A 134194-nucleotide genomic window follows, 5' to 3' on the forward strand; every position below is an offset into this window, starting at 1 on the left:
CTAGAGGTATGCCGTAGGTATGTCCCCCACCGAGATTATAAGGAGCTCCCTCTCCTCGGCTTCTAGGAGCGGGCCGCGGGGGCTCCCTATAACGAGAGACCTTCAAACGTCCTAAAGAGTGTCAGAGAATACTACGTTATCTCGATTTACTGTATCTGTCTCTATCACAAATAGCCGGCGCGGGGTGAAGCGTGATGGCAGTTATAGTTTCTTCGTTTAAATTCTGCTGCACCCGCGTTCCCTCTTAATTAGCTCGCGGTCAATTAAATCGGGACGCGCATGCTAATTCATTGGCGACATCGGTCGGTGCTGGGGACGAACGTGGAGGCGGCGCCCCGTGCGCTACAGTAGTGACTAGTGAGTTATAGCGGGCGGCCGCACTGCCGCAGACGCCGCAGTACAGCAGCAAGCGTGCCCGCGCGCACACGCCCCGCGCCCGCAGCCGCAGCACGCACTCCGCGCTGCATTTTCGCGGAAAAACAATCTCGGCTCGTCCGCGGCCGCGCTCAGTATTTGTGCCGCGCGAGCACACTCGCGGAAGTGGGGACGGAGCAGTTCCCGCTCTGGACGATCGTGACCGCAGCCGCGGCCGGTGGACCTCCCCCGAACGGAGGTGATGCTCTCGAAAATATTGGTTCTGGACGACCCGTCGTGAGCGCGGGTTTTTGCGGCGACATGCGACCGGCGGCGGGCGGGATTCCTGCGGCGGTGTCGCGCGGCCCCCGCGGCCGTCGCCCGCATTAATATTTATAACGCGGTGAGTCCAGCTCTTTTTGGCTGTCATTTTTTGCGACCACAGCCGGCCCTCGATCGCCGGCGACGGAGGGCGTCGGGTCTGCGCTGCAATGTTTACCACCGAATCCGGTCTCCGTCCGCAGCTCTTAGATTTTGGTGCTTTCGAAAGCATTTCCACAATTTAGTACTGCGATTAGTACCTAGTTTAAGTTGTTAATTGACTATAAATAATTGTCCTTGGAAAATCACGTTAGTATCCGTAAAAATATAGTTCTGGGTTATTAACGAAAATTCGCTCAACTGCAACAGCTGTTAGTTCATCTTGTGTCGAAATAAACAAGAGTAGAAAAGGGGTTAAACACCAAGTGCTCTTATGTGCCCTGAAACTGCTTAAAAGTTTGAGAATTGATGAGAGTGGTTTTGATATAAGTAAATATTAGTTTTATTCAGGACATAGGAGTAGTTAGCTAACACAACATTATGTTACGATACTTCAAAAGTTTTTATTATGTGGATATATATATATATATATATATATATATATATATATATATATATATATATATATATATATATATATATATATATAATTATGTACTTTTATTCTTCATGGTGGAGTCCATAGTATAAGTCTCAACCTAGTTTGGGGATACTTTTATGTCGATAAAGAAATGAAGGAAGAATCATTATTATAAGTAGACCTTACACCTACATGTGGTGGAGATCCCGCGAGAGAGCCCGTGACACGTGACACTTCACACGAGCTGGAGCTGGAGCTGCTCGGAGTTACGCGACTCCGATCAAAACAACTTTCTACTTGTTAAACTTCAAAACGTGCATAATTAATTAGCTATCGCGAGTTCATAATTAATAACATATAATCCGCGGGAGGCGGACAGCCCCCCCCCTCTCTCTCTCTCAATTTTTTTTAATAGTGAACGACGTCATTTCGTTCGAATTTCACCTCAATTAAAGTCGGTATAGTGCTTGTTATCGCACACTCGAGCTGCGGAGGTTAAGTGCCAATTACGCCGACGCCTGTTAAAGTTAATCGTTGATTAAATATAAAATTATTTATCTTCATCGTTACTCGTAAAAATGAAAGAGAAGGCACGACATTCAGACGAGCCATTAACGCTAACGGGACAGGAGTCGATCGATTAGTTTTAAAACTTCTTTATACTTTTTGTTAAAATGATTTTTCTCTATTTATCGTTGACGACAACAACATAATGAGTAGCAACCAACGAAAAACCCGGTGAGCGACGTGTAAATTATATTGAACTTTGGTGATCTCGATCTTTGGGATATAATATTCTCAAATGTAACTTTTAAATACACGCCCAGAGTCCAGTCACTATACAGTAAACATTAACATCATCAGGAGCAGGATATTTCGTAGCCTCCGAATTTAAAATCTGTTGCTCGTAGTCGTCGACAGGTCGTAAGGACCCGTCCCGCGTCATGTCCCAAACGGACGAACGTGTCCCGTGCTCGCTGAATAAGGGCATGCGGCGCGCGTTCCCCGAAACCGCGCCGACCGCCGCCGCCGAGGGGGGGGGGGGGGGGGTACAGCAAAAACACCACCAGGCATTCCTCCACGACGCGCCGCGCTCCGGACAAACGTTTATATAATACTACTAACTAGGTGTTGACGCATCGAATGCATCCTGAAATGAGCTGAATGTCTCCTATAGGCTATAGTGAGTACAGTCAGATGTGCTTGCCCTCGGCGTATGTTCTGTGGTCGTACCGACCGTCCGTCACAAGTTCGGGTGAGCGCCGCTCATTACCGGCGATGAGCGCGCACAATCCGCCGCTAACGACCGCTTTCATCAATATTTGGACGGCCATTGTAGCGGCCGCGCGTCACGTGTTTATTGTACCGCCGGTGGGTGCCTGCTTTCATAATTAGTTTGTTTCGAGTGTACCGGCCCTTTCCAGCGATTGTTGCTGCAACAACTCTCGCTAGAGTACCTAGGCAACTGGCAACTAGTAGCTTAGTAGCCAATATTCTCTCTCATATCGTGACATCTGGCTAGCTCTACATAATTGTCGGGCGCCACCAACATCAAACTGTCAAAACGCCTATAGCTCGCGGACGTCGGTCACATGAGTGGCGGTGTGTTGCAGGTGCGAGCATGTGAGTTGTGGTGGCGGGCGGGGCGGGGGCGGCGGGCGGGGGATGCTGCTGCCGGACCAGACGTACGAGGCCGCGCCGCCGCCGCGCCTGCCGCCCGACTTCTACTGCCGCCGCGCCCCGCCCCCCGCGCACCATCCTGCGCACCACCACGCGCAGCGCCGACGTCACAGGCACCAGCGACAACGACACCAAGGTACATGTACAAATTATATTATGTAACTATGAATAATGTAATGTAACATATTATTGACAATTGACATACTCTTTTAGAGGGCCTAATCTATCTTTAATATTTGACCGACTAAAAGGCCGACGAGAAGAGTAAACAAATATGGAAATTTTCTAGTGTCCGACCGAAGCTTCAGCTTCGGCTTCGGCATCAGCCACCTTCGGCCAAAAAACATCTTCGGCGAAACCTTCGGCTTCGGCCCAAAACCCGGCCGAAGCCTAATTTTTCGCCGAAGGTCTGAGCAACCGTGGAGATTGAACGAACTGTTACGATAGACTGAGTGAGACGACGGACGGCGGCGTGATGCGCATCAGACAGGTTCGTACGTGTATAATATAAACTAGTGTTTTGTTTTGAATTTGTGTTTATCAATTAAATAGATACAGAGTAATGATTTACACGTGAACTAGTGAGAAGGACAATACTATCTATAGGTTTCATTAGTTATATTGTTATTGTAAGTAACAACTTGTTACATTTATTTTGAATTTTCTAATATTTTCTAAACTATGCATTTAATTGACCGATATTTAATTATTTATTAAGAAGTTAGTGTTTTTTTTTCATTTATAAGGCTAGTTTCGGTCTAGTCAAATATAACAAAGACTGATTGATTGGTCTAATTATAATTTGTGAATTAATAAAGAAATGATTATTTTTTACAAATAACTAATAACTAATAAGTCAATCACAAAATCCCAAACTTTTATTACCATCTCTAAATCAACTTCTATACAGTGTGTAACAAAAATAAGTGATAATACTTTAGGGTGTGTACATGTTCCTTGTAAAGAGTTCACTGTGAAAGTAGCAGCGCTGAAAAACGAAAAAAATTTTTCACTTTTGTATGGGCAACGGCCCGAGCGTCACAAGTTTCCCCATACAAAAGTGAAAAAAAAATTTGGTCTTTCAGCGCTGCTACTTTCACAGTGAACTCTCTACAAGGAACACGTACACACCCTAAAGTATTATCACTTATTTTTTTTACACCCTGTATAAGACAGTCAATACAAATCTTCAATATTGAAGTTTGAAATAATTTTAATATTAATTGTAGCTTGTAGACAATAAGTATGGTACAAAATTTATTACCCAGAGATTTTAATTTATAAGCCTCGCCGAAGGTTGTGGCGATTACCGATTTCGGCTTCGGCCAAAAATAGACCTTCGGTCAGACACTAGAATTTTCAGAAATAGGCTCCAGTAGTTTGAATTTTGAGATACGAACTGCGACTATACTAAATGACACTTATATTTTAACCTCGACCACGTCAAACAAGCGGTTTACACTCGGGGCTCGGTTTAAGTTTGGGCCAAGTCAGGGCTTCAATTCCCTCATTTGCATGTGAAATGTTAATTAGTCTGTAATCTGCGCTAAGCGACACGATATCACTATCAGCGGACAGGCGGAGGGCAAGGGCTGATCGCCGAAATGCGTCGTTATCGGGCAGAAACCCGGCGGCGGTTATCGTCCCCACTCCCCACACGACGGTCGAGCCGCGCGCACGTTTATGTCTTATTAATGAGATGATTGCATTATGCTATTGAGTATTTAAAAGGTAATACATATTATATTGAATGCGATTTAAAACACTTATATTATATATTATTATACCGACGATATATTCAACTTCATATTAACGAGCGACGAGCGTGTCGTGAGTTTAGAACCGTTGAGTTGGGACTTGTGATAGATATTATGAGCCTCACGGGCACTTTCGAGGCATGCGCCGCGCAGGCGCGGGCGGTCTGCCGTCTGCGGTTACTACGAGTCTACGAGCTGTAGACACGAGACACGTTATAATATATTAGTCGATCACGTTACACGTCATACGACGTTACAGTAGCCTAGTAGGCCTGCGTATTAGAGTTAAGGATCTCAGCATTAGCAGCGAAAGATGTATTGGAAGTCTGTTAGTGCCGGTGGCGGCGGCGGGAAGTCTCGGCTGCGGACTGTCGGCGGCTAACTTAGCTTCCGCAGATTTGTACTAGACACTAGTACGCCGCGCTAGCGAAAGCCTTATTTGTTACTGTCCTAACTCGCTGTACGATAGCCGTCATAATCGAGACTGTTCCTCACATTATTAAAGTTTCACATCACATCTATGATCTCCATACTTTTGAAGTTTGTGAATGTAATTAAATTAAACGGTATACCATTTCTCTATTTCTCGGTTAAAATTTCGTTAATTGGTAGACTGCAATTACGGTTTATTGCGGTATGGCGTGCGCGGGATGATCACGGTTATGTAGAGGGTCAGTACGGCGGGAGACCAGCTCGGTGACCGACCACCATGAGTGACACCACACGTGGGACCACGACCACCATCACTGCCGACGGTGAGAGGAAGCTATGATAATATATACAGATAATATAATATATAAAATTTGATAGAGGAAACAAGTGTGAAGTGAAGTGAAGCCGTGAAGAAAAATGTTACTTTTTCGCACATTTTCCTTGAACTTTTATTTAAAAATTGTATGCAGATGCAGATTTAATAATTTTGTTGAATCTGTTGTAATTTTTGCGACAGAAGCCAGATAAAAGCCTACGCGTGGACTCTGTTATTAATTTCAGGAGAATTAAAACATTCAAAGTAGCAAATCACATGTTTACTTTTAGATAAGTATTTATTATTTAACTAATGGACTCAGCTCTCACTTAGGTAAGCCTAGCCTGCCTGATCTGACAGCATTAACTAAACATCATAGAGCCATACATTTAATCGTTACTGCATGTCATGTCCGGGGCCGCGTCGCCGTGCACGGTGCAGCTGCCAGCTAGTAGCTACAACTCATGATTGGCAACTAGAATTGCAAACGTCGCTACGTCGCGTCGCGTGTTCATTCACGGCGACGACTCCGAGCCAATAAATAAATAAGCAGAAACGCGGGGCGGACGGAGACATCGCGCTAATATGTATTTTTATTATCTCCGATCGGTACGAGACAGCTTTCCTTGGCGACGTTGGAAACGAGAATTATGATTTTATACTTCACATTGCGTATTCAGTAGGTCCGGTCGTTACGAGGAGGTTCAAGAGCGATAAACTTTTTAGCGTATTCAATAATTACAGTAGCCTGCCTACAACTGTTGTCGATAACACGATGACGTAGCCCACACCAGTTAAAGAAGGTTGAAGGGGTCTGGAAGTACGTTGATTGTTGGTGTCGTGTCGCGGTATCATATACGAGTGTCGAGTATGTCGATGATCCCAGTTACATCGGTGGTGGAGATCTATCCATATGCAAGAACAACACACCGTTCACAGCTAATTTACCTCTGACGAAACCTTCGTACTGACGACATAAGCGTCACTTTATTCAATCTGCAATGAATTTTACCTTTAAAATATTATGTAGTGTAGACTGTAGTAAGTCCCGCGACAGATCTAATTGGAATATGTGTCTCATGAATAAGCAGCAGGCCCCCGGCCCCCGCTGGCAGGGGCACGGCCCCCGCTCGTCACATTTGTCAGCCGGCGTGTCGCACAGTTTTCCGTCTTCCATATAGAGGCGTGTAATGCGAGTAATACATAATGTAGTATCCTGTATCAGTCCGCCGCGCGTCGGTCTCAAAGTTTCTTAACAAGGAAAAGTAGTTTGAATTATTATGGATTTTATATTGCACAAATGGAGGTACTCGACGTTCCGTAAACGTACGTCTGATGTCTGAACTGTGTTCAGGATGTTCGACAGGTTTTTCGATTAATATTTTTATTCGTATAAGTACTTTCATGAAAACTTAAGGTTAGGTTGCACCAGAGGCGTGGTTAAAGTTAAATTTATGGTTATAGTTAAGGATAAATTTAACTTTAACTTTAACCTTAACTTTGACCGGAGAAATTGACAGATGACAGCTGGTCCAACAAGGTTATAAATGAACATGGGCGGGGGCGCTGCTGGTAAAGGAGAACTGTCAAAAATGGCGTTTTTGTATGATGACAGCGTTAGTTCCTTTTTTCGCCACGTGCATTTAAAACCTTGTCGAGCTCTATGGTTATGGTTAAATATGGCGTCTTGATGGCGTCCATTTTTAACTTTAACCAAAGATTTGACATTTTGCACTGTAGTTAAAGTTACAGTTATAAAATAAAATAAAATAAAAATAAAAATAGCCTTTATTTTCTACTACAATTTACAAGCATGATTAATTATTAACAATTATAAAGTATATTCATTTTAAGTAGTAGTCGCCTCTTCGGCGTAGGCCTCTCCTAAATCCTTCCAGCAGTTTCTATCCCGTGTCATTCTCATCCATAGGGGTCCGCATCTCTCTTTAAATATATCTCTCCATCTTTTATTTGGTCTTCCTTTTTTCCTTTTCCTGTCTCTCGGTACCCACTCAGTAAGACGTTTCGTCCATCTATTACCTGTGTGTCTGCATATGTGTCCTGCTCAGTGCCACTTAAGTAATCTTGTTCTTTTTCTCGCGTCTATTACCTTTGTTGTCTTCCTAATGTTTGTATTATTTACCTTGTCCGATAATTTGAGGCCGAGCATGCTTCTTTCCATTTTCCTCTGACAGATGGCTATGCTTTCCTCGTCTTCCTTTCTTAGGGACCACGTCTGACAACCATATGTAAGGCATGGCAGTATTGCGACTTCAAAAACTTTTTTCTTTATTGCTATACTAGATGTCCCGCGCGGCTTCGCCCGCGTAAATTAGGAATTTTACAGAAACCGTACATTTTCCCATAAAAAAATATTTTCCCCGTTTTTCCCGCATTTTCCTGAGTTTCTTCGGTCGTATTAGTCTTAGCGTGATAATATATTATATAATATAGCCTATAGTCTTACTCGATAAATGATCAATCTAACACTGAGATAAGTTTTTAAATCGGACCTGTAGTTCCTGAGATTGACGCGTTCAAGCAAACATACTCTTCAATGTTGTTATATTAGTAAGTACCTGATGGACTTGTGTTACAGGTACCAGACAACGGAAATATATTTAATACTTTTATACTATACATATATTTAAGATTTTTATTATATGATACACATATTTAATACACATCCATGACCCAGGAACTTTGAAAACTTTTTGTTCCGTCGGCGGGATTTGAACCCGCAACCTCCGGCTTGAGCTACCAACGCGCTCACCACTGAGCCACAGAGGTCGTCAAACTATTTTTAGACATAAAATAAAGATTTTTTTTAATTATCGCTTGACAAACTCGAGTCTCGATCTAAAAGACTATGAAATGGTATAATATGGTAGTGATGATGATGATGATGATGATGATGATGAATGTAATTTGCATAGTAGCATATGGTTCCTGTTCTTAAAACAACGCCGAAACTCCCAAACTTGTATCTATAAAGAATCAAGAGTTCTCTCAGCACCTTCCGAACCACGGTATACCAGGTATATCTCGGTGCAAAATCTTACTTGTTGGTAGCATATGCTTAGAATACTTCTCACGTAACCGAAGTCACCACACGTTTCCCTATAAGTTTTGAGGAGTTCCCTCGATTACTTATGGATCCTTCATCAGATCACCACTTTTGTGAATATAAAAATCGGGTAACATACGGCGGAGTAATCGTTGAATATAAGAAAACGAACATAACACCTCCCCCATTTTGAAAGTCGGTTAAAATTGTAGCCTATGTGTTATTCTGATGTATAAGCCATATTATTGTAAAGTTTCATTAAAATCCGTTCAATAGTTTTTGCGTGAAAGAGTAACAAACATCCATACATCCACACATCCATACATCCAAACAAACTTTCGCCTTTATAATATTAGTAGGATGTAGCCTATAATATATTATCACGCTAAGACCAATAGAAGCGGAGCACCAATGAAGAATGTTTCAAAATCGGGTGATTTTTCCTATTGTGCTGCGTAAACGATAAAAGTTTCGCAAAAATTGGCAGAATTTTCTTTATTTACCCATGAATTAGTTACTCTCTCGGGTCTGTGGCTGTTTGGTTGTTCGTTTTGTTCGGTGTTGCTATGTGTCTGTGCGGATGATTTTCTTGCTCTCTGTATTCGATGCCTATCCCTATTCTGGCTGAGGCGAGCCTCACGCTCTACAGATGATTCTCTTTCTCTCTGTATCCGAATTCTATCATTTTTCCGACTGAGGCGAGCCTCACGCTCTACAGACGATTCTCTTTCTCTCTGTATCCGAATTCTATCATTTTTCCGACTGAGGCGAGCCTCACGCTCTACAGACGATTCTCTTTCTCTCTGTATCCGATTTCTATCACTATTCTGGCTGAGGCGAGTCTCACGTTCCGTTGACGATTCTTCATCTCTTGCTGAACGTGCTCTTTTGGCATTCACTGTACTACGACCTAAGCAACAAATAACCCAATCGCAAAGCAAAAACAAAAGTCCGTTTTTCTAACGCAAGTCAAATATATTTTTATCGACAATTCAGAAACCAAAGAACCAGAAACAATGAATATCTGAAAGAAAGCGCTGTGGTTGCTCCTCTGCGTTACCGTCTGCACAACCACACAATGACGAAATACACTATCTACTACAATAACATAAGCCCGAAGCTTATGAGAGCCCCCGGCCGGTTCTGCCGTAACCGCTATGTCCCTCGGCCGCCGCCTCGCGACATATTTTTTGATTCCGCGTAAGTTTATACGTTTGAAAACTTCTAAAGTATTGATCGAAATTGTATAGTGTAAAAGACAATTATAATCTACATTTAATGTCTTAGCTTCCAAACATGTTTATTTGGATAAGGGTTAATGTTGTAAATTGTTAAAATCGCTTCGTAAATAAGCCATTATTTTTCGTAAAAAGTAAAGAACAAAAATGGCTATTGTGAGTTATCCCTAAGAAATAGACATATACCATCGCGGACTTTTTTGTTTACCTAATTAAGGTGTACAATACTGTAGTACATTATTTTGATCTATCTCGTAGGGTTTAGCCAGCGTTTGCAATATAAACGCAAAAAAATGAATTTATTTACGACATAACATTAGAAACCTCTAAAATTATCAGTGTTTCTCTACCATATTATGCATATGTTATACATATAAACCTTCCTCTTGAAACACTCAATCTATTAAAAAAAACCGCATCAAAATCCGTTGAGTAGTTTTAAAGATCTAAGCATACATACACACATACAGACAGCGGAAAGCGACTTTGTTTTATACTATTTAGAGATTCATATTTTTATTTTTCATGATTTCCTTTAGTGACCAGTATTTCTTCCAGCTTAAAGTAATTCTCCTTTTTATTTCCTTTTCCGTGTTGTTTTCAAAAGATACTAGCTGCCCTAAGTAAACATATTCTGATACATATTCTATTTTTTCATTATCTACTTTTATTTCAAATGGTTCCCCGTTGCTCAGAATTTTGGTTTTGGATTTATTCATTGATAATCCTTTCTTTTGACTTTCTGTTGCTAGTTCGGTTATCATACTTTCCAATTCTGTAGGGTTTTCTGCAAAAACTACAATATCATCTGCAAAGCGTAAGTGGCTTAGCAGTTCTCCGTCAATCCTTATTCCTTTCTTATCCCAATCTAGTTCTCTAAAGATGGATTCGAGGACAGCAGAGAAAATTTTTGGGGACAGGGGGTCCCCTTGTCTCACCCCCTTTTGAATTGGGAATTCTTCTCCTTCATGTTCAAGTCTTATCTTGGACTTACACTTTTTATAAATATTTTTAATAATGTTGACGTATTTTTCTTCGACTCCTTGCTGTATAAGTGTTGTCCATATAGCTTCGAAACATAGAGAATCAAAAGCTTTTGTAAAGTCTATAAAACACATGTATATAGTTTTCCTATATTCTTTTGATTTTTCAATTAGTTGTGTTACTACTTGTATGTGATCTATAGTCGAGTAGTTTTTTCGAAAGCCTGCTTGTTCTCGGGGTTGATTTTCCTCAAGTGTTTTCGTTAATCTTCCTAGCAAGATCTTAGCGAAGATTTTATATAGGTTTGTCATTAGACTTATCGGTCTATAATTACTGAGATCACTTCTATCTCCCTTTTTAAAGATTAATGTAAGTGTCGATTCCGACCATTGGTGGGGCGTTTCTTCAGTGATTAAGATGTGGTTAAAAAGCATTTGGAGGGGTCTTAATAGTGCTGGATATAAAGTTTTTAAAACTTCGTTTATAATATTGTCGTTTCCGGGTGCTTTGTCATTTTTCTGCGTTTTGATAGCGTTTTCGATTTCTGTCATAAGAATTTTCGGCACATCTATGTTTTTATCTGTAGCGTTTGCTGTTCTTAGTCCTTTGTTATTAGGTAAACAAGGGTTATTTGTGTCTGTGTAGAGTTTTTTGTAAAATATTGTCGCTTCTTTAATTATATCTGGGCGTCTTGTTTTCACAATACCTTTTTGGTCTTTTAATTTTCCTATCCATTCAGATTTATCGTTCAACTCTTTATAGGCTCTACGTACAGCGCCACCCTTATTTATAAATTTTTCAAAGGTGTTTTGCCTCATTTCTTTTTTATTTTGTTTTATATTCCTATTAATTAATTTGCTAATTCTTGTGATTTCTTGTTTTATTTGTTTCGTTTTATCCTTCGCATAGAGTTCTTTCCTTTGCTTTAATAGTTCTTTAGTTTCTTCGTTGATATATCTATTTAAACTCTTATTTTTCCTAGGTAACTGTTTCGAAAACTCTTTTATTTCTTGTTCTAGTTTGTCATACTGGTTTTGTACTTCTTTGTGTAAGCTTAAAGCATCCATAAATTTTTCTTCCCAGTGTGCATAGTCTTTTCCCGACATATTAGTATGTATGTTTCTCGAGTAGTTGAGGGGTTTTATAAACTTCCTACGAGGTTTTGTACTTAATATTATTTCGCATCTAATCATTCGATGATCAGTGTTGAAGTTCAGACTTTTTATTATGTCAAAACTTTTTATGCTTCGTGGTTGATTTGTAAGTATGTAGTCGATCTCGTTAAGGTGTAGGCCATTTGGGGAACGCCATGTCCATTTTTTGTGGGGTTTGCATGGGAATATGCTGTTGATGAAGGAAAAATTATTTTCTAAGGCGAACTCTACTAGTTTCTGGCCGTGTGGACTTCTTTTCCCGTGTGCGTGTGGTCCTACATTATTTTCCTCATTCTTTTGAGCTTTGCCTATTTTGGCGTTTAAATCTCCTAGTAAAATGATATTTTTAGTGTGGATGGAGTCAAGAGCAGCCTGTACTGTATTGTAAAATATTTCTATTTCCTCTTTAGTGCATATTTCTGTAGGGGCATATAATTGCACAAAGGACCATATAGAGTTGTCAGGGGCCTGCATTTCTAGTAGCGCTACACGGTCTGAAAAGCTTTTTGTAGTAATTATGTTATTCTTGAGATATTTCTTAATTAAAAATCCTACTCCGTTTTTTCCTTTTGTGCTGTATGTATGGAAAAAGATAAAGTCTGGGTATTCCTCTATCTTTTCTTCTCCTCTTCTAATTTCACACAATCCCATAATGTCCCATTTAATTTTCTTGATAGCGTATCTTAGTTCCTCAATTCTACAGTCGGAGAGTAATGTTCTTACATTAAGACTTGTCACATTGAGACTTGATTGTTGTTGTTTTTTGTCTAATTTCTTTTTATGATTGTGATTCAGGAGGCCGTGGTCTGACTCCTCCACGGTGACCAGCCGGCTTGGAGGACGACAATAATAATTGTTATTACTACTATTTATTTTAACATTAGCACTACTTCCGGTTGTCTTAGTGTTGATGAAATTGTGGGTCTCCATTTGATGAGCAAGGCTTAGGGGTATATGTGGGTCTAGGGCGAAATAAATCGGACCTTTTATTTATTTTGTTTGGTGTAGGTTTATTTCCTTTAACTCCTGTCGGGGGTGATTTAGAGGGTGAGCGCTTTCTTTTATGTTCAGTGTCTTTAGGTTCTATTACTATTAGCCGGTCGTATTTTATATATGCTGTGTTCCCTTTTTTCACCTCTATTTCCTTCTCAGTTACAGTTATAGTTAAAGTTAATTGCTGCAACCCAACCTAAGTGATTCAAAATATCATCTAACTAATCATGTTGTCGGTTAAAAAGTAAGATAGTTATTATTTTTTATTTAAAACATAATTTATTACAATTTATTTTATCTAGAGGCTTATTTTTTAAACTTAAACAGTTTAAATAATAGGCCTCTAAAAAACAGAGGATAAAAGAAAGCGCGCTCTAGTGGTTTTGTCACGTACCTCGGAGCGATGAACTTTCTCTAAGCTCGCTGCGCGCGCGCAACTCCTACCTAGACAAGGTCTGACGGGGCTGCGGGCCGCCGCTGACAGATGGCGCTGTCCCACAATAACAGTCACACGTGACATGTTCCGAGTGACTGAGACCGAGTTCCGGTAGAGTAGGTAGAGTTGAGGTCCCTGAGTCCTGACTCACTAGCACTCACTACTCACTGAACTAAACTGATTCTGACTGCACAGTCGAACTTTGATATCAGCGTCATTTCAGTCGCCAGTTCGGGTGTCAGGTGTGTGATATCCGACCTCGTCCCTCGACAGTACCTACATGCTGTCGACCTTGTCACCCGTGACTCAAGTCGAATAAAACTCATCTGCCGGAGTAAAGACAGAACGCGTAGTACGACGTGCTAGCACGCGTAGCGTGACCTCCACAGACAGGATTTCTTTTGATTGTCTATTTATGTGTTTCTAGATCTTCTGATTATATAAAAATCTTTATTTTACATAAAATACTGGTGCTGATTACTAAGTAGATACGAGACTACAATTCACAATTAAGATTGACTACAAACAGTTTGCATTCGAATGAAACGCTGGCAGTCGGGATGTAGCCGAGAGCTGCTAGGTGACGCAACCTGCGGTATACCTACATCGTCACAGTTGTACAATATACACCGTATACAGCTCGTTCACAGTCATATCACCTCTAAGAGGATCTTAATACCGATGCAATAACACTCATTCCAATAGCAACAGCGAGGTGGAGCGTTTCTGAACGGGCTATACCGGCTGCCGCTCCCGCCGAGAGGTCGAACGGTCACGTGAGACACCCAGCGACTACACCCGACTACCAACACGATACACAATATGTACATACATAGCATTAAGTCGATACAATACATTAATTATTATACTAATAAGCCAAACCCTATCCTTGAAGAAATTTGTGATCAGACATGGACCATGGTAGAGATACAAGCTCCCACGGCCCGGAGCTCGTAGCGATAGAACCGATTCTATCGTTTAATTTTCTGCCATCACTAGAATATTAGTAGCTCAAGAATGTCGGTTATTTTGATTGGTCGGCAAACGTAACGGTGATGTCGGCCCGATGTCGAGGACGGTCGCGACTCGCGAGGCGCAGGTAGGCCGTAGTGCGTCGGACATCACATTATATTATTCGAAACGTACTAAATTGGCCCACCGCAGATAAATGCCCAATCACTCCCCTCCCCCCCGCCGTCGGCCCGCGCCCCGCGCACCTCCGTCCGCCCCGCGCCGCGCCTCGGACGAAGCGTTGCTCCTATAACCTATTATGAAGAGCCCATATGACCCTAACTTGACTACATACATTAACCTAGATCTCAAAATCTGTAAGGTCTAGAAAACTGATTTTTTGACACAAGTAACTTTAGTTCATAAAGATTAAATGCTCAAGACGAAAACACGATTACTCAAGAAATGCTCGATAGTTTCTTTTTTTACAAAAAACCTTGTTTTAGGCACATTTTTCCTTGGATCTTCGAAGTTTGCTGTCTTTTCTTTAATATTTTTTGATATCTAAAAAGGTATTGATAAAACCTAAATTTGCTCAAAACACTTTTTTCATAATCATTATTGTTTGTCTTTTATTCAAGTAAAACTAACTCAGCTATGATTCCGCGCCGTCCTTTTTCACCTGGCATATGAAAGACGGGCGTGAGAGTGAAGAGAGAAGGACGACGTTTGATTTTTAGAGTCAGATGAGCTCTGAATTATCTTCGATCGCTGGGAGCCGACGAATGTTCGGCGGAAGGCGAGAACATTCCTCGCCAGATATTATGCGCATCGATCACTCCCTCGTACGGGACGATTTGTCTGCGTCACGCGAGCCGTCGCCAGAAAATTGGTGGAAAACGACTCCGACGATACCGTGATCGACGAGCTTTCGAAGCTTTTCGAAGTCATTTGGAGCTGGAGGCTGCGGCGGGCGCGGGGTGGGGGCGGGGGCGGGGCGCGCGCGGGGCGGGGCGGGGGCGGCGGCGGCAGTCCGCGCCGAAACCCGCGCGAGAGAGGTCGCCGCCGTCGGCACGTTGCGGCGCGGCCGCGGAGTGTGATGCGAGCGCGCCGCCCGCCATGGCCACGCTCGGCCTATCCAAGGTGTTCATACTGGACAAGTACTTCACTGAGCTGCAAAAGTTTTGGGAGACGGAGAAAAAGTTGCAAGGTGAGGAGCGCCGCGCCGGCCCGCTAGCGAATGAATCGAGCGACTTCCTAGAGCTGGCGAGCTTTCGGTTTCGTTGCTTATGAAATGAGTTAAAATTCGAAACAAAAATATTATGTTCGGGTTCGTTGAATGTAAACGTAGGCGCGAGTCGACACTCGCGCCGGCCGGGGGCCGGGGCTCTCGGGGGACAAAGGAGCAGAACACCTGTGAGTACTTTCCAAACCTGCATAGAAGGCTCCACGGCGGGCGACGGCGGGGCGCGGGCGGGGAGCGCGCGGGGGGCGGCGCGGGCGCAGGTACGGAGTTTGGGCGACTCACCGCGCCGGCGTTTGGAGATTGTCGCCGTTTTCCCGGAATCACATTCCGCCCCCCGCGCCGCCCCCCGCGCCGCTTCTGCTCCGCGGACACCCAAACACGGCACTCTCCTGTATAGGCATACTCGTAGCCCAAGGTATATTATACGAAGCTATTTAGCGAGCTTCAACGCAGGCGAACACGAAATATTACAATATGTTTTATCCCACTGTGACTTAGTGTTATGTTTTCCGGTGTACATATATCTATAGACAGCTCTTAAGCTTGTTGCAGTGCAGCTCGAGGGTATCATTAGCCTTAAGACAGTGACAACGGTCAATTAAATTACGTAAAATCAGTTAAGTTTTTTTACTTAATAAACGGTTATGTACAGATGTAGTCATGTCCCAGTAACAGATAGTTTTGCCGTACGTCCGGCGCGCGGCGTAGGTCACGCTGCACCAGCCACAGCCACCAGTGAACGTCGTCGTCGTGAACGTCCTCCTCCTCCGTTGCCCATGTTCAGACAGACATTATTCAACTTCTCGTATAAGCTCCAAAAGTGTGCCACAAATGCGTAATGCAATATCACTTATGCAATAGCCAATATGTAACAGGTTTTATTATAAATAGTGAGATTTTATATCAATAAAATAAATAAATTAAAAGTATAATATGTTTGTGCTTATGGACAAACATAAACTTTTAATTTATTTATTGATGGCCCTGCGTTTGACGTTACAGACTTACAGTACCGTTATGTGAAGGTCGCACCCTTGGAAGTTCTTTTACCGTTCTAAGCTTTAAGCTTGTTAACACCAACTTTTCCTACAAAACTACATAAAACATTTACAAAGAAACGAAACCGCTTCTATCTATCTAAGAAATCGCAAACTGATAATTACTGATAATAATGGATCATAGCATTCGTAGCCACACTTAGAAGTGTAATTCGCATCATATGTACATATGATGCGAATTACACAAGTAGAAGTGTAATTCGCATCATATGGGAGTGATGCGAATTAAAAAACCCTACTTTAAAAGGCTATGTTTATCAATAAACACTTAACGCGATACAGGCGCAGGTTTTTACCGGAGATATTTAAACGGCTATCACATTTTTATGGCGCACAATAAAACTGAAATAAAAATAGTGGTCCTTCGAGCCGGATGGGCAACGGGGCTCGACACTTATCTCCCGCATTCCACAAACGAGTTTATATTTTAATAGATTTTCCATATTGTGTTTGCTGTTTGTGCATCCTGAAATTTATAGCTCCTAAACTGACTCTCCAGGGCCTCTATCATGAGCTCTTAAATCCATTCACTTTACGTCCTTATACAGTCAGTATAAGGACGTAAAGAGAATGGATTTAAGAGCTCATGATAGAGGCCCAGAACAGCTTTAAGCATGACCTGGTTATGAGGCATTTAACAATGTGTAAAGATATTACGTGAATTATACAATACAAAATGAGATTCAATAGGTGGTGTCAAAGACGACAATTGACAGTAAACATTAGCGGTCAAGTCACGTCACAGTGTCACGTCACACGTTCCGGTGTCTCGCCACACGTGTGTCACATCCGCTCGGACACATAATATAGTGTACTCAATTCAGACTTACTCGACATAAAAAAACATTACGTTCATAGAAAATGAGCACAGTCTAGACTTTACGTTACGTTATACGTTTTAAAAAGCGGGGAACAGAATCCCGATTTGCCGCCCTCCAAGCAAAAATGTGCGTTTTCAATTGGTACTTAAAAAAATGCTATGATTGCCCCGCGACAAGGGGCGCCTCCGAGTCTTTTAAAAACAGATATAATTCTGCGAAACAACGTTGACGGGGTAGCGCAGTGAGCCACCGGTGGCGCACGCGGCGGTGAAAAAAGCAGCAAAAGTTTGGCAGGTGGCCTCCGGCAGCCCCCCAATCTTTGCCGCCCGGGGCAAGTGCACCCTCTCGCCCCGCCCTAGATCCGGGCCTGCATAATATTGTCTAATTTATTAACATTGCCATCAAATTACAACCTAATTATCTCAATGTCATGTCGATGGGCATCTGCAACACCACCAACAGGGTAGTCGCAAGCGCCTTCAAAATGATCTCTGGGGGTAGAGTTTGGAGCGCGGGCGGTACAGTACAGAGTTAGTACCTGACACCTGTGCGGGCGCGACCCGGGATGGAGAGGGATAGCACGAAGTATAGAACCTTATATATTTTATATACATATATGTACATATATTGAAAAACAAAATGATTGAAGTGATCAATTTTTAAGTAGAGACTTTAGTATTAGTCCCAATTATTAGTAAATATTATTAGGTGAATACAATTATTAACCTATATTATATTGTCTAAGTTATAAATACTCCAAAAAATAAATATTAATCACAATTAGTAATAATCATGCGTCGTTATTAAGTTTTATTAACTTTTCAACTGCGCTGTTACAAAAGACATCAACGTGCGCTAGGCAATCACCACATTGTACGTTAGCTAGTTGCAAAAATTTTGTTTCGACTGGTAAGTGGTAACTTACAAACGCAGAACTTATTTTGACGGAAACTGTACATTTTTCTGCGGTAAGAAATAGCCTACGAGCTGCTAGCCTTCGTCGTGATCTACTCAGTAGTCTGTATACCTACCGCTATACCTGTGCATAATATCAAAAAAATCAGTTCAGTAGTTACCAAGATTATATTATAATAATGCAAAAAAAACAAACCTTTAATTGTATTTTTTTTTTCAATTAGAAAATAATTCGTTAATACGAATTATTCGGTGTACAACCTTAGAAGCTGACTTGTGAATGTGTTTCGAAACTTTCGATGTACCTTATAGTTTGACGACAAACGGACAAACACCGCGACGACGAGAGAATTTTTCGGATTATAATATCCAAAATGACTATTTCATTAGCTTCGTTTACGCAATGTTCAGGGTTGAAAAGATGTGCTGTATTCGTGACTATCCTTTATTGACTAACTATATGAACTACTTAACCTAACTTTACACAGGAGGGAGGTGGGGCACACCCCCCACACCGTAGAGGTCAATGGGCACACCGCACACGCTACCACTGATAGGTTATCTAGATGTTCATTATATTCAATATTAATCAAGCCCCATAAGCTCACCGTTGAGTGAGACACAATAGATTTCGAAGAATCCACGATCGAAGGATTAAAATTAAACAATTCTAACGTGTTAATTGAGAGAAGGCCAAACTAAATAACAAATATGTTTCACTATAAATACTATGAATCTCCTAATATAAGTAGGCTGTAGGCACTGTGGCACTGCAGGTCTCAAAACAAAGTAGTGATAGTCCGGCCCCCCCCTCCCCCCTCCCCGCCGCCCTGTGCCGCGCCGGTGAGGTACACTGTATAAACCCGTCGCGCCGGTTTGCCCGGGATCAGCAGCTACACAATACTATGTTCCACTGTCCACACTCCGCACTCTGCACTCTACACTCTACACTCTACACTCTACACTCTACACTCTGCAGTATCTAAGCAGCTTTGGTGTTCAAGGCTCAAGCTAATGTTGTTGAATGCTACGTACAGATACTGCAGCTTCTTGCCCACATTTTATTGTAATTTTGTTAAGTTAGTCGAATTAGTCAGTACCGGTTTGTGAGAAATGAAAAGTTTTATCTATCTGAGTACATAATATCTATTTGTAAACTGTTGTTTGTATACTCATCTAACACACACGAGTAGCTAATGATAGTAGAATAAATATATCAACCTTGAGTAGGTACTAGGTCGTATCATTAAAGCCTGGTGTTTTTTTAAGAATTATTAGATTTTGTTAGCAGAACAAGTCCCTCCCCACCTCTACCTCCCCGCACGCCCCGCGGTCGCCTGCCGCGTGCCAGGTCGTTGACCCCTGATGGTCACGCGTTTGATAACAAACATCCAACTGCTATACCTACTTAAGTTGTAACTCGTCGCTCGTCGGCCGACCAGTCTCTCACGATATGATATATTATAATATTATGATGGAATGTGAGATTGACATCGCAGTTCTTAACAGCTTTTTAAATACAGTAAACTCAGAATGTGGCGGTTTGAATTGAACAATCGTTGAACCGCATAGCTGTTATTATACAGCATATTCGTTTCTATTAACATTATATTTAGTAATAGACTCTAGTTAAAGTATTATAATGTAAAATATATATTTAACACATTAAAAGTACTCGCAATATTTAATACCGCGCATCGTAATTTGCAATCTGCCACAAAAATAAAATGTTGTCGTCGTAGCTGCAGTAGACGTGCCAACTATGTACCTCCAATATACAGGCGCGGTCGCAGCCTGATATTTGGGGGGGGGGGGGGGGGGGGGTCATTCACTAGTCACTACACTACTATAATATTTTGCTTTTATCTGCGCCCTCGGACGGTTCTGGGTCGACATCAGTTCTGTCTAAGGTCGGGGCTCGGGCATGGTGGTAGTTAGGGGATAGATAGTTTCCTTTTGGCAAGATTTTGAGATTTTTCAATTGGACCTTAGATTTTGGGGGGAGGGTCATGTCCCCTGTGACCCTTTGGACCGCGCCTGAATATATACATATAGATACCTGATATTGTCAGCAAATGAGAGCGTCAGTCCGGAAAGGTACAGTTGTAATGTCTAATGCAGACTTCTTATGCGAGATAGAATTTTGGTTGTTAATGATATTTTTTTTATTCGTTTGACTGGACGGATGATAAGTGGACAGTCACAATTTCCGAGAGGTACTCAAACTGAGATCGACGTGAGAGATACCTGCCTTACCGGGAGGCGGGAACTGCGCGGCCCCACAAGTGAGCGAGTCACCGAACTTCATGCTTTATATTTAAGCACATTTGACAAAAAATATACAAAAAATGTACCATTTGAACTGATAGCCACGGATAAAATTTAATATTTGAATCCTGAAATAAGTTTTATACCACGGAGTTCGTAAATGACTGATGGATACTCTTTAAGTTAAGTTTGAGGTCAAATCTGAACGCTAGCAATTACAAAACAACTTCATAGTGGGGGGCAGGTTTAAAAATCGGCCAAGAGCGAGTCGGACTCCAGCACGAAGGGTTCCGTACCGATACAGACGAAAAATAGGTTAAAAATTGTGTTTTATGTACCCATTGTGTTTTATTTTATTTTAATTTTATTATTCAATAGTAATGTATAATAATACTCCCCACACCGGTTTCGGTGACGGTGGCCGGTTTCATTGAAACCAGACCAGGTACGCAGGAGTAATTTTATAGTGCCCAAGTGTGTGCGCAGTACACAAGAGCACTCTCTATTCCTTTACTCTCATAACCCAGTGGGACGGAAGACCGACACGACTGGCGAGAGATCAGGCGCAGGACCGACTTTTTACATGCCCATCCGACGCATGGATCATCTTACTTGTCAGACAATCAGGTGATCAGCCTGCATTGTCCTAACCAAACTTGGAAATAACATGTTTCCAACGCGGGATTCGAACCCACGACCTCCGGAGTCGAGAGCGACGCTCTAACCACTAGACCACGGAGGCGTTAGTAATGTACACATATAATAAAATAATGTATGAAAAATTCAGTACGTACCTATTGCCGTTATTGATATAGAGCGAAAAAGGCTGAAAAAATCACGATTGTTGTATGGGAGCCCCCCTTGAATATTAGTTTTATTTTGTTTTCAGTATTTGTTGCTATAGCGGCAACAGATATACACAATCTGCAAAAATTTCAGAAGTCTAGCTATAGTGGTTCTTGAGATACAGCCTGGAGACAGACAGACGGACAGACAGACAACGAAGTCTTAGTAATGGGTCCCGTTTTTACCCTTTGGGTACGGAACCCTAAAAATGAACTTAATCCTTTTATTTAGTCTCAATTGGAGTGTAGAAGATACTCGCCCGCTGGGCGTATTACAGTCAGTTCATCAATTTAATCTCGGAAGTCGAAGCGTCTTTGAAAGAGGCTCCTATGTTGTAGACACAGAGGTCACTCTGTAGTCTGTCAGAGGCAAAATTACTTTGAACTGACTGTAATTGCGTTCGCATTCTATATTTTGCGACGGCGGGCGGCGGGTGCGGGCGGCGAGCGCGGGCAGTGCGGGCGGCGGGCGCGGGCGGTGCGGGCGGCGGGCGCGGGCGGTGCGGGCGGCGGGCGCGGGCGGTGCGGGCGGCGAGCGCGGGCGCGTAATCTGTGCGGTGTAATTTAACGGCCGATTTAGAAGTCGATCGCCCCGAAGCACAGAATGTATATTAGTCCCGAAGTGGCTCGCGCTACATCGCCTATGACGCCTCTTACCTCAGTCCACTACCCATACACCGTATCCAATTTCTAAGCTTATTGTATTCAATATGAAATTGTCTCATAGTATCTGTTTAAGTGCGACAAGTGATGTTCAATTTGGAAACATTCTTTATTTGCTAGATATTAACGTTACATAAAATTGGATTAAAAAACAAATTATTATTTTTTAACAAAAAATTAAAACCGACTTCGAAGGTAAAAACAAAAGTAATATTCTTAAAAATAATCTAAAAAGAATCAAATAATTCTTATTCCTTATTATAGTGCCGTCTTCAGACTTCGCCTAAACCTCAACTATTTCTGTACTCAATCTTCGTACTTTTGAAGTCGCTACCAGCCCGGAAAAGTTCTGAGATCCTTGATATAACTTACGCTAAGGTAAGCTGGTACCGACTTCAAAAGCATGAAGATTGAGTACAGAAATAGTTGAGGTTTAGGCGAAGTCTGAAGACGGCACTATAATAGGGAATAAGAATTATTTGATTCTTTTTAAGAATATTACTTTTGTTTTTACCTTGGAGGCCGGTTTTAATTTTTTGTTAAAAAATTATAATTTTACCCTTTTTAGTTACCTATGAGACCACAAGGCTATATTACTTATAGCTTGTAGTCTTAGAGTTGTACATATTATTACTAGCGGTCGCCCGCGGCTCGGACCGTGGATGTCGGTTACGGCTGCAAAAAGCGTACCCAGGAAAGAGTTGGTCAGCAAACTGATTCTCAGGTCAATTCACAGACTGCAACACTGACATCGACGACGCGGACGCAGTCATTTAATCCGAAGGGATGCATATTGCATAGTGCACCGTGCACACTGCACAGATAGTCTTCCACCCGCACGCGCACCCCCGCTTGGTGACGCCCACTATCGTTATATTTTCATTTCGCCATAATTTCAAAACTAAACGTCCAATTTTAATCATTCAAAGACCAAATGTTATCTACATAAACCGTACTTAGTGATGAAATAATTTATTTTCATAAGGATTAATTGCATAAGTAAAATAAACGCGTTTAAATGTTGTCCAAAAAAAATTCAAGATTTTTAAATAACCTAATTGTTATTGTGCCTTACTCGACATAGATAAGTATAGTGAGTCGCGGACTTTTTTGTAGATATTTAAAAGATCTACAATTACTTAGAACATTTTATGGTTCTATCTTATATAGTTTCGGCAGCGTACGCAAAATAAGTAACTTTTCTAGTTGATTTTACACCTGGCGTCCGAAAAACAAAAATATCTTACGAAACGTAATTTTTCCCAAAATAAAATTTAGCCTATATTCAGCAGAAATAATGTAGAATTCATTGGCTTTTGCTTGGAGTAGTATAAATAAAGAAAAAATTCTCGAACTTGTATCTATAAGGATTCAAAAGTTCTGTTGGGTACCTTCGGAACCAGGATACATCCTGGTGCAAAATCTTACTTTTTGGTAGTATATGCCTGAAACACTTCAGAAAAAATTGAAATCACTATATGTTTCCATACCAATTTCAAGGAGTCCCCTCGATTCCTCGTGGATCTCATCATCAGATCACCATTTTTATGAACATGGTACCAACAATAAAATAATAATGAAGATCGGTCCACGAACGGCGAAGTTATGGTTGAACATACAAAAAAAATATATATATAAACAGACGAACGTATAACCTCCTCCTTTTTGGAAGTCGGTTAAAAAGAGTAGAGTATGTTAAGTATCTGCTGCACGAATTGTGCAAGGTTTCCTGACATGAAACAGCGCGGTACTACCACCCACTCTTGGATATACTTGCAAGTTGCATAGTGCATACCGATTTTTCCGTTGCGACTTGCGACTCGCAAGACGTTGTTCTTAGTGTGAGGACGTCCTTATAGCTAGTAAGACGCCGGCGCGCGCGGCCATGCCCAGTGCCCACAGACTCCACAGAGCCACATAGTGATAGTGCATACCGCGCGATGAGCCGCGCTGAAAAACCTCTCGCGGCGCGTGGCGGGTGGCCGGGGGGCGGCGGGCAGGGGGGGCGCGGAGGGGAGCTGGTCTTGGGCTCTAATACATCAGAGCTATCGGTTTTTGCCGCAATCTCCGCAGCTACGCGATGACACTTCATTGTGCCGTTTCTTGCCGCTGCCCGCTGCCCGCTGCGTCGGCGCCGTAACTCGTTGCCGGCGAACATAAATTGCGGCGAGCGGCGAGTGCGAGCTTGCACTCAGGAATTCCAATTGCGATTGAACGTAGATACGATGAATTGCTGCTTTCTTTAGCACATTATGAGCGGGACATTTTTCCAAGCGCGAATAGCTTTTTGACTATGATTGAGAGTTGGCCTTGGCTTCTACGCATAAAAGAAACTCTATTATTTACTCCTACCTGAGTCCCGGGACAGGACATAGGATAGTTATTATCCCTATAAAATGTACGGTTCCCGCGCGATACACGAATGTTGGCGCAACGGAGTTGCGGCCGTCCTCTACTAGTAGCTACTAAATATCTGTTAATTCCTCGTCAATTCAAACGAAAGGCTATTAGTATCCCCGCGGCCCGCGAGCGGTCGACGGTCGTTCCACTGTCTGTTGAAAGACAAGTTATCGTGGCCTATGTCCAAAACTAGCTGCTCACTGCTCACACGCACACAAATACGTCAAATAGTATTATTAATTACAACATAGGTACTTTGTATGTGTGCTATCAAACATTAATAAATAATAATTAGGTATTCTAAATTTAAAACTAAATTAAAAAAAAACTTATGCAATTTTGTAAATAACGTAACCAGAATCTGCAAGGAAAGTATGTTGATGTTGGTGGGTGGTCGGGGCCAAGTCGGGGCCGGGGGCAGGTTCCTCGCTAATTAGTGTCTATTAGTGAATGAGCTGCGGCGGGCCATACGGCCAATCGGGCGCCCGCCGCGACGCGCCGGTACGCTAATGTATGCCACTGAAAATGAAAACATCATCTTGGTTATGCAACCGGAATATTATAATACTAATTAGTAATTCAAATAATAAATAATTAGTAAATAAAATAATATGGTCGCTTGCGGCCGCCACTTAGAACATTTAACTTGACATTAATTTTATGAACATTTTGGTATAAACTATAAACATTTCCTGTCAAACTCTACAATTAATTGGAATTAAATAATAATGAAATGCATGTGCATATTTTGACCGTTACTCTTCTATTATTGCCCACTAATGGACAAATTAATCTTTTGGTTTGTCAATTTCTTTTCCCAAATCAGACGGGGAAGATAATATTCACTGTCATGAGTTAGCGTGATTTCAATTTTCAATAAAATTTCATATGACATCTAGACTAAAATCCAAGCAGCACCGTCCTTGTTTAAAAATAACCCGAACAGAAAAACTCTCAAACCTGTCCGGGCCTCTCTATCCGAAACTAAAACAAGTGATTCAGCAGTCGATCGTAAAAACAAGCGTGACGACTGACGGGTGACCAGTCGCCGAGGAAAGTAGAACGCGACCGCCGACCACGAGCGGCCACGAGCGGCCACGAGCGGCCACGACTCACGAACGACCACGGGTGACCATGAACCACCACAATTATATTTTTAGTTCGGGAAAGGACTCACCCGATGGTAGTTGTCACCACCCATAATATACTGGTAAGGTGGTAAGTGGTAACCGTTACCAGTATAAGGGTAACGTTTTTATTTCTCTCGAGTTGTAGCCCCGCGCTGGACCTACTTATAAGATCGCTCAGCGAAAGACGAGTCGTCACTCGTCATAGACCTGTCACACGTTCGACACCGACGACATTGTCAAAGCTCTCTACCGTGTGCTCACACGGACACGGTAGAGAGCTTTGACAAAGTGACGATCTTGACACTTAAAATATTTAGATGCGCGGGACGGGCCGATGTCCTTCATCGTCAATAAAAAGGTTTTTGACGCGGGCCGGGCGGGACCGGTCCTGCCTTGCGTTTCCCCCACACGGGGCGAGGGGCCCCCCGTGCACGCCACGTGTCCCCCCATCCCTCCCTCCCCCAGCAACGCACGCCGCATTTTTACGTTAATTACCGATAAATAGCGCAGAGGAAAGTAAAATTACGAGGACGACCGCCGCACACCGCGCGTCGGGCGAATCTACCGCTACCAGTTACCACAGAATATAATCAACAATATATATTATAAAACAAAGTCGCTTTTTTCCCCACATGTCCAATTGCTCCCTTTAATCTTTAAAACTACGCAACGGATTTTGATGCGGTTTTCTTTAAGGGAGATCGCAGACGACAGACTTTGTGCGATCGAGTCTGCGGCGCCTGTATGGAGATTTATCAACATATATACCAAGTATTGTACACATTGAAAAGGTCTACAGAAAACTCCGCGATGGTGTACGTATCTATATAATATCTCTTATGGATATCCCACAATAACATTTTTTTGGCATTTATTTTTTACGACAAATTATGGGTAAATTTCGAATCAATTTTAATAAATAAAGCATTAATCCTTGTCCAATTAAATAACTTTTAATACATTGTTGTTTTAATGTAGATCTATAAATGGTCATATGCTGTAAAGGGTCATAACCTTTATAGCATATGATTTAAATGAATATTTTCGAAGATATTACAGATTATAAAATTGCGGGAAGTAGCTTTTGCGGCGGTACCGACCAATGCGGGCCACGGGTAGCAATATAGTCCACCCAAAGAATAGTCAAAATGAAGGTGTAGAGTGCGTGAGCTGCAACCTAAGCAATTTCTTTAGAAATGTGTTCAGGATGGTCAGAAGGTAAACATACCCCTAGAGGTGGAGCCGGAGTGGGGGGAGGGTTTTGAGTTTCATGCTCATATTTTTAAAACGGTGCGTCGTAGACAAAAAGTGTGTTCTACATAATAAGAGCTGATAAAATTTCCTACATTTTTTGGCTGATACACTTTTTCGAATTCTTTACTATTTTTGAAGTACACGTTCTGAAAAAGTGAAGTTTTCGAAAAATACCGACTTGTCAAACATTGCCTATTGCCTTCTACATCAATCGTGTTATTTTGAAAAAATAAATAGCCTGCTTAGTTAATTCAGAATCTAATTTACCAAATACATCCATCCACCATTACCATAATGGATGGATGTATCATTAAATGAACATATTGTGTCGAACCGCGCTCTCGTATATATTCTGCCAATAGCGGCTGAACTTCAGGTATACTATTAACTCAAACAGGGGTTCCCAAACTTATTTTATCAACTGCCCACTTTTCGAACAGATTATTTTTAGCGCCCCCATTGTTTAAACTTCTTTCTAAATACATAAATACAAAATGCTAAATTGGTCGTTTTCAAACCATACCATTACCACCGACTTACATTTAAAACTTATTAATCGGGACTACGTGTAGTCAAAAATCTGTTCCATGGCTTCTGTGATATGGCTGTTTCTTATAGGGTTCTCAGCTTTTGATCATGGGAAATTGATAGGCCTTACAAAAGTATAGTACCTAGCAGCCTTTATGTTATAGTGCTCCTTCGGCCACAAGATCGTTATTCGAAGACAAGCGACAAATACATCGTCACCCCATGAATCCTTCCTCATAGAACACGCCACCCTGATACTATATTGAAAAGTAAGACTTCACAGTCTAGATTCTCCTTTTGCTGCAAGGTATTTTGGTTTCCTCTTGTATATAATACTAGCTGTTGCCCGCGACTTCGTCCGCGTGGACTTCAGTTTATAGCGCGCGGTGTCAACAAAATTGGTGTCAAAAGCTTTTCAAACCCTGGTACCCCTTAAATCAAAATACCCAAAACAGCCGTGTAGTGTGCACATAATATTAGTTTTTTTTTAATTAAACTATTTAATACCAAATTTTAAAGCTTATTTAGCTTTACACAACTTAGCTGCATTACACAGCTTTAACTTTACCTATAAACTATTTAGTATTTATTATTAGCCTACAACTCTACACTATACCACAGAATATATTATATTAGTTGTACCAAATTATACATAATAACAGAGCAATTGTAGCTCTGTCCACTTAGTATAATGTAGAGTATATACTTACATCAATCACGCACACAAGATATCGTGAAGGAGCGTAGTATTACAGATGTGTGCGTAGTTCGCTAGATTTCAGATTAACCACTCAAATAGGTACTCAAATACTTGAGGAAGTTACAATTAATATAACTTTCGTATGCGTTTAATCACTGCTTACCATACACGTATGCAACTACAACGATAACGTTAAGAGGATTCCACACCGCCATTTTTTCCATACAAACGTTGTCCCCTGTTTCCTCCCTGGATAATGCTAGTAGAGTTATAATTTTTTTCCTGAATATCTACGGCCACTAATACAATGTCCCTATGTTTTCTTTTTTTTCATAATTTAATTATTAAATAAGATATGAACGTTCAAAAACCCAAAAAAATGGCCAGATTTTCCACTGTGTTCAAACGTCCAGAAAACAGATTTGGATAGATTATACAAAAAAAGCAAAACATAGGAACACAGCTCAAGCCTTTTTTTAATCTTTAATGAAAAAAGTACTTAAATCGGTTAAGTTTTGGAGAAGGAATCAGGGGACATCGAATCGTTGATTTTCTGGATTTTCTGCAGTTGTCTCTATCGCGTTCTGCGGTATAGGCTTGAGGTAAGGGAGACAGTTATAGATATTACACGTACTTTTTTTTCATTTCTCTAGCCGCTGTGGTATCCTCTTAACTATAAGCGAGTATAATAATATTATGTCGGCTACTGGCTAGTATTATAGATGCGCGGTGCTTTGTCTCGCGGCTGTGTCGGGGCTCGGGCTATCAATATCAAATAAGGTCTCCGACCTCGTAGCACTATCATATCAGGTATTTTCGACGCCATCTACACTACTATTATAAAGAGGAAAGATTTGATTGTTTGTTTGTTTGTCTTGAATAGGCTACGAAACTACTGGACCGATTCGAAAGATTCTTTTACCATTGGAATCCTACATTAATTCTGCTGAACATAGGCTAAATTTTATTTTGGAAAAAAATAGGGTTCCGTAAGATATTTGGGATTTTCGGACGCAAGGTGTAAAAAAATCAACCAGAAATGTTACTTTTTTCGCGTACGCTGCCTAAACTATAAAAGATAGTACCATAAAATGTTCTAAGTAATTGTAGATCTTTTAAATATCTACAAAAAAGTCCGCGACACACTATACCTATCTATGTTGAGTGAGGTACAATAACCATTTTTTTATTAAAAAATCTTGAAATGTTTTTGAACTACATTTAAATGCCTTTATTTTACTCATGGCATTAATTCTTATCAAAATAAATTATTTCATTACTAAGTACAGTTAATGTAGATAATATTTGGTCTTTGAATGATTAAAATTGGACGTTTGGTTTTAATGTTATGGCGAAATTAAAATATTACGATTTCTGCTGCACGTTGCGAATTGGGCGTCGTCAAGGCGCGCCGCGCGGGTGTGTCCACGTAAATATTAATTATTATTACGTCGATCATGGGAATCGCAGACACAATAGATTTATAATATAATAGTTATGCGACAGCCGGGTGCCGCTTCATTGATGGGATAATATTATAGTGCTTCATTAATTCATTACGTTTTAAATGATTATTATTTTTGATTGCTATTATAATTAATTTCTATAACTATAAATCTCCAATAGCGGCAGCCGGCTGCCAGCATAACAATTATTGAAGATCTATTATGTCTGCGATACCCACGATGCCGATGGAAGTATAATTAATGCATATTTTTAAATCTAGGTACGCTTTTTCTGCTGAACATAGGCTAGCCTATAATTATTTAATGAGAGAAAAAAGGGAACCGTATTAACATTAATGTTAAGAGCTCACCCGACTCTAAAAATCAAACATCGTCCTTCTCTCTTCACACTCACGCCCGTCTTTCATATGCCAGGTGAAAAAGGACGGCGCGGAATCATCGCTGAGTTAGTTTTACTTGAATAAAAGACGAACTATAATGATTATGAAAAAAGTGTTTTGAGCAAATTTAGGTTTTATCAATACCTTTTTAGATATTAAAAAATATTAAAGAAAAGACAGCAAACTTCGATGATCCAAGCAAAAATGTTTCTAAAACAAGGTTTTTTGTAAAAAAGAAACTATCGAGCATTTTTTGAGTAATCGTGTTTTCGTCTTGAGCATTTAATCTTTATGATCTGAAGTTACTTGTGTCAAAAAATCAGTTTTCTAGACCTTACAGATTTTGAGATCTAGGTTAAAAGTATGTAGTCAAGTTAGGGTCATATGGGCTCCTAATTGTGTAAAAAAACTACCAAAATATTCCATATATGGAAGCTTTATAAATTATAGACTCAAAGTGATGTACTAGAGTCTTATAAGTTATAGAGGACATTAATATCAACGTAAGTCCGCGATATCGTATGTCTGACTATTACAATTATTATCCTACTTTTTAATCTAAAAAAAAATATTCACAGCCGAACATACTGCCTCCTCCTTTTTGGAAGTCGGTTAAAAATATGCAATAGTAATGTTGCGCCGGTACAAACCAGGCCAAATTACTTACCAGCTATAGCTTAGTTAGTATTTACCAGATTTAATAATAATAATTGAATTATATTTTAATCAATGTAACAATAATTATCAATGTCCACCCGTGCGAAGCCGGGGCGGGCCGCTAGTATTAGATATAGAGGTATAAATATCATAAAAATATTATAATGCCTACATCGCGGCCCTGCATACTAAAATTAATATATTTTCCAGTTAATGGAATCAGGCGTTACTTTGCGGAAATCCATAGCTTAAAATTATTTAGTTTGTTATTATTTTTAGCAATATTCCGCGAAATAATCTGTTATTTTTCTTTTCTTTTATGATCTCTAATTGTTCCAACACGCTCAGCCGAAAGCCTTTATCGCATTTATGTAAAACTTTATAGGAATGGCCATCGGGCACGGTATGATTAGGTACTATCTAAGATTTTTAGCAAAATGTGACTTATCAGGAATATCGCGGAATATTGCTAAAAATAATAACAAACTAAAGGTGAATGCCCAAAAATGTATGGACCAAAAACCCGTAATCGATTCAAACCATTTATATGGGGCATAGTAGACTACATCTACGGTATCCCAAATACAATGTCCTTTGGATTAAACAATCACCAAGTACTTTAAAAACGATCGTAACCAATTGTTTTTTCTTATAGGAATCTATGATATTTAGGACGACATGATGCTACAAACGATATTGTGACGATTAGTACGTAGTAAAAACTCATTTACATTTGTCTACTGATTCTTATATTAATGTATGTAATATGAAAATATTTATCACTTTTATATCTGCAAGTATAGAATGTCAGTTTGGTATAGAAATGGTATAATCTGTACAATGTATTTTTAACGATTATAACATGATATCAGTTAACTATCTTCGTCTTTTCGAAAATAAAAGGAAAAACGAGCAAACTGCTCACCTGATAGAAAGCAATTACCGTCACTCATGAACACTCGCAACATTAGTAGAGCTACAGGTGCGTTTAAGAGGGAATACGCTCTCTTCCGAAAAACGTACGGCGGAAGACTGGCTCATCAAAGTGATGACGATAGTATATTTTTTCGCGTGGAACGAGTGCGAAACGTTGCAGGAGGTATGATTCCGAACAATACCTCAGAGCACTCCCCGTGATACAATCGGTACAGAATACCTACAGTGAAAAGCCACGTGTGATTTAGTTTACTCATAAAATAAATATAAGACATCTCTTTTTAGGGTTCCGTAGTCAACAAGGAACTCTTATAGTTTCGGTCTGTCCGTCCGCCCGTCTGTCTGTCCGTCTGTCTGTCCGCGGTTTTGCTCAGAGACTATAGAACCTACAAAGCTGTAATTCGGCATGAATGCACATATTAATGATGCCGACAAAATGGTGTATAAGATCTTTAAAAAAATGTTTAAGGTAAGTACCTCCCCTACACATATTTTAGCGGGGATGAATTTTTTTTTCGCGTCCACCCCACCGTGTAAGGTGTCGTGCGATATGTTTTTTAAAAATGTTATATGTTGTATGTAAGTATAACATATTATCATTTTCCGATTTAGAGATGTGAAATATGAAGTTTTAAAGTGGAAAAAAAAGTCCTGCAGTGTCCCCCCTCCTACCAGCTAAACGGTTGCTTCTGGAAAAATATTCATGGGAGTAGGAAATATGCTCAATTTAAAAGAAAAACTACGTGATAGTTTTTCTTTTAAATTCAGCATATTAGCTAAGAAGACTTCATAAGTAATAGTCGAGTATACTCTATAGAGTAATAGTCGATTAACTAAAAAATGTAACTATTCGGAGAAGTATTAAAGGAACTTATAATTTAAATTCCTCATGTAATTCTCTTTTGTATTGTCTTAAATTTTTTGAAAAAATATCGACAGAATTCAGATCATTATTGTAGCAGGAACATGATCGCCTGAAGAAGGTATTTCTCGCGTAGTTTGTATGATAGGGCGGGACATAAGAGATTTGAGGAATTAATGGAACTATGCAGAATTTTGAAAAGAAACACACTATCTAGATATTTACGTCTTAAGTCTAATCGTTGAATATTATGTCTTGCTGCACTCTCAAGATGGTCAGTAGACCGTGAGCCAGACCGAAAATCTAGTGTTTTCAAAAATTTTAATAATTGGCCCCTTTCAATACGTTTGATGTTAAAAGCATAATCCGGATTCCAAACAACACTCGCGAACTCAAGAACACTTCGAACATAAGCATTATAAAGCAGCTTAAACGTTTCTACGCGTTTAAAAAGGTTGACCTATACGAATATCTCGTCACCGGGGATTTTAATATGAGCTCGATATCCTGGCCAGTCGACGTCGATGCTCCTATTACGACTGACTCGTTATCAAACGACGAAATTTCTTTTATTGATGAAATAAATGTACATTGTCTTAGGCAATCCAACTTAATTACGAGTAGTAATAGCTTCGGACGAATATTAGAATTAGTGTTGTGCAACGATAATGACGTCACCGTGTCGGAGTGTCACGATGCTCTCGTGCCGCTCGACGCTCACCACAACGCACTCTGGATTGAATTTTTCTAATAGCTACTCTTTAAAATCGTCTCAGTTTCAAAGGCGCATGTTTCATAATTGTAACTACGATGACGTCAATAATGATATTAATTCTATTCGTTGGGAAACTGGACTCGTGTGAGGATGCACTTGACTACTTTTATGCTTCAATTAATGCTATTATAAATGACCGAATACCTTTAAAAGTATCTCACAACAATACCTACGCTATCTGGTTTACATCGGCATTAATAAAGCTCCTTAAAGAAAAACACAAACATTTAAGAAGGTACAAAAAGTACCACAACTTATCAGATTTTCACACATTTAAACTATTGCGTGATCGCGCTAAACGTTTAGAAGCTACTTGTTATAAACAATATCTCGGTACCGTAGAAAACTCAATTGAGCGTAATCCCAAACAATTTTGGAGTTACATAAAAAGCAAGTCAAGTACGAGTTCACTACCTAATATAATTAAATACAATAATGTAAAGGCTACCTCATCCGTATCTATATGTGAGGTTTTTTCTGACTTTTTTCAATCTAATTTTCTGGCACCCGACGCATGTGCTATCCCTAACCCTGGCCATGTTTATGGCATGTCTGTAAGCGACATATCTACTATTACTATCGAATATGACTTAGTTGTTAAACTTTTAAAAGATCTCGATCCACATAAATCAGCAGGACCTGATGGTGTACCTGCTATATTTCTAAAATGTGCCAAATCCGTCGCAGTGCCACTTACACTTATTTATCAAAAATCATTAAGCGAATATATTGTACCGGAAATTTGGAAAAGAGCTTACATCACTCCGGTCCATAAAAAGGGGTCTAAAACTGACGCGTGTAATTACCGCCCGATATCTAAATTATGTATTGCTGCGAAGCTATTCGAGAAATTAATTTATAGTCAACTATTTTCAGCAGTTAAAAACTCACTTGGGAATTATCAACACGGATTTCTGCCTGGCAGATCCACGACATCTAAAATGGTCCAACTGAATGACTTTCTGACCGACGCTATGGACCAAGGGGCCCAGGTCGACGTTGTCTACACCGACTATAGTAAATGTTTTGACAGAATTGACCATAAAAACTCTTTAAAAAATTAGAGGAGATCGGTGTTCATGATGATTTACTCAAATGGTTTGTGTCATACATTACCAATCGCAGTCAAGCAGTAGCAATCAATAACTGTACCTCTAGGTGGCGTCGGATCCCGAGTGGTGTACCGCAGGGATCCCTGCTTGGGCCCCTCTTATTCGTCATATTTGTTAATGACATTGACCAATGTTTTAGCTCGTCCCAATTATTGTGCTTTGCCGACGATATGAAAATTTACAAGCGCATAACGAGTCTCAATGACGCTCATCGTCTTCAGGCAGATCTCCGTTCACTGGAAGTTTATTGTATCACAAACCGTTTAGACCTTAACCAAATGTCAAAATGTTCCGTTGTTACCTTTACGCGAAAGAAAAATAACATTACTTACGATTATCGTCTCAAAAATCATCCGTTGCCCAGAACTACCACCATAAGAGACCTTGGAGTTATCCATGACTCGAAACTATCATTTAACTCTCATATTGATCATGTCATATCAAAGACATCTAAAGCTCTTGGCTTCTTAAAGCGAAACTCGAAAGATCAAGGTTCTATATTGCTCTCTATTTAGAAGTCACCTTGAGTATGCCTCCCAAATTTGGAACCCTAGGTATAAAATTCACATTAATAGAATTGAGAACATCCAAAGAAAATTTATACGTTACCTGTGTTTTAAGACTAATCAACGGTTTAGTAGTTCCAATTATAAGTCTGTCTGTACTAAACACCACCTACTTACCCTAGAGGACCGTCGTGATATTGCTGATTTGTCTTTTCTTGTGAAAATCCCTTCGAATAATCTTGACTGCCCCAACCTATTATCTAAGTTGTCTTTTAAAATTCCTACTAAGACCTACCGTCGTCATGTCCCTATCTTCCTACCCACTAGTCACTACCCACACCTACTACAGACAGAACTCCTTCATGTATCGTGCAAACAAGCTACTAACTCGATTTGTTCCAATATGGATCTTGATATTTTCAATTGTAATGTTTCAGCTCTAAAAAGATCGTTATGCAAGCACTTTGTCGATCAAAAATAATTGATTGTTGATGTTTATCTCTTCTGTATTGTAATGTAAGAAATAAGATAACACTAAATAAATAACTGATATTCTTGTCTAAAGTGTAAATTGTGTTGCAGTAGTACTAGGTATTCATAAAATATTTAAGTCAATATACTGTAAACTATTACTATAGTGAAAACTTCTAATTGGCTCCTTATTATGTATTCCGTTTTTTTTTTAATTTCATTGTAACAATAGCTGTAAGTTTTCCATGTATCTTAAAATAAAATAAAATAAAATAATTGTTCCCAGTTGTTTGTAAGCTATATATGCACATTAAAATTCAGCTTTCATTCAGCAAAATTCAGCACCCGACCAAGGGCTCGACCACTAATCCTGTAGTTAAAATTATTGGATTTCTCTTCCACGTGAAAGTTATAACATGGCATTTGTCAGTATTTAAATATAATTGGTTAGCTTCATAATATTAGGTTAGACTATTCAGATCTTTTTGTAATTCAATACAGTCATTATTTGTCTTGATAATTTTATAGATTTTTGTGTCATCTGCGTAGAGTAGGTGATGAGAATTCCTGAAACATTTTAGAATATCATTTACGTACAGGATGAAAAGAAAAGGTCCCAGAATAGACCCATGTGGAATGCCCGACCTGTTCACTAGAAACGTAGATTGAAATCCCTTTAGCGCGACTGCCTGACTACGATTGGATACATAAGACTCCACCCATCTCAGTTAATTATCTAAAAAAGTTAATTATAATAGCTCCAAAAGTATTAAAAGTTAATTGTCAAAAATAATGTCGTGTTCACAGACGCGTCGTCGTCTAACGAAGCGGTGCACCTGCAGCGGCGGCTGCTGAGCCTCAGCTCGGAGCTGGTGACGCTGCGCAACCACCTGCACGTGGGCGCCCCCGCCGCCGCCCCGCAGCCCGCCGTGCCGCCGCGCGCGCCCCTCTCCCTGCCCCCGCCGCCCGCGCCCCCCGCGCCCGCCGCGCCCACCGCACAGCCCCCGCCCGCCGCGCCCGCGCCGGACGTCGACGACCTCATCCACCTGCGCGGCCCGCTCACTGAGGACGCCGTGGTGCGCGCGCTGCAGGCCCGCTTCTACCAGAACAAGTTCTACGTGAGTACCTATGCTGTGGCCCGTGGTGCGCTCGCTGCTCTTCGTTTTAAACAGAATTTGTTACTAGTATCGTAGTCTACGGTCCCCGACTTCACTGACGACGAGTAATTATATGTGTTGTGTTGTCGCAGACGTCGGTGGGCCCGATCGTGGTGGCGCTAAATGCGTACACGGACGTGGGCAACGCGCTGACGCCGGGCGCTGCCGGGGGGGCGGGCGCGGCGCGGGGCGGCGGGGAGCTGGCGCGGCTGGTGGCGGACGCGGTGCGGCACCAGGCGGACACGGGATGCCCGCAGGCGGTGGTGCTGTCGGGCGCGGCGGGCTCGGGCAAGACGCACGCCGCCATGGAGCTGCTGCGGCGGCTGTTCGACGTGGCGGGCGGCGGGCCGGAGACGGACGCCTTCAAGCACCTCGCGGCCGCGTTCACCGTGCTGCGCTCGCTCGGCACGGCCGCAACGCTCGCCAACTCGCACTCGAGCCGCATCGGCCACTTCATCGAGGTGCAGGTGACGGACGGCGCGCTCTACCGCACCAAGATCCACTGCTACTTCCTGGACCAGACGCGCGTGGTGCGGCCGCCGGCGCGTGAGCGCAACTACCACATCTTCTACCAGCTGCTGGCCGGCCTCGGCGCCGAGGAGCGCGCGCAGCTGCACCTGGACGGCCGCACGCCGCAGGACTTCAGGTGAGACCGACGACCGAGCTCCTCGTAAAACTAAAATGTGTGTTCTATGAACTGACCAGTCTACTGTGCAGGTACCTCGCGTGCGCGTCGGGGTGGCGCGCGGAGGCGGAGGAGGCGGCGCGGTTCGCGGCGTGGAAGGGCTGCCTGGGCGTGCTGGGCATCCCCTTCGCGGACGTACTGCGCGTGCTCGCCGCCGTACTGCTGCTCGGCAACGTCACCTTCGTCGACAACGCCGACGGCGCCGCCGAGCCCAACGGCGACGTGAGTGATCTATGCCCCGCCCATCAGATAACTAGTGTCATGCGTGTTGAAACGAGTTTCGTGAAAGTAGTTGAAAGTAGTAGAAATTTTTCAATTCAATCTTTTCAAATCAATTCAAAATGTATTCGTGTTTTATCGAATACCGAGCAAAGGTCGGTCAAACAGCTAGTATTGATAAAATTAATGTCAGAAAACTAATTTAGAGTCACTAGTTTGTAACTAAATTCGGCTTAACTTAGTCGTTGTCGTTCGCAGACGGAGCTGTCGCTGGCGGGGTCGTTGCTGGGTGTGGGCGTGGCTTCGCTGGCGCGGGGTCTGGGCGGGCGCGGGCGGCGGGGCGTGGGCGGCGCGGTGCGGGCGCCAGCAACGGCGGCGGCGGCGGCGGTGGCCCGGGACGCGCTCGCCAAGGCCCTGTACTGCCGCACCGTGGCCACCATCGTGCGCCGCGCCAACTCGCTCAAGCGCCTCGGCTCCACCCTCGGCACGCTGTCCTCCGACTCCAACGAATCGGTCGGTACCTCTGTTACATTTTTAGTTTATTGCATTACATCACATTAAAAGTTACTTTTTCATTTTATTTTATTTTGAGATATATATAGAAACTTAAAATTTTTAATATGCAATGGATTTTAAAACAGAATACATGAAGAGACAATAATTAAAAGCTGCCTTTAACATTTTGTCATAATTGTTATGGTAGGTGCACCACGACGCGGTGTCGCGGCGCACGTCGACGACGGCGAGCAGCGCGGGGGGCGCGGGCGGGGGGGCGCGCGGGCGCGGGGCGGCCGGCGCGCGCTCAATGGCCGCGCTCAACGACGCCGTGCGCCACGCCACCGACGGCTTCGTCGGCATTCTCGACATGTTCGGCTTCGAGGACGCCGCGCCCTCGCGCCTCGAGCACTTGTGCGCCAACCTGTGCGCCGAGACCATGCAGCACTTCTACAACACGCACGTGTTCAAGTCCTCGGCCGAGTCGTGCCGCGAGGAGGGCGTGACCGGCGCGCCCGAGGTGGAGTACGCGGACAACGTGCCGTGCATCGACCTCGTGTCGTCGCTGCGCAGCGGGCTGCTGGCGGCGCTGGACGCCGAGTGCGCCGCGCCCGCCGCCGCCGCCGCGCCCGATCAGTACGTGGCCCGCGTCCGCGCCGCGCACCGCGCGCACCCGCGCCTGGCGGAAGCGCGGCCGCCACACGCGCGCCGCTTCGTCGTGCGCCACTACGCCGGCGACGTCACGTACGACGCCGGCGACTTCCTGGAGGCCAACCGCGACGTCGTGCCCGACGACCTCGTCGCCGTCTTCGACACCCGGGCGTGCGATTTCGGCTTCGCGACGCACCTCTTCGGCACGGAGCTCAAGGTTGGGTGACTACCTAGTACCTACCCGTTCTCGCTGCTCGTCCTCCGTCGGCGGCGTCGTCTCACTGTTAATTCTGTGTGTAGATCCTGGCGGCGGGCGGCGGGCCGACGGGCGCGGCGTTCCGGGCGTCGCCGACGGCGGGCGCGGGCGCGGGTTCGACGCTGACGCAGGACTTCCACACGCGGCTGGACAACCTGCTGCGCACGCTGGTCCACGCGCGCCCGCACTTCGTGCGCTGCCTGCGCGCCAACGCCACCGAGACGCCGCTGCACTTCGACCGCGCCACCGTCGCCCGACAGGTGACTATTTTGTATTAGTATATATAGTACACAATAGATTCCAGACGGTAGTACTCAATGAATACTCATCCAGATGCTCTTATATTCCTTCGGGAATACCTCAAGGATCTCTCTTGGGACCCTTATTGTTTAACATTTTTATAAACGATGTGTCTTCCGCCTTCTCTTTCTGTACAGTGCTTCTATTCGCCGACGATATGAAGATACTATGTCTAGTGAGAACTGTAGATGATGGCGAAAAAAATTAAAAAAGACCTTGATAATTTTTACCACTATTATGTTATTAACAAATTAGATTTAAATGTGACAAAATGTTACGTATGTTCCTTCACCCGCAAATCTAATATTATAGATTATCCCTATAAACTACGAGATACTACCATAGCGAGAGTAAATACTGTCAGGGACCTAGGTGTCATCTTTGATTCCAAACTTCTATTCGACTCGCACATCGACCACATAATTAAAAAAGCTCGCAAAGCCTTAGGATTCATATTTAGACTCTCCTCTGATTTTACGCGCATTAAAACAATTAAAATACTTTATTGTGCTTTCGTTCGTAGTCATTTGTAATACTGCTCGCCCGTGTGGAACCCCAACTACGCTACCTATAATGATAGAATTGAGAATATTCAAAAAAAGTTTTTAAAATTCATACAGTTCAAGTCAAATACCCACCTACCTAACTATATCGAAAGATGCAAAAAAAAAAATCACATCTTGCCTCTCGCCGAACGAAGAATCATTGCCGACTTGTCGTTGCTCTTTAAAATATTCAGTGGTTCAATTGATTGCCCGGAACTAGTCAGTAAATTTGAGCTCAAAATACCCTCCGGCTCGCTCAGAAGACGTCAACTCCTACACGTTCCATATGCCCCTACCACCTACCGGCAAAATGCGTACATCGTGCGAGCTAGCAAAGCGGACAATACAGCGTCTCAAAGTACCGACGTAGATCTATTTAATACTAACATTAGAAGTCTCAAAAAAGTGTTAACAGACGATTTCTTTAATACTACTGGTACAAGCTAATTTAGTTTATGATAATAATTTGCACATTACTGATACTGCCGATCCAAGGATATGCTTTTTTTATATTTTATTCATCACAGTGCGTCAATTTGACGTCAACCAAATGTATATTGTACAATCTACACAAATACCTAGTCGCGAAAACTTTTAATTGGCATTTGTATTGTTACTTTTGAATCCTACCTTTGTACTAGCTGTAAGTTTTCTTTTAAAATAAAATAAAATAGTATAACTGCGTTTGGGAAAAGGCTGCGTAGAGATCTTTCTACGTAGACCAGCTATTCTGTCGTTACGCGTCGTGTACAGACCCGTACATAGGTCGCTGGTTCATATCCGGCTCGAAGGACCACAAAGATGTACGGGTCTGTACACCTTACACGCTGATAATGCTGATTGATTATAGAAACAGCCGTAAAATGATATCTGTTTATTGATACACTAACAGAGGTACAGTGATATAAGAAGTGATATAATAGTAATGATAGCGTATTATAGCAGACACATTTTATATACACAAAGTCAATGATGAGTATAGCAAAAATTAAAACATTACGAAATCGTTCAAATATAATGAGATATTTACCTACTAAATTGATGAACTAATTAATATGCTGACATAGGAATGTGCGATGCTTGCATCGTACACGTCGTGTATTCACCGCAGTCATTTGTTTGAATCTGCAATTGAAATACTTATACAGGGTGTAACAAAAATAAGTGATAATACTTAAGGGTGTGTACGTGTTCCTTGTAGAGAGTTCACTGTGAAAGTAGCAGCGCTGAAAGACCAAAAATTTTTTCACTTTTGTATGGAGATACTCGTGACGCTCGGGCCTTTGCCCATACAAAACTGAAAAAAAATTTCGTCTTTCAGAGCTGCTACTTTCACAGTGAACTCTCTACAAGGAACACGTACATACCCTAAAGTACTATCACTTATTATATTAATGTAACAAATCACACCCTGTATAAATAAAGATGGCCGCTCTACCAATCAGAGTGGGGACTTGGAGAAGATGTCCGCCAACGTGAGAGCTGTCGCCCACTTCTTTACCAACCACCACCGAGAGTAGAGCGTTTAGTGATATAGTATTCTGTGTTTAATTTATTCCTCCAACGACAATGTACAAATTGTACATATATTAAATTGCTTTAGGTACTATATGACTGTAACTATGTGTTCTGAAAAAGAAAATAATTTAAATGCCGTCAGAGAAGGCGCTAGTGATCATTCAATCGAAGAGCAGATTCTATAACGTCGTGTGCGGGGTCTCAGGTGCGCGCGCTGCAGATCCTGGAGACGGCGCAGCTGATGGCTAGCGGCTACCCGCACCGCATGCGGTTCCGCGCGTTCGCCGGCCGCTACCGCGCGCTGTGGGTGCGCGGCGCGGCGGGCGGCGCGGCGGGCGGCGCGGCGGGCGGCGCGGCGGGCGGCGAGCGCGACAGTGGCGCGGCGTGCGCGCGCGTGCTGCGGGCCGTCGCCGCCGCCGCCGCGCCGCCCGCGCCCGCCTCGCCCGCCGCCGTGCGCTGGGCCCTCGGCAAGCGACACGTCTTCCTCAGCGAGGGCATGCGCCAGGTGAGCTTCCCAGTTTCTCTTCCTCGTTTAATCGCAACACGAAACTTGTGAAAATGTACTATTTAGTAACTCATGTATTACATGAAGCGTTATAATCACAACGCATTTTATGATCAGGTTCTGGAGCGCATGCGGCGCGCTCGGCAGCAGGCGGCGGCGCAGCTGATCCAGGCGGCGTGGCGGCGGCACCGCGCGCGGTCGCGCACGCCGGTCGCGCGCCCGCGCCCGCAGCCCATCGCCGGCACGCCGCCGCCCGACCCCGCCGACAAGTGTGACCCCACGCTCGTCAAGCGCACCTGCTCGCTGTTCGGCCTGGACCTGGTGAGCGCCTGCGGCCCTCTCTCCCCCCGCCAGCCCTCCGCGACCCCCACTCACCACTCGGCCTGCCCGCAGGAGCGACCGCCGCCGCTCCCGCCGCCGCGCGCGTACACGGTGGCGCACGGCGTGAAGCTGGGCTACCCGCAGCAGCGGCGCGTGGCACGCGACTGGGAGGAGGGCGGCGTGCGGCTGCGCGCGGGCGACACGGTGCTGGCGCTGGGCGCGGCGCGGCGCGGCCACGTGGCCGTTCAGGCGGGCGCGCGCACCGCCTCCGTGCCGCACTCCGTGCTGGCCCCGCCCCGGGCGCCCCGTCCCGCCCCTCCGCCGCCCCCCGCGCCACCTGCGACCGCCCCGGCCTCTGCGCCCACCTGACGACCCCGGACCCCGGACAAGATACACATTGAATGCATCGGGCGACTCAAAATAATATGTACCTTCTACACAAAAAAATAGCAGTCGATGAGAATAGGGGACTTCAAAACGATCTGTATAAATTAATGGAAGTTGAATTTCATAATTTTATTACAAACAATATAATAGAGTACTTATAGAGTTTAAATATTTATGGTGCCTTACAGTAGCGATAAGTTGTAAATAGAGGACGGCCTGCGCCCGCGCGGCCGCCGTCCGGGCTCGTTGTGATGAATGGTTGTGTGCTAAATCTCTCGTGACCGTGAGTTTGATGAAGTCGAAATCGAGATTAATATTTAATATGTATAATTAGGATACAGTATCTACATCACTACCTTCTCGACGCGCATGGTCTACGATTTGAACGCATGCAAGTGTTGCAGTGTTTGTGTGGACTGTGGGGTGAACCGTCGTGCGCCGGAGCCGTTACCATATTGTAGTCGTCCGAGCGCGCCACTGTATACCCTCATTTGTGCTCATTTTATGAGAGAGAGAGAGAATGACAGAGTGAGACAGAGATATTACGCCACCTTCTAAAGTCTCAACCCTTTCGTTACATCTTGGAACAGCTTGGTTGGTTGGTTCCGTGAAATAAAATTCATATTATAAATTTTATTTCACGGAACCCCGTAGGCCAAGGAGTCGTTATAGCTAGGTACCTACTCACATACAAACATATGGTAGGTAATTACTTTTTAATAGTCTTTCGAGCCTTTTTTTTCTTAAATTTGTAGCTGTATTATTAGTTATAACTTACTATTATAACTTGCTTTCTTCAGAGCATAGTCACACAGAAGTAATTGTTTAATTTCTTTTTTTTTACTAATGAGTGGCGTATTTATCTCGTCTAGAGTTACGTACAAATTTTGTTTATCTGTAGTGTATCGATGTAGCGTCGCTAGTTTTAAGATTACGAAGATTTGAGGTTGAACAATCGGAGACGAGACTGAAGTGAATCGCGCCGCGCTTGTCCACCGTCACGTTGTTGACACTGTAGATGTAAGGAAGACCCACTACGAACCAATAGTTTCATAGATTAGCATGATAAAAAAACTGTTGCTTAATATCAATAATAATTTAACTTTACCTAAACTTTACACTCCACAGCATACAATATATTAAGCTAAACTTTGTGGAACCCAAGTGGCGCCCTCTATATAACGTATGTATTATTATTACTATTAACATGAATACTTCTTGTGTAATATTTGTTCATTAAAAATACTTACATAATATTATATTTTATACCTGTTGTACGAAGTGTCAATTTACAGGTAACCATATTTAAAGTCCTGTTAATACGTAAAGTCTGTGCGCGGCACGACTCTCTCCGAACTTGCCGACATGAGTCTGATATATTATGTAGCGAGTACTAGGATAAGAAATAAACAACTTGGCAATACATTTAACGTTTTATTTCATACATAAATAAATTGGAATGTGGGGAAGCATCTCGGGCGCACTCCACTGCGATCCGACTGACGCAAAACGCACACGGCACATCTAAAACTTTCAAAACAATTCCTTTGTGAATGTCATTTTAAGTTAAGTCATCGACAACCTCGAATAATAAAAACTAAGGAAAAGTAACTCCGTCAAAAAAAGTGCTCCACAATAATTGTCAAAAAAGTGTACCTTAGGTACACATTTCAATACATTTGCAATATTTAGGTGACATTCAGCGGTACCAGGCTGACATTATATGACAGATCAAAAGAAACCAAATTTAAAATGGTAATAGTATGGGAGTTACGATTTCTTAGTTTTTATTATTCGTAGTATTCGTCGACAACGCTATGAAACATCTTTTTATTGTTATTTATAAACCATCATCGCGAACTCCCCTCAATGTGAGGAGGGTATAATGATTTAAGTTTACGTTTTGCGTCAACAATAAAGGACCGTACGTGCAGCCGGGCGCCTCCGTACCATCGATTAATGCACAAAAATATTAATAGCAAATCTTACGATACCGTACCTTAATTAAAGTAATTACAATCCATATTAACATTACGATATATTATAAACGCAGTACAATCGATGCATCGACTGGTATGTAAACGGCAACAATATACTATACAAAACTTTTGGGTCCCTCCGGTGGCCTCGTCCCGACCTCCACGCAGTAATAGGGGTTCTACACTATTTTTAGGAAATATATTTATTTTACAGATGTACATATTTTGTTACACCTAAATATATATTATATAAAAAAATAAATACACTCTTATTTAAATTAAATAAAACTACTTACATTGTTTTGGAGATCGTGACGTCACTCTGTGATGGCTGTAGTTCACTTTTTCTAGATGAAATAAAAAATATTGTAAAGTTTATGAGTCAAAATATCTCATTTTCGGTAATTCTATAATACAACCTCTCAAATTAATAATAATTTGTATTATATTTCGTTTACCATGTACACCCCTATTCTCGGTAGAACTTATTCGTGTTGAATTACCAATTACCATCAATAAAGAGTTATAAGCCACAGCCAGGAGTATTTTCTAAATTATATCAGCTCTATTACTTTTGGCTTCTCTTTTTGAGTGAAACGTGTATATTATTATAAACATGAAGAATGTCATTAAAAGTATTCGAGATCATCTTAATTAAATACTAGCGGTATCAGAATTTATAATTCTGAAATATAATGATAGCACGTGGAGGTCGGCGGCGGGGGCCGGCCGCGGGGGTCGGCCGCGGGGGCCGGCCGCGATAAACATCCGAGGAGCTCACAGCAGAGAGTTAACATTCAATGATTTCGTTGGGCTATCACACGGCGAGCGGCGGCGGCGAAACTTCATCCAGTAAAAATAATAATAAATGTAGTATTAAAATTGTAATACATTTCCATAGTAAAATTCATCTGTAAAACGTCCGCCGCCGCCTAATATATTAGTATCTAGCGCACGACAACAGATCTACGAAGAGAAAGAGAGAGACAGATCGTCTACGGAGAGAGACGGAGCTATCTAGAGGTAGTTAGACACACACGCTACGGAACGTTTCCTACTCAAAATTTGGCCACACGTCGTCGACCCGCGCGCGAGTCGCGAGTCCTCGCTAATACTGCTCCGTTCGCTGCAATATTTACTATAAAACTGGGTAAAACGCGAGTACAATATAAATACGTCAAAAATCAGAGCGGCGCTAGCGCCGCCGGCGGAGGGGCGGGGAACTAGCGGGCGGCGTGGTTCGAACACACTTACTACTCGCTACTTGTTTCATAAATGCTGAGCTAAAGCGGTCGGCCTGCGTCGGGAGATCGTCTATATTCGATGACATAAGGCTTCCGAGGACGAAACTGTGTATACCACGTCGTAAGTCTCGAATAAACATTCATCCGTCCTTACCGAGTCTAGAGATATAATTAAATAAGATAAAAGCTGTATCAAAGCTCCGACGCGGCCGCCGAGAACACACGCGGTGAGGCAGTGATCGGTCACACTCGAAACGCGACACACGTTCGTCACAAGCGTCACACCGTCACACAGTTCGTCATACGTGAGAAGCGATGTGTGCATACCGCCATCTGGTGATATCTAGCTACTGAGTCTCACATGCGTCTCGCTCCTAACGCTACGCAACATCAACGATATAAAATACAAAATTACAACAACATTCATACATTTTTCAAATATTAAAAACTTTATAAAAGGCATGCGTTACTTGTAGAAAATTGTAGTTAATTCGATAACGAGAAACGACATCGTAACGACGAAGAGTAGCCGAGACCCGGCGACTACAAATGAATTTAAGTGATGATTTTGAACCTTATGATACTTCTTGTGATATAACGACGATAAAAGTTGAAAAAGTTCATGAAGGTGAATTTCTCCAAATCGAGTCGGAAATATTTTTAAACGCACAATCAAACAGTCAGCGCAGACTGAACGCAGCTAAGAGTATTTCTTTAACGCACTCGAAAACAATCTTTATAATTATGAAACTAAAGTGCATAAATGCTTGAACCTTACAAAATATGCTCGCGCGTCTCGAAGATACGCGGGAATCCCTTATCGCACTTTAATGTAATAATTTTAAAGTTTATCTTCGAGTGCGTTAATAAAATACTCTCCGCTGCGCTCCGTTCTGTCTGCGCTGACCCTTAGTGGTGGCGCCACTAGCGATTGTTTATATCGATGTTAAAAAGATGGCGCCACTAGCGATACTAAAAAGCTAGCCATTATTCATTTCACAATTTCGATGGCTAATTCATCGCCGAGTGACATGCCCCTTGCTATGCTTTATGTAAAATCACATACTTTTTTCGAACTTTGCTGCCAAAATTTATACAACGTCTCGACGGTCACTGGTGGCGCCACCGTCGTTTTACAATTAAAGCCCTAACGCAATTGTACGTAGATGAAAAAGTTGCCTAGCGCCTCAAGACAAATCTTCTGCCCAGCCTGCCTAACATACGCCAACGAGATATCTCACTCTATATGTTTTCTCGATGTTTGATGGTTTGTCTCTTCATCTCTATTGACCCTAGCATGACAAACATTTTTTCTCGCGTAGATCTATCATCGAAATAACACATTTTTATAGAGTTTTGTCGAGATAATGTCGAGATTTTGACATTCTGAGACGAGTAGTATTTAATTATCTCGAGAGTGAGATATCTCGTTGGCGTATACTAGGCAGGCAGGAGACCGACTTAGCGTATGATACAATCTTCGCACATTTATGCTGCTCTCTATGCACTTTGGTGGCAGCAATGTTCTGGTGGTAACGAGAGTTTACAGTCTGTCGGGCGACGGCGCGAAGAGTCGCGGCAGGCAGGGCAGGCGCGGGCACAGGCGGGGCGCGGGCGCGAGCGCGGGCGCGGGGGCGGGGCGCTAGTCGCGCGCGATGGGCGTGCTGCAGGCGGGCGCGGCGGGCGCGGGCGCGGGCTCGGCGCACAGCGTCGTGAACACCGCGCTCGACGACACCTCGCGCACGCACCGCTGCTGCTCCGCTGAAACGTTACAGTTAGTTTTACGTTACAATAATATTATAGTTACACTCTGATGGTTTGGTGTTTTATTATTATATTCGTCTACCATATTACAAGTAGGCGCTGGCAAGGAACGACAATACAAAGAGCCGTGCTTATTACACGTAACACGGTGTATGGTAAAACTAAATGATGTGTGTATACTTTAGGATGTGTATGTGTCTCTTGTAAGTAATAAGTATAGATGTTACCGTGAAAGTAGCAAGTTGCTACTTTCACGGTAAACACGGTAAACACGGTAAACGGTAAGCACGGTAACTAGCAAGACTGAAAGAGCAATTTGTTGTGATTTGTATGGGCAAGCGTCCCAGCGTCATCAGTTTGCCCATACAAACCATAAAAAATTGCTCTTTCAGCGCTGCTACTCTTACAGTAAACTCTATACAAGAAACACATATACATCCCTAAGTATTATCACTTAGTTTTGTTACACCCTGTATAGGTACAGGAGCAGTCGCCCAATCCATACTAATATTATAAATGCGAAAGTATCTCTGTCTGTCTGTCTGTCTCGCTTTCACGCCAAAACTACTGAACCGATTGCAATGAAATTTTGTACACAGTTATTCTAGAGTCTGAGAAAGGACATAGGCTACATTTTGATGTGGGAAAATATCTTATTTCCATGAAAATATCGATGAAAATTAATTCGCATTGCGGGTGGCCAGCGCTCATCCCGGGGGTCCTGGGTTCGAGTCCCGCAGGCGGAACAAAAAGTTTTCAATGTTCCTGGGTCTTGGATGTGTATTAAAATAAAATTTCAAAAATCTTAAATTTATTTTATGTATAATATTATAAAAAATCCAGAAATATATCGATGCAATGAACATTTTAGTTCTAATACGATTCAACAGATGGCGATTTATTTTTTACTTCATTGTAACATAGAACTAATCATACTTATTAGTTACTAGCGGCCCGCCCCGGCTTCGCACGGGTGGACATTGATTTTTAAATATATTTTTTTTCAATCTTTATTTCTTAGTCAATCTTTATGTTAAGCTGAACATAAAAATGGTTTACACTATTTAGCCTGTAACTACTATTATAATAGCTAATTATAATAGCAATCAAAAATAATAGTCATTCAAAACGTAATGAAAGCAATATAATATTATCCCATCAATGAAGCGGCACCCGGCTGTCGCATAACTATTATATTATAAATCTATTGTGTCTGCGATTCCCATGATCGAGGTAATAATAATTAATATTTACGTGGACTCTCCGGGCGAGCACACCCGCGCGGCGCGCCTTGAAGACGCCCAATTCGCAACGTGCAGCAGAAATCGTAATATTTTAATTTCGCCATAACATTAAAACCAAACGTCCAATTTTAATCATTCAAAGACCAAATATTATCTACATTAACTGTACTAAGTAATGAAATAATTTATTTTGATAAGAATTTATGCCATGAGTAAAATAAAGGCATTTAAATGTAGTCCAAAAACATTTCAAGTTTTTTTAATAAAAAATGGTTATTGTGCCTCACTCAACATAGATAGGTATAGTGTGTCGCGGACTTTTTTGTAGATATTTAAAAGATCTACAATTACTTAGAACATTTTATGGTTCTATCTTTTATAGTTTAGGCAGCGTACGCGAAAAAAGTAACATTTCTGGTTGATTTTTTACACCTTGCGTCCGAAAATCCCAAATATGTTACGGAACCCTATTTTTTTCCAAAATAAAATTTAGCCTATGTTCAGCAGAATTAATGTAGGATTCCAATGGTAAAAGAATCTTTCAAATCGGTCCAGTAGTTTCGGAGCCTATTCAAGACAAACAGACAATCAAATATTTCCTCTTTATAATAGTAGTGTAGACTAGCTGTTGCCCGCGACTTCGTCCGCGTGGACTTCAGTTTATAAAGTGCGATGTCAACAAAATTGGTGTCAAAAGCTTTTATAAAAAAAACCCTGGTACCCCTAAAATCAATACAGCTGTGCAGTGTGCACACAATAAGTATTTCATTTTTTTATATTAAACTTTATATTTTATGCCAAATTTTAAAGCTTATTTAGCCCCCCAATTACACAACTTTACCCATAAACTATTTATCATTGATAGGTTTAAGGTTACGTCACTGCACAGATAAAGTACTGAGTTATTTAATACCGTAGAAAAGATATAACAATCTAAAAAAATCGAAACTTAAATGTAAAATGACCTCTTATAGAAAGACTTTTGAGCAAGCGTCAGCGCGATGTAAAAGACGCACGGCGCCATCTTTTATGAATTTTTGGAACTAACTTAATTTGAACAAATTTACGCATTTTCACCCCCTGACAACCCTTTTTCCAGTAAAAAAGTAGCCTATGTCCTTTCTCAGGCTTTAGAATATCTGTATACAAAATTTCATTACAATCGGTTGTGTAGTTTTGGCGTTTGGCGTGAAAGCGAGTCTGACAGACAGACAGACAGACAGAGATACTTTCGCATTTATAATATTAGTATAGATTATGTGCACACTGCACAGCTGTTTTTGGGTATATTGATTAATAAAGGGCCGCGCTACACCGGAATGGCAGCGGCGAGGCGAGCACTTTCAGCGCTGCCATTCCGGTGTAGCGCGGCCCTAAGAGGGGTACCACTTACCAGGGTTTTAAAAAGTTTTTAAATTTGACACAAATTTTGTTGACACCGCGCGCTATAAACTAAAGTCCACGCGGACGAAGTCGCGGGCAACAGCTAGTACTCAATATAATAAACAAGCACACGAAGTATTCGCGTATCGTGTAGACTGCAGTACGTGATGCGGGCGAACCGACATTTTTACCGCTAAATTAGTAGTTAAAATATTAATAGTTTGGCCGGCGCAGGCGGCGCGGGCGGCGCGGCGGGTGTAATTCTGTCGATGGCAAGGCGTTATAACATTCTCTAGTTAATCGGCGTATTTCCAGCGGGCCGCGTGTGGCGTGGGCGGTGAGCCCCGCTCTGTGGACCGCCCGCGCCAGTTCGGACGGGCCTTACAACGGCCTTCTTAACGCGTAGAGCCTTGATAGAGACAGGGTCATTTGCTACAAGTATGCCAGACATCATTATCGTACTCCTAGTAACACGACTGACGTCCACGCATTTCGGGTACTCTTTTTTATTAAACATTTTGGACAATGGAGTAAATTCAATCAAAACACACACAAACACACACACACACACACACACACACACACACACACACACAACACGCCACTCACCGACGAGGTTGTGCAGGTTTTCTATGACGACCTCGCTGTTGTAGGTGGCGTCCACCGCGCGCTGCAGGAACACCGTCCACGCGTTCAGCTCCGACTCCTGAAACAAAAACAATACAATATGATAGCATATAATCTGTAGCCCGACTAAAGTCTTAGCCAGTGTCTTTCACCCTGTGGGTCGCGCTGGGGGGTCGCGAAGCTTCTGTCGAGGGGTCGTCAGAGTTTAAGATTTAAACATACATTTCATAAAAAGAACAAAGATTGAAAATATATCAATATATTTTTTTACCTACATACATGATAAAGAATCGAAGGGTGGGGCCCGGGGGTGAGGGGTCGCGAAATATTTCACGATTCAAATAGAAAATTCACCAACAGAGAAATCTCCATTAGAGCTGCCATATTTTGCCCCATGCGTGGAAGCCAACCACCCAAACCACAACTTGGGAATAAGGTGACCCCTTCATGAGTCGCCCTATGCTTTTTGTTACATAGCTGAAAGTCAAAACATTGTTATATTATTTTATTTGATTTGAAAATAATTTTCTATCGTTTTAAAAGATGGCCCCGAGCGAGTTTCTTTGCGCCGGTTGTTCTCGCAGGGCTAGTTTTAGAACCGGTGGTATAGGCACCATAGTTTCGACGTCCAAAAGTATACTGGATACCGGTTTTTAACAAAACATTAATATATTTTTATGGTTTATATTATAATATCAAGATGGTTACAAGTGGGGTTATAGCGAGCAACCGTTACGACAGGCTGGGGCCACTCGACTCTACATCATATTGTATCAGTGTGTTATGTAATCATTTATTTCGGCCACCGTCTGAACTCTGAAGATCACTGCCATGCCCTTGGCTTTTGGCAATTAACATGCCGAAAGATTTGTTCGGTCAACTTTTGGCATCTTGTAAAATATGTGCTAATGTACCTAGTTGAGATATGCGACCTGCACAACAATATAATATTTTGTGCCTCAGATGTTTCTGTAAGTCAGGTTTAAAGAGAGCTCAAAAAGACTCGCAAAGGACTACGCGCGCTCATTGTAAGAAACACCGTTGAGTTTCCGAGAGTTAGTTTGTGGTAATTATCGCACTTACGCCAGCCAACATAATTGGCATGTCGTGAGTCGTGACCCAAACGAGAACATGACTTGTGATCGACTGACCTTCATGACGAGGAAGGACGGAGTGATCAAAATCGAAATAGCCTAATTACCTGCAGATGTATCACTCGTTCTATAACATATCGCTGCACATACAGTTGTTATGTAGCACTTTTAACTTACACCAGTTCCTACATAATCCTCTTAGGATTATAAAACTTTCGGACCTACTGAATACGATAAGCCTATCTCATTGTATGAGCTAGCTAGCTAGCTAATCAAATATAAACTACTAATTAAGACACGAAATCAATGCAAACAGCTACCATATACCAGAACGGTGGTTCTTAACCGGTGCTCCGCGGACCACCGGTAGTCCCTGGAGGCATTCCAAGTGGTCCGCGAAGCCATCCTAATAATATGTTAGTAAAGAATATGCACTATGCAGTCACAAAAATCACATTTAATTAAAATTTGTAACTTTTATATTTTTGCCAAATAAAAAAAATGAGTGCTAATATGAGTAATTATAAAGTTGTGTTTGTTTTCTTTATGAAACAACCCTTAGTTTACGTAAACCAACTGGGTGTTGCCGGTTAGACAAACATTTGGTATAATGGTCCCTCATGATTAAAAGGTTAAGAACCACTGTACTAGTAGGACATAAACCTTAGCAAATCGAACCGCAGAAGCCTCACGAGCGCGCGGCTCGGGTTTCGCTTCCTGCCGATTGAGGGTAATCCTACGTCCTCATTCGTGTGCGCCTGCCGCCTGCTCACCTGCTAGTGCTACATACTACTAGTTACTACATGGCCTTTACGCGTCAGCCGATTAAAGCCTACATATTATGTACTGAGTACTGACATTATAACACGAAGGTAGCGATTATTGCAAGACCAAAATTTGACTACGGATGGTTACATGAGCTTGAAAACCAACTGGAAGATACGTTGATATCGTTTCTAATCGATATTACTTTTGGATAAGTCGTATAAGTAAATAAATCTTCATCATGATATGATCTCATCCTGCATTAAATCAAACAAAATTTACAAGATTTCAGCAAGAGAGAGTAGAAAAGTTTTCAAAGGTAATATGAGGTAAAGTTAAAATTTGACTACGGATGGTTACATGAGCTTGAAAACCAACTGGAAGATACGTTGATATCGTTTCTAATCGATATTACTTTTGGATAAGTCGTATAAGTAAATAAATCTTCATCATGATATGATCTCATCCTGCATTAAATCAAACAAAATTTACAAGATTTCAGCAAGAGAGAGTAGAAAAGTTTTCAAAGGTAATATGAGGTAAAGTTAAAATTTGACTACGGATGGTTACATGAGCTTGAAAACCAACTGGAAGATACGTTGATATCGTTTCTAATCGATATTACTTTTGGATAAGTCGTATAAGTAAATAAATCTTCATCATGATATGATCTCATCCTGCATTAAATCAAACAAAATTTACAAGATTTCAGCAAGAGAGAGTAGAAAAGTTTTCAAAGGTAATATGAGGTAAAGTTAGACTAGTCAAGATGATTCATTTCGATTCAGTTTGATTCCACGAAGTGTGCATAATGCATATTAGTTGCATCATGCATGTATTAAGTTAAGTTACGCAGAAGCGTGCGTGTCCCGAGCCCCGATGTCGCGGTGTCGAATATCGCTAACAATTAGGAGCAGGCGCGTCGATTACCAGTACCATGTGGATATACTCGTATTGTATCCAGTACATGTTTCACTTGTCTAATTCCGGGTACGCCTTTCAAGTGGACTAAAAATGATTTGTGATGACGTCTGCAACATATTACGATTATGGGATAGATATGGGCGAGTAGAGCACCGAGCAGATTTGATTAGTTGTGTGATTGAACAGGTCATAAATGTGGGTGAAGCGGGGTCAGAGGCAGTAGGCAGTAGGCCGTAGGCCGTAGGCGTAACGTGTCCCGATGTCAGAATTACTAACGGGAAACGCTAGGTAATAGAGGCCACGTAATATTGTTTCCTGGATCCTGAGACCGAGTACCAACACGAATCTAAAAGTTTTCGTCCTTCATGTTGACGAACACTTTAGAATCTTTAAAAGCTGCTTTAAATTTCCCCAAACCTTGAGCGATATCCTCTGACCGTATATTTATCGTAGCACAATCATATTCTCCGCAAACGTCTACCGAGCATCCTCTTGTCTTCGAATTCAGTCCAGCCTGCTGCTTCAGACACATGCACCATAGAGCAGACTCCGCCGTGACCCTTGTCTCCGAGGGCCGTTATCAGCGGCGCGGGCGGTATAAATAGCCGTGACGGTCAGGGCCGGCGTATTTCGGCCGGGCTGATGTCATGCGCGTGCGCAGCCGGGAACATCTCGCCGTGACATTGCCGGACCTCGCGCCGGAAAAACGAGACCGATAAAAATGACGCACGTCAGGGCGGCTGCCGAACACGCGACATGTCGTAAATGGTGGATATTGTTAGAACATGAGAGCGTAGTAGAGGACTATGTACTGTTAAAATGAAAATAATTGCTCTTGTTGATGTCAATAATTACCTACTCTAAGTGTTAAAAAAGTCTTCCAATAGCATAGTAATCCCAAAAATATACAGCTAGGTCAAGGTGATCATGACATAACTCAACTGAGAAAGCTCTTTACAGCAATTTTAAATGAATGTTCATGAAAGAAGAAAATGTTTCAGGAGTTGAGGACAGAATATAGTCCTATAGTTTGTTATTGTCTCCAACCGCCAACGGGACATCTGTCACTTGTCCGCGTCATAGTCATCGTGCTCCGCTATTAAGAGGAGTCCACACCGCCCTCTTTTCCATACAAAAGTTGTCCCCTGTTTCCTCCCTGGATAATGCTAGTAGAGTTATAATTTTTTTCCTGAATATCTACGGCAACTAATACAATGTCCCTATGTTTTCTTTTTTTCATAATTTAATTATTAAATAAGATATGAACGTTTAGAAACCCAAAAAAATGGCCAGATTTTCCGTTGTACTTCAAACATCCAGAAAACAGATTTGGCTAGATTATACAAAAAAAAAATAAAACACAAGAACACAGCTCAAGCCTTTCTATAATTTTTAATGAAAAAAGTATTTAAATTCAAATTAAGTTTTGGACAACGAATCGTTGATTTTCTGCAGTTGTCTCTATCGCGGTCTGCAGTATAGGCTTGAGGTAAGGGAGACAGCTTTAGATATTACACGTACTTTTTTTTCATTTCTCTAACCCCTGGTGTATCCTCTTAATATCTCATCACAGCTAGGGAATGCATTCTTGATCTTGCAAGATCAAGATTCCACCAAGATCTTGAGTGATTTTCCAAGATTCAATCTTGAAAGCCATCAATCCTGAATTTCGAAATCCTGTTCGCGATCTTGACAAAATAGTCCAAGATTGTAACAATATTTCGAGATTTTCAGACTGTTCATACCTGCGCTGCAAAGCGCGAACCACAAATTTAAGGGTATATAATATAGTAGACAGATAAGTGCAGATGACGGACTATCCGTGACGCACTTTTTAGTCCGTGGAAATAAAACCTATGCAATTGCCAAATTATATGCAGTAACGCCACAGAATATATATTAGTTGGTAACGCACACGTCTGCGCTGCACGTCGTGTGCGTTACTTACTGCATATAGGTTCTATTTCCTCGGACTAAAAAGTGCGTCACGAATAGTCTGTCGTCTGCGCTGCGCCGATTTTTATGTTTCAAAAAACTTGGATTTTTAAAAACTGAGTTTGTTATTTTTTATATAATATATTACTTAATATTAAAATATTGGTTACTATCAATTTGCAGCAAAAAAACGCATTTTTTTCAATTATTTTGCTCAATCTTGAAAATCCCGAAAATCTTGATTCGCGACCAAGATCTCGACCCGAATCTCAACAAGATCTCGAACTGACCAATCTCGGTTCAGAAAAAAGACGCCAAGATCTCGAGTAGTCAATCTCGGTCCAAGATTGCATTCCCTAGTCACAGCCCACCGCGCCGGCCACCCCGCAGCTCGCAGTCCGCACCCGGAGCTCGACTACAATCGTTATATTTTATTGTCATTGTTGTTCTGCTTTGAAAAAGGCATAACATATAAATATGCAAATAGGTCCTGAGAGAATACGGATGATGACAACGATTAGACAATTTTGTTATTAAAATAAAGAAATAACGGCAAAAAATTAGTGATTCCAAAATTTCAGCTTGATAGCTTTTGTATTTTTTAGGGTTTCGTACCCAAAGGGTAAAAACGGGACCCTATTACTGAGACTTCGTTATCTATCTGTCCGTCTCTCTGTCTCCAGGCTGTATCTCAAAAACCGCTATAACTAGACATCTGTCACAGATTGTGTATTTCTGTTGCCGCTATAATAACAAATAGTTATAATCGGCCAATGGCGAGTCGGTCTCGCGCACGAAGGGTTCCGTACCGGTATAGAGCGAAATTGTAGACAAAAAAATGTGTTTTTTGTACGGGAGCTCCCCTTAAATATTTACTTTATTTTAATTTTATTATTAATTACTAATGTACTATAATGCCTAGCTATTACTATTATTGATTACGAGCAAAAAAGGACAAAAAAATCACGTTTCTTGTATAGGAGCCCCCATTAAATATTAACTTTATTTTATTTTCAGTATTTGTTGTTATAGCGGCAAGTGGCAACAGATATATACATTCATCTGTGAAAATTTCAGAAGTCTAGCTTTAGCGGTTCTTGAGTTACAGCCTGGAGACAGACAGACAGACAACGAAGTCTTAGTAATAGGGACCCGTTTTTACCCTTTTGGTACGGTTGTACCAAAAGGGTAAAAACAAAATAAAAGTAAAAATTAAGGGGGGCTGCCATACAACAAATGTGATTTTTTTGGCTTTTTTTTGCTCTATATCAGTAATGGTAACATGTGGGCACTTGAATTTTTCACAAAATCCTGAATTATATGTGTACTTTAATAATTAATGACAAAATAAAAATTTAATAAATATTTAAGGGGGGCTTCCATACAAAAAACACATTTTCCCTACTTTCGCGGTACGGAACCCTTCGTGCGCGAGTCCGACTCGCACACCTTATATTATACATAGTAATTTCTTAATATATGTATATAGTCGTTTTTTTTCAATTCAATTTGTTAGTATATCATTCGATAACTTATGTAATTTAAAGCAACTTTTGTTATGAAAACACTTTCATAAACGCAATAATTAATATAGCTATCGAACAAAAATCTCCCGCGATGCCTACAAGCAACTCTAAGGTGACGTCATACTCGAGTAGCATTTTGTATGGAGCATTTCGGGCAGGTCTATTTTATCAATGAGATGTTTGAATAGTCATATCTTGGTGAATTTTTAAGCTATTAACTGTTCTTCTTTCACCGATGTTTCTATTTTTAAGGGTACTTATTTCAATTATAAATAAGAAAAAAAAATTGTCATCATGCCTATAAAGTAGTTGATTTGGGTAGAGCTCAGAGTAAAACGCATGGAAACAGACTTGATAAATGGCCAGGCACTGGCTAGCTTGTTCCTAGATCTAGATCTAGGCTAATATTTGTTTACTGCGCTTCTATTATAGCTAAGTCTGTGACGGGCTTAATCCCGCGTTTATCTGCGCCCCGTTACGTCACCGCACGCCGCACGCCGCACGCCGCACGGGGGCGGGCGGTGCGAGATGATACGGGTGTGCCCACTACGCCCGCGGGGAACACTCTTGGGCTACCGCGGGGAACTTAACTAGCATAATAAGCGAACCATAGAAACGGCTCAAATGGAGCACAATTCGTTTTTCAGTTTATTTTATGATATGATAGTCACTTATTGCCTATTGTTTTTTTTTTTCAAAATCTGTCATTTAGTGGTGGGCCATAAGCAAACCGACGCTGGAAAGTGATACTAGCGACCGCTACAGTGCCGATTTAAACCAGTACTAATCTTTCGTAGACTTATCCATAATATTAGTATGGAGTATGCCATACTAATATTATAAATGCGAAAGTATCTCTGTCTGCCTGTCTGTCACGCCAAAACTACTGAACCGATTGCAATGAAATTTTGTACACAGTTATTCTAGAGTCTGAGAAAGGACATAGGCTACATTTTGATGTGGGAAAATATCTTATTTCCATGAAAATATCGATGAAAATTAATTCGCATTGGGCGTGGCCAGCGCTCATCCCGGGGGTCCTGGGTTCGAGTCCCGCAGGCGGAACAAAAAGTTTTCAATGTTCCTGGTTCTTGGATGTGTATTAAAATAATATTTCAAAAATCTTAAATATATTTTATGTATAATATTATAAAAAATCCAGAAATATATCGATGCAATGAAGATTTAGTTCTAATACGATTCAACAGATGGCGTTTTATTTTTTACTTCATTGTAACATAGAACTAATCATACTTATTAGTTATTATGTTTTTGTTTATAGTTTTTAATACGTTAGAATATTATGTTTAATAATATTATCACTTGGTATAATAATAATCAATCTATCTTATCTTATAGAACTCCTACTGCATTTCTTCAATATATGACTGTGACAAGTTGACAACAGAAGGCGCTCTAAAATAAAGGAGTTCGAGTGTACCGTGTTGGCCTATATTCCATCCAGAAAATATATCAATGCAATCAACATTTTAATTCTAATATATGAAAACAGATGGCGTTTTATTTTTTACTTCATTATTATAACAGAACTAATCATACCTACTTTATTATATATTATTGTTTTTATTCATAACTAGCTGTTGCCCGCGACTTCGTCCGCGTGGACTTTAGTTTATAGCGCGCGGTGTCAACAAAATTTGTGTCAAATTAAAAAACTTTTTAAAACCCTGGTAAGTGGTACCCCTCTTAGGGCCGCGCTACACCGGAATGGCAGCGCTGAAAGTGCCCGCCTCGCCGCTGCCATTCCGGTGTAGCGCGGCCCTTAATTAATCAAAATACCCAAAAACAGCTGTTTAGTGTGCACATAATCTATACTAATATTATAAATGCGAAAGTATCTTTGTCAGTCTGTCTGTCAGTCTCGCTTTCACGCCAAACGCCAAAACTACAGAACCGATTGTAATGAAATTTTGTATACAGATAAGTCTTAAGCCTGAGAAAGGACATAGGCTACTTTTTTACTGGAAAAAAGGGTTGTAAGGGGGTGAAAATGCGTAAATTTGTTCAAATTCAGTTAGTTCCAACAATTCATAATAGATGGCGCCGTGCGTCTTCTACATCGCGCTGACAAAAGTCTTTGCTCAAAAGTCTTTCTATAGGACGTGGTATCATCTTATATTTAAGTTTCGATTTTTTTCGATTGTTATATCTATTCGACGGTATTAAATAACTCAGTACTTTATCTGTGCAGTGACGTTACCTTAAACCTATTAATGATAAATAGTTTATGGGTAAAGTTGTGTAATTGGGGGGCTAAATAAGCTTTAAAATTTGTCATAAAATATAAAGTTTAATATAAAAAAATGAAATACTTATTGTGTGCACACTGCATAGCTGTATTGATTTAAGGGGCACCAGGGTTTTCTTATAAAAGCTTTTGACACCAATTTTGTTGACATCGAGCGCTATAAACTGAAGTCCACGCGGACGAAGTCGCGGGCAACAGCTAGTAAATAAATATGTCCAAATGTCACACAAATCGCTGTTTACGTGGGCGCTCGGGAGCCGGTAGAAAATAGGTCAGTGGCGGGGCAAGGTTAAGGAACAGCGAACCGCGAGTCACGGCCGGACCGCAGCCTCCACACCATGAACGGACCACCTAGGAAAACCATCACATGGCGACTATCTACCTGGGCGTATGCTGTATGGGACAGTCGTCGGTACACGAAGGGTCTCCTAAAAATAGAGACTAATCAACTACAAGTACCAGGCCCATAGTTCGACACACAATAGGCTTAGTAGGGTTGCGTGCTCCGTACTGACAGCGTAGTACAAAGTGACCGCTTACACGGCGCGGCACCGCTGAACTTTCGCTTATACGACATATTATTACGTATGTATACTCCACCTGACATTACATGTAAATATTAAAGGCTATCGATTATGGAGAGCAGTTTTTGTTCGATATGAGAGGTTATTTGGGCCACCCAGGGCGGGGGTGTGTGGAGTGTGCGGGGTGCGGGGGACGGGCCTCCTCGTGCCAGATGTAACGGGGTCGCCACCTCACCCCCGCCCGCACTATACACCTACACCTACGTAACGTAAACACTACCGTTACTAGTCCAGTGAAAGTTAATTGAACTCCACGATATTTACAAATCAAAACAACTTTTTCATTTGTTTTTAATTTTATCATTTTAAAACATTTCCTGCATCCATTATGCATAATTAATTCTGCATCGGAACGCGAGAATACCACATAAGCGAGAGTTTTGGGGAACCCATTTATTAATGAGATAATATTTTTAAGTTTATAATAAATTATTACTAATTAATTAGTTAGGAAGAAACTTTTTCCCCAACCTAATATTTTCCTATCATCATTGCCATCCTCCACGAACAAAGACACGGACATGAGCCATCAAATAGAAATCTTCAACAATACGGAGTTCTCAAAGGTTCAGCCTACGCTGGAGGCAAAATGTGAGCAAAAAATCAGGCACACGAGTGATTGACCTGTGACACCGATGAGCGCACGCCGCGAGGTCGGCGAAGCTAACCCGCGCCATTTAGCCCATTAGCGCGACCTGAGACCGAGCGAGCTAAATTCGCAAGCTTAAGCAGTTGGTAATTGCTGGCAACTGGCAAGCAATGTTGTTTGGCAAGCAGTTGGCTAGCAAGGAAATTATCTGGGTGTGCGCAGCTTAACAAGCAAGCTCTTTGTTCTCCTGGCGCCTTGCCTTATTAAGGGATTACATAGTATTAGTGAGGATCTGCTTAAGTCGGAGCAGACGGAGGCGTGATCCCTGCTTGTCAAAGCTTAGCGTCCTCTCGCTAATACAATTACAACTTTCCCCCATTTGTCTTAGCAAGTATGATGACGGGTGTCGGTCGTGTGACGTGTCGCGTGTTCGGTGTTATACAAGACACGCGCCAGCGGTCCCGCTCGGCTGCCCGACTCACTGCATCACTTACACACACGATAAACACGAGTTCTATCCACTTTAGCTGACAACAAGTAAAGACTATTTGGTCGAAAGTGGAGGAAAATGTGCAGACTAAGAGGGTCTGGAGCCGATCCATCATGAGGTACAAGGGAAGGGCGTTCCTGTAATTTGTCCCACGAAGGACGCGGACGTCACGTGCTGTAAAATCGATATGAAGTATTGCCCCTTGTCCGACCTCCTTTACTTCATCTGATAAGCTGTTATTATAAGAATCGATGAAAATTCACTATCCCCGCTCGTAATTTGTTTTCCTTCCATCAATGATGAAAGGAAAATGAACACTCTGGGATATTTCAAGCCTAAGCCATGTGATTGTTCTAAATACAGAGTTGTACCAGTCCCACGGGCCATGTGAGGCATGCGGTATGTCCGTCAGTCGTGGGACGTGGCCCTCAGTCGTGAGGGACTTATGTTGCACTGCTCACACGCTTACAACATTGCACCCTTCGTGATGTGAATATCTCTAGTCTTTACACTCTACAGTCTAGTGAACAGTCGCAAATTATAACAATAAAACATACTGGTGAATAACGTGACTCCTAATCCTCTCGTTAGGGACACACACGGAAATTTTATAGATATCATGTTTTCAAGGCCAATTGCTAACATGAGTTCGGTCGGGCGGCCGGAAATGTGGTCGCTGTAGGACAGAATTTTTACTTTCGCCTCGACCGCGGGCGGTTCACCGCGGAGCGCCGATATCCGCATCGCTAAATTATTCATACGGCTTACCCGACTTCGGAACGGACGATAAAATTATGCGCCCGATGAACCTCTGAAGTTTAAACTTGAAAGTATTAACTATTAAGTGTTTGAGCTGCTCACTGATAAAAGCCTCGCTCGACCGATCACGGATAAAGATAGATGTCATAACAGCCGAGCCAATAGTTTAATCGCCGTTGTTTACCGGTCGACGCTTGGAGCGGTTGCGCCACGAAACAGTAATGTAATGTGGTAATCACTGTAAGATGCAGACGCAACGAGCTCCGCAATAGAAACAACAACTGCAGTCAATGAACCAAAACTAACAAGATTTCAGTGAGGATAAGGATGCAGGGCTCTATATTTCGAACACCCGAAATATTGTTAAAAACAAGTTTCATTTACACGAGTACAGCAGAGACTCGCACTTGGCATATCCATACTTCCATACCAATTTTATAAATGCGAAAGTGTGTCTGTGTGTCAGTTACTTCTTCACGCCCAATCAGCTGAACCTATTTTGATGAAATTTGGCATGGGGATACTTCAAGTCCTGGTAAAGGGCATAATTTGATTTTTGTTCCTGAAAAAATGTACGGTTCCCGCGCGATAAACGAGTTTTGTCGCAACGGAGTTGCCAACGTCATCTACTTCATTATAATTTCATATCAATTGTTGTGGGCGACGCTGTCCTGCCGGCTGCCGGCTGCCGCTCCTGCGCTTTCACCGCGGCGAACAATGTACGAGTGTCGAGTAATAAGCCGTCATTAGAAAGCGCGATTCCGGCATATGTAAATCCACCGATTATAATGATCTCCAGTCGCCGGCCGCGACTCGCGCACGCATAAACATATACTCTATCTAGAGCTGAGCTGCACGACAAACGAGCTGCTATCTAAAACTGCTCGGTACAAGAAAATACGAAAACGTTTCTTGGATAGTGAATGTCAAAGTTAAATTCTGAAGGACGTTTTCGTCTGGCTCGCCTTTGCGCACTTTAATTGGTGCAACAGGCGCCACTTGTCCGCCGAGACGGACTTCAATATACATAATATATCTAGCGTCCTAGACTGCTACGGAAACAAGCGGCGAACTTAAGCTATGGTATGGTACTAAAGAACTACTTTTCTATCAGACGATTTTCAGCACGCGACTCAATTACTAGACAGGAATCAAAACAAACCACTACATGGTCTAATAACTGATAACTGATAAGTGATAAGAGATAACCTTGTTTGGGCGCCGGTTACCGTTAAGCCGGTCGCCGGCACAGCTAGCCGATAAGATACGTACGACATGTTCACAACCGATTTACTGACATCGATTACGTACACCAAGGTAGGCGACATGTGGTCTGGGAACTCGGAAGCGAGTTGCAACTTGCAACTTGCAACACATAAACGAGATGTAACAAAACAAGCTGATGATACATTAGGGTGGGTACGGAGTTCACTGTGGAAGTGGCAGTGCTGGAACTTGGAAGAGCATTTTTTGTGAATTGTGCCTACACAATTCATCCGCCGCCGCTGGGGCGCTTGCCTACAAGCGCCCCAGCAGCGTCATGGATTTTCCTATAAGTATAAAAGTTTTAAGAAGTTACTCTTTTCGCATTGCTACTATCACTGTAAAGTGTAAACTCTACATAGAGAACCCACCCCACACACCGTAAAATATTATCACTTAGTTTTGTTACACCCTGTATATTGTATAACCACTTTGATTTTCAGTCTTCCTGGGTCAGCGGTCTTCGCAAAACGAGACGTAAAGTTTCAAATGTGTTTATCTAATATGTATATAAAATTCTCGTGTCGCGGTGTGCGTAATTCAACTTATCTGAAACGGCTCGACCGATTTTCGTGAATCTTAGCGAGCATATCGGTTAGGGTTGAGAATCGGACTTCATCTACTTTAATTATATTGATAAGTGCATTTGTTGAATAAATAATAGGTAATTATTACAACTCGAGACTGACGGCGACTATTGTTTGTGCGACGGGCTACGTAAACACCCCTTGAATAGTTGATTAAAAAGAGAAAACATCAGTACAAAATGGTCTCAAAACAACTGTTCAACAGATGTTTAATCTTTTGTGGTAAGACCGCTAGTGGTTTTATAAATGTGTATGAGTTGTGACTTGACGTCGTAATGATAAATGGGCGGTATTTCTTGCAACGCGAGAATTTAAACGCCTCCCATTACTCGGCTTTTCCACTATCGCCGTGGATCAAACGATTAATCTTTATTTTTACTTAATGTTAGCTAGCACATAGAGGCCGACCGTTAGAGACCTCGATATTCATATTCCATTATGATTTAAGTGCTGGATATTTAATTACATTTATAAAAGTACGCCTCGGTTTTACTGCGTCTCCACGTTGAGAGTTGACGATGGACACGCAAGCGATCATACACATAACACAACGTGTAGAGGTGCATTTTCGTCTATGATTGCCCATGGGACATCGTTCAATCGACAGCTTCGAATCATGTTGACAATCAACGGCAATGGCTATCCATCGTGGCTGAATTGGGCCTCAATCATAGCAGTAAGTCCGCTCATTTGTACAGTTGTAATATTATGTCCATCGTAATGTGTTGGTTGTCGCTTTTTGGTTACAAATAAAAATAATCCTCTCTAGCTCAGTCTCCAACCTGTAGGCACAGATGTGAAGTAACTTTAGAAGAGTTGACGAAACCCGTGAACTTTCCACACGGGTACCTAACTGCTGAAGTGACGCGGAGGTTTTCATTACTGCGGCAAAAAATAAAAGTACGCCTATTACGAGTACATGACGCGCAGTGTCGCATTACGTTATTAGTTATTACGAAATTACAATACTTACAAAAAGTTAGCTCAAATATTAATAGAGCAAATTCAGTTCCAAGTGCGATATTAACAGAATTTATTAAAAGAAATTGTTTACCTTACATGCAACTCATCTGATGTTGTGAGTGTCCATGGGAAACGGTAGTTGCTTTCTATCAGGATCCGTTAGCTAATTTTCTTCCTAATTTTTAAAAAAAGAAATGTTTTGCGTATAAGAGACAGTTCTCTACATTAAGGTTCTTATCGGCGTTTTTACAGCCGCCTCAACCCTTATAACCTTTGTGCCGGTTCCAGGTATATTTGACTACAGCAGATTTTATGTGGTGTTTAACTTTACGATTTATATTATTACTATACTCCTCTCGGATTTATTTTACATCAAAATGTACATAAAGTGATCCTTATGCCAAAGGTATAAAGTTCCTATAAGAGGTAAAATGTCTGACTATATTGCATAGTAACTATGTGTTCCCCAAAAATGTGTTCAACAATATATTTGTGTGTGACATCGGTGATAATTTTACAATTAACTTATTATAATATTATCATTACCTCACAATTAACCCACTAAATAAGTGTTTTGTAGCTGAAACATGCGTGTTATTTATAAAGTTAATATACCTAGGCGTTATGTTTACGTATTATAAGCATATACTTATTTAATACAAAAGGTGTGTCAAAATTTAAAATGTAATGGAACTTATCGTCTCGCCGGCGCGGGTTAGTTCCCAGATCGAAGGAAGGCATCATAAAACAATTTAAGACGCATTAGTGAATGAACTATGAAGTGAGTAACAATTTGAATTTTCTTTTTTTAGGGTTCCGTACCCAAAGGGTAAAAACGGGACCTTAATAATAAGACTTCGATGTCTGTCAGTCCGCCTGTCTGTCGCCAGGCTGTAACTCATGAACGGTAATAGCTAGAGCATAAAGTTAATATACGGAATAGACGAAACAAGGGCCTGAGCAAGAGAGATGTCATTATCAGTAACACACACACACAATCTTTTTTTGACGTCCAGTCGGCACGTGCCGCACGTTGACAATTTAATCTCATAGAAATCATGTTCAATCATGCTTGTACGTAGACGTATTTTTACACACAGATGAAACCAATTTCGGTTTCGTTTGACAGCTCGAGATTGAAAAAAAAAGGTATATTAACTTTATGAGCTAGAGAGATAAAATTTTCACATATTTTGTATATCTGTTGCCGCTATGACAAAAAATACAAAAAACAAAATAAATTAATTATTTAAGAGGGGCTCCCATACAACAAACGTAATTTTTTTTTCCTATTTTTTGCTCGATATAAATGATGGCAATAGATAGGCACTTGTAATATTCACAAAATACTCAATTTTATTTATACTTTAATAATTAATAATAAAATTTAAACAAATTAAATGATTAAGGGGGGTTCCCATACAAAAAACACATTTTTTTTCCTATAATAATGGTACGGAACCCTTCGTGCGCGAGCGAGTCCGACTCGCACTTGGCCGATTATGGGGTCGTTACGACCAGAAAATGATTTAAAGTAAAAAATGGATTTTATGTAGTTATAGACAGCCAGATGAGGAAATAAATAAGTTACAAGGTTTAATGAAATTATAAGGGAAAATTGAGTAATAGCCCTTGTGTGTAAAATGTTATCTATATATAATATATCTTATTGAAAGTATTGTTACCAATTTGGAATAAAACATTTTTCATTTGTTTCAACATCTCAACGACTAGTGCATTTCAGCTATACGCGTACCCTAGTTTATGACGTCTGAAGCTGTAGTTCGTCTAGAGTCTAGAGTCTAGACGTGCGTCGGCCCACGTCGGCCCCGGGCGAGAGACTCGCCGATACATGACGATAATCCCCTCTTTCATTTCGGGAATTTCATTCATATGACTTAGGGAGCAGCCGATTAAATTAATTAAGGGTTAAATGCAAGGAGATAGAAAGAAATGAAAAACAGTGTTAATTGATATGAAAAGCAATTACTGAACACTGAATTACAGTACACTGAGTACTGACTATGGCCATTACTACCGCAGAGAAATGACTTGTAAAATCTCCCAGACAAGACAATAAACAAGAAAGGGTCCTAATAGCAGTTGTGATCTAGTACATCGTTATGGGTATGGACATCCTCAACAGTTGTTTTTCAGCACAGTGTGTGTTATTTCAAAAGCCCAAGCCACACCCTAGAACCTTATTGTCCTGCTCGATTAACGAAACACAAGCTGTTATTTCACATCGGTTTCTGTCTCTCTTTCAACGTCCGCGCGAGCTGTCGCCACTCGCCGCAGCTCTATGAGAGGTCAGGCAAGGTCGACGCGGTCACTCACATCGGATAATTATACAATTACGCGAGTACTTTACATTTTATATCAGATTATAATTACAAAGTGAATATAAATATGTCGATATTTACAGTAATAATTCACACAGCAGCAGGAGGCTGCTGTTTTCGTTTCATTCGGACTCTACCTTGTAAGGTAGAGTCCGAATGAAACGGACACAGGTTTACATTTCGACTTATTTTCGTTTACGGAAATAAAATGGTTTCTAATGAATCCATGGCGTTTAATAAACTGTGAGTGTACATTGACCTGTGTACGGTCGCGTTGGACACGCGTCTGTTTGGCGCTGCCCTGTCATCGCCGCGACGGATGTTCATTTCTGCTGAATCTCGCCGGAAATGCGCCAATTTCCAGCTAACTGCCCGAGCGGTGCGAGAGGGTGTCCGGGGTGCGGGGCGCGGGGTGCGGAGGGTCAAAAGTGCTGAGTGCTGATGTAGATACAGTAGCTAGAGACAGTAACACTAGGTACCAGCACTGGCTCAGCGCTTTAAAGCCTCCCAAGTCCCATAATATAAGGGCGGCTCAGGATCGAACCGAGGCCGACTTGACGGGCCCGGCCAGCGATCGGTCCGACGCGAACGATCGGCCTGACAGTATACGAAGACACCAGTAACATCAAAAATGTTTCAATCGAGCCCAGCATCTGGCGCTCGCTCCTGTATCCTCCTAAATCAGCACTCATTTGCGAATAAATACTGACAGTAGAAAGCCAGGACGAATTGACCGTAACTGGTAAGTCGGTAATGGCCGGCGCTGATGGCGCGGCACACGCGAGCCGGCGCCGAGTGCCGACACCTCGGTCGGTCGGTCAAACACATTACACACTTCCAAGAACTGGAGAGGTCAATTTGCCGCGAATCATAGCAATTATTGTGGCGCTCGCGGAGATAAACAGTGCATTAAAGTGCAAAAACTGCACAAAGAGCCGTGAATCATTTTCGGGAAATTGGACCTTGCTGTTAATTAATCGGATGATGAATAATTTCTCATTGTTCCTTCGGCGATATATTAATATGTGTTTTCTTTGTTGTTGATTAACGAGTAGTTGCATTTTGTATCCTTCCTGTCTCATTTTAAAAGCTGTAAAAAGGATGAGGTGCAGGATATGTAAAGTTTAATAAAAATAAAGTTGAATTATTGCACTGCCTAAAATGTCAGAATAAAGTTTTACTTATAACAATTTATTTGGCAACACTATTTATAATGTCTTCCAGCGAAAGACAGTCCAGCAGTCTGGCAGTCTGGCAGCTCGTCACATCATAAAGTCGCGGGGCTCGTCGTAAACTTGGCTGCGAATAAGTCCAAAACGTTCGGAGCTAAGTTTAGATTTCCTGCCGGCCCTGCCGCTGCAGACTCGCCGGCGGCGACTATTTATACGCCGGGCGCCGGGCGCATCATCACTTGACAAATTGCTTCAGCAGAGTTCAGCTATTCCGATGTTGAATATTATATAATAATATGCTCCTTAGTCCTTTCTGACTCTCGTAAGCCTTTAGTGCATAACCTGGCTGACTAGCTTAAGAGCAGGAAACCTCATCGGCACAACATTTCAAAGGGTGTAAGCTTGCTCCATTGAAAGCTTATGAAATAAAGATATGGATCTGCTTTCTAATCCATACTAATATTACACATGCGAAAGTGTGTCTGTCAAGAATCCTTTCGAGCCAAGTCGCTAAGCCGATCTTGCCGTTCGGTATGGAGATACTTTGAGTCCCGGCCCTCCGGAAATGACATGGAATACATTTTGTCCTGGAAAATGTAGAGTTCTCGCACGATAAACTTTAGGCACGACGAATTTGCGGTTGTCATCTAGTCGAAGGTATCATAAAACATGACTGTTGTGCGGTTACATATATTATGATGATATTGTACAGTTTTTGTATATCGGAACTGTTCAAGCTTCCCTCTCTATTATAATAATTGTATCTATTATTGTTGTGACTTAACAATAACAGATTTCGATCGGCAAAAAACGCTGCGGTTCTCACAAGTCACAAGTCCAGTTTCCGCAGTATTTACAACGCCGACTGTTCTCAGCTGAGGTGCCCTTGGCGGTGCGACTGTTCCTCGGTAGTCAGTAGAGTACACATTTACACAATAGGTACACATTGTGGGATCGAAAATTATGCATCATATCAACGACATTTCGTAAGAATCATATTTTACAGCATGACAGCAAGCAGACCAGACCGAACAAAGAATTGGGCTGTTGCCTTAAATAATAAGTAGTATTTTAAAAAGATAAAACCGACTTCCTTTTAAATTCCCTATCTTAAAAACTACTGAACCGATTTTAATTAAACTTGCAGTGTTCCCTAAGTTAAACAATACCTAGTACAACAAAAAAAAAAAGAATTACTGAAATCGGACTTGTAGTTCCGGAGATATGCGAACACAAACATAAAACATACATGTACATTCTTACACTTTTGAAATTTGGCACATTTGTTCAGACGCTGATATAGACTGAAATACACGAAAACTGGGCAATTCTGGAAATATTACTTACATACGGGTCGAATTGATAACCTTCTGTTTTTGAAGTCGGTTAAATAGTCAGATTACTGTACAATGTAATATCACAATTCACTAACGACTACACATGCCGGTTATTTTCGGCATGAAGCCTGTTCAATGAATATTGACCGATTTGGCGATAGATATTCATATTGTTATCAGTTATCACTAATCAGTACATACCTACTACATCTTATATATAAAATTCTCGTGTCACAATGTTAGGCCGCGTACTCCTCCGAAACGGCTTTACTGATTTTAAACAAATTTTATATGCATGTTCAGTGGGTCTGAGAATCGGCTACTGGGTACTTTATATGATAAGTGCATTTGTTGAATAAATAATAGTAAATTATTACAACTCGAGACTGACGGCGACCATTGTTTGTGCGACGGGATAGCGATGGACGTTGCCATGGTGACATACTTATTTAATCACTTCACACGCAAAGAAACGTTTGCCGGGACAGCTAGTAATATAATAATATTATTAATTATTATGTTTATGAATCAAAGATAATGAATCCGCGACAATTTGAACTGATTGCAGATCTCATTGTAAGTTATTTAGTAAGTAATAATAATAAATATGTATAATCCGTCATAAGCGTGACTGAACGAGATAACTGTAACAATAGGCTTTCCGATTGCACTCTACGTATACGTAGGAATCCTTAAGCCATAAGTTGAGACAAGGTTTAGGATTGTACAGAGTTAGGCCACGTTGCGCGTTGAAGAGCTCTTAATCCGTACCGTACTTTATATTATAAATGCGAATGTGCCTGTCTGTTACCTCTTTACGCCTGAACCGCTGAACCGATTTTGATGAAATTCGGTACGGATACTTTGATTCTTCTGAAAGAATATAGGATACTTTCCAGAATTTCCAGAAAAAATGTGCGGTTCCCGCGCGACAAATGAATTATTGCGTAACAGAGTAATGATCAATATATTTATTATGCAGTTTTATTAAATGAACTGTTATATTTACTTAACGTGTCCAGAATTCCAGACCACATCGCCGCATAAAAGCGGTTATGTCAACTTGTATTCGGGTTAACTCGCTCGTTATCTAGGCTTTCTCTGTTTAATACTGAGTACCTACTCACGTACGGTTTTACTCGTTCGAGCAATCGCGTAGAGTAAACCCCTCGGCTTGGGCTTTCGTCCACACATTCAGCATTAATCTATCGAATGACGCGCGCCGTTCAGGTTATCACCGAAACGTTCGAGCCAAAAGATGACTGTTTGACGAGCTAAGGAGGCGGTGGCGACATTTAGCAAGTCTTACAATTCGTTCACACGCCTGAGTAAAGCTCGATGGCTCGCGTCGAGTAAGTTCGATGGAAATTAGATTTATTTAATTCCATCGAGCCGGCTCGGTCGCTCGGTGGACGGTGCGAGCCTTCGAGTTGGGAGTTTTGCGGTCCGCACGATCATTTTTAGGGTTCCGTACCCAAAGGGTAAAAAAAATCAAAATAAAATTATTAATATTTATTTTTTGCTCTATATCAATAATCGCAACAGGTAGGTACTTGAATTTTTCACACAATCCTTAGTTTTATGTGTACCTACTTTAATATTTAATAATAATATTAATATAAAATAAAACATAAGAGGGGCTCCCATACAAAAAACACAAAATTTGGCCAATTTTTTTCTATAATGGTACGGAACCTTTCGTGCGCGAGTCCGACTCGTACTTGTCTGAATATTACTGGATTTCGAGTAAAACTTATCTGACACACGCAAAATCTCCTGATACACGAGGACTGCGATATTGTTTAATCAGGCTCATCCAATTTTAAATTGGCGGTGGAATTAAGGTGTTAAAAGACCATCGACACAATCTTGGATGACGTGATATCAGAGTGAATTATAAAAATACTTGAATGATTACTACTATTTGTGCCTGGCCGCCTGGCGGTCGCTATAGTCATTACCGAGGGGAAGTGATCGTGCCATTTGAGGTCTCCGGTGATATTTAGCTGTCCTTAGCATAACATTGCCGATGCAAATTGCTTCTGATATTAATGCATTGAAATAGAAGCTCGGCTAATTGTGCCCAAAAAAAAACATCTACAGCCGAACACAGAACCTCCTGTTTTTGGAAGTCGGTTAAGAAGGCTTGACATAACGCTGAGGGAACCGATACTTGAGACTCCCGCTAAAGTAGGAATTTCAAAGCTTGGGAACTCTTGTGCTGCATGATTCCACGGGCGGTAATGGCCAACCTGACCCTGGTGTATGATCGGGCGGAAGATCAACCGCTCTTATTCCATTAAAAAAAGAGTAGGCATGATTTACTGCCTAATGCCATTAGACTCGCTCAATTGAGCCTAACAGCGTTAATTCGGGTTTGGGGCGCTAACCCGTATGTGTGTTAATGTCTGCACATTAAGACAATAATTCACCATTCATCGCGGCCCGCTTAGATCACTCGTCAGTCGTCACCTGTTAGGCTGTTACTGGCGACACGACGTCCCGCCTGCTAATTAATCACGAGATAATGCCTGCTATTGATCAAACCAGGTCTAAGATCAATTCTTTTCTCGAAGAAGCGTCGTCTTTGATCAGCTTAATATAATATCACAATTTACAGAACGTAAAGATGTCTACTTAATCTTTCTTTGACCTACATCCGACAATATTTGCTGCAGAATGCCGCTGCCCGCTGCCCGCTAGTCGCTACACAACGGAACAGCGGAGGAAAAACTGGCTCGTGCCAGTGAGCCACATAGCCGCCTTATAGGGCCTTGTCGAGTGCTTTATAAGGCGAGACTCGAGAGATGTTTTCATATTAGCACCCAGATTATATTTTAATGGAACACTAGTGCTGCTTCATTTCTTGCTCGATATAGTACGTTACTTATTAAACAGAAAAATAGAATTATTGTAGTAAACTTCAGTCCATTGAGATATAAGTAGTAAGTACTACAATGCTTATGACAAACTTTTTGTACGTTGGTTTGACATCTCATGAGAATACCATTTGCATTTTGTAATTTCGTAGGGATTGAACTGGATCAAACGAGGAACGAAGCCTTAATGTTGCGTAAAGTAATAACTAATAAGATTAGAGGACAGCGGGGCTAAAATGGTCATATTTAGCAATTCCTCTCAATCAATTCAGCGAATGAATTGTCAAAACTGTCAAACTGACAAATGTCAAATCAGTACAAAAATACAGAAATGAATTGCAAAAAGAGTTGCATTTTGTGATAATAGAAAAATGAATCATATGATTCATATCATGATTCTTCAAAGCGACCATTTTAGCCCCGCTGATCTTCACCCTACACGCACTATACGGTATACGTATACCCCGTCGGAGTACTATTATATATTCTGTGAGCCCGTTTCTTATGTTACTACAGGATTAACAGGTTCTGTACAACTGCAATACTATACTTATCAGACCGGTTCACCTATTCGCGTCTATAGTACTAATGTACTATGACAACATAAATTAAATAACAGTTGTTGTAGAATTAGCATAATGAGTTAACGACAAGCGGATGTTTGGACGGTGCAGCGCGCACCGGACGAGGGGCGCAGCAGCCCCGGCAGGTCACAAGCCACGTGTTGTGACTTGTGACAACACTTCATATCATCAGATTCGTGATCTGATCCATCACCATCTGGTCCAGACCACTCCATCAGTCTCGGCGAGACCGCAGAAGCTGGCAGATTTTAGGGACAAAATAACAGGTTTTGTTTGTCAATCCGATACTATTTACGGACGCTTTGCACCATGATTACCAGACAACGGGCGACGTTTGCTCAACCACTGAGCCACAGCGGCCGTCGAAAGAAACCCTGACCACGCTAAGAATGGTGGCCAAGATAATAGTGATCTTACGAGCGCCACAGAACGACATCCAAGCACACGACCTGACGTAATCACGATTTGCATGCATTATACATTTAGATATAATTTAAGAATATTTCCATACAAACAATAAAATATTTTCTCATGAAGGTGATGTCAGCCGCTAACAGTGTTAAAGTTCGTTCCTCCCCCGGAGATTTTCGCGTTACGGTAAGCGGACTGATTAGGTGCTAAATGTTTTATTGAAAAAAATTACATTTTCTAAATATGATCCCATCAAAAACATTTTCATGTAAAAATGTTGCCAAGATGAGAACATAATAATATTATAGTTCGTCGTGTCAAAAAGTAGTGAGATCTCATGTAGAGCCAAGTTTCTAACTTTACATACTCAGCCCTTAATCTAAAAACCTTAATTTTACACTAAAGCGCGGAAAAATATTTGATAATAATATTATAATGTGTCAGCCGCACGAGGAGAATCCAAAAACTCTACACATTAGTTAAAATCGGTGGCCTGGCCATTTATCATTAGTTACGGTATATTATTAAGTTGAAAGCCCTGACGAATAATAAAATGGCCAAGCCACCGATTTTAACTAATGTGTAATGTGTAGTTAAGATTTAAATTTAAAAAACAGGTATAATATTTGAAAAACAAATAAAAGAGCCTCTGGCTACTTGTATAACTATTATGTTTTACAAGTTTATTGCTTTCAGCTACGAATAATAAAAACTAACTTTCAGCTATTCCGTAGCAATCAGGCGCGGTCGCAGCCTGAAATTGAGGGGGGTCACTCACTAGTCACTACACTAATATAATATTTTGTTTTTATCTGCGCCCTCAGACGGTTCTGGGTCGCAAGAGCTTCGGCTCGGAGGGAAGATGTGAAGCGGCTCGCTTGGTGTGCGGCTCGCTTGGTGTGGACCCGCCTATTGGAGTACGACCGAGGAGAGCCAGCGGCCGGTGTAGGACTATTGCAGGGAATGGAATTAAAATGATACCTGGCTATGGGGATAAGGTGCAGGTGGACTGGGTAACTGGGACTATGGAAGGACTATGGCGTCTGCCGATACATCGTGTCTTTGTGCTCAACTGAGCGGCTCGGGCTGTTCGAGCGAGGCAACCTTGCTGAGTACGCCTGTCCGCCTCGCCCTCGGCGACCATGCCTCTGCCGCGGCTGCTCGCATGCCGCGCGCGGCGGGCCTCGGCCGCGGCGGTTCGTTTACACATTACATCAAGATTAAAAGTGTGTAACGGGCCTCTACGTGTTGGCTTCGGCCCCACGCATGCCATGCCACCAAGGTCCGGGATTTAATTGCCCGTGAGCAAGGAGTGCTCTACACAAACATAATAATAATACTCCCCTCACCGGCTACGGTGACCAGTTTTATTGAAACCAGGCCTGTTACGCAGGAGTAGTTTTATAGTGCCCAAGAGTGTGTGCAGTGCAGTGCAGCACTCTCTATTCCTTTCACTCTCATAACCCAGTGGGACGGAAGGGCGACACGACTGGCGAGAGATCAGGCGCAGCCGCGCAGGACCGACTTTTTACATACCCATCCGACGCGACGCATGCACATGGATCATCTTACTTGTCAGACAATCAGGGTATACCGTATATAATATAGTGCATAATATTACTTTGCTACAACAATGAATTAAAGTGGACTGACAGTTCATAACGTTAACAAGCATAATTTAGTAATTACTAATTAACTACACAGTTTAGCACGCAGAAAGTGCACGATGGTCGATGGACGGTTAACGAATTACTAATTACAGACGGACCGGTCAACGAACTCGTAATATTCAACTTTGATAGAAAAACTTCATTATAAGCATTTCATTAAATTCAGAAATTATATTTTCACATTAATTAATTCTAGACGTAGAGATATTTTCAGACAAACAGCAAAACTGGTAGGTACTAGCAGCTTGTACCTACACCTAGTACCTACCGTCATATCCCTGGTTGTGAGCACAAAACAAAAAGTTATTTTACCCCTTCCAACTTTATATCATCTTCTACATCCTCTTGTAATAATGAAAACATCTCATCCCCATTCTCCAATGTTGTAGACGTTATGGTTAAAATCATAGACTTAATATATACTGTCGTATAGACCACCTGACAACTCGAAAATGCGTGACCATTTTCGATCTGGCAATGTGTGCGTGTGCTAGTGATGTATATTTTACTATCGATAGTATAGTATTTTGCTATCGATAGTTTAGTCCGTTAGCATTATAGGTTTATGGTTAAAATATATTTCGGGCTTGTCAAACTTAAAATGACGCGCCCCTCCCTCGTATTCACAGTACAAAATTTCTCATTTATAAAATATATTAACTAGCTATTTGAACGAGCTTTACTCGGTATTCGATAAAACACGAATAAAATGACATTTTCTAAAAATTATTCCTAGCTAGATCGATTTATCGCCCCGATTTATCGATATACTAAATTTCATGAAAATCGTTGGGCCAATTCCGAGATTCCAATTATAGCCCTACAATGGACTAGCGAGCCCTCTCGCCACTCATTAACGATGCAGCTGGTACCATGGAGGAATAGGACCACAACCTGTCTACCCCCTACAAATTACAATCTGTCCAATATTATCGCCTATTGGTGGACGTCGTAAAACAGATGTTATTATTTAATTTGGTAACCCGTCTAGTTTGGTAACAAGTATTAGTTGTAGACTGTAGTAGAATATCACAGACACAGTCTCACAGACTAGTAGTGATACAATCATTTAGATGCTAGACTCTACAGACAGAAAATAGGTATAGTTTTCCAATCTCGCATTGTGTTTAAAATTTAAATGTGCTAGAAGCAGTAGAGTGGTCATCGCTCACCAGTAAGCCTAGCATGACTAACGCAGGAATGCAAATAATAGATTATACTGTCTTACATCTAAATTTAGGGGTAAAATGATTTTCTATATAAAATATGTCTTACCTAGAAAGAAATCTTGTCTGTGGCAGTCATGCTAATTGCTATACAATAATATGCAGTACTCACCATCTTAGCGAGCATGGCGTCCATCTGGGGCTGGTGGGCGGCGGCGAGCAGGTGTCTGATCCGGGCGGCGTTGGCGACGCACTGCGCCATGCAGCGCTGCAGCGCGGCGGCCTGGCGCAGCAGCCCCGCGGCGAGCGGCGCGCCGTCGGCGGCACTCCGCAGCACCGTCTCCAACACGCGCGCGTGCTGCGACACGTACTCCAGGCAGCGCCGCAGCTCCGCCGCCTCGCGCTGCTGCCGCTCTGTACACGATCACTAATGTTCAGGGTCTGCTCCTACCATAGAGAACTGACGAGCCGCTCGAGGCGCCAACTCCCAGTGACCAAATATGACCCATACAACTCTTATAATTTTTTCCTTACACATATATTTAAACTAATAATTAGGTAGCAATGATAAAATTTTGTATGTAATTTTGGCCTTCTTGTACATATTTATATTCAACAGAGAGAACATCCCCGTTGTCTAATTTTTTTCCAAAGTTTATCTTATTTTGTCTCTTAAAACAATCTATGAGTCCTACTTCACAACAACCCAAATTGCTTAGAGCTGCAAAAAATTTAAAGTGAATAATGGCAAAATATTTAATATTGTTTTTTAGATTAAGTATATAGTTTTACCATTTTCACAAACCTTAAAAATAGGCCCGGTGCGAGTTATACTCGCGCACGAAGGGTTCCGTACTACTACAGAGCAAAAACATTATTATAGGTTAAAAATTGTGTTTTTCGTAATTTTATTATTAATTATTATAAATAAGTACAAATACCACTGAGTGTTTTGTGAACATTTCAAGTGCCTATGTGTTGCCATTATTTATATCGAGCAAAAAATAGGCAAAAACATGTTTGTTGTATGGCAGCCCCCCTTAAATATTTAATTTATTTTGTTTTTAGTATTTATTATTATAGCGGCAACAGATATTATACACAATCTGAGAAAAATTCAGTAGTCTAGCTATAGCGATTCTTGAGTTACAGCCTGGAGACATACAGACGGACAGACATCAAAGTCTTAGTAATCGGGTCCATTTTTTACCCTTTGGGTACGGAACCCTGAAACACCAACACATATCATACATCCAGTGCTACCCTTTGATATTTTAAGTACTGATTATCAAGTGACCTAGAAATGCTAAAATGTGTCCCAAATATTAGTTCTCTTCAATAAAATGTGATAATAAAGATTGGGAACTTCCCAATCTTTATTATCACAATTCACACATTCCCAATGGGAAGTGATAATGCTTTAGGTAGAAATAAATTTTAATTTGAATGAAGAACAATAATTATATTGTGTAACATTAATTTCCATTATGATAATTACAAATATTACAACTATACCACAATTTTTTTTCTCAGGAGTTTATTAATCTAAAGGGATTTATGTACAAAAACCAGCCAAGTGCGAGTTGGACTCGCCCATGAAGGGTTCCACAGCAGCAATAAGGTTTATTTTTATGATGAAATTAAAAGGATTTCGATTTATTTTTATATTTCAGTTGATTTAATGTAAGTTAAATTAAGATATACATACTATTTATGACATATAAAAAAAATACTGGCTAGATCTCGTTCAAACCAATTTTCGTTGGTAGTTTTTATAGTAATGTACATCATATATTTTTTTTTACAATTATCATGCCCCTACTTTAGAAGTTAGAGGGACACACACACACACACACATTTTACCACTTTGGAAGAATCTCCCTCGCAAAATATTTAAGTTAGAAAAAAATGATATAAGAAACCTCAATAATATGATTTTTGAAGACCTATCCATAGATACCTCACACGCATAGGTTAGATGAAAAAAAAAATTTTTTGTTTCAGTTGTACTTATGGGGACCCTTAAAATTTTTAATAATTTTTCCATTTTTGTATCAAAATCTTAATGCGGTTCACAGACTACATCTACTTACCAAGTTTCAATAGTATAGCTCTTATAGTTTCGGAGAAAAGTGTCTGTGACATACAGACGGACAGACAGACAGACACAGACATGACGAATCTATAGGGGTTTTAACAATATTCTAGTTAAAATCTAAACGGATGCCAAGTACTGAAGTGTAATAATATTGTATTTTTACACCTTGTATTATGTATTATCAGGTAGTAATTAAAATTAACCCACACTTATCATTTAGAATACTTTAGTTAGAGTACCTACTTCCTACTTAATCATTCAAATAATGTTTGGACTACTAGTGTTGAAGTGTGTTGAAATATAAACGAATAATTTACTTGTAGGGTAAGTATTTGAATTTAACCAAGGAAGTTTGGTTATGTTTACAATAATCTACTTACCGTGAAAATCGTAAATTTTTTGGGTCCTTCTCTGGTATTTCTCTTCCTGAAGTTCTCTGTCAGCCTGAGCCTGCTTTTCCCGGGCTTCGAGGACTTCCAAAAACGAAGAAAATAGGGATTTTCTTTCGTTTGTACTTGTAACGGTTTCTTGCATTTTTATAGTTTAAAAATGTAATTAGAGTCGTAATGTTATTATAGGATACAGAAAAAATTGTGCTTATTTATGTTAACTTTACTAAATATAATGTTTTACTCATAAAATGAAGTAAACCCCGAAAATAAAATTGTTTCGAAACAAAAAAATTTGAAACCACACAACCTCTCACGACAACAAACAGAAAACTACTAACTTTTTTATTAATCAACAATGACTCTGAAGACTGAATGTGCTCGAATCCTGAACTGAATACTGACAAGTGACATTAGGATTTAGGCCCATTTTTTATTTATTTGGATAAAATATACAATTAATTACTAATACAGGTATTTAATATTAATTTAAATTTAAGTATTTGTGATTACTTCTTTACTTTATTGTAACAAACGTGGTTAAAAATTAAAATATATTTTTAAATTTTTTAAGCCGGCAACTCACAACAGGGCCATGATTGTTGAAATTTGAAGCATTTCTGTCAATCATCATCCGGCTGTGAGCTGTCAAATTCACTAATGCAAACGGAGTTTTCTACAAGTTTTTTGTTAAATTGTTTCTAAACTCAAGTTTCATACAAAAAAAGAATGGCTCGTGAAAGCAGCGCCGGTTTTGATAGGCATATCACGATCTTCTCTCCGGAGGGCCGGCTCTACCAAGTCGGTAAGTCGCAGACAAAAGTTAGCCACATCTAGCTTTACCTTTTTGCTTTAACTTTTAAGCCCCACGCAAATATGAAAAGAGAATTTGGGACAAATGAAGTCATCATGAGTAGCATAGAGAGCAAATACATACAGTACCTACTGTATGTAGCCCTATCTTTTTTAATTACTTTGCATTACAGATACAGTATATGCCCAGTGTCTAAACACTAAAGTCTGTGCCGATTGTTTACAGAGTATGCGTTAAAAGCGATAAACCAGGGTGGTTTGACATCGGTGGCGTTGCGCGGGGCTGAAGCGTCGGTGGTGGCTGCCCAGCGCAAGGTCCCCGACCGTCTGTTAGACCCCACCTCCGTCACACACCTGTTCAGCCTCACTGACCGCATCGGCTGCGTTATGACTGGCATGACAGGTAAATTATAATGCATTTATTTAGTTTTCGATTATTTCATTTTTTGAGCTCTAAAATTTGGAAGCAATAATAAATGTTTGTAGTCCATCCTGTGGTACTTTGAACTCTGTTTTCAAAAAGTGTATTTTGATTACTACTATAATATTGTTAACGTTTAGGTCACTAGTTTGCTAACATAAATTGGTTGATAAACATATTTTCTCTTGGTATTTCCATTTGATGTTTTGTAGAGATGTGATCTGATCATGACTTGGTCGACTAGTTGGTTGCACAGAAGCCGACTAATCGGCCGACTAGTCGGCTAAGTCGATTTTGGGTGTTTCCGTAACCCTTTGTTTATTGAATAAACGTTTATTTATTTATTTATTTTATTTACTGCTGATTTGTGGGTTAGTCGCAAACACAGCCTGCGAACTTGTGGGATCGCGTTTTGGTTCACTTCATGATATATTAACGATCAATAATAATCATTCATATATTAATGATGAAATGGATGATGTTAAATACCTATTATTCTGACATTATTCTAAATTTATTTTAATTGTAATAAAACATTAACATAATATATAGGACATTATTCGTATAATATTCATTAATTGGACAAAATTATTTTAAGAAATACAGTTAATTATCTATATAATATCTATCTATTTCAATTAATAAAATTCAATGACATGGGAAAATTATAATTAGTAATTACAATGACAATATTTGCACACTGTGTTAATAGTAGAATATGTCTGAACTCATTAAAATGTAATCATCTACTGTACCATATTCTTAGCAAATAAATAAATTTTGATTTGATTTATAATAAAAAGCCGGAATAGTCGGCGCTTTTTGCCGACTATTCGCCGACTACAAAAATGGCCGGATAGTCGGCTTTACTGACTAGTCGGCACATCTCTAATGTTTTGTAATTTGAATATGATGTTTCAGCGGACAGCAAGTCTCAGGTTCAACGTGCGAGGTATGAGGCTGCCAACTGGAAGTACAAGTACGGCACTGACATCCCTGTGCACATCCTCTGCCGCCGCATCGCTGACATCTCGCAGGTGTACACGCAGAATGCTGAGATGCGCCCTCTTGGATGCAGTTAGTATATTTAGAGTAATAATGATTCAAAATTAAATTGTATACCAGTGTTTCCCAAACTTGTCAGGACCGCGACCCATCTACAAGAAAGTTTAAAGGTCGCGGCCCACCTTGTGTCATGAAGACATAAAAGCAGCGGTATGTTGCTGCCGCAGCATTTACCCGTTAATTTTTTATTATTGTACACCATCATAATATCATCATCGTCAGCCTTACTTATTAGTTATTACAATTACGTTTGCGTTCGAATGCCCCGCCCCCGTCACCCCCCGCACGCACCCACGACGACGAACGAAAGAGTAAAATGATAATCAAACGAGTACGACAATCGTCCTAATAGGCTATTGACCTAATTTTTTTCTTCATGCTAATCGCTTCTTAATCATTCATTTTCACAAAAAAAAATATTTTTTTAATATTTTACACAGTAGAAACCCATAAAAATGTAGATTAAAAAATATGCCCTATAAATGGCGCCGAAAGCACTGTCCGCCATAGTGTGACGTCATACGTTTTGTAATTTTAGACTCTCTTTATTGAACATAATATTTATGTACAAATAAACTTACATATAACGAGCGCGATAAATAAAAGATATTAAATGACGAGCATGATGACGTCACATCCTAATCGGAAGTACCGCAAAAGCGTTTTCGTCAGTACAAATCCTATTTTCATAAAATCATATTTTCAAATCGACTTTATTTATCAATCATAAGCTTTTATTTGATGATAAGGGTGAAATACGAATTCCTAGGCCAAGTTCTACTAGTAATATGCATTTGTTCAATGAAATTGAATATAGGTCAAGGAGCCTATTCAGGGCCCACCCAAAATCTACCCGCGACCCACCACTCACCAGTGGGTCGCGACCCACACTTTGGGAAATACTGTTGTGTACTGTAATAATTGTAAGAATTTCATATATTACTAGCTGTTGCCCGCGACTTCGTCCGCGTGGACTTCAGTTTATAGCACGCGATGTCAACAAAATTGGTGTCAAAAGCTTTTATAAAAAAACCCTGGTACCCCTTAAATCAATACAGCTGTGCAGTGTGCACACAATAAGTATTTCATTTTTTTATATTAAACTTTATATTTTATGCCAAATTTTAAAGCTTATTTAGCCCTCCAATTACACAACTTTACCCATAAACTATTTATCATTGATAGATTTAAGGTTACGTCACTGCACAGATAAAGTACTGAGTTATTTAATACCGTAGAATAGATATAACAATCGAAAAAAATCGAAACTTAAATGTAAGATGATACCACGTCTTATAGGAAGACTTGAGCAAGCGTCAGCGCGATGTAGAAGACGCACGGCGCCATCTATTATGAATTGTTGGAACTAACTTAATTTGAACAAATTTACGCATTTTCACCCCCTTACAACCCTTTTTCCAGTAAAAAAGTAGCCTATGTCCTTTCTCAGGCTTTAGACTATCTGTATACAAAAATTCATTACAATCGGTTCGGTAGTTTTGGCGTTTGGCGTGAAAGCGAGACTGACAGACAGACAGACAGACAGAGTTACTTTTGGCGTTTGGCGTGAAAGCGAGACTGGCAGACAGACAGAGATACTTTCGCATTTATAATATTAGTATAGATTATGTGCACACTGCACAGCTGTTTTTGGGTATTTTGATTAATTAAGGGCCGCGCTACACCGGAATGGCAGCGGCGAGGCGAGCACTTTCAGCGCTGCCATTCCGGTGTAGCGCGGCCCTAAGAGGGGTACCAGTTACCAGGGTTTTAAAAAGTTTTTAAATTTGACACAAATTTTGTTGACACCGCGCGCTATAAACTAAAGTCCACGCGGACGAAGTCGCGGGCAACAGCTAGTTATGAATAAAAACAATATTATATAGTAAAGTAGGTATGATTAGTTCTGTTACAATAATAAAGTAAAAAATAAAACGCCATCTGTTTTCATATATGAGAATTAAAATGTTGATTGCATTGATATATTTTCTGGATGGAATATAGGTCAACACGGTACACTCGAACTCCTTTATTTTAGAGCGCCTTCTGCTGTCAACTTGTCACATATATTAGAAATGCAGTAGGAGTTCTATAAGATAAGATAGATTGATTATTATTATACCAAGTGATTATATTATTAAACATAATATTCTAACGTATTAAAAACTATAAACAAAAACATACTAACTAATAAGTATGATTAGTTCTATGTTACAATAAAGTAAAAAATAAAACGCCATCTGTTGAATTGTATTAGAACTAAAATGTTCATTGCATCGATATATTTCTGGATTTTTTTATAATATTATACACAAATTAATACATTTAAGATTTTTGAAATATTATTTTAATACACATCCAAGACCCAGGAACATTGAAAACTTTTTGTTCCGCCTGCGGGACTCGAACCCAGGACCCCCGGGATGAGCGCTGGCCACGCGCAATGCGAATTCATTTTCATCGATATTTTCATGGAAATAAGATATTTTCCCACATCAAAATGTAGCCTATGTCCTTTCTCAGACTCTAGAATAACTGTGTACAAAATTTCATTGCAATCGGTTCAGTAGTTTTGGCGTGAAAGCGAGACAGACAGACAGAGATACTTTCGCATTTATAATATTAGTATGGATTAATTTATCACTTAAGTACCAGAAAGGTAGTTGTAATTTTACTTATGTTTGTTATTCTTCAACAATCTTTTACCATTTTAATGCTATATTAGCGGCTTACACAATTTGACATTAAAATATTTCCAGGCATGATGTTGATCGCCTATGATGATGAAAGTGGCCCCTGCGTATACAAGACAGACCCGTCGGGTTACTACTGCTCGTACAAGGCAGTGGCTGCGGGCTCCAAGGCCACAGATGCCAACGCTTATCTAGAGAAGAAACTCAAGAAGCGCTCCGACCTATCCACCGACGACGCCATCCAGCTGGCCGTCGCCTGTCTCTCGCAGGTCCTCTCTGTTGACTTCAAATCTTCAGAGGTTGAGGTTGGAGTGGTCAGTAAGGACGACCCACAGTTTAGGTTGGTATATTCATATTCCTTTAATACACAAGTTATTCTAATGTTTTCTAGTAGCACTAGCCAACATGACATTTTTGCTTCAAAAGTAACATATTATTTTTATTTATGTTACATAAATAAAAAATTTCTTTGTATGTTTCTACACAACAAATATTAAACAACATTGTTTTTTTTTTTCAGAGTGTTATCAGAGAGTGAAATTGACAGACATCTTACTGCTATTGCTGAGAAGGATTAAGAGAGTGAATTATTATTACTATGTATCATTTTAATAAAGAAACATTTATAAAATGTACTACTCGTTTTATATTAAACCACATTTTGTAAAGAATGTAAAAGTTGCATTTTTTATTAATATAAAACCTACGAATAATAAAAACTATACAAAACAATAAAAAATTATAACCGTACATATTAATTGTACACATCAAAAGATACACTTCACAATTTAAAACTAGAGAGGTGTCAAGGGACACCCGGAATCCGGATGCACTAACCTCTGTACGGTGTCATAAATCACACCGTAGCATTTTTCACTTCACTATACATTTTACCGTCAGTACGCGTTTATAATCAGTAAGCACCGCGCGTGCTCCCTAGCACCTTTATATATCAAAATCTTATGTGGGATAATTAATAAAATCTTATGTTCAGGAACACATTTGGTTTCATTAGCCAAACCCCCACAATTTACAAGTATGCTGGACTTATGATACCCACCTGCTTTTTGAGCCTATTTGAAGCGGAATCAGCGCCCCCAATGCGGGGGCAGAGAACTAAATCTGACGTAACTTGCAAATGGCTGCATAATCGCTATTGGTTGTAGAAACTAGTATTAGTTCCAAGTACTCCCACTACTGCTTTCAGCGCCAATATGGCGACTTTCAAACGTCATATTTACGTCAAATTTAGTTCTCTTCCCCCGCATTGGGGGCGCTGATTTCGCTTCAAATACTCGGAACAATAAATAGGCACAAAAACCAGCAGTTATTTCAAAGGGTAAGTCCAGCGTACTTGTATAATGGAGGTCAGTGCCCGGATGGAACGAAGTTATAATTAATAGGAGTATATTTCTCAATACTAGAGACTTATTTTAATAAGCTTAGGGAACAAACTATATAGTTAAGCTTTACGTGTAGAAGTCAGTGAGGAGGCCCTCGGCCCCGGGGCGCACGTGCTGCAGCAGGGCGCTCGGCAGCTCCGGCACCGTGAAGTTGTGCAGCGAGCAGCAGAACGCCAGCCCGTACAGCGGTACCTCGTACCCGCGCAGCCGCCGGAGCTCGCGCAGCCAGCCCGCGCGCCCGCACAGACTGTCGCAGAACACTGCCTCCCGCACCTCGCTCACCGCCACGAACGGGTCGTTGAGCACCGCCACCGCCAGCGACCGCCCCGCCGCCCGGTCCACCACCACCGCCCACACGTAGCGCGGCACCGGAAACCGCGCCCCCCGCAGCCGCAGCGCGCGCCGCCCCCCCGCCGCTCGCAACGCGCCCGCGCCGCTCGTGCCCGCGTACACGTCCACCGCGCGCCCAGCCCGTCGTGCGCCGCGCAGCAGCGCCGCCACGTCCGCCTGCAGGTGCGCCAGGTTGCCCTCCGCGACGCTGCGCCACACCGCCATCTTGTTCGACGCGAACTCCGCGACGCGCACGTCCTGGTCGTCGAAGTAGAGCGGGCTCAGCAGCCGGCCCGCCGTCAGCTTCTGCCCGGCGAAGTCGAAGCGCTCCGGCCGCATGATCTCGCGCAGGCGGCGCGCCAGGCCCGCGTCGTCGGCGAACAGGCGCTCGGCGGCGTGACGTGTTCCGGCGTCGAACATCTGGTCGAAGTTGCCGAGCAGTGACAGAGGCGCGCGCGCGTCCGCGTGCGGCGCCAGCTGCAGCGTGCCGGCGCTGCTGACGCGCGCGAACACGGGCAGCGCGCGGTCCGCGTCGTAGCACATCGCCGCCAGGTGCCGCGCGCCGCCACCCGCGCGCAGCTGGTACGAGCGGCCCTGCAGCGGCGGCCCGCAGTGCTCCACCTGAGAACGTTCCCCTCTTTAGACACGATCGTTCGCCCACTCGGTGACTAGCGGGCTGGGGCCGGCGAGCTGGCGGCGATACTCACCGAGTGCTGCACGTCCTCGTAGACGTTCTCCTGGCAGCCGAGGTCGAGCAGCGAGAGCAGGGCGGCGTCGTGCGCGACGCGGTAGCGGCCAGCGTCGCAGCGCACGGTGAGGTCGGCGCGCAGCGGGTAGGCGGCGAAGCGGCCGGCGCCGCACGACAGCGCGAGCTCGTCGCCTGGCGCGGCGCGGACGGTGCCGTCGGCGGCACGCGCGGACGTCACCAGCGGCATGTTGTCGGGCGTGCACTCCGCGCAGCTCAGATCGATCACGCACCACGAAGCTGAACAAGCAAATGGAGGATACTGGTACACAGTGGCGGCCCTAGGGAATGGCGAACAGGGCAATTGTCCGGAGCCTCTTGTAGAGGCCTCGCAAGGTGTTTCTTTTTTTTGAAAGGGCCTCGCAAATACCTGCCGCCCAGGACCTCGCAAAGACCTTCCGCCCGGTGCCTCGCAATGGCCAATGGGTAAGGCCGCCACTGCCGGTATACACCCAAAGATCTACTGGCAATCGACTAAACGTACAATAAACCGAAAGAGCCTGCCGTCTACTGTTTACTTACATTATTTAAAACAATAATTTTAGGTGTACATTGGCCATACGTAGAAACGTATCTTATTTCTAAAATCGGATAAAACACTGGTACTCAAATTATAATTTAGCAGCAGTGTTTAGTGTTTACATACTATAAATCATACCAACAAGCACAACAAGTGACCTATTTTAAAAAATCGGCCAAGTGCGAGTTGGACTCGCGCACGAAGGGTTCCGTACCATTATAGAGCAAAAATAGTAAAAGATTGTGTTTTTGTATGGGAGCCCCCCTTAATTATTAATTTTATTCTTTTATATTAATTATTAAAGTACTACTATTATAAAGAGGAAAGATTTGATTTTTTGTTTGTTTGTTTGTTTGAGTCGAATAGGCTCCGAAACTACTGGACCGATTTGAAAAATTCTTTTACCATTGGAATCCTGCATTATTTCTGCTGAACATAGGCTAATTTTTATTTTGGAAAAATATAAGGTTCCGTAAGATATTTGGGATTTTCGGACGCAAGGTTTAAAAAATCAACCAGAAAAGTTACTTATTTTGCGTACGCTGCCTAAACTATAAAAGATAGAGGCATAAAATGTTCTAAGTAATTATAGATCTTTTAAATATCTACAAAAAAGTCCGCGACACACTATACCTATCTATGTTGAGTGAGGCACAATAACCATTTTTTTATTAAAAAATCTAAAATTTTTTTTGGACTATATTTAAATGCGTTTATTTAAATCATGCTATTGACCCTTATCAAAATAAATTATTTCATCACTAAGTACAGTTAATGTAGATAATATTCGGTCTTTGAATGATTAAAATTGGACGTTTGGTTTTAATGTTATGGCGAAATTAAAATATTACGATTTCTGCTGCACGTTGCGAATTGGGCGTCAAGGCGCGATGCGCGGGTGTGCGTGCGGTAGGGGAGAGATTTAATTATATCAGTGCCACAGACTCGCCCGGAGAGTCCACGTAAATATTACCTCGATCGTGGGAATCGCAGACACAATAGATTTTCAATAGTTATGCGACAGCCGGGTGCTGCTTTATTGATTTGATATAGACTATCGTGCTTCATTATTATAATCCTAATTTTAAAATAAGTTTTGAATGACTATTATTTTTGATTGCTATTATAATTAATTAATTTCTTTAACTATAAATCTCCAATAGCGGCAGCCGGCTGCCAGCATAACAATTGAAGATCTATTGTGTCTGCGATACCCACGATGCCGATGCACGATGGAAGTATTAATGCATATTTTTTAATCCACACTATTTCTGCTGAATATAGGCTATATTTAATGGGAGAAAAAAGGGAACCGTATTAAGTGTTAATAATTGTGTGAAAAATCTACCAAAATATTCCTTCTTGCTTATCCATACTAATATTATAAATGCGAAAGTATCTCTGTCTGTCTGTCTGTCTGTCTGTCTGTCTGTCTTGCTTTCACGCCAAAACTACTGAACCGATTGCAATGAAATTTTGTATACAGTTATTCTAGAGTCTGAGAAAGGACATAGGCTACATTTTGATGTGGGAAAATATCTTATTTCCATGAAAATTTCGATGAAAATGAATTCGCATTGCGCGTGGCCAGCGCTCATCCCGGGGGTCCTGGGTTCGAGTCCCGCAGGCGGAACAAAAAGTTTTCAATGTTCGTGGGTCTTGGATGTGTATTAAAATAAAATTTCAAAAATCTTAAACATATTTTATGTATAATATTATAAAAAATCCAGAAATATATCGATGGAATGAACATTTTAGTTCTAATACGATTCAACAGATGGCGTTTTATTTTTTACTTTATTGTAACATAGAACTAATCATACTTATTAGTTAGTATGTTTTTGTTTATAGTTTTTAATACGTTAGAATATTATGTTTAATAATATTATCACTTGGTATAATAATAATCAATCTATCTTATCTTATGTAGAACTCCTACTGCATTTCTAATCCATACTATCCATACTAATATTATAAATGCGAAAGTATCTCTGTCTGTCTGTCTGTCTTGCTTTCACGCCAAAACTACTGAACCGATTGCAATGAAATTTTGTATACAGTTATTCTAGAGTCTGAGAAAGGACATAGGCTACATTTTGATGTGGGAAAATATCTTATTTCCATGAAAATATCGATGAAAATGAATTCGCATTGCGCGTGGCCAGCGCTCATCCCGGGGGTCCTGGGTTCGAGTCCCGCAGGCGGAACAAAAAGTTTTCAATGTTCCTGGGTCTTGGATGTGTATTAAAATAAAATTTCAAAAATCTTAAACATATTTTATGTATAATACTAGCTGTTGCCCGCGACTTCGTCCGCGTGGACTTTAGTTTATAGCGCGCGGTGTCAACAAAATTTGTGTCAAATTTAAAAACTTTTTAATACCCTGGTAAGTGCTTCCGGTGTAGCGCGGCCCTTAATTAATCAAAATACCCAAAAACAGCTATGCAGTGTGCACATAATCTATACTAATATTATAAATGCGAAAGTATCTCTGTCTGTCTGTCTGTCTGTCAGTCTCGCTTTCACGCCAAACGCCAAAAGTATCTCTGTCTGTCTGTCAGTCTCGCTTTCACGCCAAACGCCAAAACTCCGAACCGATTGTAATGAAATTTTGTATACAGATAGTCTAAAGCCTGAGAAAGGACATAGGCTACTTTTTTACTGGAAAAAAGGGTTGTAAGGGGGTGAAAATGCGTAAATTTGTTCAAATTAAGTTAGTTCCAACAATTCATAATAGATGGCGCCGTGCGTCTTCTACATCGCGCTGACGCTTGCTCAAAAGTCTTTCTATAAGACGTGGTATCATCTTTTTAAGTTTCGATTTTTTTCGATTGTTATATCTATTCTACGGTATTAAATAACTCAGTACTTTATCTGCAGTGACGTAACCTTAAATCTATCAATGATAAATAGTTTATGGGTAAAGTTGTGTAATTGGAGGGCTAAATAAGCTTTAAAATTTGGCATAAAGTATAAAGTTTAATATAAAAAAATGAAATACTTATTGTGTGCACACTGCACAGCTGTATTGCTTTAAGGGGTACCAGGGTTTTTTTATAAAAGCTTTTGACACCAATTTTGTTGACATCGCGCGCTATAAACTGAAGTCCACGCGGACGAAGTCGCGGGCAACAGCTAGTTAAAGTATAAATACAGTTGAGTATTTTGTGTACATTTCAAGTGCCTACCGGCGGTTGTCATCGTTGATACGGAGCAAAAAATGTTTGAAAAGTCACGTTTGTTGTATGGGAGCCCCCTCGGGCGTATATATACCCTAACCTAACCTAACCTAACATAAAAAAGCGGCCAAGTGCGACTTGGAATCGCCCATGAAGAGTTCCGAAGCAGCAAATATGCAACGTGTTTAGGAAATCAAAAATATTTTTTATACATGTACCGCACCGATTTTAATCGGCGAGGTACATAATATATTATTGTCGAAATTGGACAAGTAAGATAGTAATGGGGGGGGGGGGTCCGGACCCTTAGGACACCCCCCTTATATACGCCCTTAAATATTTAATTTATTTTGTTTTTAGTATTTGTATAGCGGCAACAGAAATACATAATTTGTAAAAAATTCAACTCTATAACTATTACGGTTCTTGAGTTACAGCCGGGAGACAGACGGACAGACATCAAAGTCTCAGTAATAAGGTCCCGTTTTTACCCTTTGGGTACGGAACCCTAAAAAGATAGAAGGAAAACAATGCGACGCAATTTTTCTGTATCTAACTTGAAATAGGCCTTATTGTAATCGCATAACTTACGGTCTTCTACATCTTTGAGTAGCGCGGATTGCAGGCAGCACAGAAGCAGCAGGGCTCGCAGCATTTTGTGTAGTATACTGACTACTGTATATTGTCCACAGTATCGTGTAAGTTGTGTGGTGTCTGGGCCGAGTCTCGCACGCGGCACGATACTGCGGAGTGCGGGCAGATAACGCCGGCGGCCGGGTCGCGACCCGCGATACACGTACAGCGCCCTGGGTGATGGGTCTGAGGCCACTGCCCAACGAGCGGGGCTCGCCTGCTCTCAATCTTGACTGTGCCTGCTCTTTATACAAAATTCCATCAAAATCGGCCTAGCGGCTTAAATTTTTCATGTATTTATAATTTGGCATTCCTAAGGATTTTTTATCATTATATTTAGATGGCAAAATCTTCCAAGTCTCGAAAGTGTTTCGTACGTATTCATGGACAATATTTTCTTGTAGGTATGTAAACAAAATCACGATTACTTTGGGTCGTTTATTATGAACATAATATACAATGCCGTTTATTTATAAAAGCGGGTAAAAACTGCGACGTACACCGGAGTTCACCGGACGAACTAACACTTACACCGACGTACACCGGACGAACTAACACTTACACCGACGTACTCCATACGGTACATACGGTACTCGCTTATATAAAGAGAGGGATTAAAACGAATTACATATGATTACATTTGTATGAGTCCCTGTCCTTATATAAACTAGTTACACTCAGCTCGCTACTCACTAAATGTACTTCAAATAATTACACCGAGACTTATAATTTTATAGGTAGTAAGTAATTACATCTTCATCAATTTTTCTGCACATTTCAAAAAGCTGTTGCAGCAGTCCGAAGCGTGAGCGTGGACATTTAGAAAGAGACTGTCCCGTGATGTAAGTACAGTTATTTCATAAAATCGTTTCGTTACTAAATATTCCATAAAAATATACAAAAATCTAGATAATATTATAGGATTGTTACAGTATAAAATAATCAATGCTTTCGGGATTTTACGTTCCAAAAATGCAGCGTGCGAAATCATAGTTTTACGCTAATAGTGTAATATAGTCGAGACGTACATACAAAGCATTAGTATCTTCCAAGTCGTGTACAATGATCGCTCTGTAACTGTAACATTATCTCGTTGGTAGTTATTGCACATACATTATTGTCTTGTTGCCTGCCCCCAAGAACTTTTCTTCTATAAAAAAAACAGAGTCGAGAGTCGGCTGCCGCATAACAATTGAAAATTCATTGTGTCTGCGTTACCCACCATGAAGGTGTTAAATACTAAATAGGTATACTGGGGTCTGGGAAGAGTGAAGCATAATATTAGTAGAACGATAATATTGGCTTCAATTGCCCTATATCCTGCATTTTTTATGTAAAATATTATAACACTAGCAAGTAGCAACATAAGTGGACAGACTCAGGAGCGGGCAACAGGTACATAACATCTTACACCTAATGCCGCTAGGGTTGCCAGCGGTGCTCAATTCTACATTATTTTGGACAGAAAGCACAATCATTATGTTTTATACATAATTAGATCTTATCGTTAGCAATCGGTCCTAGAAATATATAAAGTTTGATTGTAGCTAATTTTAACTGAAATCAAAGCAACGTTTCCCTGCAACCCGAGAACCCTCGCGGCAACACTCGCACATATTAAGTAACGCGATATGTATAAGTAATTGAGACAGCTATAAGCAAATAACAGTAAGCATCCAGTTTCCGTACAAAATTATTAAGTGACCACCTACCTATATAAAAGTAATTGTCCATATTGAAAACTCGCGTCCTTTCGTCTACAACTACACCTTAAATTTAATAAATCTGGAGGTGTGGGATTTAGATGTTAACCGTGCGCCATTTTAAATTTAGACTAGGATCGTTCACATTTCACAGCTATAACAAATAAGAAAATAATGGTAATTTTGTTACATAAGAAAAAAAATATTATTATGTTGTTAAATGTGTTCGTAAAAACTTATATTATGGTGTTTACACTTTTTTAGCTATCGAAATATAAAACCGTTTTTTCTTTCCACTCCGTACAATTATAAATAAGATATGAGGAGAATATCGGCCGTCGACGTGGATATATGCATAATATAATATTATACATATTTTAAAACCTAATTGTTAAGGTGAGGATACACGACACCGACACGCAACGTCGACATGAGAATCAAAATTATTAAAGGGAACATTTGTACTGGACATTCTATATTATTAAAGCATACTTAGCATTAATTTATATTTTCGGGAAATTTCCGTTGACAGCTGTAAGTGGCTTGTTTATACTTATTTGATAAACTTTTAAAATATTACATCCTGTATCGTGTATCCTAACCCTAGACCCCTTCTTCTCTAGGACACCGTGACTCACACCCAACTAAGATATTACGTCTTAAACTGAGCGAAAACTAGCTCATGGTGTCATAGTGATGTCGACTTTTCCACGTCTCGGCTTAAGTGTGCAGTTTATTTAGAGTTATTCGACCTGGGATTTTCTAACCCTCACTTAACACATCAATCCCCAAGCGGCAGCCGCATAACAATTGAAAAACTATTGTGTTTACGATACCCACGATTGAGGTGTTAGTAAAGGTCCTGTCAAAGGTAAAATAACTCTAAGGGCCGAGTGTGAGTTGCAACTTCTCACCGTGATGACTTTACTTTGTATGATATCGGAATGCCCCTAGTTGCTAAGTGCAAACTAGAGTAACGAATTCGATTCAACAAAAAATGCTGTCACGGTGAGAAGTGGAAGACTCCCAGAGGACGGTGTGAAGGCGTGTCTAGGAGCAGCAGGCGCGTGCGGGGGGCGCGCGGGAGGGGCGGCGCTCGACGGCGATGCGCGCGTGGTCGGCGTCGGCCTCGCGCCCGCCGCTCTTGTCCAGGATGGCCTCCGCCAGCTCCGAGAACGCGCGCTCGATGTTGATGTTCGACTTCGCCGACGTCTCCATGAAGCGGATGCCGTGCTCGCGCGCGATAGCTTCACCCCTCTCTTTGCTGACAACTCTTTTCTCTTCCATGTCACACTTGTTCCCCAATATCATCTTCTCCACATCTTCATTTGCATGCTGAAAATTGCAAGGAACTATTGAATATTAATGTTTTGAATAATATGAGCTTTGACACCAATTCAATGAAGGATTTATATAGTACAAATTATGCATAGTGCATTCTAATAGTATGCACTATGCATAATTTGTACTATATACCCTGTTGTAAACAAAATAATTCATGCAGTGTATTACATAATATTTAATAGTTAAACAGTCACTTTATACTCATTAGTAAAGTGTATCTACAGACAAGGACGAGACATTATACTACAACCAGCAGGCTTTTACTCTATAATTAATAAGTGGCAAAGTGGGATAAAATTACAATATTTATGTCAAAAGTCTACAACTAGGGAATGCAATCCCGCAAGATAATTTCAATCCCGGTATTTGCGGGATTGAACCATCACGATCCCGCTGGATCCCGTTATTTGCGGGATCCCGCAGGTTGATTTTAAACTTTTAATATAAATCGTTATAATTACCTTCTATATAATTACCTACTGTATACCCCGTTTTATGCTCAGAAAGTCAAAGAAAACAAACTTTGTGGAACACTTCTTTACAGGGGTTTATTAATAAAAATAAAAGAAAACTATTTTTTATATGTCTAGTGTCTAAACTGTAATCGTAATAATAATAGTTAAAAAAACTAAAAAAACTCACTTATTTATTTTCATCTTATAATTAAGTTTTTTTTTCGAAATATAGATATAAAATTGAACTCAAAGAGTCCGCTACATACATACAACCCAAACTTATAAAAGTATGTTAAAAAAATTAAGGTATTAATTTTGTGTCGTCTGCCAAACAGCTCCTGATATTCCACACTAGGTAGCCAGCAGCTGAAAAAGTTAGCTCAGCTTCCACGCTGGTTGGTACAATGGGGATTGTCCATTTTTTTTAAATTTTGCTCATTACAAAAACATTTCGAGGAATAAGGTCAGTGATCGTTTTTCTGTATATAAACGAAAAAAATACCCATTAGTTACTTATATTTTTTAACAAATATGTTTAACCTTTGTTTGACCTTCAATGGCGTTAAATTAGCAATAAATTCGACCAACATTAAGTTTCGAACTTTTGGTAAGCTTCTCGTATCAGCTTTCACATAATGAGAACTTTTATTTGACGAAGCAGCTATTATAAATAAGATTGAAAGGAAATTTAAATATACTACAGAGGTCAATTATTGCGGCCGATGATGACGTCAGAGCGAAACTTTAAAAATTTATTGAGAAAAAACTAGCCAACGAATTTCAAAATTATTTAACTCATATTCTTAAAATACCCACCCTATTTTAACGAAAAAAAATATAAAAAGTACATGTGATTTTTTTTGGACAATGCCCATTGACATTAAAAGTGAATTGAAGGTAAATAATTGTTTAGTGGGCTGCTAGTAGCCAGTTCACGCACTTCCGCCTGCAGAGTTACACATATGAATCACGGTTCTTTGTAATCCCGCCAGTCTCGCGGGATCCCGCTAAATTTTTGAACCGGGATTAGTCCCACAAAATGCATGCGGGATCCCGGTATTTCGGGATCCCGGTATCCCGGTATTGCATTCCCTATCTGCAACTAAAGAGTAAGAAGTAATAAATATAAATATGTAAATAAAAAACAGGTAGAGGCTATCTCTAAATAAAATATGTACATTTTTAATTAAAGAACTCTGTAACAACACAGTCATAATCAACATATTTCTGAGGATTTGTTAATAGGCTGTAATATCCTGAAATGGCCTGAATAGTGAACACAAACATATCTACATGAAGTAACATGATTGGTAATTGATGAGTAATCAATTTACACTTGTAAGAATAGCTCATTGATCTAAGGTGTCTATTCCAAAACTATGCTCACCAACCAGGTCCAATATGACCTAGGTATTTGCAGTGTAAACCTCAATTTCTAAAACTCTTTCAAGTAAAAATATATTTTATACTTATCATCAATTATTAACTGTAGTTGACTCGTTGGAAAAATCATTTGACTCATAAGGTCAAGGATACTGAATAACTAATCAATAGTTTGTATGTTTTTATTAGTAGTTAGTTTAAGTAGAAATATAAAAATTGGTAAGAGCGCCCACACCCACTTTGCGCCGTTTTATAATTATTTAACAAAATACACCCTTTCCTTTGGGACTAGTGTGCTTTCTTTCTTGCTGAACCACACCTATCTAAAGGCTCAGCATCACAAAGTACAAGAGCACACATGACACGGCTCACCTCGTCTATGTTCCGCAGCCACTTGACGATGTCGTCGAAGGTCTTCTCGTTGGTGATGTCGTACACGAGCATGATGCCCATCGCGCCGCGGTAGTACGACGTGGTGATCGTGTGGAAGCGCTCCTGGCCCGCCGTGTCCCAGATCTGCAGCTTGATCTTCTTGCCCCGCAGCTCCACAGTCTTTATCTTGAAGTCGATGCCTGAAAAGGTACCATGATTGATGATTCACTCCAAATTAGGAAAGTGACTGATGGGATATAGAAATTCTGAATTTATTATGAATATTGTAAGCTTTGTTATGTAGGTGAACGTAAGCGTAAATGCCATGAGCCTCGACACAGTAAACACATTAAAATAGGAGTCCTACCTATGGTAGATATAAACGTTGTCGTAAAGTGATTATCTGAAAATCTGAACAGTATACACGTCTTTCCTACTCCAGAATCGCCGATTAGCAGCAGCTTGAACAATAAATCGTAAGTTTTCTTGGCCATTTTATGAATTTGTGTGCAAAAAAACAATTTTTATAAAAATTGCGAATTGATACAATCAAAATGTCACAGTCACAAGCACAGATTACTAGTATTTGGTCACAAGCAAAGACAAAATTAGAGGACTGTCTTGTCAATAAAAGCCACAGTGTATGTAAATAAATTACATGGCAACATTGAATGAAAGTCCACTGTCCAAACCATAGACTTAATATATAATACTAGCAATAAAGGTTTGCCTGTCCCGACCGGGACGAATTAACAAAAAAAAAAGGTTTATGGTCCAAACCATAGACTTATTTATAATAATAATAATAATAATCTTTATTTCTTATAAACAGTTACATTACTAAGATACAAGATTGAAGTCACCTAGTAGGCCTTAGCCTGTGTCAGGTAACAACGCTCTTCCATACCTAAAAAACCGCAGAAATCACTTATTATATATTATAAACAGACTATTTAAGTTATTATTAAAACTACTTTAAGTCTATGGGCTTGTAGCATGCTTGTAGAGCCGCCTGTGACCATAGATAATATGCGAGAGTATTCTGTGAATATGCGTCGGGTGTCGACAGTCGTCTATGGTCGTTTGTGACATACAATATATACTAGTAATCTGTGGTGACATATATAAACTAGTGATCTGTGGTTTGTGATTTGAGTCCAAAAATTTATTTTATTGATCGATTGGCGATAGCTAAAATAATTCTACGTGCACTTTCTCAAATACTGCAATAAAAATGTAAATTTAGGCTGTGGTGAAGCTGTGTAATTTTTGTTTACGTAAAAATTTCGTATAATTCGGCCACAATGCATCGTCGTGGCGGGAAACGTATCCGAATGGATGATCCTCCACCGGAGTACGTGAACCCGATGACTCCGGCGACCCCCATGATGGACTACGGCGGCCAATCGGTTCACGAGCCCGAAATCCCTAACGTCAACTACTCCGGGTTCAACGTCGGTGCGGTCGCCAACTCCACGATGGTGGAGCCTCCCCGCGAGGAACCCGAGGAGCACCCCGAAGACGACCTGCGGACTCCCTCGCCGGCCCCCACGAAGCGGGTCACGCGCAGCAGGGGCAGAGGTGGCGATGGCGGATATGTAGGTCGCCTGGCGGAGTCTCCCCCGCCGCCGCCGCTGCGCAGGCGAGGTCGCGGAGGTCGGGGCCGCGGCCGCGGGCGCGGTGCAGCGCCCCCACCGGCCTACTCACCGCCCCCGGTGCTGCTGCCTGGAGACGATGAGAACAGTCTTTACAACATCCTTCGGTTTAATAAGACTGATATTAGTGTAAGTTGAGCATGCCAAACTATTAGTTATTTTTATAGTTCACAACAAAAAAAAAATGGATTATTGTATACACTTGTATTTTTTAAAACTTTGTTACAATTTTATTTTATAAAATTGTTTCTTGTCACACTAAATTATTATGTTACAGCAAGTAGTAGACATGTGGATAGAGGAGTACAAGACAAACCGGGAGAGTGCACTGGTGCAGCTCATGCAGTTCTTCATCAACTCATCGGGATGCCGTGGCAAGGTCACCCCCGACATGGCACAAATGGACCACACACTCATCATTAAGAAAATGACCCAGGAGTTTGATGAGGTAGCCATAATTTTTAGTACATTTAATATTAACTTTTTGAGTGATTGTTCTTTATTGACTGATTATAAATTTTTAAAATAATTCTTTTATTTTGTAAAATACATAATATTGTCTTAGTTTATCCTCTATGTTACTAAATTGTACTTTTCAATACACTTTATGAGTGATTCTTCAAAAATGATTCTCTGCGTCACTTTTGTGGGAATTTTTATTTTTTTTCATGGGAATTTTTTATTTATTATTTTCGAGTTATCTGTAAATAAATGCAAATATAATAAATACGATCTTTAAGGCATGTAAATCGGTCCATAAACTACTGAGATAATCAAATTTTAAATTTCGGTCCCCACGAAAGTTGCGACAAACTCCACAAAAGTTACGATTGAATTTTCTAGGAACAAAATATGGATTGAAATCTTTTTTTCTTTACAAAAATAAAAGAAATTATTATTTAATTAATCAGTTTTTATTAAGATCAACAATACTAAAGAGCATGGAGCTTTAATTTGTTGCTTAATCTGTCATAACCAGTCCTGAAATGCTGTGATTTTTTCGAGGTTCAGGTGATGTTTTTTGAAGTTCGTGAAGATTAAGTGATTTAGGAGGTCATATAAGGGGGTTTCAACTAAATATGGAGATCTAGAACACTAGATCATAATATTTTCTTCAATTCAGTTTGTGGGATATATGCATACAAGGGCTTGCTTTGCTCGCCCTCGTCTGAGTATCGTATCGCATTGCATTTGGATTGAGGATGTAATGTCAGTTGTTCACGTAAAATACTGATATTCAGGTAAATCCACTAGATTAGAAGCAGACTCGATAAATTTGGGGAAAAGATCAGAAGGTAGATTGATGTATAAAGCCACATATGTTTTGTTGTTCTAAAAAAGCTTGTAGAGTGAAAAATTACTTCAGGGTACCAAAACCATAGCTGGAAATACTATACCTACTATAGCCAATTCACGTAGGAAAGCGGTGTACAAAACAGCCTACGTAGCTTTCGTAGGTCACTAGGTAACTTTCATGGGTGAAAATCCACGAAAATAGTGCCACGAAAGTTACGAAAATTTTACATTTTTTAGAATTACGATTAAAGTAATAGGTAAATAAACAAAGTACTAGGAAATAATCTCGATCATATACCTTACTAGCTGTTGCCCGCGACTTCGTCCGCGTGGACAATAGTTTATAGCGCGCGGTGTCAACAAAATTTGTGTCAAATTTAAAAACTTTTTAAAACCCTAGTAAGTGGTACCCCTCTTTGGGCCGCGCTACACCGGAATGGCAGCGCTGAAAGTGCTCGCCTCGCCGCTGCCATTCCGGTGTAGCGCGGCCCTTAATTAATCAAAATACCCAAAAACAGCTGTGCAGTGTGCACATAATCTATACTAATATTATAAATGCGAAAGTATCTCTGTCTGTCTGTCTCTGTCAGTCTCGCCTTCACGCCAAACGCCAAAACTACCGAACCGATTGTAATGAAATTTTGTATACAGATAGTCTTAAGCCTGAGAAAGGACATAGGCTAATTTTTTACTGGAAAAAAGGGTTGTAAGGGTCGTAAATTTGTTCAAAAAATTCATAATAGATGGCGCCATGCGTCTTCTACATCGCGCTGACGCTTGCTCAAAAGTCTTTCTATAAGAGGTGGTATCATCTTACATTTAAGTCTCGATGTTTTTCGATTGTTGATCTATTCTACGGTAGGTATTAAATAACTCAGTACTTTATCTGTGCAGGCAGTGACGTAACCTTAAGACCAAATTTCACCAACGACTGTTAAAGTTAATGCTCGAATTAGTATCACATTAGCTGTTTCGTTTTTCATATGAATGAAAGAGAAGACAGGACATTTTAACAAGCTGTTAACACTAACAGACATTGGTGAAATTGGGGCTAAACCTATCGATGATAAATAGTTTATGGGTAAAGTTGTGTAATTGGGGGGCTAAATAAGCTTTAAAATTTGGCATAAAATATAAAGTTTAATATATAAAAATGAAGTACTTATTGTGTGCACACTGCACAGCTGTATTGATTTAAGGGGTACCAGGGTTTTTTTTATTTATTTTACCAAGCTTTTGACACCAATTTTTGTTGACATCGCGCGCTATAAACTGAAGTCCACGCGGACGAAGTCGCGAGCAACAGCTAGTACTTAAATAAATGAAGAATAATGTGTGTTTGGTCCTAAGGCTGTATGTTTAATATAGAAGTAGTAAAGAGCGTGTGACATTTTGAGGGGCCTCGGAGAATTACTGTTATGAACTTTACATGTTTATTGTGTAAATTACTAAAATGGCAGTAATAAAACTATTTGTACATAGTAAAAAATTTAAGGAAAATAGTTATTTAAGGTATAAGTCACGTAGACCACGGGTTCCTAAAGTGTGTGCAGCGGCACCCTGGTGTGCCGTGGAAAGGTAAGAGGGGCGCCGTGAATCATGACTCGATGATGTTGGGATCATCATTATCCGAAACCACAAGTATTATAAAATAAATGTAAAGCAGGTAGATGATTTAATAATATTTGTGTATCTTTTTCTAATAGCGGCTCTTTTTCTAATTTTGACACGGCGCGCTACAGGCTTCCCCTAAGCCTGTAGGGTGCTGTGACAAAATATTGTGACGTGTATCTGAATTTGTTTGGGAACCCCTGATGTAGACAGACTATGATTTTGCCTTTGTGTAGGCCACTCTATATATTACGTAACACTATATTATTCTTTTAATAATATTAAAGACTACTATTTTGCCTTTCTGAGGTGTGAAAATAATGAGCTTAAAGAAAAAGAAATAATTGAGCTCGTAGAATTAAATAACTTTGTAATTTTCAGGAAAGTGGTGAATATCCCCTCATCATGTCAGGGCAAACATGGAAGAAGTTCCGCTCCAACTTCTGTGAGTTCATTCAGACCCTGGTGAAGATGTGCCAGTACTCTATCATCTACGATCAGTACCTGATGGACAACATCATCTCCCTGCTGACCGGGCTCTCCGACTCTCAAGTCAGAGCTTTCAGGCACACTGCCACTTTAGCTGGTGAGTTGAAAATATTATAAGTAAATAAAAATTATAAATATTTGTCATATTTCCGTCCTACTATTGTACTTTAGCCCTGTTTGTAAATTATGTATTCGTAAGAAGATACATTGTCTATTTGTTACCTAAATATAAACCTAAATTGGACCAAAAACTGGTTACTCGAACCAAAAACTGGTTATTAAGTTTGAACTTAACAAAGTGCAAAACATTGCACAACAACCCAAAATTCCAGTACACCATTGACGGTTGTCCTTTGACCTCTACTAACTCACAAGCAGATCTGGGAGTTCAGATAACACACAACTTAAAATGGGATCAACATATTGCCAACATTGTCAAGAAAGCCAACTCGTTTGTTTACTGGGTAAGAGGACCTTTCAAGTTGTAACAATTGACCTTTTTTTGAAAATATACAAAACATACATAAAACCTCTACTTGAATATGGATTCCAAATTTGGTTTGATTGATTTGCTGGGGCCAAACCTGTATAATTTATACACATCAGACCTCCCAACATTAGCAGAGGTAGAGACGGCCACCTACGCTGACGACACAGCTATTATACCAACAAAAACCCAGTTACCACATCTGAGTAGCTCCAACTTGGTCTAAACTCCATTACTAAATGACTTCAAAAGTGGAGAACAAAAGCCAGCACCACAAAATCTGTGCACGTAACTTTTACTCTGCAAAGGGAAGATTGTCCGCCTGTCTCCCTAGAAAACGGCATACTAAACTCCGATTTTTAATTCAAGATCAAAAAAACTACTACAATATTGCCACTGCAATAAAATATTTGTGCAACAGTATATTCCTTTTTTCTAAAAAACAAGACTTAGATAATCTATACATTAATACGCAAGCGAAAAACTTTGTATACCTTTTGACGAAAAATGCGGAAACGTAGGTGAATGAAATTTTGCACAGTTATAGCTTATATGGTGACTTGGAGTGCATCAAGCTAATATTATTTTGAAATTATGCTTTTATCATACATTTTTTTAACAAATAAAACATTACACACACTACATAACGCACACTCAAGAGGATGACAGATTTTTAGTGACAAACCTATACATACGAATTATTCTCTTTTTAACCACCGACAAAAATGAGGGGTGTTATAAGTTTGACGTGTCTGTCTGTCTGTCTGTCTGTCTGTCTGTCTGTTTGTCTGTGTGTGTATCTGTCCGTGGCATCGTAGCATCCAAACGGGTGGACCGATTTTAATCTAGTTTTTTTTTTGTTTGAAAGCTGACATGATCGAGAGTGTTCTTAGCTATAGTTCATCATCATCAGCCTGCTCAGTGCTGGACAATCAGGGTTTATCTGGTTTATGAAAGGCCGTTAGCAACTTGTAGTCGTTTGATGGGTTTTATATTTCATTCTAGTTCGTGACATTTGTGAATACTTATACAATATACGTATACACATATTAATAGAAAGTTGACCTGGTGCTGCAGCATCACCTGGTAATCAATAAAATATCCAACTCCTCGCCAACTTAGAGCAGAGGTTTCGTGTTTGGGCTCATTTTAATTGCGACAACCAGTAAGAAGTAGATAGACAGTAAATATTTACATGTTGCTGCTGCAGCATCACCTGGATTCTATAGGAACCGAGCTTCGTATGAACCCAAAGTGGAGGTTTCATGTTTGGACTCATATTAACGGCCTCATTGAAAAGGATATTGATAGATGGTAATCATGAGAATATGATTCTGTTGATAGGAATTATTCTGCACTATTTATAACCAACACAAGTTTAAAAAGTATAAAATAAAATTAAATTAAGAAATTTAAAAAACCCCCGCCAAACAACTTTAAAAAGTAATGAAATAATATTTACTGCCTTTAATTTCAAATACTTCCTAACTTGTGTAAAGTAATATTTTAGTCCATAATTGTTGTCAAGGTGTGTCGGGGGACCGCTAATGTAGATGTTTGATTTCACATAACATTATATGGTTTAAGGATCAGTTCATAAATCACAGCGAATTGAGATAATCAGCGACTTGGCGGTTGTAGGCTGTAGTTTACTTGGCGGTCCCCCGACACTTTACACAAGATAGGAATTATTTGAAATTAAAGGCAGTAAATATTATTTCATTACTTTTTAAAGTTGTTTGGCGGGGGTTTTATTAAATTTCTTAATTTAATTTTATATTTATTAGTGCACTACGAGTCGGCGCATGAGTACCGGAAACTATTCCACCTCATTTTTTTTATGCGATCCTCTTCAAATTGCCCTCCTGATGATATAAATGCATGTTGCCATGGCGCAACCCGGTGCAATATTGTTTAAAAAAAACATTGCTTAAACAATTGCAAGGAATTGTTATTTTTCAACCGGACATTTTTTTTTTTATATTCTTTATTGAAATAAGTACCAATAAAAAAGGTCCTATGATTTTTCACGATAAAGTTAATATTTTTAAAGATATGAATTCTTAAAGGTTCGAAAAGTCTCAAATTTGGGTAATATTATTGTTAATAGAGATTTAAAAAAAAATCATTGTTTAAGTATATCTTTTTTTTTATCTTAGCAAAAGTAGACAAAAAATTGTGTTTTTTGTATGGGAGCTTAAACATTTACTTTATTTTAATTTTATTATTATTATTAAATTACAAATATAATTAAGGATTTTGTGAAAATTTCAAGTGCCTAACTGTTACTATTATTGATAACGAGCAAAAAAGGCCAAAAAAACACCCTTCTTGTAAGGGAGCCCCCCTTAAATAATATACTTTATTTTATTTTTAGTATTTGTTATAGCAGCAACAGATATACACAATCTGTGTAAATTTCAGAAATCTAGCTATAGCGGTTCTTGAGATACAGCCTGGAGACATATAGACAAACAGACAGACGGACAGACAACGAACGAAAAAATAAAATATATTATTTAAGGGCCTAGGTAAAAAACACCCTTACAAGAAGGGTGTTTTTTACCTAGGCCCGTATTTTTAGTCAGTACTTAAGGAGCGCCTCGGCCTCAAGGCGCGGTTCGCCTCTGTGATTGGTCCAAATTTTGACAGCCAACCAATCACAGAGCCTGAAACGTTCCTTGAGGCCGAGGCGCTTCTTAAGTACTGACCAAAAATACGGGCCTTAGAGTATGAAGAACGATTAAAGTATCCCGGACTTACCACATTGGAAGAGCGTAGGATGAGAGGCAGCCTTATAGAAACATTCAAAATACTTACTGGTTACTGGTTACAATGTCGATGGAATTGATAATTTGTTCGTCTTAAATGAAAACAATCATCTTCGGGGACATCCACTAGCTATGGAGAATACCACATAAGAGCAATCCCCTAAAACACTTCTTACCTAATAGAGTAGTTTCTGAGTGGAACAAGTTGCCTGAAAATGTAATAATGGCACCTACAGTAAATTCTCTAAAGAACAGACTGGACAAACTTTAAATCGTATGATACACACGCATCAGATAAGCTGCTAGTGTGCTTATTGATATAATAAAATAATGTTTTTTTTCATAACTTGCGCATTACTTGACCAGCATCAAGTACGCTCTACATTATACGCAGCCTACAGTAGGTCCTGCGGTAGTTTTCGGTTGAGTCGCCTTAGTGGCTCGTCATTGCTCATTAGCTCTTTGGCATATACATTCGGATGATTTAAAATTTTCGAGTTGTACGTTTTTATTTTATCTTTTATTTCTTGCTTAACTGTATTTATATTGAGGTCATGATGTAGTCTATCATCACTTATGTACCAGGGTGCACCCGTAACATTTTTGATTGAAATCTCTGAAAAATATCAATGTTGGAGTTAGCAGCTGTACCCCACAACTGTATTCCGTAAGACCAAATTGGTTTTATTATTATTTTGTATAGAAGGAAAATCGACATGTGGATGTATGTACCATCGAGGAAATTTCACATTGGCTGGGTTTGACGTAACACGACCAAACTATGTAGGCCCCCCATCTGCCTAGGAATCAACTTCCTTGATAGTACATATATTTTCATTGAAGCCTATAAAAAACAAAATAATCTAACTAAAGCATATTTCACCTCTTGATAGAAAATGTTATAGAATAAAACTCTTCATTAAATTGAATTTTAATCATAATTGAAAATGAAAAAAATTAAAAATATTTATTGTTTTAACCACAAAACATTCAATATTATTCCAAAAAAATAAAGATAAAGTACAATTGAGAATATGTGGGAGACTGGTGCCTAAGCTTGGCATAGCCTAATTAAATGCGTTTTTAATTTTTAATTTAGTTTTATATTACATAGTGGCATATTATTTAATATTATTTTTAAGAAATGTGATGTACGTTGAACTTATAGTTACTTACTTTATAACTGAGTTAAAATTTTCAAAATTATTTGGGGTTATTATAATTATAGAAATAGGTATATCTAAATATATATAACTCAAAGGTGACTGACCACGTGTTCCTCCTGCAGTGATGAAGCTGATGACGGCGCTGGTGGACGTGGCGCTGCTGACGAGCGTGAACTGCGACAACTGCCTGCGCCAGTATGAGGCGGAGCGGCTGAAGGCGCGGGACAAGCGCGCCAGCGACCGGCTCGAGGTGCTGGTCGCCAAGCGCCAGGAGCTGGAGGAGAACATGGAGGAGATCAAGAACATGCTGTCGTACATGTTCAAGTCCGTGTTCGTGCACCGCTACCGCGACACGCTGCCGGACATCCGCGCCATCACCATGGCCGAGATCGGCATCTGGATGGAGAAGTTCCCCTCGCACTTCCTCGACGACCTCTACCTCAAGTACATCGGCTGGACGCTGCACGACAAGGTGGGTGAGGTGCGCCTGCGCTGCCTGCGCGCGCTGCAGCCGCTCTACGAGTGCGAGGAGCTCAAGGGCAAGCTGGAGTTGTTCACGTCCAAGTTCAAGGACCGCATCGTGTCCATGACGCTGGACAAGGAGACTGAGGTGGCCGTCAACGCCGTGCGCCTCGTCATCGCCATCCTCAAGATGCACCCCGACGTGCTCACCGACAAGGACTGCGAGAACGTGTACGAGCTGGTTTACTCCTCCTGGCGCAGCGTCGCCGCCGCCGCCGGCGAGTTCCTCAACGTGCGCCTGTTCCGCTGCGACGCGCCCGCGCCGCCGCCCGCGCGCACGCGCCGCGGCAAGACGCGCCTGCCCAACACGCCGCTGCTGCGTGACCTCGTGCAGTTCTTCATCGAGTCCGAACTGCACGAGCACGGCGCCTACCTCGTCGACTCGCTCATCGACTCCAACCCCATGATGAAGGACTGGGAGTGCATGACCGACCTGCTGCTCGAGGAGCCCGGCCCCGGCGAGGAGGCGCTCGACAACCGTCAGGAGTCCTCGCTCATCGAGCTGATGGTGTGCTGCGTGCGCCAGGCGAGCACCGGCGAACCGCCCGTCGGCCGCGGCGCCGCGCGCCGGCAGGCCCCCGCGCTCAGCAAGGAGCAGGCCAAGCTGGTGAGCGACGATCGCGCGCGCATGACGGCGCACTTCGTGGTCGCGCTGCCGGCGCTGCTCGACAAATTCGGCGCCGACCCCGAGAAGCTCACCAACCTCGTAGCCGTGCCGCAGTACTTCGACCTCGAGCTGTACACTGCGCAGCGGCAGGAGGCCAACCTCGCGCTGCTGCTGAGCAAGCTGCGCGACATCGTGGGCGCGCACACCGAGACTGAGGTGCTGGAGCAGTGCGCGCGCACGCTGGAGGCGCTGTGCGCGGAGCGGTCGGCGGTGTACTCGCGGTGCAACGTGGCGCGCGCGACCACAACCGACGCCGTGGTGGCGCGCTACCGCGAGGCCGCCGACGACTACCGTAGCCTGCTCGAGGGCGGCGAGACGCCCGACGCTGACGAGACCTTCAGCCTGGTCAACTCGCTGCGCAAGGTGTCCATCCTGTACCAGTGCCACGACCTCAACGACACAGACATCTGGGACTCGCTGTTCGAGGACCTGCCGCGCGCCGGGGAGGGGGGCGCGGCGCAGCTGCCGGTGCAGGCGCTGGTGTACGCGGTGCGCGCGTGCTTCTACTCGCTGCTGTGGGCGGCGCAGGCGGCGGAGGCGCGCGGCGGCGCGGGCGTGGCGGAGCGGCTGGCGGCGTACGCGGCCGCGTGCCGGGCGCTGGTGGCAGGCGGCGCGCCCGAGCTGCGCGAGGAGGCCTACGTGTCGCTGTGCGACCTGCTGCTACTATTCGCGCCGCCCGCCGGCGCCCCTGCCGGCCCCGCCCCCCCGGACCGCCCCGTGCTCGAGGCGGATGGCCAGCTGTGCGACCTGCTCAACGACTTTATCCAGGAGGTCGTGTTCGTGCATCACAATTACGGTACGTCCCCAACACCACGACACCACTTCGTCCCAGACAGATCTGTAGTGTTAAAAATGTAACTTTTATCTTAAAGACTGTGTAATAAGCACTCTTTGAAATGAGGTAGCGTTTAATTCAGCTTAAAATTTGAAGTTTGTTAATTGTATATTGATAGTTAATATTAAAAAAAGTATACAAATAGATATACATAATATAAGTAATAATAATTTATTGACATATTGAGTGTAGGCTTCATTGGTCAACACTCGCGAATCAACAATGGAAAATAAATACGAACATATTCTAACTAACTCATAAACAAACATCTGGAATCGATGGGCATAGGCGGGTGGGGGTGAATAAGTTCCCTTTGAAATTTAGGGGGGAGGGAGGGGGGAGACAAAATATGCATTACATCGAGCGTAACGTGTTGTTATGTTGCATGTGGCGCTCGGCGGCGGCCCCCGCGGTAAGTGTCGCGCGGCCGGCGGGGGCGGGCGGCCGCCGTAATGCATATTTTGTCTCGGGGCCGCCCGCGCCCCGCCCCCCCGCTGTAGCTAGACCACACAGGGGTTGCCAGGACTTAGATAACTGGTTTTAGCAAAAATCCGGCGGATATAACATGAGCGGGGAAGAAAATGATCAAAGAGCTGAGACGTCCGGAGTTATACAAGTTAACACTTAAACAAGTTAAGCCTGGCAACCCTTCCTATTATCCTCGAGCCGTTGCCTAGTATCGCATGTTCTTCTGATGCGTTATGTATCGCATCTCGTTATTATTTCGATTATTTATTTTGGCTGCCCGCTGTACTCGTCTGATAATTTTCTCGCTCCTGCACTAACGTAGCTCGCATGCAGACCTCATTGTGCTTAGTCCGAAACACCGGGCTATGTCCGGCTTTTGGACGAATCAAAGTTAAGAAAAGGCGTCCAAAAGTGTAGGACTTAGTGCGGAATATTAATGTTTGTACACCGCCGGCGCAGCCTGCAGGCCGAGAGCAGCTGACCGATCTACTGTCTCCCACATCAAACGTCATTACGTTATGTTGCATCTCGCTATGGGTTTTCGCGGGTCACGTCGGTGTGCAAACAGCTGACACGCTCCGGTGTCGCGTCAGTGACGTCACCGGGCACATATTAGTAACGCATCGTTTGTGCGCAGACGGTCAAGACGAGAGACGCATCGAGGAGCTGCACAAGCGGCGCAACTTCCTGGCTGCGTACTGCAAGCTTATCGTGTACAACGTCGCGCCCGTGCGCCGCGCCGCCGACGTCTTCAAACACTACATCAAGGTGAAGTTTTTTTCAAGTGAAATAATTAGGCCACTGACGGCAATTACCTAGTTATTATACTCACTTTAAAAAAATTCAATTTTAGTGTATATTAAAATGGCCCATTCACTGTTCTGGTGAATGGTGTCGCAGGCCTGCATCGCGGCCGGCCTGCGACACCATTCACAGTCCTGCATAAGCCGGTGGACTGCACGGCGGACTGCCGTGAATGGGCCCTTTAAGGTAAGATTGTCATCTTTTAAAAAGTTAATATTTTTTTAGCCTTATGGTAAGGTAAGTCCTGCATAAATACACAGGTGCCGTCTGGCTACTATTCAGCCATCCGGGGATGGAGATGAGTTCGTAAAACTCGCAGGTATTGGTCTCGACGCATGGTTCCATCAACCAAATGTAGTCGACCATTCCCCTTTGGGCTAATCTCGCACCATATCGTAACCGACGAAGGAGGTTTCACTCTTCAAGAACACAGCTTTCATCAAAACTTTCATGTCGCCTGCGGCCAACAAACTGGGAATTGTCCTGGAGGATCTGAATCAATTGTGTCATATTAAGGTCACGCCTTTAAGTTTTCCAAAAAAAAAAATGCAAATAAAATAACTTGCTTTCCTCCTTCCAGTATTCCTCAGTCCGATGTTTTAGCAAACGCTAATCGTTTAGCACGCATCATCTGGGTAAACTTTGGTTTTCCAAAGGACGGCAACAACAGAAGCAATACGAATCTGCGTAAAAATCCCACACTGAGTATAATAATTTGGCCTCCCACCGTAAACATTCTGGATGTTATTGTGTACAGCGTGGTCTAAAACACGGCAAAATTTGATTGGGCTTTAGACTATTGAATGTTGTGTTATATTCGTCTTTCACTGGCTCTCGAAATAATTATTGTCGCTTTTCTGTGGACATGTAACTGAGATTGTGCCGTTTGTGCTGGAGTGAAACAGACCAGCGACACGTCAATGCCGTCTGCTCCACAATCGTACTTTAGTCTTCTGTTAAGTATATTCTGTTGGTGAATAATGTTGTGTGGTTGTAGTGCTACAACGACTACGGCGACATAATAAAGGCGACGCTGAGCAAGGCACGCGAGCTGAACAAGTTGAACTGCGCGCTGACCATGCAGCTCGCCATGCAGGCGCTGTTCGCCGACCTGCTCGAGCGCCCGCCGCCGCACCGCGCGCTGCCGGAATTCGCAGAGCTCAAGGTACACATTTATATACACTGTCTGTAATATGTCATATACAACTTAGAAAATATTTAAGGAGAAGGTGTCATGTTCGATCAGTTCAAATTATCGCGTGGGAATCGTGTACGGCTTAATAGTATTTACATATATCAATATATGTATTATATTAATACGCGAGCGAAAAATTTTGGATTCCTTTTGACGAAAAATGCGGAAACGTAGGTGATTGAAATTTTGCACAGTTATAGTTTATATGGTGAAGGAGTGCATCGAGCTAATATTATTTTGAAATAATGCTTATATCATACATTTTTTTAACAAATAAAACATTACACACACTACAACACACACGCTAGGAGATTTTGATTGACAAGCCTATGTAACACACGAATTGTACTCTTTTATTTATGGTTGAAGTCTGTTGTCAACAAGTTGTCAAATAGAAAATTGATTTTTTTTATTAAATCTTAAATACTGTTAGAAACAGACAATTATTACACAGCCACTCCTGTCATCATTTGACTTTATTAATCTGAGACTGTCGCAGGATTTATGTCTAATTGCGCCTCTACACCATGGCCCAGCGCTGGCCTTTCAAATATTGCATGCGATGGCTATACAATGGTTGCAACGCCTCTACATGATGGCCGCGTTCAGTTGTGATCTAAATGTCTTTCAAGATGGACGTGTAAGCATTAGCCATTGCGGCAATGCAAAACGTACATTTTTCAATAATTTATAACTTCGCCAGATGACCTGGTGAACTCCGTATCACTTCCCTCCTATTATATGAACCTTCCCTGGACTTCTAAAAATAATTATTTCGAGACCAAAATCAAAATAATGCTTTATTATGATTTATGGTAGTAATCAAAATCAAAAAAAAAATCAAAATCAATATTGTTTTATTTCTGAATAAATTTAAAATAAATGTTTTCAGAAAGTCCTACATGATGCCTACCACCGGTTCGGGAACTAACCCGGCGAGAAGAACCGGCGTAAGAAACTCGAACGGGGCCCACTTTTTTACCAAAAAAAGTGAGAAAAAAATTAATCTTTTAAAATAAAGTTTACAATTTTGTAACTAAATATTATATACAATATCCACATACATAATTGTAAGTCCTATAATAATGAAGCAGTAGCCTTGCAAGAAGCCATCCTACTCCCAAGGTGTGCCATCGTTTATGAAATCATTGACCTTATAAAATAGGCTTTGGCACACAAACGTTCTTTAACTACTTTTTTTAATTTATTAATGGAAAGATTTTGAACGTTTTCTGGGATTTCGTTGTAAAGGCGTATACATTGACCTTTAAAAGATTTACTGACTATACTAAGTCTGATCACCGGCATATCTAGCTTGTGCTTATTTCTAGTATTCCTAGAGTGAATGTCACTTTTAACTTTAAATTTACTTATATTTTTTCAAACATATATTACATTATCCAAAATGTATTGAGAAGCAACAGTTACAATACCAATTTCTTTAAATTTATCTCTCAGAGATTCTAAAGCAGACATTTTATAAATAGAACGTATGGCTCGCTTCTGCAGCACAAATATTGTAATAATGTCAGCAGCGTTTCCCCATAAAAGGATTCCATATGCTATGTAAATAACTAAAATATACTAATCGTGCCGTATCTTCGTCAGAAATTTCCCTAATTTTTCTGACTGCATATGCTGCAGAACTGAGCCTACCTGCAAGATTAACAATGTGAGGACCCCACTGTACTTTACTATCAAGTGTAATACCTAAGAATACAGTGTTGTGTACCAAATTCATCTTCTCATCATTTAATACTACATTGGTTTGGACTTGCCTAACATTGGGCAAAGTAAACTTTATACATTTTGTTTTACTAGAGTTTAAAAGTAAGTTATTAACATTAAACCAATGTACTATTTTTGAGAGAGCACTGTTTACCTCGTCGTAGTTCGACTGTTGTCGCTTCACTTTAAAAATAAGTGAAGTGTCATCAGCAAAAAGCACTATCTCTAATGATAGATTGAGGACACTACGGCCTCCCCACGCTGGGCCATCTTGTAGAGGCCACTACGATGGCCTATCTTGTTGAGGCGCCATAAAACATAATGAAGTCAATATTTTGACAATAGAATATTGTTGCGTGCTAAGGTTCGAAGGATTTGGAGAGAAAGACCTGCTGACTCTCTTGAAGACTTTATTCACAAGCACTAGGTCTAACACAAATCACTAGATCCAAAACATTAAGCACTATCACTGTCCTAGGTCGTAGCCAAGTCGTAGGTTCACTATTGATCACTTGTATTCACTCCGAAGTGGCCTCGAAGATCGTTCAGACCAAACTGAATGATTGGCTCGTCTACCTACGGCTATTTATATGGGCCGAGACGAATTCTGGAAAGTTCCATTCTAGATCGTACCCAATTCGCGTAAACAAGTGTGGAATGTTTCTAGAAAATACGCGCATATTGTAATCGTACACCTAACGCCATCTAGTGTCGAGTAGGGGATTTATGTCTGTGTTCCCTCGATAAGTTTCGCTGGTTTGACGCTAGATGGCACTATATGTCGTAAGTCCGTAACAATATCAATAGAAAAGCGTTGAAATTTGCAACTTATAAGTAATTTAATTTTTTATTTGAGGTCGCATTTCGACCATTGGACGATCCCTAGTTGAGATAAAAAAATCTATCCCTATCTATCTATACGCTGTTTAGGAACTGAATTAATTTTTCAGTTTCAAATTTATTAATAGGTACGCTACATAGAGCGAGCAGTATCGCGAGGCATTTGCCGCGCGAAGCAGGTCGGTGTGTGGACGTGCCTCGCCCGAGCCACTGAATGTCTGTCTTTTGATTTGCTCAGTCGTTTGCAGGCAGCATCGTTATGATTCCGAGGCTGTCGCGCACGCTCGTGTGGCGGGTCCACACAAAAGGAAGTAGCTTCGCGAGATATTTGCGGCGCGAGGAGAATGCCTCGCTAGGCTGCTCGCTCTGTGTGGACCCGCCTAGTTACGAACAATATATATAAATAACATTTTGTAGTACTACATGATACGTGATACTAAAACCTTGTTAGGAGTTGGCGAAGCGTTTCGCTGTGATGTTCGGGTTGGACGCGGTGAAGAACCGCGAGGCGCTGACGGCGCTGCACCGCGCGGGCGTGGCGTTCGCGGCGCTCGACGCCACGCCGCACGCGCCGCCCCCGCGCCTGCTGTTCCTGGAGCCGCTCACCGAGTTCTGCGGGAAGCTGCTGCGACAGGACAAGCGACAGGTATGTCCGAATAGCTCACCAGTCACCTCTGACGCTAATACTCTAAAATCTAAATTACTCATTCATACACTTATTATACTCCTTATATTAATTATTTCACATTTTACACATTTCAGACTAAACTTGACTCGATACACCAACTATACGCAATAATTTTTATATAGAAATGTCAACTAAGGACATACATTTCGCATTTAAAATCAACAGAAAAATATAGTTACAAACGAGTTCAAAGTATTTTAAAGAAGTTCATATTAGGGTTGCTGAGGATTCCTCTTCCGCTTCCTCATAATGAGGAAGTTCCGCAATATTTCGGGTTCCTCAACCGTTACCGCATCCGTTACCGCATCCTCATAAATAAAAATAAAAAATCCTCTTCCGCTATCGCTTCCTCAAAATTTAAGAGGAACTTATGAGGAATTTCACTGCGCATGCGCGTCGCGTATCCAATCATGGCAACGCACACGCCAGAGCCAGAGAATTGTATCATTCACTCATCTTTTTTTTGTGTTCGTGTGTTGTGTACATTAAGCTAATGTCGGCTGTACACTCTCGCCGAGACACAGCGAGGCGGCCCGAGTGCGAGAGTGTAAATGGGTGCGCTCGCCTCGTCTCGCCTGTCTCGGACCCTCTCGGTCTCGAGCTCGTGCTCGTAGCTTTACACATTGGACTCTGTACTGTCACAGAATATTTGTATAGTACTAAGATACTGTTTTTACAATCGCTGTAGATGTAAGGCTCGTATTACAAGTGAAAACCTTCATGTGCTGTCGACTCTACCTACAATTCATACGGTACCTACTTTTCTCATTCGTAGAGTATGAATTGTAGTAGGTAAAGTCAACTTGTCCCCCCCCCCCCCCCCTCTGCGCCATCGGCGACGCCCTTGTTTTCCAATTTTTATTTTATATAAATAACTTTTGAATTATTGCGAAAAAAAATAAAACAAAAATGTTTTGTTATAAAACTTATAATATAATAATATTATGATCTTTCCATTTATCAAAAGAAAAATTTTGTTGAAATACTCAATTGCTGGACCGATTTTGATGATTATTGTGTGTGTTTTGAGAATGGTTTATATTCATAGTTTGGTCCACTGGAAAATGCCCTTTTAATTAATTTTTGTGTAATGTATGTACCTAGTTATGTACAGACAGGACAAAGACTTTTGGTTTGGGTCCGCTAGTATTTATAATTTACTATCATCCTCTTCCGCTTCCTCATCCGCATCCTCTTCCTCAAAAAATATCCTCTTCCTCATCCGCATCCTCTAAATTTGCGCGTGACAATTCCTCTTCCTCCTCCTCTTCCTCATAATCACTTCCTCAACAACCCTAGTTCATATACATTCCTCCTTACTACTAGAAAGATTAATAATATTTCACACTATGTAAATTAGCTAAAAAAAAATTGTTGTGTGCAGGTGCTGAAGTTCGCGGAGTCCCGGCTGGGTGCGGCGAGCATGCAGTGGGGGGAGGAGTGGGCGCCGCTCGCCGCCTACCGCGCCGCCCTGCTCGCCGACGCGCCCGACGAGCGCCCGCCCCCCGCCAGGCGACACTACACCAGACGAAACCGTGAGTTACACACGATGAGCAGATAACAATAAACACGCAGAATTGTGTGTCCAAGGCAGTTGTTTAGAGCCCTGTGAAGAGAAGCTAAACACGCAAAATACTGCCTATTAAAATTAAACACGCAAATTACTGCAAAACTAATTTTAAGACCGAATAAGAAAGTGTTGTTTCTGTATGACCAGTCGAAATCAATATTCTATATAACACCCCTCTTTTTTGTCGGGGGTTAAAAAGGTTTTTTGCATAATATGAGAATGCAAACTACCATCTTTTCAAAGGTACAAAATACAATGCAGAAATAATTTTGGGATTACACTATTTATGCACGTTTATGATAAAATAAGTAATATTTTTGACGCAGTGTCACTATAAAGTGATTTGTAAATTGTGTTTTTGTGATATAAGTAAGTAATGGTATTGTTCATCACTCTTCACCACCGTGTCCGCAGGTGGCCAGAACGATGAGGAAGATGGAGATGACAACGTGGACTCCGACCCCGAGCACGCGGGATGAGCGCCGCGTACGTTGCGTCCACGCCGCACACGCATCTAGAACGCCGCGCTCGCACCTCGTGCGCCGTGCCCGCCCATCTTTTCCTGTCATGCGTGTAATCGCCCGCGTGCGAATCATGCGCCCGCATGCGGGTGACACCATGCTCCTGGACGCGCGCGTGTTGCCCGCATGCCAAGAAAAACACCTATGAAATGACTGATCTGCGGACCAAATCCGTGAGCGGGCGATGACAAGCATGATAGGAAAAGCGCCCTAGCTCTTGCGGTGCCCAACAACAAACGACTGTACATACCATAATTATTTCTCTATGATAGTACCTATATACTCTGATTTATTTTGTTAGTAAAATTACAAACAAATATCATTATTCTACTAAGGCTGACTTGTACACGTACAACATTTAATTAGTTTATTAGTATTAGTACTGTTTGTTACTATATTATGTAACATTTATTTTAATGCAAAAGTTGAGTTAAACATAATATTTGATGCAGCTGAATCAAACAAAGATTCATGCAGATTTACAATAGAAATGACGTGCAAAAATATAATATTATAAAATATGTTTTACTAATTATTGGTATTATAAATCAGAGTATCAGTGTGAGTTTATTTACTACTGTGTTGATGTTTCGCTAACATGACGACCGCTGTGGCTCACTGTGTGTGGTCCGCCGGGGGTCGCGGGTTCGTATCCCGCCGGCGGAACAAAAAGTTTTCAATATTCCTGGGTCATGGACGTGCTGTATCATATAATAAAAATCTTAAATATATGTATAGTATAAAAGTATTAAATATATTTCCGTATTATATATATATATATATATATATATATATATATATATATATATATATATATATATATATATATATATATATATATATATCGCCCCGCGCCTTCCCCGCGGGCGCATAAAAATGGGGAAAATGAGAGCCGTAAGGCTTCGGAGAGTCGCAAGACTACGGAGAGCCGCAAGGCTACGAAGAGCCGCAAGGCTAAGTCTCTCGACCTGGCAAGGACGAGAGCAGGAGGTGCGATGAGGAGGGCTTCATACTGGTGGAGAGAAGGAAAAAGAAGCCCGCCGCCCGCAACCATCGCGGCACCGCGCCATATGTACCTGAGCTGCGTCTGCGGAGCGAGGTCCCCGCGACGCCCCTGTACATATCCCGCCTGCACTGGTCCATGGAGGTCGAAGATGTCGTGGACTACATCAGTAAGAAGACATCCCTCCACTTGAGGGTCGAGCGTCTGCAGTCTCGCCACAAGGTCAACTTCAGTTCCTTTGTGGTGAGAGTACCGACGCATCTTCTCCCGACCTTTGAAGCGGAGGAATTCTGGCCGACTGATGTGGTTTACCGAAGGTTCCGGGGGAGACTCCGGAATGAAGCGCGCGTCACGTCGCCGTTAATTCGTGCCATAATGTCGTCCGCTTCAAAGTCTTATATAATTCTTTCTGTACTCTCGCCACAAGGTCAACTTCAGTTCCTTTGTGGTGAGAGTACCGACGCATCTTCTCCCACCTTTGAAGCGGAGGAATTCTGGCCGACTGATGTGGTTTACCGAAGTTCCGGGGGAGACTCCGGAATGAAGCGCGCGTCACGTCGCCGTTATTCGTTTATATATATATATATATATATATATATATATATTGGAATCTCAGAATCGGCTCCAACGATTTTCATGAAATTTAGTAGGTTTCGGGGGCGATAAATCGATCTAGCTAGGAATCATTTTTAGAAAATGTCATTTTCATCGAATACCGGTGAAATAGCTAGTATTATTATTAGAGATGTGCCGACTATCCGGACACTTTTGTAGTCGGCGAATAGTGGCAAAAAGCGCCGACTACCCGGCTTTTTACTATTATTTTACTATTGTTGATATCACATTTAAGAAAAACCTTGATTTTTTTATTACAATAATTAGGGTCGTCTATGGGCCAATCCTTTGTCTCATTTACTTAATAGGGAACATGCAAATATCATATGTATTTATGAAAATTTTGCTATTAAAAGGTAAAAAAAATATAAAAGAAGGGCCACTGCAAGGTTAATATTTTATAAAATATTATTTTTTACAAAAAATACGAATTAAAAGTAACTTGAAACGGAACAGATTTCAAAACACCAATCAGCGTTCAGTGACGTCACACATGCTCCATTTAGCGTTAAAAACGATCAAAATGCATCCATTATGAGGGTTTTGATCGTTTTTAACGCTAAATGGAGCATGTGTGACGTGACAAGTCTTTGAGAGGTACAGGTCAGTTAACTAATTCGATCCACAGATTTGACATTTTCGGATTTCTTTGGGTATGATGCTGCACCCTTTGGCCTTAGATGTTGTGGCATTGGCTTGGTGGAGAGCGGTCACTCAAGCTGGGTGGAGTTTCGAGGATGTTAAGAAGATATCGTTCTGTGACCAATGTACTAGCTGTCAGCTAGTGGGGTCGCCAGACCCATGTCCCCCATTGAATGGGCATTGTCCAAAAAAAAATCACATGTACTTTTTATATATTTTTTTCGTTAAAATAAGGTATTTGGCTAGTTTTTTCTCAATAAATTTTTAAAGTTTCGCTCTGACATGTCATCATCGGCAGCCAATTGATGTCTGTAGTGTTTTAAATTTCCTTTCAATCATATTTATAATGGCTGGTTCGTCAAATGCAAGTTCTCATTATGTGAAAGCTGATACGAGAAGCTTACCAAAAGTTCGAAACGTAATGTTGGTCGAATTTATTGCTAATTTAACGCCATTAAAGGTCAAACTAAGGTTAATATAAACAGAAAAACGATCACTGACCTTATTCCTCGAAATGTTTTTGTAATGAGCAAAATTAAAAAAAAATGGACAATCCTCATTGCCATGTTTAAAGTGCTAGGGGATGTTATAGGGGGGACAAGGTCTGTCCACCGACCTGTCTAGGTTCCGTACTTAAGTTATATCATACAATCATAGTATTAAAGGTAATATTTACTCATTGTTAGTAGTAGAAACATTATTTTATTTTTGCCGACCTTTGAAAACCGTGCCTCGCTATACGGCCTAGGACTTGGTCGTTTCTGTCGTTGGTCGCCATTTTGGTGTTATATTCCATTATAAAATCGGTCGACGCCTCCAAACATCTTTTTATAAAGCTGGCCACGGCGCGCGGCGTCTCCATCAGTGTCAGTGTATTAGACACAGGTGTTAGTGTGCCGGGATATAGCTACCACATGAATATCCAGCTTTCGGGATTTGGTCTGCATGAGGATCACTGAAGGACTCGTTAATCCCTGAGCTTTGCGAATTGTGAGGACGCGAGAGCCCGTTCTCGATTCGTGGCCTATGTTCGTTAGGGCTGTTTTCTCCTGCGTGTGTACGAGTTACAGGGTATTTGGTTCAGTTTTAGGTATTCTCGCTCCTGTATATTTCTTTAGCTTTCGATGAATGTAATATGTTAATGTAGACCATGCTTAGGGCGTACGCCACATCCATAGGGCTCCTGCGTGTGCGAGACAACTCCTGTTTGGACGAGCGTAATTGAGTTTGGAGAGGTTTTCACGCTCAATGAATGGAAGTTGGTTAATATCTCCAATTAGGGTAACGTCGTTGGCGCCTAATAATAGTTTTGCCATAACGATTGAGCCGAAATGGTTCATAATGGCCTCGTCAACTATCATCCTTTTGTAGGCTCCCTTTGTCCCATTTACCAGCACGGAGGCCATGGTGCTGGCCTTATGTTTTACTTTGTTTCCAGTTCGTAGCGATAGCCTCCTTAAAGTCCGTTTCCTCATTGAAGTTATTAATGATCCAAGTTGTCTTCCCACGACCAGGAACCCCATTTACCCACGAATAGTTAATAGGTTTCGCAAATATGTCCCAGTCCATGCCGAATTCGGGGTTCCCAAATAAGACTTCCGCCCTTTCTAGTATCCCGTCTTTCAACATTTTTCTGGTACACTCCGCTGTCACCACAATGGGATCCTCAGATGGTATGGTATATTTTAGTGTTCCCGTGCGCTTTGATTTTTCCTCGTCCAGGAGCACGAACCCGCTGTCGGCACTCGATTATTTTGAAATTAAGTGAATTGTTTCTGAAATTACTTGCTTGTAAAGAAATATCTGAGACATTAATTATTAAATTTTGTATCATAAATACCAAAGAGAACAACATAGTAATACATATCTCCTTCATTCTAAACATTTAAATAATGAAAAAAAAAGTGTGGCACTCGGGAACTGCCGCGGTAAAGCTATTGCTTACATGGGCGTAGCCAGGATTCTATATAGGTTTATATAGGCAGATGCCAAATTTTAGTCAAATCGGTTTAGCGGTTTGGAACCGACCCAAATTAAAAGAATAATCAAAACACAATCCGACACGTTCGCAGGCGGCCAATTAGCAGTACATAAAGCACTACGGAAACATCCGAAACCACGATCGGCTTGGCCGACTAGTCGGCCGATTAGCCGGCTTTGTACCCGACTAATCGGCTGGTCGGCTAAAGTCAGGATCGGAACATCTCTAATTATTATGTGTAATGCAAATCTTTGGGTACTTTTTCCCATAAAACTACAAGCAGGTGTCGTATTCGCTAGTAAAGAAACTCACACCCAGGGTACAAAATGAATCCTAGTGCCTAAAGTTTTATATTTTAATATAATTGTTTGGTTATGTTAATATTAATGTGTACTGTGTGGATGTTACTTGTTGATAAGCTCCAACATGTGTACAGATTTGGGTAAGTACTTATAAGAAACTGAGATATGTGGAGGTGGGGTCGTATGTCACAATATGTAGTTATTGTGTGTTTCAAAATTCATATCCTAATAGTCCTAATTATATTATTACATTGGAATATATTATGTTGGTAACGTATATTATTTTTGTGATATTTTCAAGTCTCAACAGAGAAAATAACAGTGACGTATGTACATAAAATATTTTGTCTGTTTGGACTCTGGACTATGTGTTTTATAAGTCTTGATTGAGTATTAGTTATGCCGTCGTTCGTTGCGTATTTCGTATAACGATGTAATTCAGATGCAAATACGCTTATATGTAACCACATAATTAATATATTCTCTGGTTAGATATAAGCGTGGAGTTTATTCCATAGTGAAAACTGAAAAGCCAAAATACTAAATCCTCTTTTTTTATTGTAGAGGAGGTCACGATGCGAATTAGTAGTTACTATTATAAGAATGATGCAATAGAAATAAAAAAAGACGTTTCACACCACGTCAGTCTGGCCCCGTGCTAAGTACCTACCTACCTAACCTAAGGGGCTTCTGGTACGGGTACCAGACAACGGAAATATATTTAATACTTATAGTAATACTTTAATTAGTATAAATATACATATATTTAAGGTATTACTAATTGTAACCAATTAATAATAATAATAATAATAATACAATAGCATTTAAAGTTAACGCGCGCGCTTCAGTAAGTTCAACAATCCCCTTTTGGGCTTCTCTACTATCGTTTGTTATGGAATATTTAAAGTATATAATGTACCATAATGTGCTGAAGGACAATTTGTTGAAACGAAACTGTACAGGTGTTGGAGAGGACTGGATCTAAAAGTATATTTTTAAATAAATTGTATTTCATATTTAATCCTTTTATTTAAACATGCGATAACTAACTTAATTTTTTTATTAGCAAACCAAGAACGTAAGTATTTAACAAAATACTTGAGTAGGATACAATTTATATATATCACTGCAGTCTGCAATGTTTTCACGCTAGACGGCAGCACCAGCACAGACAATTTTTAGCAAAGTTTTGTTCGACGTTTGACAACGTTTACTAATTTTCTTTAGTTCCTAGTTCAGGCGTTTGCAAAAACATTTAATTTACATAATTGGGTATTTAAAAATATATATTATTCATTTTTTAAATGTATTTTGTAACCTTATTATTAATAATATTGATATTTAATGCAAGAACCTTAAAAAAAAGTTTTTTCAATTAATTATAAACAATTAAAAATTCATGAAATTTATGATTTATGCCATGATTGAGACGTGACGTCACAATGTTAAATATGTACATTTCAGTAATATACGGCAATATTAAGAGCCCCCGAGACGATCAAACGGTTTGATTCAAACCTTACGTGTTTGATGCAACCGTTTGATGTCGGTTTGAACGGTTTGTCAAACGACACTGCGCAGTTTCATTCAATACGCGCTGTCGAGTACACGTCTTGTAAATTGTGATGCAGAAGATGCTCTAGATTCTAAAACGAGGATCGCGATTTTCTTATCTTATGTTTATAACATTAATGCAGGGCCCCCGCTACCATATGTGCAATGTGTGCAATGCACACGGGTGCCATCCTCTAGAGGCGCCAAATTGCCATCTTTAGGGGCGCCAAAACTAAAGTCCCAAAAAATTGCCTAAAGGGGCGCCAAAATCCTTTTTTTGCACACAGGCGCCAGTAGCCCTTGCGGGGGCCCTGCGTTAATGTCCTCCGTCAGAAGAGAAAAAAAAAAGAAAAAGACTGGTCCAAAGAATGGTATGGACTATGGAGTATGGACTAACATAATATCGTTTTACCCACGAAAATCTACAGAAAGTGCTAGAAACTACAGCTTCTTTCTCTTTTTCTTCTTCATAATCCAGCACTAAACTAAGGGGGATATTAGATTATCATATAATATATTGGATCCGAGATCATTGAGTCAATGATATTGGATAATGTAATATAGACATATGGTTCATTTCTTCCTTTATCATAGATTTTTGACATTTGCTGAGAGATTGGATCCAATACGGTCATAGAAATAGGTGTTGCCAGTTATTTAATATAAAAAAGAGTTTTTAATTTCTTGTTCGTTAATATGTTTCAAATAATGTAATGTAATTATATACTTGGATAATCTTGCTGAAATAACAAAAAACAAGCCATATTAAAAATGACGATGTCTTTTGACAAATCGAATTCTCTGAGATCTAGTAACCCTGACGTCAATACCTGTCAGCGTTAGCGCTCTCCATTGGCTATTGAAACCACATATGACGTAAAATAGGATCAATGATATATGATAATGTAATATGCAGATATGATCAAATGATCATGTATATTGGATCCTATATATGATCATAGAAATGATCCAATATAAATGATAATGTAATACCCCCTAAGCCGGGTTTGTTCAAACCGTCAAACGCGTCGGAACACGATCAAACGGCGCGTCAAACACAACGCAAATATGAAATTTCATCAAACATGCTTCAAACACGTAAATGTTTGACAAACCGTTCAAACAAGAAAAGAATAGAATAGAAAATACTTTATTTGTACAACTTAAAACTAAACTTAAACTTAAAAAACACAATAAAGGAAAAATATTGTTACGGTACATGGTATACGGACACGTGGTGCGCAAGTACATACTCGAACCTTCTAGAAAGGTCTAATGTTTGTTTACGTGTTTATCCTTTATTTGTTAGCGTGTTTGAATTTAGACCTTATGACTGAGTCCATAAGGTCTAAATTAAATTCAACTTACTGCACTTATCGCAAGGACGGCAGTTTTATTGTGGTACATGCCCGAACCGCCTAGAAATTTCCCACGGTTGTTTACTTGTTTACGTGAATCGGGAAATTTCTGGAATTCGTCTCGCCATATAAAAAGAGCCGCAGGCAGGTCCGGCAATTCAGTTCAATCCGAGCGATCTTCAAGGCGACATCAAGTGATCAATAGTGAGTGAACCAGTGAAACCTGCGACTTGGCTACGACCTAGGACAGTGATAGTGCTTAGTGATTGGACCTAGTGATTTGTGTTTGTGACCTAGTGCTAAGTGTTGTGACCTAGTGTTTAGTGCAGTGTTAATAAAGTCTTCAAGAGAGTCACCAGGCCTTTCTCTCCAAATCCTCGAACCCTAGCACGTAACAACTGGTGTCAGAAGTGCGATTTGGAGATGCCATTGACTCCGAGAGAGGACTTCAAGGGGAGTGTCAGGACAAGGGCGCAGCGAGCTGCTGCCATTGACTCCGAGAGAGGAGTTGCGGAGGCCACACCCACTGGGAACCAAGCTCCGCCCACTGAGGGATAGGCCCCACCCACATGGCTCCGCCCACTGGCCACGCCCACCAGGCTCCGCCCACTTTGGTGGAAGCCACGCCCACTGGCTCCGCCCACCGGGACATGCCCACTGACCACGCCCCTCAGGCTCCGCCCACTTTGGGCATGGCCACGCCCACTGGTACCGCCCACCAGGCCACGCCCACTCAGGCCACGCCCACTAGCTCCGCCCACCGAGGTCCGTCTGCTCAACCTCTGCCTACTGGCCCCAGCCACCATGCATCGCCCGTAGCTTCTGCGGCCCCTCAAGTGGCTCCCCAATTACAAAGCCTAATTGAGTTAATTCAGGCTCTGCAAGAATCACAAGACCGCAAGTTCGGCGCTTTGCAAGAGTCACAAGACCGCAAGCTCAGCGCTTTACAAGATTCTCAAAGAGCTGAAATTCACGCTTTGCAAGAGTCACAAGACCGCAAGCTCGGCGCTTTGCAAGAGTCACAAGAGCAACAAAAGGACCTCCAAGAGAAAGCGCTTTTAGCTATAAAGGATGTTAGTGACACGGTGACTAAGCTTCGTAAAGACGTCGACGTAATGGACGAACGCGTTACCGGGCTAGGAGTGGATGTGGAAAATGTAAAAACCGGCCTCACTGAACTTCAGAAGAAAGTAGTGCGCCTGGAAACCACAGGAGTCGCGGCGTCTAGTGGAGCTTCCGTAGTGGTCCAAGGACCAAGAGTTAAAGTGCCACCATACGACGGTACTACTTCTTGGAACGCTTATCGTCAGCAATTCCAGACGGTTGCTTCTGCCAACGGATGGAATGATGAACAACGCCTGACCGCTCTCACTGTTGCGCTCAGAGGGCAAGCTTTGTCGGTCCTAGAAGCGCATACAGGAAATGGGTTTCAAGACCTGATGGAGGCACTTGAATCCAGATACGGGGAGCGACACCTGGAGCACGTGTTCCGTGCCCAACTGCGTGACAGAGTCCAACGCCCAGGAGAAGGACTACAACAATGGGCGTTGGAAATTGGAAAACTGGTCAAGAAGGCAAACCCAGGAGCCGATTCCAAGATGGTCGACACGAATATTGTGCAAGCATTTGTCGACGGAATCAAGGATCCGGAGGTCAGAGCTGAAGTGAGGCTACGTCACCACACCTCGCTTAAGGAAGCATTGGCACATGCTTTGGAGGTCGAGGCTGTCCGGCGTGACATACGGCAGACCTATAAGATCCGCGATGTCTCTAAAGAAGTCAAGGAGGTTAAGGCTCCTATAAAGAAAAGTTTTGGAGCCATGTGCTACAAGTGCGGCGAGAGGGGCCATCTTCAGCTCAACTGCCTACAGAAGGAGATTAAGGCTCCTACGAAGAGAAGTTCTGGAGCCATGTGCTACAAGTGCGGCGAGAGGGGCCATATTCAGCTCAACTGCCCGCAGAGGGAGACCCAGATGGCAAGGATGAAAAGGCTCGAGGAACAAGTAGAGGAGCTGAAGAAGCAAGGAGCCGAAGAAGCAAAGAGCTTCGTCCCCTGCCCGGGAGCAGGGAAACGAATAAAAGCCAGGACTAAGGGGCGAGTGCTGGCTGACACGGAGGAAGCCCCAATAACGGTTGTCTCCCAAGCAAGCAGCGGGAATAGTCTGGTGATTCAGGGGACTATTAACGGGACGGATTGCAAAATTACTCTAGACACAGGAGCCTCTAGAACAATAGTGAACCCAAATTTGATAAAAGCCGCAAGGAGGCACAAGAGGAGAATTAACTGTCGGCTTCTTACCGCCTCCGGTCAGCCAATACCCGTCCTGGGAGAAATGTCAGTTACGATGAATGTGGGGGAGTCCTCATACCCTCATGACGTTATCATGGCTGAGATTATGGATGATTGCATCTTGGGTTTGGATTTCATGAAGAAGCACAACTGCAGAATTAATGTCGCTGACGGAGTTTTCAAGTGTGGTGAAGAAGAAATTTTCATCCTTGGAGGCGCCTGCGGGAAAGTTGAATGTGTAAAGAAAGTCATAATACCTGGACGTGCGGAAGCTCGGGTGCTGGTGAAACTACCGCCAGCTGGAAAGAAGAAGTTGAATAGATGCGTGTTGATCGAAGACACACCTACCAAGACATCAGCGCAAAAACTGATGACGGCGAGAACCCTTGTTAGTGGAAGCAGTAACGCTGTGGTCAGGGTTTTGAATCTTGCTGATCGCGAGATCTGCTTGAACAAAGGTGACGTCATTGGAAAGTGCGAGGAAGTTGTCTGGATGAGAAAGTGTAATTCGATCACAGGCTCAGACTCAGCAAACACCAGCAACTATGGAATAGTGACTGAGCTACTGGATGACTGCAAGAGTAACCTGACTTATTCGCAGAGCATGAAAGCTAAGAAGTTTTTACAACGCCACGCGAATATCTTCTCCAGTCAGGAAGGCGACTTTGGAAGAACGTCGATGGTTCAGCACAGGATAGATACCGGAAGCGAGAACCCAATTCGTCAACGAGCAAGACGGATACCCATTGCAAAGGAAAAAGAAGTTGAAGGCCTTTTGGAGGACATGAGAAGGAATAAGATAATTGAACCGTCTGCAAGTCCGTGGTGCTCACCAGTTGTATTAGTGAAGAAGAAAGATGGCAGCACAAGATTTTGTGTGGACTACAGACGTCTCAATGATGTCACTAAGAAGGACAGCTATCCATTACCTCGAATCGACGACACTCTGGATACCTTGAGTTGCATGAAATGGTTCTCGACCCTGGACCTGAAATCTGGATACTGGCAGGTGGAAATTCATCCAAAAGACAAGGAGAAGACAGCGTTCTCCACCGGTAAAGGTCTATGGCAGTTTAACGTCATGCCCTTTGGATTGTGCAACGCACCTGCCACATTTGAGCGACTCATGGAGTGTGTACTGGCAGGCTTAGTTGGAGAGGCTTGCTTAGTCTACTTGGATGACGTCATCATTGTTGGCCGCGACTTCGAGGACCATTTGCGAAACTTAGAACGAGTTTTCGCCAAAATAGAGGGGGCCAAGTTAAAGTTGAATCCGAAAAAGTGTCGTTTATTCAGGAGTAAGGTGAACTATCTCGGCCATGTTATCTCCAGTGATGGAATTCAGACGGACCCGGAGAAACTAGAAGCAGTCCAAAATTGGCCAACCCCTAAGAACAAAACCGAAGTGCGGGCATTTCTTGGCCTATGCTCCTACTACAGGCGTTTTGTTAAGGGATTCTCAGAGATAGCCAAGCCATTACATCGGCTGACAGAAGATAAACGACAGTTTATTTGGGACGAGACTTCCGAAGATTCTTTTCAGAAACTAAAGAAACATCTGTGTGAAACACCAATCCTGGGGTATCCACAACCTGAAGGTCAGTTTATAGTCGACACGGACGCAAGCAACACGGCCATTGGAGGGGTGTTATCTCAAAAACAGGGTGAAAGAGAAGTTGTAATTGCATATTTCAGCAAATCTTTATCTAAGCCAGAGAGAAACTACTGTGTGACAAGAAGAGAACTCTTGGCTGTCGTAAAGACGCTACAACATTTCAGCAAGTATCTCATCGGCAGACAGTTTTTACTGCGAACTGATCACGCAGCCTTGAAGTGGCTACTACAATTCAAGAACCCAGAAGGCCAAGTAGCTCGATGGATTGAACAACTCCAGGAGTATGACTTCAAGACGGAACACCGCAGCGGAAAGGCACATGGGAATGCCGACGCACTTTCGCGAAGGCCGTGTTCGGAAGACTGCAAACATTGTGTTAAGCAGGAATCTAATGAAGTAACATTAAAGTTAACGAAAACAAGTCCTTTGGGTCCATGGGAGAATGATGGTATGAGAGAGGCTCAAGAAAGAGATGACGACCTTCGACACATCATCACATGGAAGAAACGGGATGACGTAAAGCCAATCTGGAGTGAGGTTGCACCCACTGGCGCTGTCACTAAGGCGTACTGGGCGCAATGGGACAGTCTGATTCTTCAAAACGGAATACTTTACCGGAAATGGGAGAAGACCAACGGCAGAGAGTTCCATCTTCAGATAGTTGTCCCAAGAACGAGAGTACCGGATGTTCTCCGTGAAATACATGATGGCGTATCAGGAGGTCATCTAGGAGTAAAGAGGACGTTAACGAAAGTGCGAGAACGATTCTACTGGTTGCATTGTCGAGATGATGTACAGGATTGGTGCCGCAAATGCACTACTTGCGCTGCAGTGAAGGGACCACAGACAAGGAGCCGTGGGAGCCTGCGCTTGTATAACGTTGGCGCACCGTGGGAACGAATCGCAGTTGACGTAGCTGGGCCATTTCCTGTAACGGAATCAGGAAACAAGTATTTCATGGTTGTCATGGATTACTTCACCAAATGGCCCGAAGTGTTCGCCATACCAAACCAGGAAGCTACAACAGTTGCTTCTAAGCTAGTCGAAGAAGTAATATCTCGCTTTGGTGTGCCTCTAGAAATCCATTCCGATCAGGGCAGGAATTTCGAATCGCAGGTCTTCCAGGAAGTCTGCAGAATTTTGGGAATGCATAAAACGAGGACCACCGCGTACCATCCACAGTCTGATGGAATGGTTGAGAGATTTAACCAGACCCTTGAGAGGCATTTGGCGAAATTGGTAGATGACAAACAAAAGGACTGGGACAAGTATATACCACTCTTCCTTCTGTCGTACCGTACCGCCGAGCATGAGAGCATAAAAGCTACCCCGGCGTATGTCAATTACGGTAGAGAACTACGAGTACCAGTAGACCTTTTGACAGGAGGATCACCGGAAGAACCAAAGACCGTACCAGATTATGTCTGCGATTTAAGGGAAAAGATGCGCTATATACACGCCATGGTTCGGGAAAATGGGTTACAGTCAAGTGAGAACATGAAGACCAGATACGACCGGAAATCGAATACAAGCGGCTTCGAAGAAGGGTCCCTGGTGTGGCTGCATAACCCAACTCGCCGAAAAGGCAAATCTCCAAAGTTGCAGACCAAGTGGGACGGCCCATACAAAGTAGTTACCCGATTGAATGATGTGACTTACAGGATTCAAAAGCAACCAAGAGGGACATTCAAAGTGGTACACATAGACCGTCTGGCGCGTTACCATGGCAGTAACAATGATGCTCGGGACGAGCATCTCTAAGAGGGGAGTAGTGTTACGGTACATGGTATACGGACACGTGGTGCGCAAGTACATACTCGAACCTTCTAGAAAGGTCTAATGTTTGTTTACGTGTTTACCCTTTATTTGTTAGCGTGTTTGAATTTAGACCTTATGACTGAGTCCATAAGGTCTAAATTAAGATGAAGTGGTAGGGTGCGCATCGCGTTTCTGAGGGGGTGAGGTATGAAGCGTGGCGGGAGCATGCGCGGGGCAACCATCTTCCGCCCCGCGCTTTCTATGCGCACGCCTGGTAGTAGGTGCGTAGCGTAGAGGCAGCGGCGACCGGGCATGCGAGTTCAATATTTTACCCTCTTATTATCTTGTTTTAGACAAAATTTTTCCTTAGTAGGCATAAATGAGAATAAGGGTCGTCGCACACTTGACCGGGTATAGTTTTTTTTTTTAATTAAATAAGGGGGCAAACGAGCAAACGGGTCACCTGATGGTAAGCAACTACCGTCGCCCATGGACACTCGCAACATCAGAAGAGCTGCAGGTGCGTTGCCGGCCTTTTAAGAGGGAATACGCTCTTTTCTTGAAGGTTTGCAGGTCGTATAGGTAAGGAAATACTGCTGGTGACAGTTCATTCCAGAGTTTTACAGTGCGCGGCAGAAAGTTATGCGAAAAACGCACTGTGGAAGACTGCCACTCATCAAGGTGATGAGGATGGTATGTTTTTCGCGTGGGACGATGGCGAAAAGTTGCAGGTGGTATGATTCCGAACAATTCCTCAGAGCACTCCCCGTGATACAACCGATAGAGGATGCAGAGTAAAGCTACATCTCGGCGTAATTCCAAGGGGTCCAAGCTGTTTGAAACACTTTTACTTGTTATTGGTATTATATTGTTTTTGAAAAAAAAAATCCTTAGTTGGTATTGTATGAATAGAAATAAGGGTCACCGTACACTTGACCGGGTATCGGTATCGGTATTATCTTGTTTGAAACACTTTTTAACCTCAGTAGGTATGAATGAGTAAAAATGAGAATAAAGTTTACCGTACATTTGATGTACACACTTATCGGTTGATTGTACAAGAGAATACCGATACTTACCTCATTAGTTACCGATTCCAAATTGTCTCGAATGCTTTCGTACGCTCACAGATGCTCTTTAGTGCTGGGCCCAGACCCGTAGCCGTAGCCCATACCTATCCCTAATTCCCGACTTAAAGTCTATGCTAGTATGTATAGGCCGCGCATTGAACGTGAGTAAACTAATCCCTGGCTAACTTCAGGCAGATTCTTTTTACAAACAAACAAACATAAATAAATGAATGAATGATATTCAAGTACAAGCCTACTTGACATACGTTATGAGATATTATGTCATATTTATTAGGTTATTATGTCAGAGTATACAATAGTCAATTTATTTATAAAAATATAAACATTCCACGTATTTGTCGCGAGTCTAGTAAATGACTGTTGTTGCATTTAAATAATGATTCATGATCCATTTCTTTCAATTGCTTGAAAAAATAACCGATGTCCACGATTCTCCTGCCACTGCATTCCTCAAATTTTTGTCCCTCCTCAGGAAGTATGACAAAATCATCGTCAAAATTATCCGTGGACCTGAAAGGTAAATTCACCATATATATTTTAAATAAGTCAACAATAAAATATTATTGACTTGAGCATTTATATCTAGCTATTTTAATAATTATTAGTAAGACTAAATTGAACGTACAACACATACAATAAACTCCCACCTTTATCCCGTCGGGTTAGGCAAAGGATTCAAGGAATAACTACCGATATTTATAATATAAACAGGCTTTGACACTCACTCCAGAGGAGTTGCTGGACGTAAGGCATTTGAAATGGATGATAGTAGGTACTCAGGATCAGGATGAAGTTCCATTGGTGTTGTTTGGTCAGGTAATGTTTGATTTCTGCAATGTAAGTACATAAAGTCATCATTTACTTTAGTTAGCATCATAATATAATACATAATACCATCATTTATTTTAGCCATTGAAGCCTAGATTCATGAATTTATTGTAGTTTGTTGTGTACAATTTTCCGACGTTTCGGGTTCTTTGCAGACCCCATGGTCGCGGTAGTTCTGCAAAGTACCCGAAACGTCGGAAAATTGTAAAATGTTAAAATAAACGAGTAAATATCCGTGTAAAATATAGTAATAAAATACAATATTATCTCACCATCGACACCTATACTCATGCATTCTATGTTTTGATAAATGAGTTATTCTTACCCTGTTGAATGTATGCTAGACGTGGATGGAACTTGAACATGGTCCTCTGAACTCATTTTTGTAATTGCTCTGTTCCGCTCGCAAGACGTGGATGGCATTAGGTTAGCATACTCGGGAGTAAGTTCCATTGGTGTTGTAAACGTTGTAATCAATATTATAAACGTTGTAATCAATGTTTTCTTTCTTTGTATATAATTATTATTATTTATTTATACACTATTTTTATTTGAATTTATTCGCCGTCGACACCTATATTAATACATAATAAATTATGTGTAAGTCTCACCCTTCTAAAACTTGAACAGAATTATCTGAACAATTTTTTTTTATATTTTGTTGCACAACCATAGCTATCTGTAAGAAACATAATAACATTCTTCTTCATTCTATCTCTTCGGTCTTCAAAAGCAAAAGACAAAGCAAAATTATATAAAAACATTATATAATTTTGCTTTGTCTTTCATAATATAAAAACATTACCATCCTATTTGTTAGGAGTCCCTAAATACTCATTCATACCTACTAAGGAAACAATTGTGTCAAAAAAATATTATAAGTACCGATACCCAGTCACGTGTACGGTGACCCTTATTTCTACTCATTCATACCTACTGAGGAAAAAAATAGTCTAAAACAAGATAATACCGATACCGATACCAGATCAAGTGTGCGGTGATGCTTATTCTTATTTCTACTAATTCATGCCTACAGAGGAAAAGAATAGTCAAAACAAGATACCCAATACCCATACCGGTACCCGGTCAAATATGCGGTGACCCTTATTCTTATGCCTACTGAGGAAAAAAATAACGTCAAAAAAGAAGATAATACCGATACTCAGTCAAGTGTACGGTGACCCTTATTTCTACTCATTCATACCCACTGAGGAAAAAAATAGTCTAAAACAAGATAATACCGATACCGATACCAGATCAAGTGTGCGGTGATGCTTATTCTTATTTCTACTAATTCATGCCTACAGAGGAAAAGAATAGTCAAAACAAGATACCCAATACCCATACCGGTACCCGGTCAAATATGCGGTGACCCTTATTCTTATGCCTACTGAGGAAAAAAATTACGTCAAAAAAAAAGATAATACCGATACTCAGTCAAGTGTACGGTGACCCTTATTTCTACTCATTCGTATCTAATGAGGAAAAAAACTAACTAAAAAAAGATAATACCGATAAGTGCTCTGTTATTTTGAGTTCTTTTCCGCAAAAGGGATATTTTTTTTCCTCTGCAGTTTTTATTTCCCATTTTCACATCAAAGTCTCGTAAAGAGCGGGTCGACGAGTAGTACGTGTCTGCTTGCGACGAGGCTCCGCGGCCGACTGAATCGCCACCCCGCATCCCCGCCGCGCTCATACAGTGCGAGCGTTATAGGTATTATTTTAATTTGAATGACTAACTATCATTTTAGTGAAAACCATAAATACTACCTTATGGGATTTGATAAAAGGTTTATGAAAACATAATTTTTTTACTAGAATTGTATCTAAATTCGCCGTAAAATCGAAAAATTGCAATAAAATGGCAATTTATGATGATTTTCACGATTTTTTTCTATCGAGGCAAATTACTATAATCGTGTTTCGAAGAATATAACGTTATTAGGCATATCTTCACCCTTACGCCGGTATGAATAACATTGTATGAATTTTAGCGGTTGATATCTAAAAACAGGTTCAAAGATACCCTAGATCGCGATATTATACGCTTCTGGCCCTACCACTTCATCTTAAATTCAACTTACTGCACTTATCGCAAGGACGGCAGTTTTATTGTGGTACATGCCCGAACCGCCTAGAAATTTCCCACGGTTGTTTACTTGTTTACGTGAATCGGGAAATTTCTGGAATTCGTCTCGCCATATAAAAAGAGCCGCAGGCAGGTCCGGCAATTCAGTTCAATCCGAGCGATCTTCAAGGCGACATCAAGTGATCAATAGTGAGTGAACCAGTGAAACCTGCGACTTGGCTACGACCTAGGACAGTGATAGTGCTTAGTGATTGGACCTAGTGATTTGTGTTTGTGACCTAGTGCTAAGTGTTGTGACCTAGTGTTTAGTGCAGTGTTAATAAAGTCTTCAAGAGAGTCACCAGGCCTTTCTCTCCAAATCCTCGAACCCTAGCACGTAACAATATGTACAAATAGGCGGTCTTACTGCTGTTAGCAGTTTCTGCCAGACAACCTTTAGTTTTAAAATACAAAAATAAGAGTCTTGTTAATAATATTATGACTAAATAATAAATAAGTATATACTACATATAACATAGGTACTACATATAAATAACATGAAATATTTATATAAGTAAACTAAGTACATAAAATTTACACAAATATATATATTTTGAAAGAAGGTAAGTACATTTATATTATAGCTTTGTAAACAAGTAACAATACGAGCTTTGTAAACGATTAAATCGGTTTGAGTCAAACTAAAATTTACGTGTTTGAGTCAAACCGTTTGATCGTCTTCGGGGCCCTTTAGGGAGATCGCAGACGACACACTTTTTGTGTGATCGAGTCTGCGGCGCACATATTACCAGCCGCGCCATGCAGACTGTATGTGCGCCGCAGACTCGATCGCACAAAAAGTCTGTCGTCTGCGATCTCCCTTAAGTTGACAACCGTGTATCGGATACTTTATGGTAAAACTAGATGTCCCGCGCGGCTTCGCCCGTGTAAATCAGGAATTTTACGGAAACCAGTAGTTCGTAATTTCTAATATTTCCCACATTTTCCTGAGTTTCTTCGGTCGCATTAGTCTTAGCGTGATAATATAATATAGCCTATAGTCTTACTCGATAAATTAGCGCTCCATCTAACACTGAAATAAGTTTCTAAATCGGACCAGTAGTTCCTGAGATAAGTGCGTTCAAGCAAACATACTCTAAATTCTTCAGGTTTATAATATTAAGTATAGATTTTTTTCAATTATCGCTTGACAAACTCGAGTCTTGATCTAAAAGATTATGAAAAGTACCAATGACAGGGTCATTATAGGCTCATAAGTCATAACCATGGCCATGGGACGATGTATGGTATAATAATATGGTAGTGATGATGATGATGAATGTAATTTGCACAGTAGCATATGCTTTCCGTTCTTAAAACAACGCCGAAACTTCCAAACTTGTATCTATAAAGAATCAGGAGTTCTCTCAGCACCTTCCGAACCACGGTATACCAGGTATACCTCGGTGCAAAATCTTACTTGTTGGTAGCATATGCTTAGAATACTTCTCACGAAACCGAAGTCACCACATGTTTCCATATAAATTTTGAGGAGTTACCTCGATTACTTATGCATCCTTCATCAGATCACCACTTTTGTGCAAATAATAACAAATTGGGATGATACCCTATATATCAAAAGAAAGATTTTGAAAATCGGTTAACAAACGGCGGAGTAATCGTTGAACATAAGAAAACGAACATAACACCTCCCCTATTTTGAAAGTCGGTTAAAATTGTAGCCTATGTGTTATTCTGATGTATAAGCTATATTATTGTAAAGTTTCATTAAAATCCGTTCAGTAGTTTTTGCGTGAAAGAGTAACAAACATCCAGACAAACTTTCGCCTTTATAATATTAGTAGGAAGTAGGATAGTAGGAAGTAGGATATAGACCGTTTATTATTGAATTAATAATTGTATAATATTTATAAAATATAATTTCAAAATCACTGTTTAGCAGTAAAAATATCCAATACTAAGGCAGCCTTTTACATGCAATAACATGTAATATTTAGTCAATAATAGCATGTATAATAGAATTAATTATTCCATAAAAACATTACGACAAATATACTTATTTATTAAATATAATTGATATCTTAAAGTTTGTCAATAAAATAATACATAACTTGTATTTCCCTTTTTTACACCAAAAAGGTGTATTAAAAAAGTGTATATTGGTATTACGAGGGCTGCCTTTTAAGTTCTGTCGTTTGTAAACTTCCCGCGATCATTGAAAAAAAAAAACATATGGGATTTTAATCTCCTTGCATTTGGATTTCAACAACAAAAGAAATTATTCAGATTGGTCGAATAGTCTTATTGTATCGTCTATTCAAAGACGAGAAGTCGGTTGTAAGAATGGAAATGTTAAGGGAAAAT

At 41.2% G+C, this 134194-nt stretch overlaps 6 protein-coding genes across 6 annotated transcripts; 3 read left to right on the top strand and 3 right to left on the bottom strand.

Moving 5' to 3' along the window:
* The first annotated feature begins 15313 nt into the window (after nucleotides 1-15313).
* On the top strand, nucleotides 15314-42277 carry LOC121739469 (myosin-J heavy chain). Its single transcript, XM_042131954.1, has 10 exons — nucleotides 15314-15473; nucleotides 36064-36374; nucleotides 36506-37059; nucleotides 37131-37320; nucleotides 37576-37830; nucleotides 38021-38680; nucleotides 38764-38979; nucleotides 41288-41587; nucleotides 41705-41908; nucleotides 41981-42277. The coding sequence occupies exons 1-10, from the start codon at nucleotides 15383-15385 to the stop codon at nucleotides 42275-42277; spliced, it is 3078 nt and encodes a 1025-aa protein (XP_041987888.1). The 5' UTR covers nucleotides 15314-15382.
* Nucleotides 42278-47160: 4883 nt separating this feature from the next.
* On the bottom strand, nucleotides 47161-78664 carry LOC121739471. Its single transcript, XM_042131955.1, has 4 exons — nucleotides 78324-78664; nucleotides 76018-76259; nucleotides 50519-50615; nucleotides 47161-47279 (listed from the first exon to the last, which is right to left on the bottom strand). The coding sequence occupies exons 1-4, from the start codon at nucleotides 78475-78477 to the stop codon at nucleotides 47161-47163; spliced, it is 612 nt and encodes a 203-aa protein (XP_041987889.1). The 5' UTR covers nucleotides 78478-78664.
* A 292-nt stretch (nucleotides 78665-78956) lies between these two features.
* LOC121739228 (proteasome subunit alpha type-6-like) lies at nucleotides 78957-83959 on the top strand. The gene is made up of 5 exons (XM_042131579.1): nucleotides 78957-79137; nucleotides 79372-79548; nucleotides 80488-80643; nucleotides 83391-83664; nucleotides 83845-83959. Exons 1-5 carry the CDS (start codon nucleotides 79062-79064, stop codon nucleotides 83900-83902), a joined length of 741 nt encoding a protein of 246 aa, XP_041987513.1. The 5' UTR covers nucleotides 78957-79061; the 3' UTR covers nucleotides 83903-83959.
* A 607-nt stretch (nucleotides 83960-84566) lies between these two features.
* On the bottom strand, nucleotides 84567-91948 carry LOC121738820. Its single transcript, XM_042131070.1, has 4 exons — nucleotides 90666-91948; nucleotides 90093-90623; nucleotides 85765-86042; nucleotides 84567-85678 (listed from the first exon to the last, which is right to left on the bottom strand). Exons 2-4 carry the CDS (start codon nucleotides 90154-90156, stop codon nucleotides 84794-84796), a joined length of 1227 nt encoding a protein of 408 aa, XP_041987004.1. The 5' UTR covers nucleotides 90157-90623; nucleotides 90666-91948; the 3' UTR covers nucleotides 84567-84793.
* A 153-nt stretch (nucleotides 91949-92101) lies between these two features.
* LOC121738821 (ras-related protein Rab-10) lies at nucleotides 92102-95965 on the bottom strand. The gene is made up of 4 exons (XM_042131071.1): nucleotides 95759-95965; nucleotides 95392-95591; nucleotides 92843-93172; nucleotides 92102-92793 (listed from the first exon to the last, which is right to left on the bottom strand). The coding sequence occupies exons 1-3, from the start codon at nucleotides 95883-95885 to the stop codon at nucleotides 92888-92890; spliced, it is 612 nt and encodes a 203-aa protein (XP_041987005.1). The 5' UTR covers nucleotides 95886-95965; the 3' UTR covers nucleotides 92102-92793; nucleotides 92843-92887.
* A 573-nt stretch (nucleotides 95966-96538) lies between these two features.
* LOC121738884 (cohesin subunit SA-1) lies at nucleotides 96539-115128 on the top strand. Its single transcript, XM_042131150.1, has 9 exons — nucleotides 96539-97175; nucleotides 97324-97494; nucleotides 100335-100539; nucleotides 104989-106851; nucleotides 107996-108126; nucleotides 109160-109327; nucleotides 112377-112571; nucleotides 113998-114148; nucleotides 114598-115128. The coding sequence occupies exons 1-9, from the start codon at nucleotides 96696-96698 to the stop codon at nucleotides 114660-114662; spliced, it is 3429 nt and encodes a 1142-aa protein (XP_041987084.1). The 5' UTR covers nucleotides 96539-96695; the 3' UTR covers nucleotides 114663-115128.
* The last annotated feature ends 19066 nt before the right edge of the window (nucleotides 115129-134194 follow it).

Source organism: Aricia agestis, chromosome Z (assembly GCF_905147365.1).
Source record: "Aricia agestis chromosome Z, ilAriAges1.1, whole genome shotgun sequence".
NCBI classification, from domain to species: Eukaryota; Metazoa; Arthropoda; class Insecta; order Lepidoptera; family Lycaenidae; genus Aricia; species Aricia agestis.

Coding starts and splice junctions, on each gene's coding strand:
- LOC121739469 (XM_042131954.1), top strand. CDS start 15,383: ATGGCCACGCTCGGCCTATCCAAGGTGTTCATACTGGACAAGTACTTC. Junction 15,474..36,063: donor GACGGAGAAAAAGTTGCAAG/GTGAGGAGCGCC, acceptor TCGTGTTCACAG/ACGCGTCGTCGTCTAACGAA. Junction 37,321..37,575: donor CCGCCGAGCCCAACGGCGAC/GTGAGTGATCTA, acceptor TGTCGTTCGCAG/ACGGAGCTGTCGCTGGCGGG.
- LOC121739471 (XM_042131955.1), bottom strand. CDS start 78,477: ATGCAAGAAACCGTTACAAGTACAAACGAAAGAAAATCCCTATTTTCT. Junction 50,616..76,017: donor ACGCCATGCTCGCTAAGATG/GTGAGTACTGCA, acceptor TTTTTGTTTCAG/GAGTCGGAGCTGAACGCGTG. Junction 47,280..50,518: donor AAACCTGCACAACCTCGTCG/GTGAGTGGCGTG, acceptor GTAACGTTTCAG/CGGAGCAGCAGCGGTGCGTG.
- LOC121739228 (XM_042131579.1), top strand. CDS start 79,062: ATGGCTCGTGAAAGCAGCGCCGGTTTTGATAGGCATATCACGATCTTC. Junction 79,549..80,487: donor CGTTATGACTGGCATGACAG/GTAAATTATAAT, acceptor ATGATGTTTCAG/CGGACAGCAAGTCTCAGGTT. Junction 80,644..83,390: donor GATGCGCCCTCTTGGATGCA/GTTAGTATATTT, acceptor AAATATTTCCAG/GCATGATGTTGATCGCCTAT.
- LOC121738820 (XM_042131070.1), bottom strand. CDS start 90,156: ATGCTGCGAGCCCTGCTGCTTCTGTGCTGCCTGCAATCCGCGCTACTC. Junction 86,043..90,092: donor ACTCAAAGATGTAGAAGACC/GTAAGTTATGCG, acceptor TTGCTTGTTCAG/CTTCGTGGTGCGTGATCGAT. Junction 85,679..85,764: donor ACGAGGACGTGCAGCACTCG/GTGAGTATCGCC, acceptor GAACGTTCTCAG/GTGGAGCACTGCGGGCCGCC.
- LOC121738821 (XM_042131071.1), bottom strand. CDS start 95,885: ATGGCCAAGAAAACTTACGATTTATTGTTCAAGCTGCTGCTAATCGGC. Junction 95,592..95,758: donor AACGTTTATATCTACCATAG/GTAGGACTCCTA, acceptor GTACCTTTTCAG/GCATCGACTTCAAGATAAAG. Junction 93,173..95,391: donor GGCTGCGGAACATAGACGAG/GTGAGCCGTGTC, acceptor TGCAATTTTCAG/CATGCAAATGAAGATGTGGA.
- LOC121738884 (XM_042131150.1), top strand. CDS start 96,696: ATGCATCGTCGTGGCGGGAAACGTATCCGAATGGATGATCCTCCACCG. Junction 97,176..97,323: donor TTAATAAGACTGATATTAGT/GTAAGTTGAGCA, acceptor ATTATGTTACAG/CAAGTAGTAGACATGTGGAT. Junction 108,127..109,159: donor TCTTCAAACACTACATCAAG/GTGAAGTTTTTT, acceptor GTGTGGTTGTAG/TGCTACAACGACTACGGCGA.